Source organism: Natrix helvetica (genome assembly GCF_964273705.1).
Source record: "Natrix helvetica genome assembly, chromosome: 12".
NCBI classification, from domain to species: Eukaryota; Metazoa; Chordata; class Lepidosauria; order Squamata; family Natricidae; genus Natrix; species Natrix helvetica.
The window spans coordinates 20,305,243-20,447,804 of NC_138556.1; the positions used below are offsets into that span (position 1 = coordinate 20,305,243).

Genomic DNA, 142,562 nt, shown 5'->3' on the forward strand with positions numbered 1-142,562 from the left:
CAACATCCTCGGTAGCCGGCAGATATTTACAATGGTTGCAGCATCCTGGGGTCACGTGATCCCCACTTGCAGCCTTCCCAGCCAACTTCTGACAAGTCAAGGGGGGAAACCAGATTGGCTCAACAATCAGGCGATTCACTTAACTGCAATGATTCGCTTAACAACCATGGCAATAAAAGGTTGTATAATTGAGCAAGAGTCATTAAACAGCCCCCCTTGCTTCGCAACAGACATTCTGCTCGCAATTGTGTTTGTAAGTTAAGGACTAGCTGCCTTCTCCCCTCGCCCCACCCTTAGCAACAAGCTCTTTCCCTTTGGGTCAAAGCACAGGGGGGAAATCTGCTTACTGAAGACCCTCCCTCTGCTGGAAAAATGCCCCTTCCTCCCTTCTTCTCTCTCGGCACACACAGACTGGCAAGATTGTGTTTGTGAGCTGGTGTCAGAAACTGGGCAGCTGTTTTAAGGCAGAATCAAGAAGAAAAAGGTTGTAGAGTCAAAATATGTGCCTAAAGACGCTACAATCGTAGAATCAGGGTTGGAGGGGGCCTTAGAGGTCTTCTAGCCCAACCCCCTGCTCATGGCAGGAGTCCTTATCCCATCCCAGACAGTCTGCATGCTAGGAGGCTGTCATTGCCAGAGGCAGACCGAAGAACCACACAAACACAGAGTTTCCTTTAAAGTAAAAATCTCATATATATTTTTCCTTTATTTGTCCTTTCAACCAGACCCCACCAGGGATGGAACCTCGTGATGGATCCTTCCCCCTCTTAGGAACGTTAGCTGCTTCGGCCTTGTGACTCCCACGGGACTAGCTACTGGGCAGGAGCCGAGCGGGAAGAAGGAGAGACACACGGAAAGCGAGCCAGGCTTGGCGTAGAGAGCAGGCAGGAGCGGAGTTAGCTGGGGCTCCTAATAGTTCTGCAAAGGGAGAGAAGGGAAAGCAGCAGAGGTGGAGGAGGGGTGTGTGTGAAAAAAAGCACATTTCCAGCTTGAAGTGGTTGGAGGGCAGTTTTCTCCCGGGCTTCAGTCTTCTCCGCCGCAGAGATTCAGGAGCGCCCGCTGGTAATCCCCCTTTGTGTCTTGCTGCAGAAAAACCCAAGAGAAAACAGCAAATTAAACATCTGAAGGATGCAACTACAACAATACAGGTAGCCCTCGACTTACAAAAGTTCATTTAGCGGCTGAAGTTACAACAGCGCTGAAAAATGTGACTTAGGACCATTTCTCACACTTATGACCATTGCAGCATCCCCCAAAGTCGTAAAATGGAGCAAAACTCACTTAACAAATGTCTCACTTAGTCACATAAATTTTGGGCTCATTGTAGTTGTAAGTTGAAGACTACCTGTACACAAAATTAGGCTCAGTTCCACCCCACCCCCCCTTGATCACCAGATCACAGCAATGAGACGTATGGGGATTCCCAACCCCCATTTGGGGGTGCAGGGCATGGAAGAAAAGGCCCCCTACTCGATGGGGAGGTGACTCTCTTTAAGGGATTTTAATTCCATCCTCTTGTCTACCCACCTGGATAAAATAATAGAGGGATTTTCCGTATTTCCTCTTGAATTCACTCTTAATTTTCAACATGTCAACTTCAGCTCGAGAAACCATGATTCGGATTAAGACCTTGTCCCGGGTACCTTTGCCCTGAAAATTAAAATACCTGATGCTGAAACCTGGGAAGTCTGGGAAATCTTTAAAAGCATTTCCTTCTTCCGACCCCCAGTGAAAGGAAAAATTAGAATTCCTTGAGAGAAAGATGAGGAAAGCAACTTGGGGAACATTTGCATAAGCAGAAGGATTCGTGCCAAAGGGTTGAATGTCTTTCCCATTTCTGCATCCTGATGGGTGGGGGGAAAGACCCCTGGGGGCTCTAGAAATTATTGGATGATAGAACAATTCAGTATCAGGGAAGAAGTGTCCAATTCTAAGATCGATATAGTTTGGAAGCAATGTCTTCTCTCCTGGGCTGCTTTTAAGTGACGGATCAATCAATTAAACTCAATGAAGTCAGCCTCTACCTCAAAAGATTGACATTTATACTCTATAAACTCTTCAACTGTATCTCTAACAGGCATCTCCACCACAATCTCACTCTGCAGGGATGTTGGGGGGTTAGGGTGAAAAAAAATGTACGTAAGAATCGAGCTAAGCTTCAATCCCACCATCAGGGCCGCCATCTTGACTTTTTTGACCCTCCCTGCCCTCCTGCTCTTGAGCCTTCTCCTTACCTTCATGGAGTCATGAAGCCGATCAGCAAAGTAGAGCTGTTTGTTCTGAATGCACTGGACTGTGGGAGGAATAAGGTCAAAAATGAAGGTGAGACGCGTGACGGACAAAACAAAGTAACCATAAAAACCTTTTGTAAATGTACAACACTCAGAGACAATTTACACAGGGTGAAGACGGGGCTAAAATCTCAAAACCCCATCTTCTAAACTGGAAGAAATTGAAATTAGGATCACCTTAATTCTTGATTTCTCCTCCGTTAAAAAGAAATCAATTGGAATTTTGTGGTGTCCATAACAAATTATGCAGGGGCCCAATCATTGCAATTTATTTAGAAAGCAAATAATCTTTCATCATTTGCATTCCATTGGACACTCATAACAGACAAGGATTTTGAACTATATATTTATATTTTGCTGAAATGCAGCCATCTGGTGTTGATTAGAAATGCAACTTCTTCGAGAGCTTGCGTAATGCAATAAATCCATCCAAGGACGTGCCTCAAATTCAGCTGGGGATTATTTTCTGCCCTGACATTGTGCAGCCTAAAAGGTGTCACAGATCTGTATCTTGAAGACAACCAAGCTTGAAAGCCTTCTCCTCACCGAACTAATTTCTCAGAGCCAGGAAGATCTCTTAAGTGCCCTGGTGTTCTCACATCCCTACTTCTGCTTTAAAGGGAAAAAATCCAGGATCTGTCTTCACCCCAATTTCCCCTCCGTCAGGCCAATGTTGGCTTCCAGCAAATGAGTCCTCTGCTTTGGAGACAACCCACCCAAGACGTCAATGCCCATGTTGAGACTGTGCCTTCTTCCTCCGCTTCCTTACCGAGATTAACGAAGGCGTTCTCCAGGTCACCTTTGACTTCCTTCTTGATGCTCTCCAGCATGTCGTAAGGGCTGTAGCTCTTGTACCTTTCGAAGACTACCAAGGCAAGGAAAAGGAAAGACAAAATAAGGATTTGGGTGACAACAAAGTTCAAGAAGAACATTGGGATATAATGGTAGGTTAGATCAGTCATGGCACTTCCAGGTCTCAGGAAGAAGACTCCAAGTTGGATTTAATTCTTTTGTTTGTCCTTCAGGTTGGGAAATGATAGTAGGAAACAACTCCAGGAGTAACAGAGAATTACTCTTTCACCTTGGCTCTGTAGTCTGCTTATCAAAGAAGTTGGTTGCCCTTAAGGAGCTCCTCAATGGTCCACTCTCAATGGGCAAGAAAGCTCTGGAAAATGAAGGTGCATACCCAGAGCCCAGACCTCTTTGGCTGGCAGAGGAGTCTGCCGTGACTGTCCCCTGGTCCTTTGGAGCTGAAGAAGCTTAGACCTTCTTCTAAAAGCTCATCCTCTAGGCCAGAGGTGTCCAACTTTGGCAATTTTAAGACCTGTGGACTTCAACTCCCAGAAGCCCCGTGGCGTTGGTCCTGGGCATTGACTTGCTTGGACTGCACCCCCCAGATGTCCGGAGAAGGTCCGTTTTACCTTTCTGGAGATGGGGGAAGCTCCTCTCGGTCATAATATTGATCCACTTGGGAACGTCAGTGCCCTTCCGCTTCACTCCAGCATCGTAGAGGTCCTGGGAAGGACAGGGACATGTCTGGGGTCAGCTCCCACCCACCACTGGAATGGTGCTCCTCAACCCGAACACCCCAAAAGCTCGGGCGGAATTCTGCGGGTGGAATCTGCCAGCTTTTGACAAGGTGGCCAGAAAAACAAGGACAGCTATAAAGGGAAACTTGGGTGGCCAGACAGACGCCATAGACGGAGAAGCAGAATAGGAGAGGCAGATCATTTTATGTCGCATTTGGGGAAAGAGGGATTGTTTTAATCGTTGTGTGAGATGGGTGGCCAAAAATGCTAGAAATAAATTATTTTCAATTTTGAAACATTATTTTCAATTTTGCGCCACAGAAGGAGGGACTTACCCGAGCGTCTTGGTCAATGAGCTCAAAGTCCACTACAGAACAGTCTTCGTTTCTCCTGCCCTTGAAACAGAGGACAGAAACACAAAGTAAGTCCGTATGATCTATCACAGAGTCCCAGGTAGTAGGGAAGGCCCACCGAGGGCATCTAGTCCAACCCCCAACTTTGGCACCCCTGCAGGAATCCCGTTGCTGCAGCATCAACCATCAGATTCTGAGACCCAAATCAAATCAATTTGGGGGTCATAGCTGAGCCTATCACCATGAGCATAGCTGGCTGGGGAATTCTGGGAGTTGAAGTCCACAGGTCTCAAAGTGACCAAGGTTGAGAAACACCAGTTTTTCACGGAGGGTCCTACCTTGGCCAGTGCAACCATCAGTTTACGGAAATCCCCAGAAGTGTCAGAGATGATGTCTTTTTCCAGTTCAGTTTTGTACACTAAAAACGAAGCAGAATGAAGGTTAAAGATGGGGAAACCGCCCCTGGGTTTAATCTGACAAACATTGAATGTTGGTCACATCTGACTGCAGTCCTGAAGCTCCCTACAGAGGCAAGAATAACCATGGTTTGATGCTCTATAAAGCAGCCGCAGTGAGAGGCATCTCCCAGGTTCCTCACTATGGGTAGTCCTTGTTTAGCAGCTACAATTGGGAATCTTTCCCTTCAGGAAGAAGTCGTTGCTGCTGCCAATCCTTAAGAAAACCCTGGCTACTTAAAGGAGAGACTTGGCGCTCTCTCTTCCCACGAGCATCCTGGCCAACTTACTTTCCTTGTAAACTTTGTTGATGACGGCCAGTTCCTGGTTTGTCCGTGAGCAGATGATCTCAATGAGGGTGTCTTCATCGGTCCCCAGGCCCTGGAAGGGAAGAGAAAAACTTACAGAGTGCTCTACAGCGATCTCGGTTTAGGTGGATCACGGTCTGACTCACATCCCTGGCAAAACCTTCGGGAAAGTCTTAGTCAGTGCCACGCAGTGGCCTTGCTTGAACTGAGCTCCAGTTCAACCCTCCCACCCTCCTGGGAATGACTGGGGAAACTCCGGCTTCAGACTCAGAAAGCGGCTGCCACCATTCCTGATGGTCGGAAGGACTTGTGAGTCACACAAAGCTAGTTTTTGTGGTTAATGACTGCATCCTAACTTGATTTTCATTCTGTTTTCCTCCTAGTGTTTTTCTTGCAATTGCAGTATCCACTTTCTTTGGCTCCACTGAGAGTAAATCCATTGCTTACAAGAGGAATCCTGCAAACCAGTGGTGAGATTCAATTTTTTTTTACTACCGGTTCTGTGGGCGTGGCTTGGTGGGCGTGGCAGGGGAAGGACACTGCAAAATCCCCATTCCCTCCCCACTCGGGGGCCAGCCAGAGGTGGCATTGGCCAGTTCTCCAAACTACTCAAAGTTTCCACTGCCGGTTCTCCAGAACCTGTCAGAACCTGCTGGATTTCACCCCTGCTGCAAACCTATGGAAACCTAACACGTTTTCATTCACAGGACCAATGTAAGGTTAAATGCTTACTCAATTTTCCAATGCTTGTTAATCTCTTTTAATTCTTCTACCCCCCCCCATTATTATTTTTTTGTTCTTAAACACTGAGAGAAAAATAATTCCTCACTCCTTCCTCCAAGCTAGAAGGCGAAGCGATTGTCAATTCAGGCTGTAATGCAGCTTGTGGACACTAGAGGAAAGTGTGGGATAAAGAAAACGCCAGCATTCTACCTGGCACTGTACCCTTGCTATTTGTTTGTTTGTTTAGTTATAGTTATTTATTTTCTATTGCACCAGGTGCGATTCCCAGGTCCCAAGAGAGAGAGATTCTGGAGCCCAAACTCCTTCAGTCCCTTCCTGGGCATCCAAACCCTCGTTCCCAAACCTGCCAATGGGTGGTACTCCCGTGCCCATAACTCCCAAACGTCCCCTGTCTGTGCGGCTGAGGTGGATGGGGCCTTCAGAACAAGCATCCTTGTGGGCAGGGCAGGGTGGATGGAATTTGGGAGAGGAGCAACGTGTCAATTTCGCCCTGGGAGCAGAAGACCTCTTGATCTTGACCGGGGGCCGATGTGATGGTGAAGAGGTGGAAGGAAACGGGGCTCACACACACACACACCACCAGGATGTCACTGACCTTCATGGCTCCCTTCAGCTCAGAGGCGTCATATTGTGCCGGCGTCTTCAGGAGGCCCAAGATGACCGTTTCCAGGTGGCCGGAGAGGGCGGATTTCAAAGCAGCAGCCAGTTCCTACGGGTTAAGGGTCAACCACTTAGGATGCCTTCTGAATTAGCAGATCTCTGCTCCCCCCCCCAAGCCACTCGGTTCCCACAAGCCATCAATTGTGGTTTACAAATTGGAGACTTCAGGTTGTCACTACAAACTACGTCAAAAACCAGACACATCACCCTAAGCCACGTTTAGCAGGGTTCAAGTAAGCCACAATTGGTTATGCAATGTCTTGATGCCACGTTCCCACCTCGCCCAAGGGAATTCTGGGAACTGGAGTCCCAGCCGTCGTACCTTCTTTGTTCTCCGCTGGTAAGCAAAAGCGATGTCCTGCCGTTGTTCATTGCTGCGGTTTGTCAAAAGGTTGACAATGGTCACTTCATCCACCCCTGCAGAGAGAGAAAAGGACACACCTCAGCCCAAGGCAAACTTCGCCTCCATTCTGTCCCCCCCCCCCCCACTTCTCTCTCTCTCTCTCTCTCTCTCTCTCTCTCTCTCTCTCTCTCTCTCTCTTTCTGTATCTCTCAGTCCTTCTATACCTATCAGGCCTGCAGCCCTCTTTTCTTTGAGGTCTTTGGCCGGCCACACTTTCTATTATTCTACTATGCATTTTCTATTGTGGGAAAATGGGAGGGGGGGATTGTACGGAGTTAGATGATATGTAGCCATAACAACGTTCTTTCTAAAAATCCGAGGTCATCGTTTGTCTTTGCACCTCTGTGGGAGATTGGACCATGTGATGGACATGTGGGTGTGGGGGCAAGATTTTGACCTTTCAACTGGGTGGGGAAAACCAGGAAGCTTTCAGCCAAACTGCAACGAACCTGTAGGAACCCACCTCTGCATCAGGGGGGAAAAAACACATTTTCTCCCTCTGAACCAAGTCCTTGTTTCCTTCATTTTAATAAAGTTTCCCCAACTCCGAAATCAAACACGCACGATGGGGGGGGGGGGGGGAGGCCCTGTCTTGTCTCCAGTCGGAGCACCCAGAGGGCTGTTGAACCAGGGGAAAGGGGGGCAACCCTTGTGGAACGGCCTCGCAGAGACCCACCAACTGGCGCTGAGGCTGCATTCCAGTGTTGGAAAAATGCAGCCTTTGTGGGCTGCTGACTCACAGCTGCCAAGACCTTCTAGCAGGGCAGGGAGGACCGAAGTGGCCTCTTCCTCCCTCACCAGGTTGCAAAGAGAGCGAGCGCTGGATTAGGGCCAGCCAAAGCTCCTCCGCTCAGCATCGCCTTCGCAGGCAGCTGCATTCCACAGAGACACATCTGCTTCCCAACCCACCGCCTCCCATCAGGTGGTCTAGAAACCTGTCCAAACCCCACCTGCCCCATTCGCTTCTCTTCCTTTTCCTTCTCCTTCCCCACCCCCTTCCCTCTCAGGCGATCAGACTGTGGGCAGTCGGCTGCGTGGCCTCCTGGAAGCCAACTCTGGAAGCCTGCAGCCCCCCCCCCAAGCCAAACTTCCCATCCCCCCCATCCCACAATTCTGCAACCAGATTCAGCCCCCAAAACCTACATGGGCTTCCAATCGTTTCTAAGGACTGCTTAAGAGCTGCAAGGCCCGTCTCTGGCAGGGCCCCCCAGGAGCAGAAGGGACCCAAAGTGTCCCCCCCCTCTAATCCTGTCTCCATGCCCAGCCAAGAGAAGGAGGAGCCCTGGTTGACTTTGGAGGCAACTCCACGGCGCCCCTTGGCACCCACCTTTGGCCTTGATGGCGGTTTCCAGGGTCATAGCATCGCGGTCGGCATCGAAGTTACCGTAGGCTTTGATGGTGGCGTAGGCGCTGGGGGGCAGGGAGTGCTGGGGGGGGTGGAGAAAAAAGGCAACCATCAATGGGGAGACCTGCTGAGCCAACTCACTGCTCACGCGGGGAGACAGACAAGGGCCATTCACACTTCGTATGCCCCCTCTGGGGGAAAGAAAGCCTGGAGTGCTGCTGCCCCCCTGAAGGGCTGGCATCGACCCATCTGCAGGTCCCCAGCTTGGGTGAGGCTGGTGCTGTGCCAGCTTTGGCCCCATGGAAGTGGGGCTCCTTCCCTTGTGGGCTCAAAGGCCTTCCTTCAATCAGGCTGCCACAGATGGCTGGGACAAAGCAGGATGGTGGGGGCCACAAAACAGGGGGGTCAAGGGCCCCCACATGAGGTCCCTCACTGCAAGGGGCTTCACTGAGGACCAGAAAGAAAGTGGGGTGTCTCTAAACCCCCAAATCAACAGAGGGAAGATGTGGGTTGAAGCTAATCAAGTAACCGCACTTTGTCCATCTTGCAACCCTTGCAGGGAAGACATTCAGAGTTCTCCCCTCCCCCCCCTTAATGAGTCCCCTAATTCAGGAGGTCTGCAGGTCTCTTCCCCCCTCTCTCTCCTTCTCTCTCTCTCTCTTTCTTCTTCTTATTCTTCTTCTCTCTCTCGCTCTCCCTCTCTCCTTCTCTCTCTCTCTCCTTCTTCTCCTCCTCCCTCCCTCCCATCCTCCCCCCTCACTCTCTCTCTCCCTTTCAACCTTAATTTTTCAGGTTCTGTATTCAAATTCTTGACAATCCACTCATTAACAAACCTCTGGGCTAATGGTCTTCTGCAATTAAAGAGAGTTCAGCCCAGCTCATGTTTGCACCCCACATGGTGGGCTGAATTACAGCCCCCCTCTTAAGCCCAGCTGCAAGGACTGCCCTGGCTAGTGCTGATGGGCTCTGTAGTCCCACGTCCCTGATTGGGGAAGAGGACTGTTCATGCAGCCAGCCCATCTCGCTTCCCCAAATGCTCAAAAGGAGAAGTGGCTTTGGTCATAAATATTTCAGGCTGCCAAAGGCCACTTCCGGGGAGGGGGCAGATCTCCAAACGGGGTCCTCCTGCAAGCCTGCAAAGCAGGTTCCACCAGGGCGGCTTCGTAGAAGAGAAACTTTGCTTTTTTTGGGAAATCCAGCCTGCGAGAGGGGAGGGGCGGAAAGGCGTGTTTCCAAGCGAACCCACCCTGCCACCTTCCCCTCTCCCCAGGCAGGAGCTGGCATGAGGCCAGGCCGGGCTTGGCACCACCGGCAATTTCCCAGAAGAAGCCGCTGATTCATGAAGCCAAAACCAACAAGGAGTGGAAAAGTTAAAGGCACCGAACGCAGGCTGCCTCCTCTCTGAACAAAGGAGATTCAGTGGGAAGAGCTTGGAACGGGGGAAGGAAACAACTGACCGGCCCCAGGAGAGCCTCTTTGCAGAGACCCTGCTGAGCCTGTTGGTCAGAGGAGCCCATTCTGGGCCGGAGGACACACGGACGGACGGACGGACGGATGGATGGACGGACACACAGGGCAGCGTAGCAGCCACTCGATGGACAAATGCTGTTAATTGCCCTCAGTGGCCCTTTAAAGGATAATATTGGCAGGCGGGGGTTGAACTGTGTGGTGAGCTGGGTTGGTTTTTGCAGATGTTTTATTGCCCAGTGCTACAAGGGAGCGGGGTGCTGACTTTTTGAGCCTGCCCTATCTACATTTCCTGGGGAAATCCCCAGGGGGGGGGCAAACCCACTTAGGGTTAGGTCCCATTGAATTCGGAGAGCAAAACGGATTCATAGCGCGTGGGGGTGCTTAGGAGGGGGCTCGTGTTTCGAACTCTCCACCCCATCTGCAATACTTACATCTCCCTCCAGGGTGAGCTTGCTTAGGATTTCGTGGACAGTCGACATCTTGACAAGAAGCTGGAGGAAAAAACAGAAAAAAGAAAGTGTCATAAAAATCCATCTCAACTTCTGGAGATATTGAGACTTTAGGGGCCGCTGATCCTGTAGCCCACCCCTCTGCCTTGACTGCATGGCCTAGTCAATGAATGGCCATCCTTGTTCACCAGCATTTCCCTTCTGGATTTCCCGAAGCTTCCAAACAAACGCTTCCTTTGTTCCCAGCTGGCCCAACAGAGCCAATCCTGGATCCTTACGGGAACACCCAGGAAAATCATAAACTTTCAGACTTTGAGAGTTTGTTCTCCCTGGCCAAACTGTAACCTAAAACTTCAAATTGCAGGTTTTAAAAAGCACGTAAAACTGATTAGCCCCAGTTTTGGCTTTCAATTACATATTTCAGATACATAGTTAGGGAGAATCTTACAGCAATTCGTTGAAGGAGGATGAAGAAGAAGAGGAAGAGGAGAAGAGAAGAGGGAGAAGAAGAAGGAGGGGGAGAGGGAGAGGGAGAGGGAGAGTGAGGAGAGGGAGAGGGAGAGGAAAAGGAGGAGGAGGGGAAGGGGAAGGGGAAGGGGAAGGGGAAGAAGAAGAAGAAGAAGAAGAAGAAGAAGAAGAAGAAGAAGAAGAAGAAGAAGAAGAAGAAGAAGAAGAAGAAGAAGAAGAAGAAGAAGAAGAAGAAGAAGAAGAAGAAATAGAGAGGAAGAGAGTTTCTGATCTTAGGGGTCAGCCCAAGATATCATATAACAAATGAAGCTCAAAGTACTTTGCAATTGAGGAAACATGGAATTTCCTACTAGGAGATATTGTGCTATCCTTCGGGATTTCGGCCGTTGAAGAATTGGGGCATGAGGTTTAAGTTCAATAATACAATTAAGCATATAAAAAACGGGCACAATTTAATTAAGGAAGCGAGCTTTTAAAAGAGGCTTGGTCCCTTGCAAGTTGCACAAGAACAACTTTGGAAAGATTGAGGAAGTCGGAGCCAGCAGCGCTGCACAATTAATAAGCCAGCTATTAAGAGGCAAGGATGGGAAGCCACGGTTTGCCAAGAATGTTTCAGGCCCCACCCACCTTATTTGCTTTAAGGGAAAAAAAGAAAAGTAAAAGTAAAGAAGGAGGGAGAGAAGGAAGGGAAGCATTTTATTTGAACACAGCAAAAAAACTGCACGTGCTTTAGAAAAGATGGGGAAGAATCTTGAGAGTCAAAAGAAAAAAAAGGGGGGGGGAGAGAAATGTTGAAGGGCAGGGCGGGGGCCTCCATCCAGCAAAGCTGAGGAAGGTTTTCCATCCTGCAGAGCCCAGATTCCACTCCCACTGTGGAGCAGGAGGGGGGCTGCCTGCCCCTCCCACCCCTGGCCAGGCTTCAGAAAAGTTGTTCCTCTCTGTCCCCAACTCCTATCCGTCTTTGCAAGCATCCTGTCTCTTCCGGGCTGGGCGGAGGGGCCGTGGTCCTTGGAGAGTGGGATCCTGCCATACCATTCCTCTCCCTCTTCCAAGAAGGGGCAATGCCAAATTCCTTAGCTCAGAGAAGTCTTCCAGTGCTGCCCCCAAATGCAGCCAAAAAACCCAGACAATTGTTTGCAAACTTTCCTTTTCAAATCCACCCTGGGCAAAGCAAGCAGCCAACTTGCAAAATCCAGAAGGGGTTTGAGAGACCCCCTAGAAGGGGCACAACCCACTGCCCTGATTGAAACATCCAGTCATGAAAAGAAAAGAGAACTCCAAAGAGGACACTTGGAGGTCATCCAATCCAACCCCGGCAGCTGGCCATCTTTCCAAAGCTGCAGAACAATCCTAGGGACACAGAGACTCAGATGTTTAGCCAAGGGACTAGCAAGCAAGTGGCTCATTTCCCCTCAAATGCAGGACTCGGGGAAGGGTGTGTGTGTCTCCCAATAAAGGGGAGGGTTATGGAGGGCAAAAGGGTGTGGGATGTGAACTCAGGCACTTGGAAATGTGGGAAAGAGAGATTTGATTATGTGGGGCTGAAAAGAGGACTTCCTAAGTAGCTTTATTTAAAAAAACACCCATGTTTCTAGTCCCTAGGATGGCCAAGAGAGTTTGGGGCTAACACAGGTCAGGATACAGCAATGAGTCCTGAGCCTTCATGTCCTGAGGTTCTGGGGACGGGCAACCCATTGGGGTCTCCAAAGCTGGCTGGGGAATTCTGGGAGTTGGAGTCTGCCCACCTTAAAGTGGCCAAGGTTGAAAAATGTCATTTTAACCCAATGAGAAGAGCTTTCCTTCTTGCTATTTCTCCGCTGGCAATCCTATTCCCAGGTATACTGCCTCCTGCTTTGGAGGCTCCACAGCGCCCTCCAGGGTATCTCCTTCTATCTCCTTCCTGGACCCCTCTCCTCTCTTCTCGAAATGATCTAAACTCCGAAGTCCCGGGGCTGCTCATTCATCCCCACCCAACGGCCGCGACTCGGTTTTATCCTCCACCCGAGCCCCGGAGCGCTCTTGGTCTTCATTTCCAGGGTCAACATCTGGGAGAAGCAGGAGCAGCAACGGGGCTCCAGCCTGAAGGAGGGGAGAGGACGGAATGCAAGGAACGCCTTACGGAAACACACCCACCCAGGCACACACACACACAAACACCCACGCGGGCAACTCGTGCCAAGCGCAGCCCTCGTGCCAGCCCGCCGCTGGAAGCCCGCGCGGCTTCCGCTGAGCCTCCCCCGGGCCCAAGATGGCCAATCAGGGCGAGGACGGGGTGCGGGGGGAGATGCCTCATCCAAAGGGAATCCTGCAAGGATCACTCCGCCCGGGGAGCGATCTTTGATCGGGGAGAAAAGATCGCCAGGGTTGAGCTACGTGGCAGGCCGCCCTTACAGGTGAGGACTGCGGAGACCACGGTGCGGCTGCTACTATGCCGCTGCAGAATCTGGGCGTTTCCAGCCAGGAGAAAAGGATTCTAGTCCTCATGGAGGAGCGTTCAAGCCCCACCGGGGCGTTGGTTCAGCAGCTTGAAAGGGGCAAACCCTTCCCTTCCCTAAGCGTCCTTCTCAGATCCAACTTTGTTCCCATTAAATGTTCCATTCAGCTTCACACTGGGGGTGGGGGGTTGAATTTAAAGAGAACAACTTCTTGCCTGACGCTTAAAACTCAATCTAGAAAAAAAGGGGCATATTTTAAACCCAGGTGTCTAGTATGGAGGTTCTCAGTCCTCCAGGTCCTCCTGGTTGCCCCAAAGTTGCTTTGTCAAAAGGCAACTGGACTTTCCGGTTTTCCTTTGAAGACATTTCGCTTCTCATCCCAGAAGCTTCTTCAGAACGGAAGCTTCTCTAGAACCAAAGAAGCTTCTCGAATGAGAAGCGAAAGGACTTCAAGGAAAAAAGCAGAAAGTCCAGTTGCCTTTTGAAAAAGCACATTTGGGACTTTAAACTCAGCCCTCTTTGTTTCTATGGGGATTCTCCGCCCTCCAGGTCATGATTGCCCCAAAGGTGCTTTTTTCCGGGAGGCAACTGGACTTTCGGGTTTTCCTTTGAAGACATTTCGCTTCTGGGTCCAAGAAGCTTCCGAGAGCGGAAGAAGCTCCTGGGATGAGAAGCGAAACGTCTTCAAGGAAGAAACAGAAATGCCAAGTTTCCTTTTGTTTGGGGTTTCTTCGGCATCAGTTGTAGCAAGTCCTAACTAACTGCGGCTCAGAAATTAAAGGGTTGGAAAGGGAGGTGTAGAGGCTTGTTCTGCTTCTATCTGGCGTTGCTATGTGCTGGCATGAGAAAACAGCAAAGGGGATCAAATCCCAGCTACTCCTGGGAGTGGGAATGAAAGGCTGAGTTGTGTGCTCAGCACAATCGGGCGCAAGATGCGCTTACACAGCAGACCAACTTTGGGCCTCTTCCAACCCCTCAAAGTGAATTATCTTTTGTGTTACATTTTCCCCAAGGACTGCTGCAAAACTTCAAGGCAAAAGTCTTGGCCGTATCAGTGCAGTCTTCTCCAACTTGCCCCCCCCCGCCCCTCAGCCAGCAGGGGCAAAGAAAGAGCAAAGGAGTTTGTGCTTCTTGGGCAGAATAGAATTTGATAGGGCCACATCTGGAAGCCACCAAGGCAGAAAGCAGATGCTTTGATCCAGAGACGTCCCCTCTTACTTTCCCAATAAAAGGCAAGCTTTCTGGTGAAAGGTAGGCCTGCAACAGCCCTGTGAGGTAGGCCAGGATGTTGGTGCCCAGCAGGAAGAAAATTCGAAATATGTTTGAGCAGAGATTTGGATCTGGAGTACCAAGGTTTACTAAAGTAGTGTTTCTCAAGACTGGCAAATGAAGGATGGTTGGACTTCAACTCCCAGAATGCAACCTGAAGATGGGTGGACTTCAACTCCCAGAATTCCCCAGCCAGCTTGGGGAATTGAAAACCGACCCTCTTATAAGTTAAGAAACACGATCATAAAACCACAGTAACTGCTGTTCAGGGCACCAAGAATCCTTTGCAACTATTTTTTTTCAAAATCCTTTTAATGCATCCTACCAGCAAATTAACCTTCTCCAACAAAAGCCAAATCATCGCTGTGTCACAGCCAGAAGCTCATCTGTGCTGGGCCAAGAGCTAAGAGCTAAACTGGCTTTGCCCAGACAGACAGACTCCTGGCTGGGACTGCTGCCATTGCCGCTGGCCGCTCCCCGAGGTGCAGCAGTTGCCTGGCAGGTGAGAAAAGGGGGAGGGGGCTCTCCTCTTGCCAAGGTGGGGCTGCAAACCCCAGAGATGGATTCCTGGCTTGGAAGGAAATCTGGGTGTGGTTGGGCAGGAATGCAGGCAGGGAAGAGAAGGCTCTGGAAAACCCAGGGAGGGGAGGATCTGCAGGAAGAGGCCATCATCCACAGCTCCAGATGTTTCCTTCACTAGGAAAGTGGGGGGGGGGAGGAAGCTAAGAAAATCTACTACTCAATCTACTACCCCCTCACCCCCCCCCACCCAAAAATCAGGCAATGTATTCAAAACCAAACGTTGTACAGCACCAGTGTAAATCCAGAGTGCAGAATAAAGAGTTGTTTAAGGGATCTTGGAGGTCTTCTAGTCCAGTCCCTTGTTAAGGCAAGGGACTCTATGCTAGGGGTCTCCAAACTTGCCCACTTAAAGACTTGTGGACTTCAGTTCCCAGAATTCCTCCCATGGCTGGCTGAGGAATCCTGGGAGCTGAAATCCACAAGTCTTAAAGGTGGCCTGTTCGGCCCGTATCATTCTGGACAAATGGCTGCCCAGCCCCTTCTTGGCAACCTCCAGTAATGGTGGTGCTGAATCAGGGTCCATCCCACACCAGGCCTCCCCTGAACGCTGAACTCCCCCCCCTTTTTTTAAATTTTTTTTTTTTTATTAAACACACATTAAAGCATTGGGCACAGTATAACCGTCCTGGCAATGTCTTTGCCATACATACTAGAATATAAAGTTAAATATTATAACCACCATGCTTATTTTCCATTGGTCTATTCGGTATTTACAAATATAAGGATATTGTATTTCCCTCCGTGTTGTTCTGTTCTTGTCTTATACATTTTCACTGTGATGATTTCATACCTAATTCTAATCTCCATTCTATAAATCTTAGTCATTGCTTATTTTGGGTCTTTCCTTTATGGTCCCAACCATCGCTAAAATTTATCCCAGATCTTATAATATTCTGAATTCGTCTTTGTGCCGATCTCTCCTCTTTAAGCCTGGAGCTTCTTTGCAAAATAGGGTCTGTTCTCCCCTCCCCCCCCAGAATCAATCTCGGATGAAGATCGGTGGACTAGTTTGGCTCCAGCTTCCCTGGGCCCTGAGCCCACCAAACCTTTTAGGGTGGGCGGTGGTTTGAACCCAGGTCTCCATCCCTGTCGTCTGAGGCTCTACTTGCTATGCTACTCCCTGCCTGGTGGAATTTCTTCTCCTTCCCCTCCCTCTCCCCAACTCCTCTCTTCTTCTCCTTCTTGTCCTTTCTCCTACTTTTACTACCCCTCCTTTACTTCCTCTCCTTTACCCATTCTTCTTTTCCCTCCTCTTTCTCCCGCCTTCTGTTGTTGCCCTTGTTTATTTTCTGATGGATTTTCGGGGTGAAATTCCAGCGATCCCGGCTTCATATTTACATGAAAATAAATTTCCTCTTCCACATCTTATTTCTCTATAATAAGCTGGTGGAATTTCTTCTTCTCCCCCAGTCTGAGGCCCTCGGAGACGGGGGCTGCCAACCCCTTTGCAAACAAGCCAGAGACGGTCCTGGCTGCAGCCCATTGGGCCTCTTTTAATATCAAACACATTCATGCTTAATAGCAAACAGATTTATTGCAGTCGGAGGGCTCGGCCAAGGCCCACTTTATGGGAGGCTCAGCAACCACTACAGCAACACGAAGGATACTTAGAAGAACCTCCTGTTCCCTTTCACGCCCGTCCTTATCTGAGACAACGGAGAAGCCATTGGGAAGTCTCCAAAAGCAACACCCAACAGATGCAGCCAAATTCCCCTTCCTAGGCTGAGATGCAAAGAGTGACATCTCTGCTCTCAGAACTCTTTTGAGGCCACAACTCTTGACACCCAATTTCCAAACCAGACTGCAAAGGTGATAGTCCACAATATTTGGGGGGGGGGGCTGGGGTTGGGTAGCTTTTTGTATATCCCTGTGAGGTTTTTAATGCTCACCAGCTGCATGAAGAGGAGATGCGGACTCCTCCAGCTCCTTCCGAGTAAATTAAGCCCAGAGTTTGGCTAACTGTTTTGAGCAAATGTGAATCAGAAGCTGGTCTGATCTCTGCCTCTCCGTTCAAAGAACAAGGAGAGCTTTTTGTTGTGCAACAAACTCCATTTTGTCCCCTAAAAACACATCACAGGACAATAAACTATATTTACATTCAAGGGACCGCAAAGAGTCCCGGCAAGAGGTGGGAGGATGCGGCTGAAACAGGGTCACAGATGGTGGGGGAGGGTCTTCCTCCCACCCGCCCTCACCCCGCAAATCCCCCCTCCCCCTCCCCCTCCACCAGACGTTTGGCAAACCCGCGCCAAGCACAGGGCGTGGCACCCGCTTTGCTCAACAGCTCGTACCGCATTGCTTGCTGTAACATGCCAGCCGGGGAGGGGCGGGGGGAGGGAGGGGAGGGGAGAGGGAGAATCACACTGGATGACATCACAGAGACGGCGCCCTGCGCCCCCCCCCCCCGAACCACACCCGAAGGAGGGTCGGTGCAAGGAGAGGCATCGCCGCTGCAGCTGGCAGAGAGGAAAAGCACCAGGCTGAGCAAATCGGGGTGGGGCGAGGTGGGGGGGGGATCAGCGGGCCTTAGTAAGGGGCTGCATTGCAACAGCTCTGCAGCCCCCCGCTACCCCCCCCGATTCCTCTCGGGAGAGTTTGAGAAAAGCTTTTGCATCCTCCCGAGCCCAATACACACACACACACACACACACACACACACACACACACACACACAGAGGGAGGGAGGGAGAGAGAGAGAGAGGGAGGGAGGGAGAGAGAGAGAGAGGTTTCTTTTACGGCCCTCGGACCTGGGTGGCAAACGGGCATCAGAAGCTCCGGGCGGAAAGCGGGCGAGGCGAACGTGCCTCACCCTCCACACACCCCACAGAGGAGGGTAGGAGCGGCTCCGGGGCAGAAAAAAAGAAGCGGGGGGGGGGCTTCAAGCAGCCTGCTTCTTTCACAGGTTTGGGGAGGGGGCTCTTTAATGCCCGTTTTGAGGCATTCAGCACCATACAAGCCCCCGCCTTACACAGGACTTCAGCCGCGCCCTCTCTTGCCAGCTGAAGCGACGGGTGTGACCCCTAAAGGTGGCCCAATGGAGCCCAGGAGAAAAAGAGGACGGGGCGCCTCCCCCTTGAAGGGTCCCAGGAGGGGAATTCCCGGTACAATCCGGCATCTACCCGGGGGAGAGGGAGGGGGGTGTTACAAAAAGCCGACGCCGCTTGGCGCTCTCTCCGACGGGGAAAAGCAACCCCGATTTTCTACTCGCCCCCAGAAGAGAGTTCGGCGCCCCGGACAGCCGCCCCCCACCCCGCCCCCCAAGGCATCCTTGCAAGAGCCCGGAGACCCCCAGGGGGCTTGGCCACAAGCCCTCCCTCCGCCCCCCTCGCTGCCATGGGGGGTCCCTCCCCGCAGGACCAGCTGGGACCCCCACCCGAGGCGGGCGCCGGAGGGCACCGACGGCGGCTGGGGCAAGGACGGGGGGCGCAGCGGGACCCTCCGTGGAGACTCCGGCCAGAGGAGGGGAGGGGGGGCGCTGCGGGGCGCCGGCCATCCCCGCTGCAGAGCCTCGAGGGGAGCGGCGGCCGTTGCCGGCGAGAAGGACGGGACTTACCGGGCGGGGCTGCAGACTCCGAGCGCCGGCCGGCCTAGCAAGAGCGGGCGGCGCCCGGACGGCCCTTTTGTAGCCGGGCCGCCTCCCAGTCCCCGCCCGCCTTGACGGAGGCCAAGCCCGGCTCGGCCGCCACCTCTGACTCAGCCCCGCCGGGACGGGAGGGGCCTTGGCGCAGCTGGCAAGGACCCCGCCGGGGGGGGAGGGGGAGGATGCAGGCGCTTGGCCCCCGTCCCGGCTCCAGAGAGGCAGTGATGGGACCTCCGGGGCAACAGCAACTTCTGGGTGAGGCTTGCGTGAAGGTCCCTGAGGGAGACTTCATCCCAACCCAACTGGACTTGAGTTTTCCTTCCAGTTGAGATGACTTGAGGGATGCAGCAGGCAACTTTCCTTAGCTGAAATGGAAATGGAGCATCCTCTGGGCATCCCCTCTCCCAGCTCCAACCAGGCTTCACTTCTGAATCCACACGGGGTTGGCACCCAACCAAGGTGTCAGGTGGAGTCATGGCCACCTGGTATGGACTGGATGAAGCTGGCCATGTCTTGCAGAACCAGAGGGGCTTCGCAGGCTAAGTGGATTGGGGCTGGGGGCTTCTGGAGAAACTTGTTTTTCATGACCCTCCTGAGAAAACTTTGCCCAGGGATGAGATCATGGCCACATGGGGGAGGGGTGGGGATGAAGATCACATTGGCCCTTTCTCAATGGTCCCTTGCAGCCTTCCGACTGCCTGCCTGCCCATTTCACAGACCATCTCAAGAGATACAAAGCAGGAGCGGCTGGATTGAAAACACCCAAGTCCCTCCAATTTTCTAAGGGCGGTTCAACCACTCAAACCCTAGACATTGTCCAAGAGGCCTTTTGCAACACACAAGGGGAGGGAATATAAAGTGACGTAAAGACATCTTAAACAGCTTATTGTTTTTTCCCCCTAGTTTTATTGCTCTTTTTTGTATTTTGTATTTAACCAGCTTGCAAAGAGCAGGCGTGTTGGTGTCTTTGGAACTCTGACTAGAACAAAAGGAGGGCTTTATTTTCTCTTTCCCTGCAAACAGGATCCTCCAGAGCAACTGATTTCTTTCAAAATCTATTTTTTCTCCTGCTTGAGCAGGGGGCTAGACTGGAAGACCTCTAAAGTCCCTTCCAACTTCGTTATTCCGGTAGGAAAGACAAGGGAGCTGCTTCGTTGGTTGGAAGGCTGCTGCCCCGTCTTGTCTTGATTTAACCTTTTAAATCTAATAAATGTAATAATAGAAGAATTCTATTAGCTGGCACTCAAAAACGTTCCTTGTGCACGGTATTCATGCAACGTGAAATATTTCATGTTTGGGAATCTAGGCAACTTCTTAAATCTCCTTTGCCTGTTTTTAAACATCTGCTGCAATTTTTAAAGGGGCCGATTTTGAGTTGAGAAAGGTCCGAACCCTAACCTTGATGATGTTGAAACTGTGATGAGCAGGCTTGTTGTTGGCTTGTGGTCAACCAGGCGGAGGAAGAGGGCCAGTGGCCTCATCCTAACCGGCTGATCCTCCAGAAGAGAGAATGCTTTGCCTTAAGACTTTCCTCTCTAAGGCAGCAGTCCTGTCCTGGGGCACATTGGTGGAGAATTTTGTTTGCTCTGTTTAATCCTGTGAAAAAGAGCGTCTAGTATCTCTGGAAGGAGGAGGGGAGGAAGAAGGGAGGGAGGGAAAAATGCTCCAGAGATGGAAAGAGGAGCAGGGGTGTTACATACCCAATTTAGTCTCAACCACATTGACGTAACTTCATTTTCAGCGCAGCCTCCCCTGTGTTTATTTTTATTTCTACCCTGCCTGCCTTTATTATTTATACAAATAGCTCAAGGCAGTGAACACATCCAACACACCTTCCTCCTCCTATTTTCCCCACAATGACAACACTTTGAGGTGGGATAGGTTAAGAGAGGAGGTCTGGCCCAAAGTCACCCAGCCGGTTTTCATGCCTAAGGTGGGACTTGAACTCACGGTCTTCTGCTTTCTAGCCGGGTGCCTTAATCACTAGGCCAAACTATATTTCAAGAGCAGAAAACAGGACAGGTATCGCCCCAAGATCCGGGCGGATCTCCTCTTTTTCACCCAGATCTTTGTATCTTAACGCATTTCTACCCAACATCTTCTAACTATTATCCAGGGCCCTGAAAATAAGCCATCAAAACATCACAGGTGTTCTGGGAAGCCTCTTGTGCACTCAGATCCGTTTACCAGAGAAAGGTGGCTTGTCCCTATTTTGATTTCTGAGGTGGGAGGGGACACACCTTAAATTGCAAGCCATTTTGCACAAAGAAACGATTGTGAAGCCGTGCGAAGCGTGAGAGGCGTCCCCTAAGTTTGGAAAAAAATATTCTGGGCTGCTGAATCAAGCCGTTCCTGACAGAAGTGACCAACTCTGATGCAGCATCATGTTTGAATGCTGACCCTGAAAAAGACTTCACCAAAGGCCCATTTTATTACGCAACACCAATGGAATGCGGCTGTGTATCTGGACATCTGTTGTGGTTACACAATTGCTCCACTTTTGCCCTCAAAAAGCAGCCCTGGGGAGAAGCGCACCAGAAAGACAACTTCCACTCCACCCGGTTGGCGCTGCCCTGGGCATCCGAGGTGCCCAGCCTGGCTGACCGAGTACTTTTCTAACTAAGCCCAGGATCTGCCGTTGCTCCTGCTGTGTTTGTATTGCTATGGCCACGCTTGGTGGTTGTTTTGACAGAGGGCCTGTCCGTGTTGGAAAAGCACTAGAAAGGCAAGTGTATCTTTGTTAAGAAGTTTGGAAGAAAACGAAAGACGCAAGGTGCAACTGCACTCAAAACACGATAAATCAAGGCTACAGCAAATGCTCTTCTATATTTAATGCATTGAGTTTTGCACGTAAAATTACGCATGATGAGCCAGAGGTGGCAGGCAGAGCCCTTTCTGTGGGCACGTGCGCCATCTCTAGCTGCTCTTCTGTTTTCCGGAGTGCACATGTGTCCCAGGCAGCTGGTCTTCATAGGCGCTAGAGTGCCAGAAAACAGCTTGAAAAACACCCCAAAAATGGCCATTTTCCGGGCCAAGAATGGTCCAAAAAACAGCCTGAAAATGGCCCCCAAAACGGCCCAAAGCCAGGCATGCATGTGCCAACCAGCTGGTCTTCAGATTTCCAGCGCTCCAGTGTGCGCACATACACATACATGCACCACGCGCGTTCCAGTCTGGGCATTCGGTGCTGAAAAGATTCCCCATCACTGACCTAGGCCAGCCTTACTCCCACAAGGAGCCTCTTGTGGGAATTGTTTCCAGGTTGACCAGAGAGAGAATTGTAAGTCTTTACGAAACATAAACATGGGGATTTCAGGAGGGCCAGAGATACGTCTTCAGACGACCTCGGCATTCTGACAGGTACAGTCGAGTTAAACCTTGCTTAAGGCGAGGGGCAAAGGAAGCCAATTTATGGAATCTCTCAGAATCAGATCTACAAGCTTTTGCTAAAGCTTTTGCATTAACTCCTGCTGAAGTGTCTGCACTGAGACATTGCCTGGGGGGGGGGCACCCCCAAAAGGGAAATAAAGCAATGCCTAGCAAGTCCTTGGTGCAAGGGGATGAATGAAGTCTGCGTCAGCATTGAATAAGGAACAGGCGTGGCTAGGATTTTACCCAAAGTCCGTCCGTTCCCATTTCCTGACTCACTTAAAAAGGAAATTAATGTGGAAAAAAATAACAAAAGGTATGTCAGTGGGTGGATGTATTTTTTTTGGGGGGGGGGGAGTAGACTCCCGATTTTTAATGTTTCAACCGCCAAACATGATTACTCGTTGCAATCAAATCACGAATGGCGGGAAGATAAGAAAGCGGCAAAAGCTCCAACCGCCCAGCAAACAGATCAATCAATCCTTGTTTATCAAAGGAGGTGCCTCCCCCCCAACCCCAACCCCCCCCCCATTAGGAGTGTTTGGAAGAATTCAGAACCTCCTCTTTGACTATTGGCTGTTTCATGGGACTTCTATTGCCACTCACCTCACCTGGGCAGCCTAAGAGCCTGCTGGGAGGCCAGGAGGGTTGGGGAGAATTTAGAGGCCAGGAAGGCTGTTTGGGGCGCAAAGAACACTTCTGAAGGCTCCTTCCTGTTTTGCAGACCTGCCGGTTCCCACTTTCCCATCCTGCCCGCCAGAGAAAACAGGAGCTGGAAGAGAGGGGAACTTCAGCAGAGTCCACTTCAGCTCCCCAGTCCAGCCGGACTATCTGACTCACAGCTGTCATGCCAGCCGTTGTAAAATCAGGTGTGACTAACTTAACAACTTGCTTAGCAATGGAAACTCTGGTCCTATTGTCACAAGTTGGAGGATTACTTCCCTTCTTACTCCTGGCTGTGGAGAGGCACGGCCCGTGGTTGCCTCCAGTTGCACTTCATGGCTCTACTCCCCGCTATCCTGAACTCACAAACTGCAACAGGACGGAAAGGGAAATGTTTTGGGGTGGTTTCTGCTTTTTTCGGTACAAAGATTGGAACTCCCCTTCTTCGCTCCCAGATAAGGCCGACCCGAGAGCGCCTGCTGAGGAAGGCAATGAGAGGTTGGGTGTCAAACGTCATCCTGTCCCAGCTAAGACCTCACAAGACCCAGCACGTCTCCTGGGAAGACGGTGTGCCCGTAATCCTTGGAAAGGGAGGGAGGCAGCTGAAGTTTCCCAGGGAGCCTCTGCAGGGACGGACCCGCCTGCTGGCACCAGATCCGAGAGAGCCAGCTGGTTTGGGAAGAGCATCAGAGAAAACCCATTAGCAACATTGATCCACCGGAGTGATCGATGGATTCGGCCGACTGGAGGCGCCCAGGAGCCCAACAGAAACGAAGCAGGAGGAGAGAAGGGCAGGGTTGGGGTTTTCCCCCCCTTGTCTCTCTCATGGGCAACTGTGCTTTAAATAGCCAGCTGCTTCTCATACGTTTACCCCAGTAACCTTGTTGGCTGAGCAGCATGGACACGGGAGTCCAACACAGCCACTACACGGCATGGATCTAGCCGAGGCCTTGGGGGTGGAAAAGGGAGCTCGGCCAGGACCACAAAACCCAGGAGCCTCTGCCTCCCAACTGAAGCAAAAGTAGGGTCTCCCTTCCTTGATGGAGCGCCAACAGGCAGGGCCGGGTGAAGGAGGAGCCCCCGTGTCCCAGGAGCAGAACAAGAACAGAAAAGGGGGATGGGATCCACTTTGCTCCTGGAATGGAGGGATAACTAATTGGGGTTCCTGTGTGTGTGTGTGTGTGTGTGAGACTCAGGGGGTCCTGTCTGGCACCCTAACTCAGCCAAAGCTGCCGGGTGGGCTAAGCCCTTGAGGGGCAGGAGGAGGAGGATCAGCCCTCCACCGTTGTGATGTCCTCTTTGGTCTGAGGCAAGAGCCGGGTCCAGCAGTGTCCAGGGACGGATCCTCCCAGTCTAAGCAGCGGAGGGGGAGGGGGACGAAGCCTCCCCAGGAAGATTTGTAGGCCACTCAGGGAGGCCAAAGCCCAAGGTCTCCCGCGGTGCAACAGAGCCCAGCGTCCCCCCACAGGAGCACTTCCCTGCCTGCATCATCCGCCTGGCTGCAAGGCAGGGGAGGCAGGCTCAAAATGCAGTGACGTCGCATCGGCTGCACTGCTGCAGGGCCGCATTCGCCCAATGCAAGACCGCCAAAGGGGGGAAAGCAAGAGGGGATGCAGAGGGGGCTGCTTGGTGAGGCATTAGCCCAATGGGCCAGGACAGTCCTTGACTTACGACAAGTTCCGCCACTAAGTGAGTTGTGCTTGATTTCACCGCTTTTGCCATCATCGCTAAGCAAACCCTCCCCCCCCCCATGTGGTTTCCTTCATTGACTTTGTTTGGGGAAGTCCCCCCCGCAGAGGGCGATTGGATGTGCCCAAATTCTGATCAGGTGATTGTGGGGACTCTGCGAGGGTCATTAAGTGCAACGACTGGTCCCAAGTCGGTGTTTCAGTGCTGTTGCAACTTTGAATGGTCACTAAACAAATGGTCGTAAGTCGAGCACGACTTATGTTTTCATTTTATTACACGCACAGCCGGGGGAAATCAGGGACGAAAGACGGAGGGCTGGTGGGCGTTTGGGGAACATCTCCGGGTCCTGCCAACTGCACGTTATTTTTCTGTAGCAGAAAAGCCAAATGACAGCCGTTTGTGGATTTCCTGTGGCGAGTTAAAAGGGAACTTTGCTTTGCGTTGGGACAGGCGTCGGCAGCCAATCTCCCCCTCCGATTCAGAGCCAAACTGAAGCAAATCGATTTCCAATCCAGATTTAATCTTACGGTGGGTGTACAGATCCCAAAAATAAAGAGAGACTTAAGCTTATCATCTCCCTAGATCTCCATTCTGCACAGGGCCACCATAACAACTTGACATGACTGATTGAAACAGGTACTGCAAGGAAAATTGCACGTCAGAAGTTAAATTCTTTAAACCAGAGCCGTCCAACCTTGGCACAATCCTAAGACTTCTGGACATCAACTCCACAAGTCCACAGGTCTTAGAATTGTGCCAAGGTTGGACGCCTCTGGTTTAAAAGAATTTAACTTCTGATGTGCAGTTTTCCTTGCACTTAAAAAGTTGCTACGGGTAGACACCCCCGTTTCAAACCCTCAAACCCTGTAAATGCAGAATCCCCCCCCTTTTTAACACAGTGTAAAAAGGGCCCAAGTTAAAGCACTCATTCAGCTACCCACAAAACCCAACCAGCCAGCCAAAGGAGGGCTGAACAGGCACCAAACCTCCCTTAAAGCAACGGAACTGCCTGTATCGCCAAGCAGCGAAGAAGTTACGGCCGCATTTAAGAGGTCCGTTTCCAGTAGGAACTTTGGACCTTCATTGCGGAGGCCGAGTTCAGAGGAAAGGCCCCACAGTTCCTGACTCCTCTGTTGTCAAGCAGAGTTTTTGAAATCCCTCTCCACAGCCAGGCAAAGCTTCAGAGCCCCACCCGACTATTGTGACTCATGACTCATCTCGGAAATATTCTCCCGGTGGGAGGTCAGACGGGATTTTGAAAGAAAACCTGATGTTAAGCAACGCTGCAACCCGAAGGCTCTACCTTCTCACTGAAACCAGCAGATTGCAGTTTGTTGTGGCAACCAGATTATAAAACCTACGTTACGTGTGGACGTGGTGAGGTCGAAACCAACCTGAAGCCACGCTCTTTCTTGGGAGAAAGCCCTGCGCTTAGGCAGAGATCGCAAGAAAGAAACCCCACCTAAAGTAAATACATAAATAAATACCAGGGCAGAAACACCCACAACAACAACAACAAAAAAAAGAATAATTCTGAAAGCTTCAGCGCCTGGAATGTGGGACGGGAGGGAGGATGCCCCAGACAGCGGGTGAAACTTTGCAAAACATGGCGGCGCTTTGGCAGCAAACATTTCTGTGCCATGACATCAAGGCTGCCCTGCCCACTTCACCCTGGTCTCCCCTGGGGCAGGAGCACTGCACAACTGCGGCCACGCAACCACAGGCTCCGAGGTTAATTAGCTTGGCGTACAAAGCAGTGCCAAAGGATAACGTCCGTGCGAGCTGGGCCAAAAGCCCAAGCAAAATTCGAATTGGTGCTTCACACACATACAAAAAAAGAAAGGAATTAGAAATCAACAACTGGGGAATTTTAACTGTATTTTGAAAAGCTAAAGGCCCCCACGCTCAAAGCCAGCGCAGGACTCACTTTGACCCTCTGGAAAAGGAAATAATAAATGAATCGAAGGTCTGGAAGTTGCTACGGTTGGGCACCCCCGTTTTAAACCCTCAAGACATCTAAATGCGTTTGCGCTTTGGATGATGGCGTGATGGGCCCGAGGACCAAGGGATGATGAGTCTGAGCAGACCCTTAACAAATCAGAGACCTCTAAAAACAAAATCTAAACTTAAAAGCAGTTTGTGGTTGTGGCCACAACTGCTTTCCTAACGTTCCTGCAACCTGCAGAAAAGGGCAGGGAAATTCAAACCAAGATCTCTTCTCCACCACTTCCGCTCCAGCTGCCCAAAAAGGAGCAGAACTCTTTAAATGCAACTGCCCATTTAAACAGAAAGCTACCGCAGGGCTTGCTTTTCACCCAGTAACGTTACGGGGAACAAACGGCAATATAGAAGCGGTTGGGATCGTGCAGAGTTGGCTGCCCTCCTTCCCGTGTTGCTCCAGGCGTTCTCAAGGCAGGAGAAAATCATCCGATGCGCTTCTTGAGTGCCGACAATGGGGAAAGGTTTTAGGGCAACCCGGCCTGACGGAATTGTCCACCACCTTCTTCATTCACGGTGGAAGAAGCCCCTTTGCTGGGAAAGACGGCTGCTCCTGCTCGCCATTAAGCCAGGGGGCCTTGGCTGGGACGCGCCTTTTTCCAGAATTTCCGGTCTGGGCCTTGACTGGCCGGCCGGGAGCCCTTGTTCTGCGCAGCCCCACGCTTCTTTCTCGGGGGCTCAGCCTGCAGGGAACCGTCCCTGGATTCCGTGGGGGTTGGCCCTCGATGGCTGGGTGTGCCGGGGAACGCTTTGGCTTTCCTGCTCATCTAGAAGCCAGAAAGGGAGAGAAAGAGGAAACGGCTTCAAAATGAGTCAACCTTCCAGAGGTTGAAGTTTCTGCCAGAACTGGTTAAAATGGAAGTTGCCCTGAAACCCAGGGAAAACTTTGGCTCTTCTGCTCCCAAGTGAAAGCTGTCAACGCTGGAGTAAGTGAATTATGGGTACCAGGACAACGCAGCCTTTATTATAAAGGACAAGCCTGTACTTTAGAAAAAAGCAGCCCTCACCAGTTAGCTAATTACTTTCTTGGCTTTGTTCTTGAATTTTCCTCTGCAAAGCAAAGGAAAGATCAATGTATTTATTTTTATCTTTAATTAACCTCTTTCAGACTTGTCCCTTTTTCAGGCTTGTGGTCTGTTTTGTGCAAGAAAATAGGGTCGCTGTAAACATGTGTTGTTGTGAAGGGCAGAGAGGGTTTCGGTATCACTAGGCTGGTATGATCTGCTCCCCCTCTTCTGAACCTGTGGAACAGAAGTTGCCTCCAGAAGTTGTAAATGCTCCAGCACTGGAAGGTTTGAAGGAGAGGTTGGAGAGCCATCTGTCTGAAATGGTCTAGGGTTTCCTGCCTGAGCAGGGGGTTGGACTGGAAGACCTCCCAGGTCCCTTCCAACTTGAATTCTCTTCTCTTCTAACCTCTAGCAGAGGGGTCTCTAGCCTCCAAGACTTGTGGACTCCCAGAATACCTCAGCCAGCCATGGGAATTCTGGGAGTTGAAGTCCACAAGTCTTAAAGCTTCCAAGATGGGAGACCCCTGCTCTCTAAGATTTCTCCCTTGTCTCTACTTGCAGAACTCCTGAAAAAAAATACTCAAATGTCTTCTGGAATTCCTTTGAAAGGCGATGAGGAAGCCCACTTTGAAAACTAACATCTCTGGAAAGGTTTTGTAATTTAAAAAAGGGGGAGCCCTGCTCTCTTGAGGGGGGGGGGGGGCTGACACGAACCCTAAATAGTTTTTCCAAACAATCCTTTCTCACCTTCGTGGTCCTGGCGCCCCCGTCCGCCACAGGTGGGAAAGTGCACGGGACACGGCCTTGAGCGAAGTGATGCTGCAGGGGGACGTTTGGGTCGAGGGGCACCCAGGGCACAGAGAGGGCAGCCGGGGCGGGGGGCAGGTCGGCGTGAGCGGCGTGCAGGTTGTACATTGCCCGCGTGGCAATTCCATCCGAGCTCTTGTAGATAGACACTGAGGAGTCTCCCGCCAGGTGAGTCAAGAGGAAGGAGCCCTCCTGCAAGCTGACAAGGCAGCAGCCGTTACAAACCGTCACCAAACCTGCAGAGCCTTTTCTGCAGCGGCCCCCGTTCTCCTTCCGCCAAGCTCTAGAAACCTGGCTCTGTTCCTGGGGTGCTACATGCGCCAAGCCCCCCCCCCCACATTCCGCAAAGTGACCAAGAAACAAACAAACAAAAAAAGTAAAAGTGTAACTGCAATTTTAATGTTTAAAAAATGTTGAGTAAAAAGTATTTAAAATAAGAAATGTAAGCTTTGGGGAGGCTTCTGTGGCTGAGCATGATCTGAGTATCTCTACTGTAAAATAAAAGCCCCTCCTCTAATTAATATTGGCTCAGGATAGCAGGAAAGCAGGTAGTCCTTGCCTTATAACCAGTCACTTAGTGACTGTTCCAGCTTACAACAGAACCCAAAAAATGTATTTACAACCCAGGTTTGAAGTATGGTTGTATGGTTAAAGGTCCAGATAGTCGTTTGCCGAGGTGGGCAGCTATGCAAATCCAAACGGAAGTTGAAATCAAAAGCAATCAATGAATCAATCAATCCGGCTGCTCCCACTGGCTCTCTGGGAGGCAAACGGCCTCCTCTGCACCTTGTCATGCGGTTTTGAACGTGTGTGATGAGGATCCAGAATAGATTCAGATCCCCACCCCTCCTCCTCCTCCCAAATCCCCAGTGTTTGCTAAGAGGCTCCTGGAGCTCTGGGTCTGGCCTTTTAATCGCTTGCTACACCAGGCAACATTCAGAAAGAGGAGGGAGGGAGAAAGCCAAGTACTTACCCAGCCACTTTCTTCAAGATGTTTTGGAGAATATGCAACGAATTGGTCGGACTGTGGAGGGAAGAAGAGCATTCACGAAATAATTAGGGGAAATTAATGTACGATGCAAACATGGCAATGGCTGATAAACAGGCGTGGAGAAATCTGGGGAATGTATGGATTTGGAAGGCAAAGCTCTGTGTCTCTCTGGGAGCAGCCAAAGACCAGCCGGTGAGAGGTCAGACTCGATCAGCTGTTTCAGTTATTTTAAATCCATTCCGAGCAGCTGCGGAATGTGTGGATAAAGCCACGAAGCCTGGCATTTGACAGGAAGTGCAGCATCCTCAACTGTCAGTCACTTTTAGGGGCACGAAGTTCCTAAACCTCATGACTCAAAGGAGAGTCTGAGAAATCCCTGGACTTCGTCAGCTGTCATTCCACAAAGTGACCAAGAAACAAACAAACAAAAAAAAGTAAAAGTGTAACTGCAATTTTAATGTTTAAAAAATGTTGAGTAAAAAGTATTTAAAATAAGCTTTGGGGAGGCTTCTGTGGCTGAGCATGATCTGAGTATCTCTACTGTAAAATAAAAGCCCCTCCTCTAATTAATATTGGCTCAGGATAGCAGGAAAGCAGGTAGTCCTTGCCTTATAACCAGTCACTTAGTGACTGTTCCAGCTTACAACAGAACCCAAAAAATGTATTTACAACCCAGGTTTGAAGTACTGACAGCTGACACTCCTCTCACTTCGTTTATGACCAGTGTGTTCACTTAACAACCATTGCAAAAAAGTTGTAAAATTGGGCGTGGACATGTGATGACCTGCTTAATAACCAGATCGTATGTCCAGGCTCAGTTACGGTGATATGTTGAGGACTACCTGAAATCCAAATATTAGTAGCTCACTTACAGATAAAATTTCTATCTAAATGATCATTTAACTAACAAGAGAGTTGAGTATTTGTAGACCAAGGAGAGGAATATATCATACAATTAAAAGGTAAATAATGATATATTTTTTTTAAAAAAAGCCCAGGAGTTCTACTGCATTTGCTGGAAGAAAATATTTAAATGGAGAAAGAGGGACTTATAGTTAGGGACTCCCTGTAAACCAACCTTTTGTTATGGGAAGTTTGTTTGTTTACTTGTAACATTGTTCTGCCACCCATTTGCTTACTTAAATGTGCCAAATCGTCTCTTTAAGGCCTTCCCCGTCAGCCACTCCAGCAGGAAGAGTTGGGAAGTCAGGGCATCGATGTGACCTGGAGGAGGGAGAGATTTCCCAAGTGGAAAGGAAGGAACGTCAAAGCTTAGGCCAAAATGAAATTGTGACACCGTCAGAACTTGAAACAAAGGGAAAATTCGGAGGCTGAGCTCCCCTATCCCCCTAACCTATCAGCTTGTTGTATATATTATCCAATCAACCAGGGTTAGCATGATACCTGCACCAGGCCTGAAACGTTTTTCTGCTTCTACTCTTTAAAAGAGGGCTTCGAAAGTGCATTTAAACCATGGATCCTGTGCATGACTCAGAAAATGAGTGTGAACTCGACTCTACTCTCAGTAAGATTTCCAGTCCCCATGCCCAGCAGGGGAGCACAACAGGCCCTGAACTGAGGCAGACTTGACGCCCCCTTCATCAGAGGCAACTAAGCAAATGGCAATCTCTCAGCAGCCGCAGGGAATAACCGCTTGGACCCTTAGGATTCTTACTACTGTTGCTTTCGAGGTTTAATTACTCCAAATGAGACTTTTATGCAAGCCACAAGGCAGGCGTTCCAGCGATATTATCAGCCACTTAGAGCCCAATGTTTCACAATAATGTTAACTATCTTTGGGCCATCTGCCTTCGGTTTGATCCCACGTACCTGCCGAGGTCCGTAAACGCAGGGTTTTTGAAAGAATTACTGCAACGTTACCCTTGGTCCTCAACTTAGAATCGCTTGTTTAGTGAAAAGAAACTGAAAGAGGTGACTTACGACCGTTTTTCACACTTATGGCCTTTGCAGCATCCCCATGGCCAGGGGATCAAAATTTGGATGCTTGACAACTGACTGACATTTATGACGGTCGCAGTGCCCAAGGGTGACATGATCCCCTTTTGCGATCCCCTGCCAAGCAAAGTCAAAGGGGAAGCCAGATCCACTTAACAATCGTGTTACTCGTTTAACGACTGCCGTGATACATTTAATGACTGTGGCAAGCAAGGTCATGAAATGGAGCGAATTTCACTTAATGTCTCACTTAGCAACAGAAATGTTGGGCTCCATTGTGGTCATAAGTGGAGGATTAACCTGTACTATGGTTCAGTTGCATAAATCCACTGGTAGGAAGGACACTTGTTTTGCAAGGATGTAAACAAAAAAAAAAAGAGCCACTTTTAAAATCCGCTTACCCAGAGTGAAGGAAGTATTGGAATGTAGCAAACTTTCCATCCACAGCCGGCAGATTTCGTCTTCGGTCAATGTTTCTACGCCATAGAAGGGCTGATATTCTAACTTCGGCAACACGTAAACAGGGAAGTGCTGGAAAACACACAAAACCTTTCCACTTCAATGCATTTCCAGCCTGCCTACCAAGTAGAAAAGCAGAAGGTCAATCTCACCCTAGGGGATGGGACTTGCCTTCTCTGAGACCAGCTACTTAGAGCTTACAAGTAAGAAAGCAACGACCCTTTCAGAGAACGATCGTTGATCGATTAATAGGCAACTCAAGAATCTGTGTTAACTGTTAGGGATCACTCGGAAAAGTTCTTCCTCAGCCAATTTTAGTTTCTTCCTATTCCAGAGAAAGCAGGCGGCCCTGCCGTATCTCGTTTGTTCATGGAATTGAAACAAGAAACAAGGGACGTGCCAGGCCTGCAGCCACCTTTTCTTTTGGACCTTTGGCCTGCCACAATTTCTGTTATCCTGCTATGCCTTTTCTATGGTGGGAAAATGGGATTGTATGGCGTGAGATGCTAGGTAGCCATAACAAAATTCTTTCTAGAAAGCCAAGGTCATCCTTTGTCTTTGCACCTCTGCACCTGAACGGAACTGGATCATAATACATTGGAACTTTGAGCAATACTTTGCCTGGGACTCTGATTTACTCTTGGATGCTATTTGGAACCCTGACATCAGCCTTCAAAAAAGAAAATGCTGAAGGGTTCACGGGGGAGCATGTGTGAAGTCAAAGATAGAATTCTAGCACAGAAGCACCTAGTACTCACCCCGGAACAGACCGCCAAGACTACAGTGCTAAAAAAATGGCCAAGGACCAAAAGCGTTCACTCCTATTTCTTGCAGGAAAGGCTTGTAGGAATTCAGCCCTGCAATTCTGTCCCCTTTAGAAATCCAAGGGGGGGGGGGGGGGGAGATGGCGAATCAGAGGTGACAGCCCTACAAACTCACCTTAAAGGAATTATCCATATTGCAAATCATCTGCCGGGTATTCTCTCTCTCTCTTAGTACAGGGCTTACCAACTCTCCTGCTTATGTTTAATGCCCTGGAAGAAACGGTTCCTGCAAAGGACCCAAGTCCAAAGACCCCAGCAGGAATCCAGCATCGGAACCGGCTAAAATCTAAATCCACCAAAGCGCTAGGTAGCCCCCCACACCACCCCCGCCCCAAGAAAGCCATCCTCCCGCCCAAGAAGAGAACCTACCCTCCTGAACTTCGCCTTTTTCTGATGGGGTCTCAGCTCCACTTTCTGGATGCTGGTCCGCACCAACAGCAACATGTCGTCCAAGCTGTGCAACTTGTAGACCAGGTTGCCGTGTTGGGGAGGCTGGTAGTCGGCCGCCTCTTCTACTGCGTCCCACAGCATCCCTTTCAGGAGAGACGGAGGGGCGGGGCGGTCATGCTGGCCCTACTGCACAAAGATGCTTCACCCCTTAAAGAAATCTTTCTCCCCAATGTGAAGTCCACGTGGATCCTGAGCAGAGAATGAACTGCGCACAGCTGTACCAGAAAGGTTTACAGCGGCCTGGAAGTCTTAGGACGGGTGTCAGGCCTGTGGTGGACGTGTGGGGGTGGGGATGCAAAATCTGGAACTTTCAACTGGGTGAGGAAAACAGGGAAGCCTTCAGATTCGGGGTTTCCCAGATGTGCCAACATGGCTCTCTTCATAAATGGGAACTTTGAGGAATCCTTTGCCTCGGACTCTGATTTACTTTTGGAGGCTATTTGGGACCCTGACAATGGGTGGACGACAACTTCCAGAAGTCCTCAGGCAGCTTAGCTGGGGAGTTCATGGGAATTGAAGTCCACCCACCTTAAAGTTGAATTTTGAGAGCTGAAGTTGAAGCATTCAATTGAACTCTGGGAGTTGAAGTCCACCCACCTTAAACCTGTTTTGAAAAACAGGGGTTTACAGCGACTGTTTATCCATCAGATAACCTACCTTTCTGAGACCCCTGGTAACAGGTTGCCCAGGTGAACTTGGAGGAGGTGCCTGTATCTGTTGCAGTATTTTGCCCTGGCTCCACAGCTGAAGAGGCCAAAGGGAGAGAAGGAGCCTCTGCCTGGCCGTGGGTAGGATTCAAACTCCTTTCACTGGTTGCCGGCAGGGGCCCCTGAGAATTTGGGGAAGGGGGTTTCAGTAGCTTCGTCTGCATTTTCAAAATCTGCCCCAGGGGATCGGTTTTCTGGGATAACCGTGGGTGGAGCTTGCAGGGAGCAGCTTTTTCGTGCGTCTCTGAAGACTCGGCTGCTCCTTCCGAGAGGGCCTGTGCAGGGCTGGGGGAAGGAGGAGCAGACGCCCCAGGGCTGGGGTGGGAAATGACCACGCCCACTTCAGACGCGTGGCCAGGTTCACATTCTGTGTCAATGATCAGATGTTCTCCATCCGTGTCGCTGCTGCAGGACAGGGCAGGGGATCCGACGTCTTCGGCTGTCCCTTCCCTGATATTACAGTTTTTCTCAGCAGAAGCCATGAAGGTGCTGCAGTCCAGATTTTGTTCTTTGGCCAATGCGAGGCTTCTGCCCTCTGGGTCCGTCTCCATCGGCTTGAAAGCTTCACCCAGTGAGTCTCCCTCACTATCCAAATCCGGGGGGTCCTTTCCCGGGGGCGATGTCCTCCCGCTGCTAAAGCCTGTTTCCTGGTCTTTTGCTTGACTGCTCCTCCCTTCTGGCCCCTTTTCCGTTTTCACGTACTCCGAGAAGACCTCAGGCCACCCAGCCAGCTTTGCAGGAGAGACCTCAGCTGGAGAAGCGCTCAGAGGCTTTGTGGCCGAGGCAAAACTCTCCAGCTGGGTGACGTCCGTATCGAAGTCCAGATCTGCAGAGACGGATTCCTGCAAGGGTCTGCCTTGGCTGGTTTTAAGCTCCATTCCCGGCTGGAAGAGAAAGAGGGGAAAATGGGGATGCAATCCGGAGACACACACTGTATCCTTTGCACCACAACACAGGCCTTGACAGCTTCAACAGCCGACTTTCTTCTTTCAATATAAGCTTCTTATCCTATACTACAGCTGTGATGCAAGGATATCTGCCAGAGGGATCTAAAGGCTTTGGGAGTGGAGATCAACAGCTGGGGAACCTTGACCTCTGACCGTTCAGCTTGGAGGCTAAAGTCGCAGCATGGCCTTCTCCAACTCGAAGAGACGCTTGTTCGGCAGGCCGAGGCAAAGAGGCCGTCCCTGAACCAGCGAAATCTGGGGGCTGGGCAGGGGACAGAATGGATCCGCCCTCAGTGTGGAAGGGATTGCCGCTCCCCAATTGGACTTTTTAGCCACACCAGATGCTGCTTTAGGACCTTTTTCCAGAGCATGATACCATAGTCTTTGGAGATTGAAGGATGCCAATAAAATAAAAATGATAATAATTATCATCATCATCATCATCTATGAAATTTAGGTAAAGTTCCCTTTAGTACTTCAAACAAAATGAGACTGAAACTCACCAGCGCTTCTGGGGGCTTGTCTAGTATCACAGCCCGGGCGACAATACTGGACTGCTTTGTCATGTGGAAATCTGCCAGGAATTCATGAAAAAGCTGGTTTTTCCCCCTCACCGTCATCTCCTTCTTCGGCAGAGGCGGGTCGATGTAGGCCACTTTGACTGGTTTCAGGCCTTTGGGGGGGGGGAAAAGTGGGTTTTCATTTTTTTTTCCAATAGTAAAGGATCATAATTATCTTTCATCTAAATATGAAAGTACAAGAAGTAACATTTCCCAGATAACAAGAACTGGATTCGCCTCCCCAAAACTATTTTTTAAAAAACCATTATTAGTTGGAAGGAGATAAACAGGCAATAAACAAGAAATAGAGGTTGTTTTAATCGCCACATGGAGCCTTTCGGTGTAAAATAAATACATGGGTCATGTAACAGAATAATAATCCAGAAAGACAAACTGCACTCTCCAGACACAGTTAATGCTCAACATCAAAAAAAAAAAAGCCTGTGAAGACGCCTAATGTTTGTTTTTCCTAATCCGCTTCCAATTCTTTGCTACCTCAAGATCAACAGTCATTTTGTGTACAAAGGAACCATATTTGTTTGCTTTTCTTTCCGGACAAATGCAATACTTTAAGCAAAACTATTCTGCTTGGACTTAAGGCGTAATTCTGAAGTTCAACAGGACGCTCCATCAGGAAAATTGACAGGAAAATGAAAATATGCACAGTCCTTGTGGCTCTATGTAAAGTTCTAGTGATGAGGCTGACCCTCACTTTGAAGTTAACTTGCCTAAGTCAGTATTAGAGCTACATTTAGCCCAACTCTACCCTAAAATGAGGCAAAAAAATACACCCCCCCCCCAATGCTCACCAGCAATAGAAACTGTTTTCACCGACACAGGAAGTTCCCACTGCTGCTTATAATCCAAACCGTGATTGTTCAAGAGGGTATATAAAGATTCACCGGTCAGAATCACCTGAGGACAGTATTTGGCAGCCAGTTGTTCAGCATTTGGATCGGTGCTAATGTCCTTTTAAAAAAAATATGGAGATGAGGAGAAAATAAATTGTAAATCAGGTTGAACAAAATGACATGATTACACTATTAAGGCTGAAGAATTAACTAAGGTCCCAGAAGTATATTTTAGCACACGATGATAATATTAGGCAAAGGTGACTATTTATATATCTGTGCACTTAAGAATCAACAATCGCTTTGTTCAGTCATGGACTTAGTAAAGTCTGCATCCCGCCCGCCTTCTACAAATACCTCACTCTTTCCTATACACGTGTGGGTGTGTTTGTATGTGCTTAAAGATAAGATATCTTAAATTATAGAGCTTGCTAATGATCTCATTTTACCATGGAACAATGCTTACGTTTGTTACTCACTGCCCAAATATCTCTCAGAATTGTCCCTAAACTGGATTTGCAGCAGCTGTTTTAGAGTACAGAACGTAATATAATGATGAAGACATTTTTCTTCTAAACTAAAACAATGGCTAACTCTGATTATTGCCAAAGAGAGGACATTTTTGAGTTAGGTGGAACTCAATTTAAAACTGCATATAATCCATTCTAAAACTAACCAACTGCAAATGTTGGTTTGGTCCAAAGTTATAATTTCTATCTTGTCTATAATAAAAAGGGAAGAAGCTGAAGCCTAACTAAGCCCTTCTGATCAGGAAGAGAGAAAAAACTCAAGTTCCCATGGCCCATTCACACAGTGTCAAAGTGTGTTCATACCTGGGGCATTTCTTTCTGCTCACTTTTTTTAAAAAGAACAGATTCAAAACCCACCGCAATGAGAATTCTGAGTAACATGGGGAGCTATGAAGGTGGAGGGGAAATGCAACAGCCATAAGGATCAACTGCAGGGAATGGTTAATGCGCAAGTGTGAATGAAAGATGACCAACCCATGGCTTGCCTGATTGCATGCTTACATTGTGCAGCTGGGCAGCACGGTGCTCCGGAGTCCCACAGAGTCGTTCATGCTTAGCTTTATCCGCAGGTAAATTAATTGATGTTGGCAGCTTGGGGAAGAATCGCTTAACAAGGTGCACCGTTCCCTTGGAAGAGAGAATATAGATATATATTCTTGGAGGGTCAAATAGAGGGACAGTCTCCCCCCCCCCCCCCCCCCCAAATCTCCAAGCAGGGATGGAAATTATTCTTCCTTAAGAAAAGCTCTGACTGGATGTTGGGAACGGAAGGATTTATATTCCTTGCAGACAGCTGGTCATGTGCATTCTTTTAGATAGAGTCCCTGAGGCCACCCGGAGGTTTATCTGTGGCCTCAGGGTCACCAGTCAGAGCTGAAGAAGCTTCTTGGATGAGAAGCGAAATGTCTTAAAAGAGAAACCAAAAAGTCTTGAAAAAGCACCTTTGGGGTTTTCTGGGAAGCTTACCAAGGCAAGAAGACTTTTTTCAAACTTCAGGGTCAGCTCTCTACTAAATCGTCCGCCCATGAGGCTGGTAACTTGGTGTAGAGAATACCATTCAGGGTAATTCTTCACGCAGCCCATACAAGCACTCAGGAAATCCTCAAGGAAAGAAAAAAAAGGAAGATATTTGCTTATGTTTTTACATCATGAAGGAGCTTCTGCACAGAACATTTTTTTCTTTTCTGTTTTTTTTAAATTAATCACTGTATGAGGGGGGAAAAAACCTCCCACCCATCTACCATTATTTTAGAAGCCCAGGGCTTCCTCCATTCCTGGAAAAGGTAACAGGGCCGTCTTTTGACATTACCTTGGTGTACAGCAAGGCGTCTTCAGAGATGTCACTGTAATCTTTAGCACAGCTTCTAGCAGCATTGCGGGCGAATTTCAAGAATTCCGCAACTTCTTTGCTCACAAATTCTTTCATTTGCTGAAAGGTATGCAGTGGCAGTAGCTTTTAAGTCATAATTCTTCTAGACGTTTGCTATTACACTATTTCCATAGCAAACAAGGAAAGGAAGACAGAAGAAAGGAGGGGAAGGGAAGAGAAGGGAAAGGAAGACAGAAGAAGGGAGGGGAAGGGAAGAGAAGGGAAAGGAAGGCAGAAGGGAAGGGAAAGGAAAGTGGAAAGGAAAGAGGAAGGGAAGAGGCAGTCCTCACCAGATACTGAGCGTAATTCCTTTGCTGAGACCAGGGTAAGAAGTTTGGGTCGGCATTTAAATATTCAGACAAAAGAAACAAGTATCTTCTTTGCTCTTTCTCAGAGAGGCTGGAAACATAAGGGTAGGGGACCCGGGGCTCTTGGGGAAGGGCCACAGGAGGCTCTGCTTTCACTGCACTCTCTTGGCCTGGCTGCTGCTTCTTTTCGGGGCCCGAGTGGGACGTAGCAGCTTTGTTCTCCGAGTGCCTGAAACAGACAGAGCCACCTTCAGCTGGGGGCAAGCGGTCTCCATTCCCCTTCAACCGGGGGCCAGTTCCACACTGTCACTAAAGACGATCCTCAACATACAACCAAAAAATTATGCTGCTGTGCAAGACAGATTTGCTAAGTGAAATTTGTCCCATTTTACCACCTTTTTTGCTATGGTTGTTAAGCGAATCCCTGCAGTTGTTAAGTCAGTAACACGGTTGTTAAGTGAACCTGGCTTCCTCATTGACTTTCTGGTCAGGTCACAAAAAGGGATCACGCAATCCCAAGACACCGCAATCGTCATAAATGTGAGTCAGTTGCCAAGCGTCCAGATTTTGATCACATGACCATTCTGCAATGGCCATAAGTGTGAAAAACGGTCATAAATCCCTTTCAGCGTGATTGTAACTTTGAAGGGCCACTAAATGAAGTTTTATAAGTGGAGGACTACCTGTACCCAGTTCTGACCCTTGCTTTTCTTTTTAATTCTGGCCCACGTTGGTAAGGAATCTTCGGAGGGTGACTTCGCAGTCGCACCACCTTAAAGGCCGGGTTTAGAAGTTTACTTAGAAGGAAAAGTGCCACGGGGTGAGGTTTGGGCTACACGGGTCAAGCCCTGTTTGGGAGAATCCTTTTAGCTCCCTTTTGTTTGCTTTTGAAATCTCTCCTGGGTGAACTTCTATTCCTGCCCTCGGAAAAGAACACGGAGCTCAGCGCAAACAGCTGGCAGGAAACAGGGCTGACCCCAAGGCCCAGTTAGGAGCAGGTACAATAACTTTTAAAAAGTCATTTTCTTCCACCAGCCCTAACCACTTCCTGTCATTGCTCAAACTCTTTTCAGCACATCTTGACACCTGGTGTTGTGGTCCACTGGCAGCCGGCAGAGCTGGCAGCAGATTCGGACAGTAAGGAGGTTGGGGAGGAAGATGGGTCAGTCCTGGAGTCTGGGAGGCTTCCTGGAGCCTTTGCAGGAAGCAATTAGTTCATCTGGTCGGTTCAAGCCCTGAAAAGTTCTGTTTGACTCTGTGCTAAGTTTGGCTTGCAAAACTAATTGGCAATGAGGTCTCTGGCAGCGTCTCAAGGGCGATAAAGGCGGGTGCTTAGCAACATTCTCCTGGAAGACTGTGGCAACTTAAGCAGACAACTGTCGGAATCTTCACGGACTGTTTGTGAAGGCTTGCAGACTGTGAAAGACCATAATTCACAGCCGTCTAAATAAAAGAGGGTTTGGGGAACTAAGATTGTGATTTATGCTTTCTCAGGAAGCCTAGGTCGGGACACGTGATGGGGTGCTCGCTCTCTGTGCGTGTGTGAGTGCGTGTGTCTTCTAAAGCCGCTGTGATCGCAAACAATTCACTTTGTGGTTCTATGCATCCTGCACACCCCCCGAGGACTCCTGAATGGTCCCACAAGCCCCAACCCTCACTGCCCAGCAGGCTCCTTCATGGTTAAGCCATGAGCAAATTTGGGACGAACTAAGCGAAATGTCAGCTGCTGACCTAGCCGAAAAGGAAGAACGTGAACTGCGTCCCAGGAAAGGTCTCGGCAGCGTCGTCCCTACCGCTCTTAATAACACCGCACAGCTGTCTCTCGGAATGAGGGAACGCGTCCCTCCTGGTGGCACAAACTGGCAAATTTAATTAAGCCCTTCCTTCTCCCAAGGAAATGCTGACTCAGCACAGGAGCCTCAAGCAACTCAAACAGCTTAAAATAGCATCTTCCATGGAGAAGGGGTGGGGGGAGCGGCCTATCTGGAGAGGTCGGCAGCTTCTGGGGGTGGGGGGAATTGAATGTCCAAGCCCCTGCAGACTGAAACTCAAAAGTTGGCTTTTGCCGTCTCTTCCCCCCTGCGTCACCAGGTTGCGCCCTCCTTAATCCAAAGGAGAAAAGGTTGGGGGAGGGGAGGGATGGACAAACACCTGGAGCAGGTGCTTTAGGAATTCTTACCTCTTTGATAAGGATGTTAGTTCGGAGAGAGTCGGAGCCAGAGAGTATTTCTCATAAAGGTCTCGCGAGAAATACACATCGTGTCCGTTTTGGGGCGGGATGTCCCTGAAGAGCAAGGAGAAAGAAATCGGTCACACCTATACAAGCGTCTAAGGCTCATAAAAAGGGTGAAAAGGGTGGAATTTTGACTCGCAGGGGGGTCGTCAGCCAACGATCACAGATTGATTGATTAATATCCCGATTTTTCCACTGCTCCACTCCGAAATAGAGATGGTATAAATAAATAAAATGATCTTTTAGGTACAATGTATGCCTGGGAGTAGGGAAGTATAAAAAACAAGAGGGGGGGGGGGGCTATTAATCAAGCTACATTAGTTTCTACTGTTTCAATGCTTTTTAAAGTTTTAAAATGTTTGCAAGGTTTTAATTGTAATATATGTTTTCAATTGTGAGCCACCCAGAGTCATTGGCTGAGATGGGCGGCTATAGACATCAAATCAACTCAAATCACTGGCTACACATATACAACACACACACACATTACTCTGTGTGTGTGTGTGTATGTACACCTACATACATATGTATATGCATATAACACACACACACACACTTCCCCCCAAACAAAAGAGCCAAGTCTTTAGGGCAGGACAATTAAATCATTTCCCTTATAATGAGATTAATTACAAATCACCCTGCAGTCTATTGTAAGGGATTGCGGGGCTTTGCTGCTTCCAGCCCAGCAGAGACGGGGAGGATGGGACCTGTAGTCTGACCACAAGAGAAGGCGGGGGGGGGGGGTCCACGTCCTCCCCCCCAATGTAATTAATGGGGCTGATACCACCCTTGTTTATCTTGAAAAGCTGCCCCTCCCTTCTGGCACGATCCGTTCCCGGCCTCTCGTGTCTCTCTAGAGCTGGGGAAGGAGGGGAACTCTGTACATGCCCAGAGGCTCGCTTTCCTCCCCGTTGTCTCGCACGCTCCGAGGGCCTGGGCTCCACAAGGCATGGCAGGGCACAGTACTGCTCCCTCCCACCCACCCCCAAAGACCCCAGACGACCCCCGCCGGAGCCCCACAGAGCCCCTTACCAGCGCAGCCTCATCCAACCGGGCACCGCCGCCGCCATCTTGAGCGCGGCCCGCCGCCCCTTGCCTTGCGTGAGTACCCGACCTGGCGGCGGCATCAGCAAGCCCCGCCCCAAGCTCCAGCGATGGACCAATCCACGGGATAGACCTCACCGCGAGGCCCCGCCCGGGAAGCAAACTGTCCAATCAGAGGGTGGCGAGGAAGGACGCGCAGAAGGGGACTTGACGCCGTCGTGTGTGAGGGCAGAATATCCGACCCTTCTCCCCCCCAAATCTTTTCAGCAAGCGCGCCACGTTTCGAATGGGAAGGAAACAACGTTGATTTTTCTTGCATGCGGATCAGTAAATGCGGGCTTGTAGATATAGGAATCAACCTGAATATTTAGCATGAGCAGCTTGGAAAAAGCAAGAATATAGGGTTTCCTGCTTGAGCAGCGGGTTGGACCAGATGACCTCCCGGGTCCCTTCCAACTCTATTACTCTGTTATTCTTTTTGATCGAGATTGCAATAGCAATAAATAGCACCCAGCAAGAAGTAATCTGGAGCTATGCTGGCTGGAGAATTCTGCGTGTTGAAGCCCACAAGTCTTAACGTGGCCAAGTTTGAAGACCTCTGATCTAAATGGAGAGATTGCAGAGGAAGGGATTACACGAGAGTAAATTATGTTCTCTGGAGAATTCTGGGAGTTGAAGTCCACAAGTCTTAAAGTGGCCAGGTTTGTGGACCTCTGTTCTCAACCTTGGCAACTTGGGTGGACTTCAACTCCGAGAATTCCCCAGCCAGCAAAGAAAAGAAAAGCACCCAAGGTTGAGAAACAGGAATCTGTGCCCAGGTTGAACCTCCTCCCCGCTAATTCCACCTTTACTTCTCCCCCAAAGTAGTCTCCCCCTTCACTGGGGGTGTTCCCTGGTGATGGTCAATCGTGAATAAAAATGTGTGAGTTGGTACAGATGAGATGGCTCAGTTTTCCCTCCTAAAGGACAACGCTGCGGTTCAGATTGGACCGAGTTACCTGGGTGAAAGTGGACCGGGATCCTCAAGCAAGCTCAGCTTGGGTGACCTGTGACCAGGAGGCAAAGTTTTAGGCGTTGAGGATGGGCTGGGTTTGAGTTGACTGTAGAACAACGGTCGGAAGGGACTTTGGAGGTCCTCTAGTCTAATCCAACCCCCTGCTCAGGCAAGAAAGGAAACCCTATACCATTTCAGACAAATGGTTGTCCAATCTCTTCCTGAAAACCTCCAGTGTTGGAGCACCCACTATTTCCAGAGGCAAGTGGTCCCACTGATTCATTCTTCTGTCAGGAAATTCCTCCTTAGTTCCAGGTTGCTTCTCTCCTTGATTAGTTTCCATTCATTGCTTCTTGTCCTGCCCTCTGGTGCCTTGGAGAACAGCTTGACTCTCTCTTCTTTGTGGCAGCCCCTCAATTATTGGAACATTGCTATCATCCCAAATCCTTCTTTTCATTGACATACCCAATTCCAGCAGCCGTCCTTTATATGTTGGTATATAGAGTTTCTTGCCCGAATAGGGGGCTGGACTAGAAGACCTCCAAGGTCCCTTCCTACTATGTTATTCTGTTTCTTCTGCCTTTTATTTCTTGTGAACCCTCCATCCTGGTGGTGGAACCCAGTTGGAAAAACTCTAGATCAGAAACTCATTTCCATTTTTTAAATCGCCATTCAACCCCAGAACCACTACACCTCCCCGTCCTTAGGGAGATCTAATAAGGCACGGAGAGGGGGGGGGGGGAGAAACGAAGATGATGAAGGTTTCCATTTGAAGCTGAAGTTTTATTACAGGAGACCAGTACATAAAGCACATCTAAAATTGATGTGTTCAATGCACCTAATAAAGGTAATGTAATATTAAAGGTACAGGTTCTAAGTACAATATAACAACATTCATATTAGAATGAAAATCAGAGTATTTAAAAGACAACATTAAATCTCTTATTTTTACAATTGTATTTACAAAATGAATCAAAATACTTTATTCAGGATCAGGATAAAATCGCTGTGACTAAGCTGTCAGGTATAGGAGTGAATTCTAAAGGAAGTCTGATTGCAGTGAAAAAAATTAGGTCATAACCGGGCAACGACCATTAGTATTGTTTTATTACAATATTACTTTTAATATTCATCTCAATGGCTTATACTTTTTTATAACTAGAAAATGGACTTATATATATACTGTACACAAAAGACTACAAGTTTTTGCATGTCCCGTACAGATTCATGTCAATGGGTAGGTATTTACAGAAGACTTGAGCTTTTCTATGAATGAGGTTGGTGATGTATATGTGCTTAATTCTCAGACCGATACATATTTATAATCAGCATTTATTATTTCTCAGATACTATGAGAAACATTACTTGCACAGACTTGCATAATTTATAAAACAATGAAACCCGAACACTTAGGGATTGGTATAAAGGTAGTGAAACATGGATTACACAAATAATAATAAGAACTCTGGTTAAAAAGTGATTTTTTTTCATCGATAAGGGAATGAACAGTAATAATGGACTTGCATCTTTAAAGACGATTGTATGTTTAAAGAAATCGATTAACTGATTATTTACGTACAAAGCAAATGTACGTAAGCTGATTAAAATGTAGCCAGGGTGCAGATAAATTTTGATTCCCCCCCCCAAAAAAAAACGATTGGTGTATTAAATCAAAAACAGAAGCAGTGCATGGAGCTGAGGCTTTAATAAGTCACTATCCTCTATTATCAAAAAGAGTGGTAAACAAACAGCTTCTTAAATTCCTCAAAAATGTTTGCTAAAGATTTTATAACCAGTTAATAGTCCATAAAAGAGTCGTAATAAATATTTCAAAGTGTATTCCTCGTTTTAGATATTTGATATCCATTATTGCTAAAATAATACTGGTAGTATTTTTTTTAAAGTGTCAATTTCACATGGTGGTCAATTTCAGTGCCAACTTTTGTCCAGACTTAAGTTTACAATGCCATGGAGAATTAGATTTGCACTTTTTAGTTTGCCTCTACACGTATCTAGATTTACAGTAAATGCAAACTGTTGGGTGGGTGAGTGATTGCCCAGGACAGGAACAGAAGAATTTATATCAGCATCTTTATAATATTTTTTTTTCTTGGCAAGTATTGATTTATTAGGCAGGCAGACTTATAGTGCCCTCCTATGCAGATCTACTCACAACTTACTCATGGCAAACTCAGTGGAACTCCTTGAAGAAATGAGGTGGTGGATCTGCACTCATCCACAAGTCATTAAGTTGCCAAGGTTGGACACACCCCAGATTTAGATTTTAATGATGTAATTGCAATTCCTACTTTTGCCCACCAGATAATGGAATCACAAGTTCACTTGTTTTTTTCCAGACAGTATTTTCAAAATACGATGCTTAAAGTTGCCCTATAGATCACCTGATGATTCCAGGACTACCTAATTGGAGCTTTGCAGATGTCCAGTTTTTTAAAAATCTGATGTTTTAGTCCTGTTTTAGTCCTGCCCTGGGAACTAGCAGGACACATTCAAATTAAACCCAGATCTTTTGGAGCAAAAACAAGAACCAAAAAAATCAGCCCAAATGATGGTGAATTCCTGGCCTTGGAAGAACATAATTAGGAGGGTAAAAAGAGAGGAAACATACTATATTGGATATCAAATATCATAGCGAGGAGTTAATTTCCTCCTGATTAAATATACTAGAGACAACTTTATAGAATTATATATTTGAAGAGAAAACAATGACCCCCAACTAATACTCTGATGCAGGTACTTCGTTGGGCATGTGAGCAGGCGTGTATAAGGTCTATACGCACCTGCACACATACACACACACACACACATAAATATTCCATGAAATATTCGTACAAGATCAAGTGTGGTATTGCCTAGGAATAAAAGAGGGGAAGGGGGTTGCTTTTCGTCAAATTAACTTTGCTAGCACCACACATCCGAAGAACACAAAAGAACAGACGCTAGTTCTAAACATCTATTTCTAAAATAGAGTATATAGTAAAACAGATATTATACAGCATAATGTGGTATTTGATAAACAGATAAATATTTGCACCGCATGGGCTTTCCTTTTTTAAATAGTATATCTTTATCTATAGAGAATGAACGCAAAGTAGTTATAACCATACAGGAGGTGAGCAGAACCACACGGAACAGTTAAATATGACTCAGAAGCTGAGACAAAGAATGACGTAACAAACCGAGCTAGAGAAAATGTATACAGGCCATTACAAGTCCTTAAATTAGTAGTAAAATAAGGAGTTGGTTGATCAAGTTTAAGAAAGCAGTAAACAAGAGATTTTGCATTTACATGCAGATGTCTACAATTGGTATGTCTTTAAATCTATGCACAAAAATCATTGTTTTTATTGCTTGACATTCAGTTATGGCTAGAGTATTATTATTTTTTAACCTTTATTGTGTACTTTGGAAATAAGAATATTGTTAAAGGTGCCATAAAATGGACAGCACGGAAAACGATTTGCAAATAAACCACCTACCACTGCAATTCTTCTTTACGTTTTGTTTTTTTTTAAAGCCTTGTCTGGGGTTTGTTAAATACGTTAAATATATTCCAAGTGGGAAAAATACATCGTCGCTTGAAGCCTCCCTTGGGCTCAAACATCCATACAAAAAACGCATCTCCACGAAAAAAGGAGCAGGCAGACAGGACAGTTTACACACAGAGAGAAGCAGCCAGCTAACGTCCTAGTCATCAAAAGAGAGACCACTGGAGGTTTTTTTGTCTTTTTTTTATACAAATTTTTTTGTCGCGTCAAAATAGAAAATTTTGGAATTAGGAAAATATATATATACAGTACCTCTGTGGTTCGTGAAATAAAATTCACGATATTGCTTATGAATTTTCTGCATTTCGAGAGGATAACACGTGATTGTAGGGTCCTGCGCATTTATGCATCTTCACTAAATGAAATAAATGGTGAAGCTGAGGAGGGGTGGAAGAGGGAGATATTCTGAATTTCAAAGATAATGGGATGAACATCTAAGAGCAGGGGTGTCCAAACTTGGGAACTTTTAAGACTTGTGGACTTCAACTCCCAGAATTCTGGGAGTTGAAGTCCACAAGTCTTAAAGATCCCAAGTTTGTCACCCCTGATCTAAGAGTAACTAAGTAAGTACGTACCACAGTGAATGTAAATAATGATTCTTCACTTGGAGATTCAAAATGCACAGGAACTGAAGATTTATTTTTGGATTCAGTTGGTTTATTGCTCTGAAGAGTTAGGATTATGCCCTGCTACCCATAAAAATCCCATCGGTGGATTTATTTATTGACATAAAGTAATGATAGGTTACAGCTCATTTTATTTCTAGAGCTTCTTGCATCTAATTTTATTAAAACAACTGTAGGACTAAGCTAATGCCCACATATAAACATGATATGCCCATATTCCTCTATGAGTTTGCATTAGAGTGGGTGATGACAAGGCAAATGAGAGTAAAATGAAGGATGAAAATGATGTCCCAATAACTTTTGAGGATCTAGACATGCAGATGTTGCAGGTTTTGAAGAAGAGACTGGACAACCATTTGTCTGAAATGATATATGTTTCCTGCCTGAGCAGGAGGTTGGACTAGAAGACCTCCAAGGTCCCTTCCAACTCGGTTATTCTGTTCTATAGCCTCAAAAGGTATGGCAACATCATTTGTTAATAAACAATTAACTGCTTGATGGTACAGGACTTGGAATGGTTTCCTAAATACTTATCTTTTTTTTAAAAAACCCAACCACCCACTGTTATATAGTGAATTTTAAATTGGTCACACTGCTATTCTTAAATTATGATGGTTTAAAATGGATTTGAATCAAAGGATACTCTAACCCAACCTAGGAAATTTCTGGCTTTGGCTGCCCAATAGCTTAACATGCTTTTCTTGCCAAACATACAAGTGAGGTTGTATTTATGCTTCCTTTTCTGAAAATGATTTTAAAAAACCCTATCTGGAAAAAAAACCCAACAACTCCTAAGTAGGTAATACAGATAGCTCTATTCCGTGTTTTATGGTAAATCAGTAAGGTCATAGATGTATCTATGTGTTTCTCAACCTTAGCCACTTGGAAGATGGGTGGACTTCAACTCCCAGCATTCCCCACTCAAATTCTGGGAGCTGAAGTCCAGAAGTGTGAACCTTGCCAAGGCTGAGGAATATCGCTCTAAGGCAATCTTCCGGGAACTTGGATGAAAGTGCATGAGACAGCTGTGGGATCTGCAGCTATGTCCTCGTTGATCGAGGAACCCATCATGTTGCCAAGTTTCCCGGAACTGACCTCTGACCTCCATATTCATTGCCCCTTGGCCCTCTCTTTGACCTTCACGGGTCACAGAGACCCCTTCTAATCCTTGATCCCTTTGGATGAAACCTATATCCCTGGCAAACCTATATCCCATGCACAGATCTGTGCATGTAGTTAAGAAGTCAATCCTTAGGAAAGTCTTAATGTCTTAATGTCATTGGACCAGTTGACCAATTCGGTGGGAAAAAACCACCATAATTGGTAGGATGGGTGTGATTGTCTTCAGAGGAATCCGGCCACGTATTGGAGATGCCATTCGCTTTTCTTTGGCCTGTTCAATAAATTCCTCATTCTTTTCCTCCTCTTGTTAAGAAACATGGGGAAAAAAGGGCAAATATTCCTTGTTTCAAGAGAAATTCTCATTATTTCTCTTTCAGCCTCCCTCCTTCAAACCTTTTGGCACACAACTGGCACTGGCGAGTGGCAACACAATTAACGTCTATTATGGAATTACTTAGAGGGTCATTAGTACGGTCTGTTTGAAATAATTTGGGTGGTCTTTTCAATTAAATGAAAACCTCGCGCCTGGCCACTGAGCAGCATTATCTTCTCCTCTAAATTCAGGTCTTCTCAGCTTCAGCAAATTTCAGAGGCGTGGAGTTCAACCCCCAGAATTCCCCAGCCAGCGCACCTGAGATGTCTGGAAATTGAAGGTTTTTAATGTTGCTGAGATTGAGGAAAACTGCTCCCATATCACTGGGGGATTTTAAATAGCTTTTTTAAAGGTTGTAATAATCTACTTAAGTAAATACGTCAGAGGTGTATGCAGGGAAGGAATGAAGAGTCAATCATGGCAACTACAACCATGTAATCATTTTCATCTCCTCCCAGCAGACAGTATAATTAATTATCTCAGTATAATAAAGACTGCTTTTTCCTTTATGCTTAATGCTGCTGAACATGGCAAGACTCGGCAGGTTGCACCAGATGGCAAACCTGGAGAGATAAATAAGTAAGTTAAAAATCGAAACCAAGTTGCACGAAAGGTTGATTTTGCATAACAGGATGAAATTGTATTTGGCACCTAAGGAAATCTTTCCGGACTGGGGATCACTCCCAATCCTCCACTCATCCCTTGTAGAAATTTATTTTTAAATGTAGGTAAAAGTGGCCTTGGAAAATCTTGCCACGTTCCCCCAAAGTTTCTTCACTTGGGAAAAGCACAAAATAGTATCTAGAAACATTCAGGATTCAATTATTTTGTTGTTGTTGTTAAAAAAAGATAAAACAGTGGTTGTTTGACATGCATTATGGGTCATACTGTAAGCCAGGGGTGTCCCACCTTGGCCACTTTAAGACTTGTGGACTTCAACTCCCAGAATTCCCCAGCCAGCCACGAATGGGGAATTCTGGGAGTTGAAGTCCACAGGTCTTAAAAGTGCCCAAGGTTGGACACTCTTGCTGTAAAGCCTCTCCTGTTGGTTTCATGCGAATCTTTAACAGGGTTAAGTAGCCAAAAGTTGAGAATCCAAACAACTGACATCCCACAGGGACAAACGTAGGTCTGTCCAGATTAGTTGCTCAATGTAAGAAGAGCCCCCAGGTTTCTCAAAAGCGTTTTGACCCATAACTCTGGTCTCCCTGTTGAAGAGTTCGAAAGGTCCCTGAGCTTTAACCAAAACTTCTAAATTCTTGGGCATCTATTACTGATCACAAGATGGATTGTCATTCACAGTTAAGTCAATCATAAGGTGCTTATTATATCCTTTTCTCTCTCTTTTTTTTCCAATTCGCACAAAGAATGGTCTCAGGAATTGTTGTGGTGAATGGCAGGGCCGGAAGGAGGGAGGATTTGGGGGGTTGGCAGTGGCGTTAGGATTATTATCTGGCTGCCCCTTGACAACAGGTGATTCAATCGACATTCCTTAGCAAAAGAAAAAAAACATCCCTCAGCCCCCCCACCCCACCCCAAACAACCACAAAAAACGACAACGTAAAACCCTGTATAACAAATATGTAATTTTCCCTGAGTAAAAACCCGCAAGTGCTCTACGCCTCCATATTGCACTAGAGAGAAATGAACATGTGCAAAAAAAAAGCCACAAAGATGGAAGCTCACGAATACATCTTTGACAAGAATTATTTTGCAATGGCCTCACGCTTTACGGAATGTCGGAAACACAAAATCACTTCCTTTCATCTAAACGCAACGGGGAAAAAACTCACCACCCATGCGCCTCTGCTATGGCACATTCAATGAGATCAAATGCTTTTTCCAAAGACAAGTAGACAAATTCCATCCACAAAAATAATACAAAGTTGGTTTGTTTTTTGTTTTTTAGAAAAATTACATTGCTTTCTTTCATTTTTTTTCACATTACAAAATCTTTTTTGTTTGTTTCTACCTTTACACAAATCACATTTTATTGCAGGAATATTTCAAGTGCCACCAAATATTTATAGAAGGGTTAAAAAAATAGAAGTCTCTCTAAGTGGTCCAGACAAGGCTTTATATAGAATATTTTTTCCACCTTCTATTTTTGACTTACATATCTTCAACACATTTTCTTTATTCCATGGACACTTAATGGCCTAACAACAACCACGCACACTTACACCCCACACGGCCGAGAGTACAAACACATTCAGACCTTGACAACCGTAGGACAATGAAAAGCTCCTAAAAAGACAACCAGGTTGGAAAGAATGTCACGTATCACGTCAGTTCATAATTTTAAACAATATAAACACGACTGAGAAGGACTGTGCCATCAAGGTGCAGGACTAGAGGCCTTCTTTTAAATCAGTGCAATCGGTCCACCAAAAATCGGATGGGAGGATGAAAACTCAAATTAATTTGAACTGCCGGTTTTCTGGAGTTCACCTACAGGTATAAGCTCTGATATTGTCCCACCACAGAGCATGCTACACTTTACAGAGCTGGAACCCACCTGGGGTTTGTTATATCCAACAAGTACATTAGGCCAGTGTTTTTCAACCTTGGCAACTTGAAGATGTCTGGACTTCAACTCCCAGAATTCCCCGGCTGGGGAATTCTGGGAGTTGAAGTCCAGACATCTTCAAGTTGCCAAGGTTGAAAAACACTGCATTAGGCTACCCACTTTGAATGTTAAAACTTATTCCTGGATTTTATGCTTTGGCTGACGGGTTTCCCCTCTCATCTGATGTTCAAAGTAGATATTGCTGATTACACGTGAACTCTCCAAGCATTTATCACACGAGATTATCAGCACCATTTTATCGTTATCAAAATACAATTTGGAATTAACTAAAAGGAGATGATAGCAACAGAGCAAGCCATGGTGTTCCCCGTGGACCTTCCCTAAAGAATCGGGATGTATGTTTTTGAACTTAGGTGCTGGAGAAGACTTTTGAGAAGAGCATCAACAGTTAGGATTTTATTTTTAAATGAATCATCCAACAAGTCAATCCAGAATTCTCACCAATGGCACAAAAGACCAAGCTCAGATTATGCTATTTTGGATGATTTATTTGTAGATAGATAATAGAAGACAATAGTTAATAAGCCTTAACTCTCTGGGAAATGTTCTTGTGCGCATAAGGTGGGAAGGAAAGAGAAAAAGAGGATAACAGCTAGGGGGTGGGATTCAGTTACAGTGGTGAAGGGGACACTGTTGGAAGAGCCAAGGGACCAAGAGAAGGACCGATGGGCGTGGAGAAAACCTATCTAAGTGGTTTCTAACAGTCAACAACTTGGTGGCACATAAGATCAATTTAAGGACCCAAAGTCCTATTGGGAAAGAGAAGAGAATGAGCAGCTATTCTTGTAACCCAGTTTGAAAGATCTGAAGGAGCAGATGCAGAAAATTTATCTAGAAGTTGACTAAGAGAACTTGGCACAGACTTGACGGCACTTGATCAATCACCTGGAAGGAAGACAAGGCTCCATGTCAGAACCCTGGAAATTTACAAGCAACCAGAAGCTCTTACTATAAGCACCTAAATAAAAAAAGAGCTACAAATAATGCTGATTTCCAAACCAAAACTCAACTTTTTTCTTTCATAGACATGACCCGATGTGAGCAAACTATGATATAGTTTGTGTACATAAATGATCCTACAGAAGGCATGATGAAGCAGAGGATGAAAATATTCTTCTCAAAAATTTTAGCTGCCTACTAAAACAGTCCCTGGGTCAAGGATAAAGGATAAAGAGCTTGAGACAAGACGACACATCCCTACATAGGCTTTATATTGGGATGCTGAACCTCGTTATTCTTTTAACCTAGTTTTTAAAGAAGAGTAGCTTGCAAGTCTGGCTGACATTACTAGTTATCTAGTAATGATACAAGTAATGTCAACTAGATGAATAAGCATCTCAATCACTTCCATTCATGATGGTATTTTTTCACCATCAAAAAGACAACTTGAATCAGAATTGAAAATGAGCCTCAGAATTATTAAGGGTTCCTTAGTGGTCAACAAATTAAAAATAGCTAAGCTACTCTGATAAACAGGAGTTAAGATTCAGTGCTTATACAGGCTGTGCTTCAAGATGGAGGGAAGTGAAATAGATGAGAATTAAAGACTACGCAATTGGTTTATTTAAATATGGGTGATTCAACAACTCAACCGAAGAGCCTTATGTAGGTCTTATGTGGAAGGAGATCCCATTGAACTCAATGGGGCTTCCCAATAGATCAAAGGGCATAGGATTGCAACCTTGGCCACTGGCTCTAAACACAACCTCGAAGACCAGGAATCCAACTGGCACTTCTGGTCACTTTGAGGGAACCCTCTCCAAGATTTTGAAGTGGTCCGAGGAGCAAAAATGGAATGTCATAAGGAGAACTCGAGTCCAACTTGTGTCACCGCTTTTTGGGTCAGATTTTGCATTTGAATAGGTGGATTTCAGTGGCCATGATATAAATCATTCTTCACATAGAGCTTCTTGCTCCTGATTCCAGGTGGCTAAAGTGTAGCATGTGGTAGGCAGAGCATCAATTCAGATTGCTTTAGATTTCGAAAGGGGGAGTGACCAAGAAATCAAGATGCCGGTGGCAACTTCAGGATCCAAGCCACCGACATGTTCAACCACCTCCCTTGGCAGCCTCTGTTTGGAACAGATTGCAAAGCAAGGGGGCAAGTAGCACCTCTTGGTTTACAAAGGAAGTAGCCACACGTAAGAGCAGATTTTTAACAAGCCTCCAGGTGTGTCACAACTTAGCAAATAGTTGGGTTTCCATGCACTGAATACAAGATTTAAGTCCATGGACACTATCCACGAGAAAAAAAATGTATATGTACCCTACCTGTCTTAATTTGTTGCATCTGTTTCTCTCTCTCCACACACCCACACACAAAAACACACACAAAATGTAAACAAAAGTATTAGGACCAATATTTCCAAAACACAAGTGTCTAAATTTGGTTGTCGGAATCCATATTTACTCACTCCAGGAAATGGGCTGATTTTAAAAAGGTGTTGCTAAAAAACCAACACATTTGTTAAGTGATTAAACATAGCTCTATTTTTTTTCTTTTCAATCCCCGTTGTCAGTAATCTGGTTTAAAAACAGGGATTATTATTTTTGCTTCTCCAATAAAACCGTAGTTTTTAAGACCAGGAGAACGGTTTAGAAACTCGACATCCCTCCTCCCTCCCTCCCTCCCGGCCCCTTACACAAGACCACGGAAGGGCATCGCGTGACCTGGGCCAGCCTCTCTGCCAAAGGAAACGTGGGAAATAGCAGCACAACCTCCTTTGCAGTGTTCTCCTCTCCCTTCCCACCCTCCGTTAAAACTTGGATTTCTGGTGTACATGCAGCACAAACATTGAACACGCCAGCATATAATTTAAAAAGAAAAAAAGGTGCAAAATGAAAGTGCCTTATCAATTCAACAATAAAAGCTATACCAGTTAACTACAATTTTTTTATATTAATTAAAACAATATATAAACAATATCATCTCTTTTGCTATATATCGACTTCATGCCCATTTACCCTGTAATAGATTATAATGCTATTGCTTATGGACTCTTTTCGTGCCATTCCGCCTGGCGGCCATCACGGTACGGTGAAAAGACATCGTCCTTCATGAAACAATGAGCAAAAGTTGTGCAAAACTGATGAAGCGAAGCCTCTGCAGTGCACACCAGTCGCTGGAGTCGAGCTGGAGATTCGGTTCGGACCTTGTTCGGCAAGCGTCTCTGTGGGCAGTGAGTTACAAGGACGGAGGGAAGCCCTCCTTCTGTGTAAACAGAGGCTGAAGACTGAGAAGTCCAGGCAGGGGGAAAAGGCCCCCTCTGGGTGGGCATCGCAGCAACGGGATCAACGCGACCAAGGAAGTCCAACCCTTGTTTCGTCTCTCCCCCCCCCTTCTTCGCCTGGCGCCGGAAGATGTGCAGTGTGCTGGCTCCCGTCTTACGCAGGGCCACGAAAGTGTCTCGGTTGAATCTCTTCCTTCTCTCTCTCTATCTCTCTCTCTCTCTTTCTTTCTCCTGGAAGCTTCTAGAAGGCTGGAGAAGATCCCTTTACCCTTCCATCTGCACCGTTGGCTCAAATTCTGAAGTGAACAACTCCTTGTACAAGGGAGGAAAATGAAGTCGCACAACCTCTGGGTATATTGCTCTGAACGCCATGAGCTTTTCTGTATGTCGTCCACACAGAGCTCTTAAGGTAGACACTTTGCATATTAGCTGTGAGGGGAAAGAAGGGAAAGGGTCAGTGAAGGGCTCGGCCATTATATTCCAGAGAGGGAGGGGGCTTCAAGGGAGGAGCCGTAAAAGCTTTTAAGCATCTTTGGGAGGATGGGGTGAGGTCAAGGCGGAAGGGGGGACCTCATGGGTTGCATCAAGGAGCTGTGTTGGGGCCACCAGGCCTTTCTCTCTCTTGGGTTTCATCATTTGCTGCTGTTTTGGCTGTAAAGGCTCCTTCCCTGTAAGCTGCCCAGAATTTGGTGTTAAGATGGGCTGCGTGGCTGATGTTTTCAGTGAGTAAAATATTAAAAAGTTGTAAGTGGTGTGAGATACGACTTCTCTAACTGGTCCCTCGTCTTTCATTTATTCTACTTGTTCCCTTTTCCATGTTAGGGTCCGCAAGGCAACAAGGGTTAGAAGAGCTGAGGGACAATGGGGAGGGGTGTGTGTGTCCGTCCTTCCCCTATAATCAAATGCTGTATTTCAGAAGCATTATGGGCTATAGGTGATTATGGGACCCATAACGCTCCTCTAGCCATAGTGGTCTTATCTTCCTCTAGTAGCCCCCCCCCTCAAAAAAAGGGATATAAGGAACATTGGATTCCTTCCAAGAGGAAGAATTATACTTCATACAATTTTAAGAATTACGTTAAAATGGCTGCAGAAATAATGATCAATTTCTAAAGAGTTCAGCTGACCCCCAACACAGCCCTGAGATCCAAAGCCTTTGACCGCAGTTCAGCACCTGCAACAACTCCGAGGGGGCGTGTGCATAAGCGCACCAGCGTACCTACCGTCCCTGTCCTACTGTCCCATTTATATGTATTCTTTTTATGTGTTCATGGCTATGTTTTGCTTATTTTTATCCATTTATGTTTCCTTATACTTGTTGGCAAATTAAAATAAATAAATAAAATAAAATAAGGAAGAAATACTTTATCTAATGTTCTCTAGAGCAATTCCTCATAATTGGTTCATCTTTATTATTCCGGTTTATTAGATAATCCCTGCAATTTTCCTCCATCACATTTTAAACAAGCATCACAGAATATTCCGTAAAAGATGCTGTCCATTCGGTTGAAAGTTGCCGTAGGTTCATTACCTTTGTTAATATCCCATCTTCCCGATGGTTTTTCTGCAGTACATGTTGAAGCGCAAACTGAATTTTTTGCTGGAGCTTTTCAATTTTGACCTTTTCCTGAAGCCATGATCGATCTAAAAGGAAAGGAAGAAGAGGAATGCCCACTCAGGTGGTCTCTTCAATGACAATTTGCAGGTACTGCATTTATTGGGTTGACCTGTTGGGGGAGCTCCACTAACGCAAGCAGAGCAATCCAGCTCTCCTGATAGTTGCCATCTTCACTTCCTTGGTAGAAAGTAAGAGAGCTTGAAGAACACTCGATGGTTCTCCATCCTCTGCTTCTTTCTTTCTAGAAATGGTTCACATTGTCCCCGAAATTTTGGAGAGCAGGCAAAATAGCACTAGCAATAGCCCTTATATACCGCTTCACAGTGCTTTTACAGCCCTCTCTAAGCGGTTTACAGAGTCAGCCTCTCTTGCCCCCAACAATCTGGGTCCTCATTTTACCCACTTCGGAAGGAAGGAAGGCCAAGTCAACCTTGAGCCAGTCAGGATCGAACTCCAGACTGTGGGCAGAGTTAGCCTGCAATGCTTCATTCTAACCACTGGGAGGGAAGGAAGGAAGGAAGGAAGGAAGGAAGGAAGGAAGGAAGGAAGAACTAGCAATAGCCCTTAGACTTATATACCACTTCATAGGGCTTTTACAGCCCTCTCTAAGTGGTTTACAGAGTCGGCATATTGCCCCCAACAATCTGGGTCCTCATTTTACCCACCTCGGAAGGAAGGAAGGCTGAGTTAACCTTGAGCCTGATGAGATTCGAACTGCCAAATTACAGGCAGCCGGCAGTCAGCAGAAGGAGCCTGCAGTACTGCACTCTAACCACTGCGCCACCACGGCTCTTTAAATATTAGCTGTTGGACTTTAAAAGGTTTTAGTGTGAGAAGTGAGCTGCTGGGTCTACAAGCTTCAGGACATTACAAAAGAGCAAATCTGTGCCATGACATTCCTCTCCTCAAACATCTATTTGACTTTCAGGATTACCAAGCTAAGTGATGAAGGCAGGTTTTCGATAACAAAAGCTGCAGAGTGCTGGAACTGAACTAAATATATTGCTCTGAAGGGAAAGCACAATATTTTGGCTCAGGGGCAGAAAATATTAACGTGGGATTTCATACTCCCGGAATGTCACCAAAAGGTTAATTTGAAAAAACAAAATTACTTTCTTGGATTGACGTCTTACCTGCAGATAGTAAAACGAAAGCTGAGAATAATGCAATCTCGTCTTCAGTAAGGTGCATAGAACATAAACTCTTTCCAAATTCAAAAACAAAACTAATGAAATCTTCACAGCCTGCAAAATAAAACAATCAAACAGGGTCTCTTCCAAAGAATGCAACGTAGGATATACTGTGGGTATATGTATGTATGTATGTGTGTGTGTGTGTGTGTATGTATGTAAGTATGTATGTATGCATATGTATATATTCAGTCCCTGCTTTTGCACTTAGTATACTAAAACTCTGCTTGGTATATATTTCTAGCTTAAACCCTTAATTTTTCAATTAAAATGTCAGTGTACCATTGTATGATACTTAAGTCCCATGGAAGGCTAAAGAACTGTAATTAAATTGTGCCCCTGGGTATTTATGATTAATCCTTTGAGTTATTTCTATAAAATATATTTGTTTAGGATAAAAATATATTTTCAAAAAGCAGCACTTTTTAGAAACAGCGTTTAGAATATTAACACATTCTAATGAAACATTTATTGCCTTACCTAATGATTTGAATACATCTGGGCCAGCGTATTTGCCATCAAAGTACACTGTGTTGTTTTGAGAGTCAAAGGCACGGCACATTCTGATAAATACAACCTCTAAAGACCCTAAACGAAATAGGAAAAGGTTTTTCAATGGCATTATTAGGTCTGTCTTAAAGAAATGGTCGCCACGATGTAAAAAAGATGTGGAGACTCTAGAAAGAGTTCAGAGAAGAGCAACAAAGATGATTAGGGGACTGGAGACTAAAACATATGAAGAACGGTTGCAGGAACTGGGTATGTTTAGCTTAAGAGAAAGAAGGACTAGGGGAGACATGATAGCATTATTCCAATATCTCAGAGGTTGCCACAAAGAAGAGGGAGTCAAACTATTCTCCAAAGCACCTGAGGGTAGAACAAGAAGCAATGGGTGGAAACTAATCAAGGAGAGAAGCAACTTAGAACTGAGGAGAAATTTCCTGACAGTGAGAACAATTAATCAGTGGAACAGCTTGCCTCCAGAAGTTGTGAGTGCCCCAACACTGGAAGTCTTTAAGAAGATGTTGGATAGCTATTTGTCTGAAACGGTATAGGGTTTCCTGCCTAGGCAGGGGGTTGGACTAGAAGACCTCCAAGGTCCCTTCCAACTCTACTATTGTATTGTATTGTATTGTATTGTAAATAATAGGCTTCAGGTTGCTTTTAAAAGTGTGTCTTGTTCACCAAGGTCGCCTTGTTACGGGCTGTTACTTCATTTTCAATTGAATATGTTGCATATTAAATCAATGTCATCTATTTAATATATATATATATACAGTATATAAAACTAATGGAAAAAGAAAAATATGTTCTTTACTTATTATGAAAGGATCTTCTAGACTAGTGTTTCTCAACCTTGGCAACTTGAAGAAGGGTGGATTTGAACTCCCAGAATTTCCCAGCCAGAATGGGGAAGTCCACCCGTCTTCAAGTTGAATTCTGGGAGTTGAAATCTACCGGTCTTCAAGTTGAATTCTGGGAGTTGAAGTCCACCTGTCTTCAAGTTGCCAAGGTTGAGGAACACCACTTTAGACTATGTATGAGTTTTTTGGGTTTCTCTAAGAACCTTTCAGCAGCGTGTCACAAATAATTATCGTACTTTTACGGGAGCGATTCTAGGATGAACTGAAACAAATGTGGATTTCAGCCTCTGCCTTACTGTCATGTAATTTCCTTCTCTGGATTCTTCTTTACCACCAGGAAGGAAGGGATGACTTCCTCAAAGGTTACAACCTCCGTGCAATCAGTGAGATGGATTTCAGGAGGCTGCAGGTGGCCTTAGTTTGAATCTAGCAACAACGGGCTCTTCACTAATGAACGGAGTTTCTACTTTTCACGTTCTATTCATCGTAAAGGGCTTATTCCTGTCATTCTTAAAAATTTAACTGTGGGTTGTTGTTGTTTTTTAGCAGCAATTACTAATCCCGACAAACAGAGCAACGGAGAAGCCCGTGATTGACAATAATTGAGTGGAAAAGTTTGCAGTTTTAGCTGTTGGGGAGATTGGATTCCCGTTGCACCCACACTGCACAACCCTTCAGACAGGCAAACGTGTTTCACAAAAGGCACGCACCTGCTTTTAAAAGCACAATTTGATCGTTTTGGCATAGTTCCATAAAGCCGTCGATGCGTTTGGCAAACTCTACGACATACTGTATTGCTTCTGTTATCTTCACCGCACATAACTGCCACATGACCTCTCTTTGCTGGGGAAGAGAAAGAAAACCCAAATTTGCACGTTTAATTGCAATACCCTGATATATATATTTTCTTTTAAAACCTCCCTCACAAAGTGCTTGGAACACGGGAAAGGCGTGGCTGACATCTACGCAGTAGATCTTCCAAAGGAACAACCCTATTGGCTGGAAAAAAAATACCTTGCTCTGGTAGTTCTCGATTTCCTCCTGCAGAAACGTTTGCCAGGTGATCTGCTGAAGCTCTTCCCTCAAGTACTGGCAGGTTTCCATGTGGGACTTTGAGATGTTCTGCGCAAGGTGTTCTAAAAAAGCAAAGAAATTCACAAGCATTAGCCAGGAACGCCGCACGGGTTTCTGAGTGCAACTCCTGACTGACTGGCCCGTTCTCATTCATCTACCCGGGGCTGAAATGAGCTTCTTACTGTCCATTTGCATTCTTTTCATCCTGGCTTCTAATCCTGACAGTCACGGTGAGTGATGGATGATTGGCCCTGGATCCAAGCAATTCTGGCTAAGCGGCTGTTATTTCAGCTTTAAGGTGTGGACTCTCCTGATTGCTAGCTGGCTGGCTGGCTCAGGGACCCTGGCATTAGTCTGAACGGCACCATTTCTGATCGCTTGATGGGAGAGGAGAGATGGCTAAGTGACCAGTAGAATAGAATAGAATAGCAGAGTTGGAAGGGACCTTGGAGTTCTTCTAGTACAACCCCCTGCTTAGGCAGGAAACCCTATACCGTTTGGGACAAATGGTTATCCAACATCTTCTTAAAGACTTCCAGTGTTGGGGCATTCAGAACTTCTGGAGGCAACTTCTGTTCCACTGATTAATTGTTCTGTCAGGAAATTCCTCCTCAGTTCTAAGTTGCTTCTCTCCTTGATTAGTTTCCACCCATTGCTTCCTGTTCTACCCTCAGGTGCTTTGGAGAACAGATTGACTCCCTCTTCTTTGGGGCAGACCCTGAGATGGGTAGGGAAGGAAACTGCAGCATCCAGATGCTGCTGAGCTGTGTTTTAACGCCGTTCAAAGCATCCAGGTCTCTCTGAGGAATGAACTAAGGAGCTAATCAAATGAGGACTACAGGCCACACACTAACTCTTTGATACTGGGGTGATTTTCCCCAACTGAATTATCATCCCACATTCCCTGCAAGAGAGAGGCTGTTATTGCTACATTCATCCAAGAAAAGAAGGCTTTGTCACAGGCAGGTAAGTCTTTGATTAAGAGCGGTCCTCGGATTACGACTACAATTAGGATCTGAATGTCCATTGTAAAACAAGGCAGTTGTTAAATGAATCCCACCCAATTTTACAACCTTTTTGCCGTGATTGTTCAGCAAACTCCTGCCGTTGTTAAGTGAATCCTGCAGTTGCTAAGCAATCAGTTGTAATTCGAGGATTATCTTTCACTGTTGCACACAATTGTTCTTCAAGCAGAATTCACGTGGGGCAAAATCGTAAGTCATTTTCACTCCAAAAAAAATACTCCTGTCAGCCGTAAGACTTGACTGACTTACGTCTTACTTCTTTGTGGCAAAGGGGCTGTTACCCACACACCAGGCTATGCTGGTTTCACAAGCAAATTTTAACCATAAACACAGTAAAGGTTCCTCTCACACATCTGTGCCAGTTGTTCCCAACTCTAGGGGGCGGTGCTCATCTCCGTTTCAAAGCCGAAGAGCCAGCGCTGTCCGAAGACGTCTCCGTGGTCATGTGGCCGGCATGACTCAATGCCGAAGGCGCACGGAAGGCTGCTCCCTTCCCACCAAAGGTGGTTCCTATTTTTCTACTTTCATTTTTCCGTGATTTCGAACTCCTAGGTTGGCAGAAGCTGGGACAAGTCACGGGAACTCACTCCGTTAGGCAGCGCTAGGGATTTGAACCACTGAACTGCCGACCTTTCTGATTGGCAAGCTCAGCGTCTTAGCCACTGAGCCACCGCGTCTCTATAGATAAGGCAGCCCCCCGATAGTATCAGACGAAGCAGCTCAGTTTTGTAAGCCATGAAATGTGGGAGTCTCAGAAATAGTGTAGCTGCAGTCACAACTAAATAACTAAAGAGTTTCTCTGTGGAAATGAACGAGAGTTATGCAAGAATACAACACTGTAAGATTATGTCCCATTTTGATAAGGCCCATTTTTAAACTGTCTGCATTGCAGGTCAGATCTTCAATCAAGCTGGTATCTGCGAAGGTTGCAGATTATTAAACTTCCCTGGGGCCATTGGCCACCTCCACCAAAAACCTGCCTCTTGGGTCATCATTATGGCTTGGGAAGAGTTAGGTGGTCAGCTCCCTTCCAGAAAACAACCAATACACCCCTCTAACCCATATTCACACAACCTTCCCTTGCTTGAGGCAGCCTTGAAGGCCAGTAAAGATGAAGGGTCCCGCCAAGCGGGGGTCTCCTCGGTGCTCTTGGCGCTGGGTGGTTTCCTTGCAGAGTGGGGGAGGTCATCAATCAAAGAGCCAATATGTCAACCCACAAAGCCCAAGCTGGGATGGAGGACTACCAAGCCACTCTTCCTGAGCTGAGTTGTGCCTAGGGGGAAGGGCCGGAGAGCCTCTGGGGGGGGGGGGGTTGCTTTCCATCCAAAGGCAAGCTCTTTGTCATTACCTAATTCTGCCATGGACACAGTAGGAGAGGTCTCCCCATTGGTAAAGGAGCAATATGGAAAGAAGCCCGTCGTGGGAGTGTAGTCACAGACTGGTTCTGGTTTGATGCCATTAATGTCAAGGCCCGATTGGTCTGGAGAAGGTTGTATGTCTAAGTAGAAGCTGCTAACCGCAGAGTCGCCTTTGCTACCTTCGGGAGGTTGACCGTCTATGTAATTACTGAGGTCCTCATGCAGCTCCGTCAGGCCGTTAGCCGTGATGCTGTAGCTGGGGGTCAGCGGCTCCGCTTCTCCGGGGGGCTGTTGGTGGTCTCGCTGCTGCTGCTGCATCCGATGCTTCTGGACCTCTGCGTACAAGCTGTCCCGCTGCTTTTTGGACATGCGGCCAAACTTGACAGCTGGAAGAGAGTCCAAAGCAACAGACCTGGTCACCTCCCCTTCTCCCCCCACCCCCCAAAAAGCTCAGCCTTGGGGAGGAGGCTACATTCAAAGGCACGTCCGCAAGATTCAAAAGGGCAGAAAGCCAAAGGGCTGCTTGATATTAGGGGACGACAAAACACCACCCACGGATCAGGCCTAAATTTCAGCTGGATTAAAAAAGGACAAAAGTGTTTAACTTAAGGGAGGGAGGGAGGGAGGGAGGGAGGGAGGAAAAGGGAAAGGAAGGAAGGAAGGAAGGAAGGAAGGGAGGAAAGGAGGAAGGAAGAAAGGAAGGAAATTTGAAGCCACACTTTGCCACATGAGGAAATTTCTTTCTGAGAAGGACACATTGGTGGCTTAAATGCAAACGTTGAAAGCCACGATAACGTCTGGATGATGGTACATAGCATGGAGACAGGGAACCAAAACCCCCGAGGCTACTAAAGAGAGGGGATTTCAAGGGGAATTATGGTGGGGCAGCGGAGGAGCATGCAACAGCTGGGGAGGGTCTCTCTCTCTCTCTCTCACCCCCCCCCCTCCCCCACCGGAGAGCGGAGGGAATCTCACCGTCTCGTGACATCCCCACGGCCAGGCATTTCTGCAGGCGGCAGTGCTGGCAGCGGTTTCGGCTGGTTCGGTCAATTAAGCAGTTTTTCTGGCGAGGGCAGGAATAGGTGGCATTGCTTTGTTGGCTCCTCCTGAAGAAACCCTGCGGAGGAGGAGGAGGAGGAGGACGGAAAGAAGGCGGTGAGGGTGCTGGAGAAGTAGTCCTTGTCTTACCACCGTTCGTTTAGTGACCGTTCAAAGATACAGCAGCAACTTAGGACCTTTTTCCACACTTAACGACCATTGCGGCATCCTTGTTGGTCACACGATCAAAATTCAGGTGCTTGGCGACTGACTCGTATTTATGACAAGTGCCTTGGGATCTTGTGATCCCCTTTTGTCACCTTCTGACACCTTTGCACTGCTTCACAACTGTGTGACTAAGCAACTGCAGCGCTTCGCTTAACAACGGTGGCAAGAAAGGTGGCAAAATGCAGCAAAGCTCACTTAACCACCGTCTCACTTAGCAACGTAAACATTTGGCTCGATTGTGGTGATAAGCTGAGGACTTTACCCATGGGGTCCATCCTTAGGGCAGGTCCCAGGGGCATTATGGCCTTACTGGCTGGGGAATTCTGGGAGTTGAAGTCCCCAAATCTTTACATGGCCAAGGTTGGGCACCCCTGGTCTAAATCGTTTGCTTGGGAGCCCCGAGAAGGCCAAGGAATTGGTCTGAGAAGAGGAGATGGGTTTCCCTTCCTCTCCAAAGAAAACGAAGGGCCCATTCTTGGTTTCAGGGCTATGCCTCAGTTTTCCTTGCGTCCCCACTACTTGGGGAACCTGGCAGAGCTGTGAGCCTTTAAGCTTCTATTTGGTCTTTTGACAATTTTCATTTAATGAATTGATTCCTACAGTTCATTAACATGCCCACTTCCACTTCTGTATACACATATGTCTTAATTAGCTGCTCATTGGCTGTTTAATTACAAGAAAACAGCTGACAGCTGCCTTCTAATGGCAGCCTTCTGAAAGGGAGACACACACCAGCCTGTAACAACAAAGACGTATTCATAATCTCATGATTTATAGCTAACACTTACAGATTTCCATGTATCATTACCTTTCACAATATTCCAATAATTGCCAATTAGGAACCAGGGAGTTGTTTTTCCCTTACTCTCCCAATTTTCTAACCCTAATTCTTGATTTTTAAAACAAACACACTTTTTTAAAAAAACAACAATACCTCTATTCTACTTTTAGAACTTTGGGATTACTTTGCAAAGAATTTATCTACCTTCTGGCCTGGAGATTCAACTTCTGGCCCAAAAATTAGGATATAATTTAATCCCTGTTCAGGATGTCCCCAAAGTGTTTTTTCAAGAGACAACTGGACTTCCTAGTTTTTCTCTGAAAACATTTCGCTTCTCATCCAAAAATCTTCTTCAGCTCTGACTGGATGATCCTTTCATTCCCCGCTATCCAGTCAGAGCTGAAGAAGCTTCTTGGATGAGACGTGAAATGTCTTCAGAGAAAAACTAGAAAGCCCAGCTGCCTCTTGAAAAAAAGCGCCTTTGGGATGGACAGTGACGGTTTGCATTTCTGTCTCGATGTAATCGGTACATCGATCGGCCTGCAAGATGTTTAAGAAAAGGACCAGAGAGAATAAGGAAGATTTTTCTAGCAGGATTTCCATCTAGCAAAGCCTCACATAGAAAGCAACAGAGCCACAAACTTTCTAAAAAGTGAGTTCTCTTGCTAGGGGTGTCTCTTTCAAGAAAGAAAATTCAGGAAACAAAGGGTATTCCTGGGCACTCAGAAGAGGCATTGATCCTGCTTAGAACATCAGAAATGGAAGAAGACTCCAGCTGCATGATAAGCCAACGTCAAGACACCTTAAAGCAGAGAAGTCCAACCTGGGCAACTTTAAGTCTTGAGACTTCAACACTCTGAATTTCCCAGCCAGCCATGCTGGGAGTTGAAATCTAAAGTCTTAAGAGTTGCCAAATTTGGACAGCCCTAAAGACTCTTCTGCTACAAAGAGCAACACCCGTGTGAAAGGAAAGAGAAGTCGGACGAAGAATAACGGGAAGCCCCTCAACCCTTCAATGGTTAAAATTGTGCACCAGATTCCTGAAATTTAGACCAAAGCCGTCAGACCAAAATGTAACAGATGTCCTTTTTTCATTTCAAGGGCAGGATGAAAAATAAATGCTTCCCCCCAGGATGGCTGCAGGGCTTCAGGAGAGAAATTGCAACCGGAAGTTTTAAAATCCACCCACGGCAGATTATTGATATTGCTAAACAGATTCAATATTTCATCTCGCAGAAAGACAAAATAAGTCCGTGGATAAACAGATACAGTAACGTCCTCTCTCACACATACACGCAACACAAGTATGTTTCTGTGTGTGTGTGTGTATGTCTCTCTCTCCCCTGTGTGTGTATAACATGAAGCTTACCTTGCAGCCCTCACAGGTAATCACACCATAATGGATTCCTGAAGATTTGTCTCCGCAGATCTTGCATGGAATAATTTCAATTTGAGCTGCAACAGAAGCACGCCACCAGTTAATTATATTTTCTTTTAAGTACCTTATAAAAAGCATTCCCTGATCAGCATTTGTACATTGAAAACTAATAACCTGCTCAACATTCTACCACATTAACTATTCATCGCAGAACGGTGCGGCTTCCCCCAGGGCCTTGTGCTAATTTATGGCTGCTTGTTATATAATAGCTTTCAGGTTATTAAAATGGGTCATTTGAGAGGGGGCTTTAAAATGCACAATGTTGTCAGATTTAGTGTCTCCCAACCTAAAAGGACTCCAGAGATCTCCCTTTGGCCAAAACGGTGCAGAGAAGAGAAAACACAACAGACCTGAAGATGGCAACGTACAATTGCATTGATCTCACAAAAAGCTGAATCGCTACCGAAGACGCTGCTGTTCAGATAAAACTCCAATAAAGCCGGATTACTCAGATCTTGGCCCATTGGGTAAGAAACCACCGAGACTAAAAATACCCTGATTTGTATCCTGATTTCCCTGTTGCTGGGATGGGCTCATAATATGCCACCTCTGCCCATTTCATACCCCCCCCCCAAGGATCAAGGCCTCCCCCCGGGATCTGCTTCCTTCAGATGCCTTGGATGACCGAGACCCTCCTCCACCTGGACAGCAGGGCCAGCACAATGGGGGAAGATTTTCTTAGATCAACAAATAAGCTTCCGAATTATACCAAATGAATTCATTCCCAGCGAAGATAAATTAGTCATAGATTGGAAATCATCTGGTTTATATTTAAGCAAGACATGGGGGGGGGGTGTTTCTGATTGGTTACACCAAAGTCTTCTCATATGGACCACCTTGCCAGTCTTCTGAATGACTTTGGCTTGCATCTTCAAGAAGGGTCTCCAAGAAACCCAGCTGCTCTTTGAAAGGGACAAAACGGCCACCTGTCAGGCCTGCAGCCATCTTTTCTTTTGGATCTTTGGCCTGTCAGACTTTCTATTATTCAACTATGCATTTTCTATGGTGGGAAAATGGGAGGGGGGATTGTACGGAGTGAGATGCGATGTAGCCATAACAACATTCTTTCTAGAAAGCAAAGCTCATCCTTTGTCTCTGCACCTCTGCACCTGACCGGAACTGGATGGAGGAATCTGTCTTCATGGCAGTGGGAGGTTGGACCATGGGATGGACTTGTGGGGGTGGGGATGCAAGATCTTGAGCTTTCAACTGGGTGGGGAAAACCGGAAACCTGTCAGATTCGGGTTTTCCCAGATGTGCCAACATGGCTCTCTTCGTCAATTGGAACTTTGAGGAATCATTTGGACTCTGATTTACTTTTGGATGCTCTTTGGAACCCTGGCACCACCCTTCACTCAACCCTTCTTCACTAGACCTTCTTCACTAGACCTTCTTCACTAGACCTTCAACCCTCCACACCTTTTCAGATTAAGACTGTCAAAAGTTAAAGCAGACGTAGTTCTCTTGTTGACATCAATATTGTTGCCGAAAACCTCTTGACGTATCACATTCAAGCTGTTGGCAAACGAGGCCCCGAGCAGCAGGGATGCGCCATGCCTTGAGCTCCCAAGGCAAAAGGTTTCACAGAATAATTGTTGCTGGAGTTACACGTCAGGATGGTGGTGACTTTTATCCACCATCAGAACGGAACAGGTGGAAAATTCATTTACGGTGAGATGCAGCTGACGGGACGGTCCTTCTCAGGCAGTGGCATCTGATCTACGGCAAATGCTGCTCTCAGTCTGGGCTGGAATTTGTCTGCACCATCCCAACTGGATGGGGAAGAGATCTGGCAATCTTGGACTATGCCAAAGATGGAATTACTGTGGCAAAGCAGTAGAGGTTGTTTTGGGGATCAAGGAATGGCAAGGTAAGCCAGGTCCCCCTGCTGGTTATAGGTAGTCCTCAACTTACGACCACAGTTGGGAGTGGGATTCCAGTCATAAATCATTGCAGCCATAAATCAAGGCACCACGTCACCTGAGCCAACTTTTTCAATCAATTTTTTTTAACAGCAGTTGTTAAGTGAATCTTGTGGTGGTAAGTCCAAATCCAGTCTGGTCATAAATCAAGGACTACCTTAAGCCTTAGAAGGCAAGATCCAGAAATATCCTATATGGGCTAGCATAAAATCCAGACCCTGCTTTTGTGCAGTTTCATACTTCATTACCTGCCACCAGGTACTTCCGTAATCGTTCTACTTCGCTGTGGCTGCAAATGAAACTAGGAGCAGAGTGGAGCAAGGGTGCCAATAGGCAGATGTTCCAGATGCATGGATGCATCTTAGCCATGCAGCCAACCTCAAAAATGCAGGGAATTGTCTTGGAAAGAGAAGCAGCCTAACTATCTGTGTCTGTTTCCTGAAACGTAGCCACTTAGTCACAAAATAAAAGAGAGTTCGAGCAAGTAGGAAGAGGAGAAACATTTTTTTTAAAGAAAATGGAGAAGGATTATATATCCGCAAACCTTCCATTCAGAATAATGCATAAACTACAATAGGAACACTTTCTCTTGTAAGCTTCTTCCCTCTGTAAAGCAGAAAGCTACACTTATCAAAAAACGACAGCATTTTTTCTTAGAAAAGCCCATTTTTGCTCCTTCTCAGTCGACTGATTAAATATGCCGCTATAAAGTCCCTGACATTCATACATATTTAGGAGCACAAATAAGAATTCCCCTTCTAACGCAGAGGAAGCAAGCAGCTGAATTAACAAGGCCTGTTTGACTACCTAACATCCTAATAGAAGAGCATTTTCAGCTCCATTACCTAAATAATTTTCGAGGCGCCCTGAAGTAATTCATGATTATTAGATATGATTCACCTAAATCATCCAAAGCTTGCAACAATGTTGGGGCTTTGACAAGTTCTTAGAGTGAATGTATGGATGGGGCAGGAGGGAATATTTCTTAAAAGGGCCAGGCACCGTCTTGACTACCTATGTTCTCAAAAGCTTCTCAACCTCGGCACCTTGAAGGAGCATGGACTTCAACTCCCAGAATTCCCCAGCCAGTATATCACCCAAATTCTGGCAGTTGAGTCCATGCACCTTCAAGCTGCCAAGGCTGACATGGACTGCTCTGAAGGATGGTCTTTAAAACTGAGCTTTTACTTTCTACATTAGCTAGACTAGACTTGGCCAACATAAGAATTGGATGATGACAGGATAAGGACTCGGCTGTTTTAATGAGACCGAAACAAGGGCTGCATTTGCACCCTCACACATTCGGTAACGGGCCTTCTTGGTGGAATCCGAGACGGGTATCTTGGAAACCAGAATGTGGCTAAAGAAAACAGGATAGCAATTAAAATCAGCAGCCACTGTATGCAGAAAGAAAGAAAGAAAGAAAGAAAGAAAGAAAGAAAGAAAGAAAGAAAGAAAGAAAGAAAGAAGCTAAGGAAATCAATTGAAACATGCACATTGGTACGAAAAGTGCTCGTGGGACAACGCTTAAGGGTTACAAACCCGTGTAGGATTACAACATCCGCTCTCCACAAAGGTGTGACCCACACATCAGCAACTGCCACACAGGGATATGATTTACTCCCCGTGTTACAGATCCGTCCACCCAGAAGCATTCAGATCAAGGTAAAGTAGCATCACAGCCTTAAAAGAATGACAAGGCAACATAAAAATGGCCCTTGCTGTACACAAAATACTTCAACAACAGCACTCTCGTAGTGTCAAGACTATTACACACAAAGGCAGCATAATTCCTGTAAGGATGAAAAAAAGGGGAGGGGAGAATTGCTCTCCATGGCCGCTAGGTGTCACCCGCCTCAATGAAATCAGTTAAGGGGGAAAAAAAACCATTTAAATGCTGTCTTTTAAGTACTTGGTCCTTATGGAGCATCCCTGCAATAAATAAAAATCCATTCTGGATTTCTGCCTCTTTGTGCTCTTTCCTTTTACAAGAACCTGGTGATGGAGATGCTTCCAAATGACTTGAAGGCCTTCCGCGTGTTCAAAAGAAGCAATCCAGAGGGGAGATCATGTACAACTGATTAATCTCGTTGTAGTATCTCAATATCTGTGTGACCTTGAAGGGATTCTGGAGCATCCTTTCCAGCTCAAATGCTGCCCCCAAAAATCTTTTTTCTTTTGCCCCCCCCCTTTTTTGGGGGGGATGGTGCTAGGATGGCAGCTTGACTGCTGAAGCAAAGAAGATGCAGGTACCGGTAGAACCGAGACGGCCACAAGACGTAAAGGGATTCACTGGACCATCCTGGATGAGAAAGAGGAGCTGGAAGGGAAGGCCCAAGGTGGCTGCAGCGGAACAGAAACCAAAGAGCCAGATCAAAGTTAAGGATGGAAGCACAAATGCAAGAAGGCAGGAAATCAACAGGGAGGTGGACTGTTCAGGAGGTGATCAGACTGGCCTGGAGGCCAAGAGACAGGCAGATACCTATGAAAATGAGAGATAATCCAGAAAGAATTCACGACTTTAGGCAGAAATCCAGTTCTGCAGGAACCTCACCTGGCTTGAGAAAGGAAAGGACAGTGAAGGGAGGGACGAAAGCTCCCTCATGAACTCCATGCTTAAGGAGGAGGTTGGACTAGAAGACCTCCAAGGTCACTTCCAACTCTATGATTCTATGCTCTATGGTACTCCACGGTGGCGCAGTGGTTAGAGTGCAGTACTGCAGGCTACTTCTGCTGACTGACGGCTACCTGCAATTGGCAGTTCGAATCTCACCAGGCTCAGGGTTGACTCAGCCTTCCATCCTTCTGAGGTGGGTAAAACGAGGAGCCAGATTATTGGAGGCAAGAGGCTGACTCTATAAACCACCTAGAGAGGGCTGTTTAGCACTGTAAAGTGGTATATAAGTCTAAGGACAATTGCTATTTCCTTCCTCAACACCAAAACAACTCCTTGGCCTGCAGGGCACTATGAGGGCATCCTTCTGAGTCCTTCTGAAGCCCAGAAGAGAAAGTCCATCTTATTAGCCTTGAGAAACAAATGGTCAAAGGGTTTCTACACCGTCCTGCTAAGGGCTTTGGGTCCAACAAAGACAGACCAACAAACCACACTAGCTCTCTGAGCAACTGTGGCCAAAGCAAGGACCTTCCATACAAAAGACTCTGGATAGGCTCAAGGTCCTTGGAAGGCACAAACTACTCTCCTTCAAAGATGCCTTTCCATAAGACAATGGGACTTGGGTTTTTTTTCCTTTGAAAATGTCTCGCTTCTCATCCAAGAAGCTTCTTCCGTTCTGAAGAACAGAAGAAACTTCTTGGGTGGGAAACAAAATGTTTTCAGAGGGGGAAAAACCCCAAAGGAAGACCAGTTGCCTTTTGGAAAAAGCATCTTTGGGACAACCGTACTCTCCATTGATGGGAATTCAGTTCATCCCCCATTTGCCAAGACTTTGCCTCATCCTCCCTCCCCCGAAAGCTGGCTTGGTCCTCTTGGTGCCAGGACCCTGTGCCCAGTAAGTCACTCCTGCCCAGGATGTCCTAAAACCTTTGGGTGCACCATCTCTTTCCTGCAGAAAAATCCTGACGCTGAAACTCTTCAAGCAAACATTTCATCCTCCAATTTAAAAAGAAGGAAAAGATGTCTCCAGGCATTGAAGAATCCTTGAAAATATGAATGCGGTTGAAACAGAAATAGAAATAATTATTCTTGGTTGATCTGCCAGATGTTTCAAGGCCTGGGGCGAGCCGTGTCAAGAAGATTTGACTAGGTGCGGGTGCCCATCCAGCTTTGCCACCTCGGCTGCGTTCGGATGGAAAAACCCTCCCTCCCTTCGTCCTGACTGGGCTGGGCAGCATCCTGACCTTCTAAAGAGGTTCCCCCCCCCCAGACAGACCGTGGTTTGTACAGTTCAGCTTTTAGCCTTATCACTGTTGAAAGGCCCCAAAACCGTTGCCTACAATGACATCTTTAGTCGGAGCCATTTGACAGGGAAATGCAAACAGATTTTAAAAAGTTGAATCAGATATGAAACCATCCCTTCAGCCAAGGTTTAGGGAGATATTGATAGTAAAAAATAGGTTTGGGTATTTCTTGACTTAGGACTTAGTAGCTGTTTACTACTGTTTATTAATTAACTATTTAATTAATTAAATCGGTGCTGATTAGATACTGGGTATAGCTAAAAACCAAAACTTATGCAGGGAAACCTTCTGGCCCTCCCTTGCCAATTTCCTCCGGCGCTGAGCATTTTAGCTCTTAGGTCAACTTAGACAGCATTACTTTCCGAGCAAGACAAAGTTAACTCAAATATATTTAACACCCCCTCAATCTATTTAATGCCAGTCTCCCGAAGGAGAGTGGCTCTGTAATCTGCTTTCGATAAAGGAAATGCCGAGCTTCCTGATTGCATAAGTCCATCAAACGAGCACAGGAACAATAATCAGATCAAGTTTATTTGTGCACAAAGACTGTTAGGATCAGCTGACTCTTTAAAACCCGGTTGAATGTTGGCAAAGGAACCTTTTGCACAGAACCCCCCCCCCCCCGCAAGGCCAGACACGCGGGATTACAAGGACAATTGTTTATCCTCCCCCCTTTCATTGTTTTACCATAAATTCTGAAGTTACTAAAAATGTAGAAGCGGAAAACACGACATAAAACGAAGCATCCCTGCTGATCTAGGAATAAGCAATCTAATCCTGCCAGTTCAAGGCTGCCACAAAAGAAAATAATGTAGCAAGCAAGTTTGCCTTTTAAAAATAATTATTTATTTGAGAAAAGGCAGCAAACTCGCTTGAGGTTGCCTCCCAAAGGAAGAATGGCGTCATTGTAACCGGCCTGGGAAGAGGCGAGGCTGTTTGCTCTCCCGTGCAAAAGGATTTTGGATTCTGCAATGTTTAGAATGCCTGGATACAAAATTGTTGCATTGTGACTTGCAATGTTGCCGCATCGATACAATGAGGGAGTTCAGGGTTGTTGCACAAGAGTAATGAGCTGCGCGGTGGAAAATCTCTTCCTGCAATTATCAGAAAGGGGTGAGTTGAAGACTCCCCTATTATTCAGAGATTCATTGCCTTCGGGCCTAAGGAAAAATGATTATCTTTGGGAAAAAAGCCACTTTCTAGCTGCCGATCTACATTATTCACTCAGTCTACCATTAAATGAAAGAGAAAAAAAATCATTAATATTTTGGGCAATGGTGGCACCTTGCAAGCCATGGAAGGGAGTTTAGGGCGGCACTGCCATCAATGCCCATCGATTGAGAGGCTGGCACGGGGCAGGCGTGGCTTGTAATTAATTGTTTTGCATCGAGTAACCTGGGCTTCATTTCATTGTTCCCAGGATCCAGGAAGTGGCTGGAAGGGAAGAGCTACATGCAACCTTTTCAAACCTTTTCAACCAAGTTATGTGGTCCGAGCCTCAGCGAAGGACACAGCAGATTTCTGTCCTTCTCAGCTCCGTTGCAAATCCCATTGGGGAAGCTCTGGTGCCACTGCTCAGCTTCTGCACATGACAACCCCAACGTGATGCTTAAAAGGACAGGGTCACCGCATCATTCAGGATAGAACAGAGTCTTAATTGTGGGGTACCAAGGAATAAGTCAAAAGGTCCCCTTGAATGTCCTTATCCTTCAGTATACCATTCCTGTCCATCTCCCTGTCTGCCCAGTCCCCAGAAATATGCAAAAGGAATAACCCCAAACATAAGACCTCCCTTGCCTGCTGAAAGCTAAATGAAGCTAATGGAAGGGGATGGATTCAGAACCGACCATATTTCATATGCTGTAGATGTCTTACAACAATTGAAAATAGCAAAAAAAGAAAAGAAAAAGACAGTCCTTAAGATTAAGCTCCCTCTTCAGACTCCCTCTAAGAGGCGTCCAATGTTAGTGGGGTACCAGAATTGAATGGAGCCCATAAACTTTCTGCAAAAGTCTACTCCAGTTTCCCCAGCTTCAGTTTCAGCGCTGTCATTGGGGGGCAGGAAGTCATTTTGTTCCGGATTCCTAAGGCATGAATTTCCACAATTCACATTATTAGTCAAAAGAATGCTAATATTTTGAACATCGTGACACAGAATAACTCTTCTCCCACTTGTGCAATCGTCTGAGGACCTTGACAAGCTGACAGGTCTGTTGTTTCCTAAGTCCATCTCCTTCCCTTCTTGAAGGACCACATTTCTTCTCCTCCACTCTTCTGGGATCTTGCCAGTTCTCCAGGAGTTCCCAAAGATTATCTAAGAGGCAGTGGTGAAATTCAAATCTTCTTACTACCGGTTCTCTGGGCGTGGCTTGGTGGGCGTGGCAGGGGAAGGACACTGCAAAATCCCCATTCCCTCCCCACTCTGGGGCCAGCCAGAGGTGGCATTTGCTGGTTCTCCGAACTACTCAAAATTTCCACTGCTGGTTCTCCAGAACCTGTCAGAATCTGGTTTCTTTGGTATCAGGGGAGGCAACCTCTGTGCTTCTGCAGAGTTGAATTTCTTTAAATTAGTTGCATGCTCTCTTCTCTTTCCCTCATCGCTTTTAAATCAGAGTCGAAATTTCCTTCCCCTTTGATGAAAATAAAGCCAAGGCACTAATTTCTTTTGGAGTGAACTCAAGATACAAAACAGAAGCTGTAAAGTCCTGTCTTTTTATCATCTGGCTGTATGTTCTTACCATGTCCTTGACTTAGAACAAAGCACTAGTGATGTAATCAGACCTCTCACTCCTTCCACGAAGACATAAAACCAGGGCTTTGAGGCACCTGTGCTCGGCACACAACCGACTCCGAATTCAGCTCTGCTCGGATTTATGATGACCTTAAAGAGGCAGGAACCACACGGTGATGTTTAGCCAACTGAAAGTAGTTCAGTGGGTCTCGTACACGAAAACTTCCTGTGAGATCAGAGCTTATATCTACCCGTGCTTACGAGAAGCATTTCCAAGCCTCAACAAATCCTGTCAAAAGGATTTGTGCTTTTACAGCTTCAAAAGAGCAAGATAAAAAAAAAAAAATTGGGGAGTATATATTGCAGCTCACAATAACACTTTTAAACCTGTAATTATTTATCCTCTGCAGATTTAGGAAGCCTGTAATTACTGCTTAAGCTTTTGCCAATGTCTAGCATATTTCATATTTGCCAACATTGGTTCGGTTGAAAGGAATTAGCCACGCTGTTAAAAAAAATCTGTTCCGTATTAGCTCCTGTGCAAACAAAAAGGATGCCTCTGAGGTGGAAGACCCCCATCGCATCCCACCTTAAAGAAAATCGCCTCCTCTGAAATTTCCAATTCTGCTCAATGATTTGAAGGGTGATTTGAGCTCAGTTCAGATTGGACCAGGTTGTTATATAAAACCCTGATTACACTGGATAGTCAAACCGTAAACCAGCACTTCTCAAGAGGGAGGAGGACTTCAACTCCCAGCAAGCTGGCTGGGGGATTCTGGGAGTTGAGGTCCACCCCTCTCCAAGTGGCCAAAGGTAGGACCCCTGCCATGAATCAAAGCATTGTAGGGATTAGGTTGGTACTGATTCCCGTTCTCCGATTCCAGGTCCCCAAATTTCCAGCCAAGGTAAGAGTGAAGAAATTGCAAACCCAATTAACAGTAGCTTTGGAGCGATCAAATAAAGCATATTTTCATCCCCAAACCCAGAATTAATATCTGCTGAAGAAACACGAGCTTCCTTTGGAAAGTTAAAATGACTTTGGGATGAGCGGTTGGTACAACAACAAGCTTATTTACTTTCCATCTAAATGTGAATGACCTCTGAGTGGCCCTCCAACATGAACGCAACTGAAGAGATCTACAGCTACAAAGTCTGCTACCTATTTGGTGTGTGCGTGTGTGTACTGGTACTCCTTGACTTACAACAATTCATTTAGTGACCATTCAAAGTTACAACAGCCTCGGAAAAAAGTGACTTATGACCTTTACAGCCTTCCCATGATCAACTGTTCAAAATTTAGATCCTTGGCAACTGACTCATATTTATGACCCAAAGTCACCTGATCCCCTTTTTGCGACCTTCTGACAAGCAAAGTCAAAACTCATTCAACAGGTGTCTCAATTAGCAAACAAAATATCGGGGTTAATTGTGGTTGTAACTCAAGGACTACTTGTGCGTATGTGTCTTAAACAAAGGGGTGGAAATGTTACGCAATGGGAATTGTAAGGTATGATGAGTGTGTACGCTGCATTGCTTTGCCCTGTTGTGTAAGAGGTCGACATGAGTTACCTGCTCCTGGGCAATTACAGGTTGCCACTGTTTTAATTGGAGGGTGGACAAGCAAGGTTTATACACCTGTTGCCCAACTGCAATCCAACCACCGAGATATGCCATGCTTATCCTTCCAATTATGCAAGGATAATTACAACATAGATACACCAACCACAATTATACTTAGGAGGCCTGGCAGATGGGGCCAAGAGAGGGCTTGGAAGAATGCAGCGCCAACGCATTTTACGCCACAAGAGACAAGGATGGCATTCCAACCCAGATTTCGATCGCAGGCAATTAAACTGGGATTATTGGCACAGACTCAATCATTCTTAGCCCCGATAGGACAGTGACCAACATTGACATACAGGGTGTCCTCAGCTTACAACCCTCCATCCAGCGACCATCTGAAGTTTCAAAAACACTTCAGGGGGAAACATGGCTTATGACCGGTCCTCACGCTGACAAGAATTATAGAACCCCCCCAGACAGGGGGGGTTCAGCAACTCCCAAGCAGGAGGGCCCTGCAGGCATCTCCAAGTTGATCCCAACCTCTGTTTGGATCATGGGCACATTATCTTTACAGACACAGATTAACAGGGTTGGAAGGGACCTTGTAGGTCATCTAGCCCAACCCCCACCTACACCATTTCGGACAAAGGGGCATCCAATCTCTTCTTGAAAGCCTCCAGTGATGGAGCTCCCACAACTTTTTTAGAGTTTTCCTTACAAGGCTTCATGGAGCTTCATCGATAGAACAGTGTTTTAATCATTTCAGCAGTAGCACAAAAATGCACCGGGGTGGGAGTGGGGGTGGAGGGGTAAACGCAGATTTTTTTCTCTCTCTCAGAACCACACAAGGGCTTTCGTCTCCTTTAGTTGCACATCCATCCTGGGATCAAATGCCTCTCGAAAGTTGGTGAGCCAGACTGATCGATAGGCGAGTTTTCCAGCTAACTGCTTTTATTTTGGCTCTTTCTGGAGTGTGCAAACATTGGAGAGGACGGGAAAGCTTCGCCTGCAGACTTCGGCCCATTAAGCTGCTATTAAAAGCTGGGGATTGTTTTTCTTGGTGCCTTGTCAAAGCCAGGTAGACAGGTGCTCTCCCGCCTCACCTCTCTCGGGCAAAGCAAGGAAAACTTCAGCAAATTGGGATGGATCCTGCTCTCTGGACACCTTGCAGAGACCGATGGTTTTCTGCTCCATGGGCTCTCGAGTTGTGGCCCTGTGGCTTTCCAGATGTTTCTGGGTATCATTTCCAGTTACTCTCCCCACAACTACTGGACGACTGGGGGTGGTATTACAGCAGAGTTTCTCAACCTGGGCAGATGGGTGGACTTCAACTCCCAGAATTCCCCAGCCAACCACTCCACCCATCTTCAAGCTGGCCAGGTTGACACACAGGGGGTTACAGGGAAGCAGAAGACTCACAAAGAGAGAAAGGAAGAGAGATAGAGGGAGGGAGAGGGGGGAAGGAAAGAAGGAAAAGAAAAAAGAAAGATAAAAAAGAAAGGGTGAGAGAAAGATAGAGAAAAAAGAGAGTAAAAGAGGAAAGAGAAAGAGAGAGAGAGAGAAAGAAAAGATAAATAGAAAAAGAATGAAAGATGGAATGAGAAAGAAAGAGAGAGGAGAGAAAGAGAAAGAAAGAAAAGAGAAAAAGAATAAATAAGGAAATGAGAAAGAAAAAGGGCGAAAGAAAGAGAAAGAGAGGAGAGCAAGAAAAGAGAAACAGAAAAAGAATAAAAGATGGAATGAGAAAGAAAAGGGAGAAAGAGAAAGTGGAGAAAGAGAAAAAGAAAGAAAGAAAAGAGAAAAAGAATAAACGAGGAAATGAGAAAGAAAAAAGGGAGAAAGAGAGAGAGGAGAGAAAGAGAAAAGAGAGAAAGAAAAGAGAGAAACAGAGAAAGAATAAAAGATGGAATGAGAAAGAAAAAGAGAGGGAGAAAGAAAGAGAGAAAAAAAGAGTGAAAGAGAGAGAGATGGCTAGATAGCTAATCCTCCAGCATAAACTTGGTATTCCAAACTCGGGCGAGATAGAGGAAAGAAAAAAAAAAAACGGGAAGCCAAAGGAAAACCAACAGATCTTGACAAGTTATTTAGAAGCCGTTGCTCGGCTGCCACTGGGTCCCCCCTTCCCACTTCATTCAGCTGACCGGGCCGAGTCTGAAGGGCTGGCTTCTTTCTCCGGCCAATGGAGGAGCCGAATAGAGCCGGACAATGCAGCCTTGGCAGAGCTCCACCGAGGGAGAATGAACTGGCCTGCCCCGTATCGAGTATCCGAGGGGGAACATAATCCCTGCTCTGTTCTGCAAATATCTGCGCTCCGAGGGCAGCCGAGGACACGTCTTACAAGAGGCCAGCAGCGATGGATGGCCGGGACGGAGGAGGAGAGGGGAGGGGGAGGGAGGGAGGGAGACGGCTCCCTTGCAGCCTGGGAACCAGAAAAGCGGGGGGGCAGGGGGACCGGCCAAAGGCGCTGGGTGGTGCCAGGCCCCATTCGGACCGAGCAGGACCCCCGTGTGGCTTCTGCTATCACCTTTTTTAAAAATCCGATTTTCAGCCCTGGGGAAGGCGTTTCTCCCGGTCATCCTTAGGAGTCTGCAGCAGGTGGTCAAATTCTGAGATAATTCGGGGGTTGTTGAGGACGGGGGGGCGGGGAGAGCAACCCAGGGTCACAATCCTGCGGAGGAAGCTCGGGGCAGAGATTCCCATCATTTACAGTCAGGTGGGGTTTTGCCCTCGCTTGTGCTTCCTCCTTGCGCTCTTAACCTATTCCAAAATTGACAGTCCTCGACTTGTGACCATTCAAAATGACAACAGGACAGAATTATACACAGACCCTCCGTTTCTGACCTCCGTTCCTATCCCTGGGGTCCTGTAAACACAATCTGGGCAATTGGCAATCTGGGTGGCTGGCACTGGTGACCCTTGCAACATCTTGGGGCCACTTAATGCTAATTGATTGGTGACCTTCCCAGCCAATTTCCCACAAAAAAAGGTCAATTAGGGAAGCAGGGTTTGCTTAAGGACCACGGGGATTCAGTTAATGACAGGGGAAAAGGGAAAGGGAAAAAGAGGAATGATATGAAATCTGCCTTTTCCATAGCCAGGCTCACGTTCTGCCCAAGTTGAGGAAAGCTTAGAACAAACACGAGAATTGGAAGGGACCTTGGAGGTCTTCTAGTCCAACCCCATGCCCCTGTGAAGAACGACAGATACACTTTCACTGCTCCATAAAGAACCCAGGTAATTTCTTCGGGCAACCTGGAAGGGCACCTGAATTCAGCATAGTGGACTTGAAATAGTCTCGAATGGAAGGCATTCCAATTATTCTGAGCTACACGAAGCAGCCCCTAAACAGCCCAATGTTGACTCATTGGCCTGGTTTGCACAATACACACACAGGCCACAGTAGGATCTGTTTGCTTTCGGCTTAGCGTGTTGTATCAACACAGCCATTGTCGTTTATTCCGTAAACCCTAACCAGGCACCCCGAGTGCCCTTTCCGCGGGGTTCTTGCCTTCCAGCCCCACCAGGATAAACTCCCGCCGGCCCTCCCTCCTTGGCTCCGAGACCAGGGCTGTCTCTGCAATTCGGCTGCCTCCGTGGTCCTGGCGTCTCCCAAATATAACAAATCTAAGCAATTTTGCTCACAGGGAGATCCCACTTCTGAAATATTTACACTCTTTGGCACTTAATTCACTGCATACGAAATGAGAACAGCTACAGAGCCACATCGTGAGTGGCTTTTGAGCAAGAACGGGAACCTTTTACAACTGGGAATCCTGTGATCCTGAGTGTTTTCTGTGCGCCTTTACGATCAGACAAGCAGAGGATGCTTTGCACCCTGCAAAGCTCCAAGTGAAAAGGAGAGAAGCGCCACCTCTTTCACCCAGGCAGGTTGAGTGCTGAAAAAGGCCACTCGGTGTACAAAGAAGCATCTTTTTAGGAAGCTCTGGGCTCAATGCCCATCAGCTGTAATAATTATCAAATTATGTAGTGATCTGTGAACAAAGCAGATTTTGATTGACCTTCTGCCAGAAATTATTTCCCTTCTTTTTCCTAAAAAAAACACAACAAATTCAATGCTTGCACCAGAAAATTGTGTAGACATTTTAAGGAGCTTATTGGTTATGGAATGAATTTTTGTTTCCTTAAGACGAGGCCATACTCCTCTCCTGCACGCTTCTTTGCTTACCCTCAAATAATTTGTAAACCGCATTAATAGAGCCAAACTACGAAAAAGGTGCTTCAAAGTGAAAGAAAGGTTGTGATTTGTTCCAAAATGTTGGATAAGCCACAGTCAGAAGTGCAGCTTCTAGCGCTTGGGCCAAACTTGTCTCAAATTGTCTCCAAATGAAGCCACAGAGGAATAAAAAAAACTGGGCTCTAAACGGGTCCAAAGTCAAAAAAGGCAATGCTGATGTTGTTGTTTTTTTGGGGGGGGGGGTCTTGGTTTTTGAAATTGGTAATCAATTGATGTAATTAATTCTTTGGGAAAATACCACCCTGCCTTGATCTCCACCACTTTCTGGGTTTTTATGTCTGGAATCTGGTGAGGTAAGGTTTTGTTTAGGGGCACTCGTGGCATCACACTTTATTCCCGGGGTCTCCACCCTTGGCCACTTGAAGACTGGTGGACGTCAACTCCCAGCGTGGCTTGCTGAGGAATTCTGGAAGTCGATGTCCACAAGTCTTCAAGTGGCCGAAGGTGGAGACTCCCGCTCTATTCAATGAGCCTTCTCTTGCTCAAATCCAGCACTTAAACTAAGAGGCAGCTCAACCCTGATGTGACATGTGAGGGAAAGAAGGGGAAGGTAACCTAAACAGTCCCCAGAGCGTATTGTAGAGAGAGAGATCTTAGAGACTTCACCCTGGCAAGATTGTGTCTTTAGGTGTGAAACAAGAAAGAACTCAGCTTGGAAGAATCACCAGGGGTCGCCCTTGGTTTTGAGCCTAACAACCTATTGACTAAATCGGGTTTTTCAGACGGAAGAGAAACATGCCAGCCCCCCCCCCCTTTCTTTATCAGCCAAATCCCTCGTTATGGCCAGGGCCTCAACGTGGAAAACAGCACATTGGTGCCCCCGTGGCTCAGTGGTCCACCCAGAAATGGTCTTATGCAACCATCCCCACAGGCAGGCACGTCCTCAGCACCCACACAACTCTAGAATGTCTCCAGCACCTTGAGGTTTGCTTGGGAGGCGAAGGCTTACCGGCCCCACCCCTGCACAGCGCCTTGTGGGTCTTCCTTTGGGACCACACTGCTCAGTCTAGAATGCCTCCGGTAACAGAGGACCCTCAAAAGGCTAAGCTGGAAACCAAAAAACTTGCCTGAGCTCCTGCCAACTCCCCCCCCGCATGGCAGCCCCCCTTCTTTTGCAGCTGTTTCTTCCACCTGGATGTTCATTGTTATCAATAAAGGAGAATATCTGCAGCTCAGGGTTGAAATGGGGGGTCCTTGGTGCTCTCTAAGCTGGTTGTTTCCTTGCCGACATTTCATGACCCAACTAGGTAACATCATCAGTGCTTAGAGGAGAGTTGGGTTTGCTCAGCACTGATGATGTGACCTAGTTTGGGTCATGAAAGTCTGCAAGGAAACAACCATGCTCAGAGAGCACCAAGAGCCCCTTACTGGTCCGTTGTCCTTTTGTGCTTTCAAGGAAGGAAAGAAAAGCACTTTGCAAGCAGGGGTGGGGTGGGGGCATCATATTAGGACCCCAGGGACACCTAGGGGGAGTTTGTTCCTTTGGCCTCACCCCATCGTCCTATTGGAAATGATTCCTTTGACATCACTGCATTGGGAGGAAAGGCAAGGTTTGCAACGATGACCCTTGTCCAGGGATCCAGGGAGGCAAGAAAGGGCGTGACAGGTAAACCGAGGCAGGTTGAGATGAATCAAGCAGGATGAACCAGCTTTCCCCAGCTGCTCCCTGGGTGCTTCACGTTGCGCAGGTAGGTTTTATACGGCACCAGCCACTGACTTAATAATTTAATTGTCAGGCCAGGAAAATCTGCACTTCTTGTTTTTGCTGGAAAAAAATAGCATGTGTACAAAGACTGAATCAGCAAAGAGGAGATGCCTCACTTTCCATACCAGAAAATAAAATCTCGTCTGCCTGTGTGGGCTTTTGGAGCATAAAATCCACATGCATTTGGAGCAGAGCCTTGCCGGGTATTAGATGGAGGGGAATGAAGGCCACCGGTTATGCCTAAAACTCTCCGGGGAAAAAGAGGGTTACCGGTTTGTTGGTTTACTTTTTAAAAGGGTCACTTGGCCACCCAGCATCCTCCCATGGTTTCTGCAGCAACATCCCTGAAGTTCCATTTCTGACCTTGCGATGGGGTTTCTCTGCCCAAAAGGCTGTTTTTGGATTCCTTGCGTCTCACCCCACAAGCCAGGTTACACTTCTCTGAGAGAAAGTTTTTGGTGCCTTTGTTGCACCCTCCTTCTTTCCAGAAAGGAATAATGAGAATAAATCTGCTCAGAAATCATGTTTAACCTTTGGCTTGTGGATCTGAACTCCAGGTAGAGGTTTAATAATGGAGAATCTTGCTCCAGGACCAGCATGGTAATAATAATAATAATAATAATAATAATAAATTTGAATTTATTAGCCGCTCCCTTTCCAAGTAGGACTCGGGGCGGCGTACAATGGGGCATATAAGACACAGAAAATATATAAAACACATAGGCGTACATACAGAACATACATACAGATACACAAACACGGACTCGGAGGAGGTAAACAATTTACATCATATAGACAGTTAAAAGACCCGCATTAAGATACCCCAATTGTAAAAACCCGATATAAAATTAAGATTTAACGTTTAAAATACAATTTAAAAACAGTTAGGAGGAATAAGAATAATTACGATTGAGCCAGGCCAGATAATTGAAAGAGGTGGGTCTTCAGCTGTACACGGAAGGAGCTGGTGAAGCAAAGCCTGCCCCCCATCATCAGAAGCTCTGCGGGGGGGGGGGGGAATGCTTCTCTAAGGAAGAAATTTTGTCTGCCGAAAAATGAGGCTGATCCACGGGGAAGATCCACCCACCGACCCCCACCTAACGATATGCACAATCTTCAGGACCAGGCAGGGAAATCAAGGAAAAGTCATAAGGCTGATTTAAGGCCATGAGAGAAAAGGGGTGCATTTATATCTATTGGAGATGTGCATGAAGCAGGCGGAGTCCTGCAGCCTCCGCTGCCCATGGCCAAAGTTGCCTCTTGCCCAGAATGAGATGGCACGGGTGCCCTGCCAGGAAAGGCGTATCTCTTTGGAGGAGCTGCGGAGCCACATCACAAACGACGCTTTTCCCTTCGACTTAAAAACACACAACTCTGATCTACTCATCAACGTAACTTCAAGGCAGACAAAATAACATGAGAGTCATATTCGTCATGCTTCAAATGAAGTCCTAACAGCCAGCATCAGCAGCCAGATAAGCAAGTCCATGCCAGGAGAAAGGAGCTCATCCACTGAAATAGAACTTCAGGAAGGAGAAGACCTATCAGAAGGACTCTGATGGAAGATCAGCCAGAAAGCTTAGGAAACCTCTGGTGGAAATGAGAACATCAAAACTGCTGCTTTCTAAGAAGAAAGAGGCTCCTTTGATCTGTGCTGAATGTCTAAATGAGCCAGGAAGAAAACCTGCAACATTCAAAACAGCAGAAAAAGGTATAAGGGAGAAAACCTCCGTCGGTACCCATCCAATTTGTACTTCTGATGGTTAATAGAGAAAGCTCATCTGGCTCTGGTGATGAGCTGGAGAAAAGGAAAATAAAAATAGTTGGTCAGCTGCATGAATGAAGACAATGGAGAAGACGTGGCTACATTTCTCATCCCTCTTTTTCTTGCTTGGCTACAGTGAAATCTCGAGCTGGCTTCCTCGGCTCTTAAAATATTTCAGACAAAAAATATTTGCTTTTTGTCCAGAATAGAATATGTTGCATTATATGAGAGAATCTACCAGGAAAATGCAAGCAAACAGGGGTGGGTGGTTTTTTTTGTTATTGTTTCTGGAAAGCAAAAAATAAATAAATACAAGCTTTGGGGAGGAAACAATGGATTAAATAAACAAAAACAAGAACTTATAGAAAAAGAAAACATGGGTGTATACAAATATATGTGTGGGAGAGAGAGAAGGACAAGGAAAAAAAACCCTGTGCTTTAAAGAAGGGATACAAACTTTTTAAACATGTATCCAATTACTTCTGTCCAGTAACACACACGAAAGTAATGTTTTAAATAAATATTGTTACTGTACTGTAGCCAATAACTATGATTAGATTTACCTTCACTGTTTAGCTTTCCAAAGCTCTTTTTTTGTTATGTCAATATTTCAGACAAAGCAAAGCTTCCACTCTCTTTTAAAGTACTTCTGATCCAGGGAATGATGACTTGTTTATCCAATTCCTAAACTGCCCTCCTTCAAACACAAGGTCTAGGGTCGGTTAAGTGGACAAACTTTCCAAACTAATCCGGAACACTGAATTACACAGAGCTGCCCTTCCAGCAGGAAATGAGTGAACTGATTTGCAAAGCAACCAAAATTCATTGCAACCTGAAAAAAAATTCTCTATTGTGGACAATAAAGACCAGTGGAAACCTAATGAAGAAAAAAATAAGGTTGTTATTTCTTAGTTTCCACATACGATAAAATTTCATGGAAGTTGTTGATCAATGAGAAATGTTGATCTATGAAGACAGGACAATGTTCATTTCATCACTTTACTTAAAAATGCAAAAAGGCCTTACAATTCAAATCATCTCTCCACCGATAATAGGGCAGAATATAACTTGGAAACTGGCACTATTTTGCCCGAGGTCTCCAAGACTTCCACGATGCTTCTGGCCTTCTCCATTGCTCAGCTACAGATCTTCAGGGGGAAAAGCCTAGTTCAAGAAAGACTTCCAGCCTCAGCTGTCTGACTGGCCCATCACTTTTGATGGCTAGTGGTAGCTAGGTAGATGAATCCCCTGAAAGTGTTTTGAAAAGTTACGTTCTTGGGATGAAATGACGGAGAGACAAAAGAGGAGAAAAAGAGCCAGACTGGCAGAGTCGATCGTAATTCCTCCACCCGGGGTTCAGGAGGGTTTTGGAGACATGCTCCAGCAAAATGCTCTGAGCTCCGGACTATTTGAAGAAGCCTCCTGAGATGTCCCCGGTCAATGACAAAAGTTACTGTCAGCAATCATCCATCAACACATCCGAGGCATCCATTCTGCACAACTGGACGTTAATCACATCCTAAGAGGAGCCTAGGAGGGAGATTCTGGACGGTGGGCAGCAAAGGGGTTTCGTAAATGAGCCACAGGCCTGCATGTCCCAAATCTGACTTTGAGGGCATCCCATATCCTGGAACCTCCATCATAGAACATCTCCCTTTCTGCATTCTGAATTGTGGGGACCATTTCTCCATGGAGACTAGGCCTCCATCTCCAGTCCCAGGAGGAAGCGAGAGAAAGAAAACTCTTAATACAGTGGCTGTGACAAGATTTAGTTTCCCCACAACAATTGTGCCGTTCTGGATGACAGCCAAGTACACCATTCTGGAAATTATAGGACAGAGAGTGCAGGAGGTGTCTAGGCTGGTACTGAGGAGAATTGCAATCCAGTTGATCTGGAGGCATCAGACATCTTCCCTTTGCACACCCCCAATTCCCAATTCTCAAACTTAAGAATCACTGAAGTCAGCATATCTCAACCTTGGCAACTTTAAGATAAGTGGACTTCAACTCCCAGAATTCTCCTGTCAGCCGGCTGGGGAATTCTGGGATTTGAAGTCCACCTGTCTTAAAGTTGCCAAGGTTGAGATATGCTGACCTAAGCACTGCGATTACTTCTGAACAGGTATTTCCAGGCCAGTGTGTGCATTAACACACAACTGAAAACCAACAACTCAACACACCTCTCAGCCAAAGTCTTGATCCTGCTTCCCTACATCCATGGCAGACTCCCATTGACGTCAGCCAAGCCTCTGTGGGTGGAGTGCCTACACCGATGGATTGGGGAAATATTTTTCCTGGCTTCTCTCAGCGTTGCACCAGCACAAGTCAGAACAGGTCAAGAATCAACGCATCAACTGCTGAGCATGGACGTCAGTTCGCACCAAACACTCCAAGAAATGTTCTTTGTGGAAAACATGCACCACCAATTCGATTGCCGAAGGTAGCAGGAAAGGTGCCTGCAGACTAGCGGATCTCAAACTTTAATGCACACTTTCCCTGAGAAGAGGATCTCTTGGAGATCCCATATTTCCATGGGAGAAAAGGGCTAAGTTTGGAGATCATTGATCTTCTTGGGACACATGAACCTCACTGAATTGTTCTATCAGAGGGCCTCTGATAACTTACGTTGTCCTGCTGGTAATTTTGCTGGTAGTTTTTGGTGGGGATCACTCAATGGAGACTGGCACAGGGATGGCAATTGGCCAATTAATTGTGACCCTGATATTGCTGGTTGTTACGTTGTTGTTCAAAGTTACCACTGTAGTATCGTGCGTGCCTGTATGTGTGTGAGACCTTACCATGGGTAGTTTATGTTTTACGTATTTATGTTGTATCATGATTGATTCGCTGGTTGGTTGTAATGTGCTATCAGGAAGGAAGGAGGGAAGGAAGGAAGGACGGACTTAAAGATGCCCCCATAACCCGAGTTCCAACAATTGGTCAGAGAATGCTATGATTATACTCTGCTTTGGGCTTGCCCTACGGCTTGGACTTGATGTCAAAGAATCCACCCAGCTGGGTCACTTCCAAAGCCAATGGGGCTGCTTTCTTTATAGTGCCTGAAGCATCTGCAAGGCATGGGACCCATTCTCACTCTTAACCTCCCCCAGCCCACCAGTTCAGTGATGGGGAAGGCAGTGCAGGTGGAGTGAACGCCAGTCCAGTGGGTGCCTGCCTGTATTCCTGGGCTAATGGTGCCCACCAGCTGAGCTTTGCAAGGCAGTGGTCAGTTAGTTTCCCCCAAAGGTCGCCACAACAGAAACAAGAGAAAGGGAGTTTGGAGATGGCTGCCAGTAAAAGAAACCTAATCTTTAAAAATGCTTCATCTACAGAGCCAATTCAGATAAGCCAGAGTGAGAGAAATCAAGCTTTTCCTCTGATTAGTTACTGACGAAATGAATACCCTTCTAAAAAGGAGAAGCCCGAAGTAGATGACACGATAGAAGGAGCAGGAAAACAGGAACAGCCTTTAATGAAAACATGCGAGCTAAAATATACAGTCTGTCAAATCTGCATAAAACAACAGATTGCAATTAAACATGAAAGGAAAATCTTCCACAGACCTTCTGGGAGTGAATTCATCTATGGCGACCGGGTTCATAGTTCATGCTAAACCAGGGTATTAACCATAGCTTGATCCAGCCACCGTGGTTGCATTCTGTGTGAATTGCACTGAATTCCATTGCACTGAAACCGATTATTGTGATGTATTGTGGCCTCCTGCCCCTCTTTTTAGTTCCACCTTAACAGCTCTCATTTCCGACAAGGAGATCATAAACTCCAGTCACAACTTTGGAGGCTCAAGCAGCAATCCAGCGAGAAACATTTTAAAATATCAGCAAGAAGTGCAAGACGTGGTTTAATAGATGACAAATTTCTGCACTCTTACCGAAGCTCACAGCAGGCCTGCTGGATGTGCAGGGCCTCTAAAGTCCCTTCTCAATCACAGCTCTATTATTTATTATTAACAGAAATTCGCGGTACGACAGAGTTGTCTAATTACTTTCACCTTTCCTTTTTAACAACGAAGGGCCTGTTTTACCACAATATTTTTGTTTCCTTGAGCTAATTACAGCAGCCTGCCTCGGTTTAGAAGGCAAAGTGTTTGAAGAGTTTATTTCCCAGAAATGAAGACTTAGGCAAAGTGTAGCTTTATTGTAGCAAAACTACAAAACCATTATGGAGGAATGTCAGCCACTGCTGGGTACCCAATGCAGGGGCCGTTTATAATCATCAGTGTTGGACTATCTCCTTCTCCAGGCTCCGTGTAAAGAACTCGGAGTGACTTTATACAGATACAGTTTCTGTCTGTTCCTTGTTTTGGTAACTCTGATATCGGGCTATTGTTTATTTTGTTATTGATTGACTGAGATCTGGGCTTCGCAAAGGCTGCACACCAGCTGAAATGCCACTTTGCTATTCCACAGCATTTCTGAAGGGCTTCCTCACCACAGTCAACTGACAGATTACTCCCATGGCTTTCTAACCATAAAAATGAAGGGCCGCTTCCTTCATGTAGAGATGGGGAGTTGTTAAAACTGTACCACGACCCTCCAGATACCCACAGTGATATAAGACAGATAAAAAAAGGAAACAAAGTAAAACCAATAGAATGACAATTCTGACAATTGCTCTGGCAATTATCACAAACAGCCTAATTAACTACTTTCTTTTTCACCCCCTTCTCTAACTGAACTTTTTATCCTTTTGGATATGGAGCTCATTTTCAAAGGGACAAAGCAGAGTTCCTGCAATCTGCTGCCCCTAATTTTTTTTTTGGGGGGGGGAGAAAAATACAGAAGGGCAGGTGTTCCATTTTAGTTCTACATTATTTTCAGAGTCCTAATCTAAATAATTGAATCTCCCAGGAAGCCCTACAAAACACCAACATGCGATCAAATAATCTTACGGTCAAGACCCATTTCTCTACTTCCCCTTTGCATTTTAGCTTAGAAAGTGATTTTCCCTGATGCTCCTCATCTCGTTTTCTCTGCCCAAACCAACAAATCTATCACTTCCCAGCAGCCAGAGGTTAGCGCAAGACAAGAGAGAGGTAAAGGCATTATTTAAGGAGAGAGAGAGGGAGAGGGAGAGAGGGAGAGGGAATATGATTTTCACAAATCTGTTTGTTAGCAATAGACCAATGCTGCAGTCCGTCACATTCAAGAGAAATTAATCAGTGCTACTAACGTCGGTTTCTCCCGCAGCTTTTGACTGCCAAATCAGAAAAGAAACAAAAAGGGCCATGAGTCAAGACGACGAAGACAACAACGTAACACCAACATTCACAGTCATTACAGGAGATCCGTTTCCTCCGCCCGCAAGACTAGAGATGGGAAGATTAAGACCTAAATGTGATATGACAAACCCAGCCTAAAGCAACGTGTCAGAGACCATATCGCACAAAATCATTTTGTGGGACTTGACAATCACCCAACCCTCACCAGCCAGCTCCCATTTAAACCCAGGCTCCTCTCTGGTTTGATGCTCTCCGGGACGTTAAACCACCTAACCAACTTAACTGGCACCCCGTGCCCATTCCTTTCATGCAGGAACAAGGCTCTGGGAAGCTGCTGCCCATAACGGGTTCCATGCACTGGCTTTAGAGAGATTTCTGTGCCTCTGGACTGGGCTTCTCCACAACCCAGAGCTCAGCCTGCCTTGCCTTTGGGCAGGATGAGTTTCTCTACTGCAGGGAGGCTCCAAGCTCCCCACCATCATTGGTGAGCAGCCTTGGGGTGCCGAAGCTGTTGTCCTAAAGCAAATGCTCAGGACCCCCCTTTCCCAAAGGAAGTCAGCAGGGTTTCTGCCCCGGTTTCCCTGCATCTGGCCACGGTTTAAGGAAGGGAAGTTAGTGCCAAATCCGCTTCATGCCACGGAAGCCATTTAACAACTCTATTAGCCCAATTAAACGACGCTTCTCGAGCCAGGGGAACTTAGGGGGTTGCGGAAAGTGAAAACTGCGGAGGAATTCGGCTGGCAAACTCCACGGCAGCCAAAGCCGGGGGCCAGTCAAGCCTCTCCCGGAGCTCATGAAACCAACACGCAACTTCTCTCTCAGGCTGGACTCTCAGGATCATCTTTTGCAGCACCGTAAACAACAACAACAACACCCAACGCTCCACGCCCAACGGGCCATTGCTCAACCCCGGCGGACTCCACCAGCAAGAGGAGGGGAGCGGACTGGAAACTTGGCAGCGCTATGGGGGGGGGGCAGCGGGGGGGTCTTGAAGTACTAAGCAGCGAGGCGTTACTTGAGGCTTTGTCCACGTTGCCCTGCAAAGGGGAGACTCGCGGCTCTTCAGGCGCAGAAAGACACCCCCCAAGCCCCGCGCCCCAATTCTCCAAGACGACTCCGGTTTCCCCGCAGGTCAACGGGGTCCCGGACTCGCCCCGCTCCGGAAGGGTAGTTGGCGCAGGGAAGAAGCCCGGGCGCCATTCGGAGCGGGCTGCCGGAGCCCCAACACGCGTGGCTCTCCCCGCGGAGGGGCAAAGTCTGGCTGCCGCCCGGGCACCGACCGCGGCTCCTCCTCCCGGGAGACCCCCAAGGCCGGGCCGGGACCCTCGCCCGCAACGCCCCGCCGCCCGCTCTGCCCTGAGCCCGGGGAGCCGGGCCGGCGCTGCGGCCAAGCGGGTTGGGACCGAGCCGCTGCCGCCCCTGCCCAGCCCTCCGCAGGCCGGCCGGGGCCAGAGCGGCAGGCCGGGCTCGGCGAGGGGAGTCCGGGGGTGGCGCTCACCTTTCATCCCGGCGCTGACCAAGCACATCATTCGGCGGGGCTGCGGCGGCTCCGGCTCCTCCGCGGCAGGCGCCCGCCAGGCAACGCGACCGGCCCTGGCAGCGGCGGTGGCGGCGGAGGCAACGACAGCCTCCGCCTCCTGCGCGCCGCGGCCCAGCTGAGGCGCCATGTGACCGCCCGGAGCCCCGCCGGGCCGCCCCTCGCTCGCCGCCGCCGCGCCGCCCCGCCTGCCCGCAGCCTCCCCTCCCTCCCTCCCTCTGCAGCCGAGGCGGGAGGGGCGCGGGGGCTGCTGCGCTGCTGTGCCAGGGCGGGCGAGGGGACAGAGGGGGGGCTGCCCATGCCCCCTCCCTTGGGACCCCGCAGCAGGGCAAACTGGGAGGGAGGGGCTCCGGGAACCCCGCTTCCTTCCCCTCCCTCTTTGGCCATTTCGGGTCCCAAGGGGGTCGGGACACAAACGGACACAGAGTGGATCCTGCCGGAGCCACCTGAATGGAGCGAGGGAGGCACCTGGGTGGCCCCCACATACTTTGCCCTAAAAAAGGCCAAGCGTCCGAGTGCCCGTGGCTTATGGCCGGGCTTCACATGACCCTTAAGGGCAGCTGCAGCCCCCTGGGGTCTCCTGACTGCCGGCTTTCAAGTAAAACCAATGGGGGGGAACCAGATTTGTTTAACAACCTTAGCAGGGAAAAAAGGTCATAAAATTGGACGTGACTCACTTAACGTCCACACCACATCAACTGAAGAAACAGAAAAAGATGAAAATGAGCTTTGTATCTCCACGTTCCTTATTATGTCTTGGGGGGGGGGAACCTCCAGATTATTGACTGAGTCGCGTCTGTTGGCGCAGACCAAGAGACCCCCATGGAAACCCCACCCTGCCGCTGATCAGGAGCAGCCCTCCAGCTTTTGGAACCGGAGAAGGGAAGGCAGACACACACACACAAACACCCCACAAACCTTCTGTGCCCAGCTCAGCCTGTTCACACAATTCGTGGTTGTTGTGTTTGGGTACATTTTGACAGACAGAAGCAATAATTAGGACTTTGGGACTTGAATGAACTGTGGATCATGTCGCTCGACAGAAATGGCATTTTCTGCTGGGCCGGGGTTTACCGAATGGAGCAGAAATGAAAAGCGGCAGGAGGAAGGAGCAGGGGAGTGGGTGGGCAGGAAACCCACCAAACTGAATTCCGTGGCAATTTGTCTGTCTCAGCAAAACAGAGTTTCTTCGCTCCCTTCTTTCTAGATGGGAAAAAAGCAGGAGATCATTTCAACGGGATTGCTAGAAGCCAGAAATGTATACAAACAGTGTGTTAAAATATGCCTGGAAGACAGCTGGCTTTGGAAGGGGTGGGGGTAGCACGGAGGGAGGGGCTACAGAAGAAGGCTCCTTCTGGACTACAAACTCCATGCAGCTATTCTTCCCAGGCACCACAGCTCTGGCAGATGCACCAAGTCCCAGGCGGTCGGTCTGACAATCCCTCAACCCAATCTGCCTGCCTTGGAAAAGAGAGAGGAGAGAGGGCCAAGAGCATGTCAAAAGTGCTTCCAAGATCTTTGGTTACAGCCTGGAGTCAAGCCACGGGGATCAGAACAAGCCACAAGGATGTCACAATATCCACAAAGCCGCTTCTCCCTCTAATTGATGGCCAATGTTCTTTGTCAATCTCCAGATGCAAAAGGGCTGTAAGTTTTGCCTTCTCAGTGTGGGATATTCACAGAAAAGGCCCCAAATGTTCCCGAAGGTAGAAATTCATTCTGTGGACCCTCCGTGGCCAGAACCATTGATATTCCACATTCCTAGGCTGATTTGGTCTTAAGGCACCTTGCAAGTGTGTAGGTAGGTTTAAAAGGACTGCAGCATTCAACCGCCATTAAGCAGAGACCCCTCGTCAGAGGAGGGGGCTTCCTGCTCTAAAACGGGTCCCTCTCTCTGTGCATGTATCCTATCTTCCTTTGTTCATTTCTCCCTTCTTGAAAAAGGAACTGGAGCATCGAGACAGAAAGCAAAGGCCAAGGCAAAGTGCGAAACTAATTGTGAGAAAGTCTTAACACCTTTTCGTCTCCGTGGCCAATTCCTCCCCACTTTTCTTCCTTGTGCGTGTCGCATATCAAGCGGGCACAGGTGCACAGGGGTGTCAGCTTGTACAACCTCTCCTAATAAGAGCGAAAGCCGTCCGTTGCGTTTTAGACTCTGCGATGCTGCATACAAGATCCTGCAGGGAGATGGTCCTTGTCTTACGACAACAATTGGGACCGGAATTTCTGTCATGAAGCGATGTGATGGTTACTGTAAATGGGTCGTTAGGTGATCAGGATTGATTTTACTCTGAATCAAAAGCCATTAATATCGGTGGGGGAAAGACAGACAACAGGAAGGATCCTTGGCCAGGGGATGAGGAAAGAGAAAGAGAAAGGAAAAGAAAACCAACCATCGTGGCCCTTTATGTAACTCCCTGGCACTCCAAGATAAACCCATAATTAAAACCACATTTCAAGGCAGAAGCAAGGAAAGAAGCAAACAACCACCCAGATCTAGAGGAAGTTTCTGCATTGCTAAGGACATATTTTGGCTTACTTGACTCAGCCCTGTGCTCGGATCAAATGTGCCTTGCGCCTGTTCTCTAAATGTTCTCTTTTTATTCTCACCAGGAACAGGGTAACATCTGCATATCTCAAGGTGGGTTTACATTAAGGTCTTCCTGATATCAGTAGGAGCCTACAGTTACTTCTACAGGGATAATACTTTGGGGCTACAGCTTTCTGAAATTTTGATACACACGTCAACACGCTTCCATCTCACGAAGAAAGGAAAGATGGCCTAATGTGTTGTAAGGCAGGGCAGACCATGGTTAGTCTCTTCTGATGACAGTTCAAGTCATGCCAGGCCATGAGTTTGAACAATCTCATGCTCCATTAAGCCGGTGTCTGATTGTCAAATATTTAACCTTAAGATCCACAACTTTAAATGATTACCGATCTTATATTTGTTTCCAACCCAGACAAAGAGAAACTGGTAATTAGGGTTGATTTCTGGTGGAGCAGACGGATTATGACAATAATCGTTCAACGCAGAAGTAACATCACAAACATATATTTAAAAGATAGCAATGCCACCATTATTTCAAGGAGACAATACAACAGCTGCTTGGAAGCATCCCTTCCAAACTCTCACGCACCACAACATGGGAAGTCTGGCAAAAGCAGGAAGTCTAATCTTCCAACAAAATGAAGAGTGGGCTGCTGTTAGATTGGGCATCCAAGAAACCCACTCTGGTGGGGTCGCTCATTTCAATGGTGAACAACAGCTGAAGGTCTGTCCTCATTCCCCAGCCTTCTCTAACAATGGAGGACAACTGAGCCAATGTTTTTCTGTCCTGGTTACCCCAGAAAACTACAGACACCTCCAAACACAACCAAGGAAGAAACAGTGGCCAACAGCAGGTGTGAGAATGCAAGGTAGCTGGGAACAGGGAGCGTTGAAGGGAAGAAAGCAGATGAGGGCCAATCTTGCAAGGACATCAGACAGACCGATGGACAGTGAGGAGGCATGCCCCATGCAGGGATAATTTAAAGAAAAGCAATAACAACTGCTATGAACTAAAAATTAATAAAAGGAAGAGAATAAACATGGGCAGCTCTCAGTTAACACATAACTATGGATAGAAGCAAAGATGGGATTCGCGCGTCATGCTGAGTATAATTTGCCTTGATTCATTTATGCAAGTGAACACAAGGAGCTGGCTAGACAAAGAGCTGATCTTAATGCATCTTTGGCTGTTCTTCTGAATCTCCACAGCAGCCCCGTTCAGAGGTATCGATTTATTCCCATTTATGTGAAGTTCTGCAGCTTGCAAAAAGAAAAGAAAAAAAAACACAACGCAAAAGGTGGTTTGGTTAGCAAGGTGATACGGCGGCCTTTCCATCCAGTCAAGCAAAATAATCTATTTCTTATGTATCCCTGTGTTATGAAATACTCTTTTGATTGCTATTGACATTTCTGTCAACCACACTACATGTCAATAATGGGTTTACAGCTTACATTCAGAGGCCGCTTTTACTGAATGGCATTCATCAATGTTGACATGCTTTGAGCAGTTGCAGGTGCTTTGCTCCTGGTGAAGGGACCTTTCTCTGGAAGGATATTCAATGGGTTGAGATGGGGGTGGTGGTGGTGGAAATGGGTGAAAAGAAAATGGAAGCTCTACGCAAGGGTTTCTCAACCTTGGCTGCTTGAAGACGAGTTGACCTTCTCAGCTTCAGCCACCTTGAGGTTCTCTGCTGCTTTAGTTTCCTAATTAAAACCACAATGGGTGGAATGATGAGATTTATTGGGGTTAGGATTGGGGTTATCTGGAAGGATCCCAGTTTAGTGAAATGCGCTTCCAGGCCTGTGGACATCCAGATATGCTTCATTGCACCTTTGTATTGTGTTGTGGCTGGAAACCTGTTCGCTTCCACCTTCCACTGCTGGCCAGAAGGTTTCAGCCATGTGTGTCACGCCAAGACTTCATTCTCGATGGTTTCAGCTCAGTTTCAAATTACAGTTGAGGAGGCTACTCAAAGGCTTGTCAGTTGTCAAACCTGAGTGAAAGATTATGACATATTTCCTGCCGTGAAATATGAGGGTCAGGTTTAAAAGCAGGATACAGAAAAGAGGTTTTCCACAGGGATCCAGCCGAAGAACTAGAACATTCTGTACCCGGAACGAAGTGACACCATTTAGCAAGGAACACGTAACACTTGGGCAATCTGTGGTCTTGGTGGCTTCTGGCTTTCAGAGGAATTAGGAGAAGCAAAATCTCAGGTCACACGAGGGAAGGCCCGGTCGGCTGCTTGGTCGTGGAATCGGTCAACGGACCAAGAGCCAACAATCATGAAGATTAGACCAGAAGATAGATCAGACAAATGGAGACAGACAGACAGACAGACAGATAGCAATAACAATAGATTTATATGCTGCTTCACAGTGCTTTTCCAGCCCTCTCTAAGCGCTTTACAGAGTCAGCCTCTTGCCCCCAACAATCTGGGTCCTCATTTTACCCACCTCGGAAAGATGGAAGGCTGAGTCAACCTGGAGCCTGGCGAGATTCGAACTGCCAAATTGCAGCAGCTGGCAGGCAGCAGAAGGAGCCTGCAGTACTGCACTCTAACCACTGCGCCACCATGGCTGATAGATAGATGATAGATAGATAGATAGATAGATAGGTAGGTAGGTAGGTAGGTAGGTAGACAGACAGACAGACAGACAGACAGACAGACAGACAGACATGGGGGGAGGGGGGGGAGAGCTCAGAGCAGACTTTCTCAATCAAACTCCCTCCATTTACTTAGCTCCTCCCAACTCTGATTGACCCCAGGCATGCTGTGTGTGGCCAATGCCCACCATAGGCAAGAAGGCAGCGAAGGCTCTCTTGACCTTTGTGTATTTGTAAATGTTCCTCTCCGCCAGGAACTCTGGGGAAAGGCTGGAGGGTTGTGAAGTTCTTCATTGATTCCATTGGAAGCTGGGATCTGATCTGCTCCCCCCCCCTTCCACCTCTCTCTCTCATCCCATTCCTACCACCTTCCTACACGTTCTCCTTTGAAATCCCAATCGTTATTTCAAAGCGCGCCTCTCTTCATGCAAATTAATGTGGGGAGTTTCACATCCGTCTGGACCCCGGTTTGGTTTCTTGGGGGGAGGGGGGGGAGGAACAGCCGATCAATAAAACCGAGAATAGAAGACACGCCTTGACCTTCGCGCTGCTGAACCAACAGCCTGGGAACCTGTTATGTAAGTGAAGAAGCGAGTGGGTGAAGCTGCCTGGAAGGGTGTGTGTGTGTATGTGTGTGTGTTTTGCCGTCCTCCAGAGCAGCTTCAAATTAAGTGGGTGGGGCTGTGCAATTAAGACTGACATGCATCAGAGCCATAAATATGCTTGTTGCACATCGGGACAGATGCTCTGGGAGGCCAAAGGCTAAACATGACATCGAGATGGAATGACACATTTGCACGTCGTAGACAAACGGAGGCCTAGGAAGATCACGGGATGGTTTGCTCCTAGGAGCCCCAGTTCACATCCCCTCAGCCAACCGAATAGTTGCTCAAAGGAAAGGAAAACGGCCCTTGCGAGTCTTCAGCAAATCTCCCTCGATTGGAGCAGAGATTTAAGTCTTAGCTCAAAGCGACTGGCCCAAGGACAAGCTCACACTGAATACGGCCATCTTGAGCCCTGTGGCATTCTGCAGAGCAACCAAGTGGACTCTAAAGGATTAGAGTCTTTCTATATATCTATTTGTCTTAAAAATGAGGCCACGTTCGCTCAAATGAGGCAAAACCCCATCTCGTTTAGCTTGCCAAAGAAGGGAGGGAAGGAAGCCATTGAAGAGGATTTATTTTTCATTTGGCTCCAATGCTTCTCTTGCTAAAGTCAGCTGCCCTTAGAGGAGGGGTTCTCCAACCTTGGCAACTTTAAGACTTGTGGACTTCAACTCCCAGAATTCCCCAGCCAGCCATCTCCCAAAGGATGAAAGGATTCTGGGGGTTGAAGTCCACAAGTCTTAAAAGTTGCCAAGGTTGGGGACCCCTGACTTAGATGGTCCTGGATTGGTCTGCTGAGGGTCCTTCCTTCTAGATGAGCAAACACATCTCCTATAAATGCCCAGCCTGGGCAGAGAAAAGAGGCAGGGAAACGGAAACCGGGGGACAAGCAGAAGCCCCAGGAAATCCTCTGTGCCATCTGCGTCACATGGATTCTCTTCTTCAGAGACAAGAGACTGTGCAAAAAATAACGCTTAACCAGTCTGGTGCCCTCCTGCACCCACCGTTCTTGCGAGTGGCAGGTCCTCTCCTCTCCTCGGCAGGTCAGAAACCCACTTCCTTCGGGGCTCTGACTTTGCGGAGGCTGAGATGCCAGGCAATGTTCCCTAACAGTTGGAGGCCCCCAAATGCCCAGCGAAATGCAGAAAGAGAAGGGCTGATCCTTGCCAGCACAAGGTTAGATGTTTCTGACCCATCCTCCACAGCAGAGCTCCCCGAGAAGGGCAGAGCACAGTGGCAGTCTTGGGGGGAAGAGGAACCAAAGGCAGAAACAACATCTTGTGTTTTACACACACAGCGGGGTGGGGTGGGGGAGGGACCGAGCCTTCTTGATGTGTGGTTTCCTTTGACAAGCAAAGAGACACCTTTGCTGCCAAACAAGTGTAAAGAATTATATATGCATTTTTTAAAAAGAAAGAATCACTATTTCTTCCCCAATTCCAGGCAAATTCAACTTCAGTCAATTTTATACTTAATTAAAAAGCCAGCTCCAGCAGCTTTCCTGCCAGGCAACGATGGAGGGCAGTTAGACCAGAAAAGAAGGGGAGGAGGATGAGGAGGAGGAAGAGGAGGAAGAATTTTCTCCAGGGTGCACCCAAATTCCAGCTGACATCCATCAAAAGGCAGATGTTTCCTTCTCCTTATCTTTCAGATGGGCTCTAAATGCAACTGCTTTTCGCCAAGAGATAAAATCAGAATTTATTTTGGCACCCATTTATATTAGAATCCATGATGGACTAACGAAGGTGAATTGTTTCTTTTTAAAATTTTACTTGTTGATAGTTTTTAATTGTTGGGCTGAGACGCTGGCAGAGCTGTTTTCTGGCATCTTAGGAAGCCCTTTGAGAAAATGTTTGCATTGGTGTCGGGGGCTTCTAGACCAAATCCATGAAGACGTGAGACATCCGTCTCCGAGTTTAGCCCTGGGAGCTGATGCCAGGGCTTTTCCATGGGCAGAGAAAACACACTCCAGCCCTTGTTCCAGGTGCCCAGCTGAGCCTCCGATGGTGAGACAGAGAAATATGCCGTGGCTATTTAGGTTTCCTCTTTAAATAAAAGGTGGGGGAACCAAACTCCAAATTCCAGCCATATGTGTGACTATGTTTCATGCAGCCAGCATGAGTAAGTTGGTGCATGTTTACCGATCGCATATTGCCAAGTTTACATAAGCTAATGCATCTATTTTGGGGAGGGCATCGCGAGAGGAGGGTGTGCCCGGCCCCGGAATCCAATCCTGACATCGTGGGTTTCCTTCTGGAGCTGATTTTCCACCGTGTCTTATTTCACTCTCAGGACTGTCTGTCTGGGGTTCTTGGTGAGGTAACTGATGGAAGGTTTATGTCTCCCTCTTAATGCCAGTTCCTGAAAGGATTCTCCTCCCCTCTTTCCCCGCTTCTAGCAGCTGGGGTTTGAAGCCAGCAAATGTCCCTGAATCCTGGCCCAGACGAAAGGGACCACAAGTTCTTCCAGGCAATTCCCAAGTTTGCAAAAATGAGAATTTAGAGGGAGAATTTGGAAGCATCTCAGCAAAAACCTGAGCAACTTTAGAGAGGATCTGTAAGGAAAAAGCTACCCAGAGTCACGTCATAGGAAAAAGAGGGTGGCCTAGAAATTTAATACAGAGAAATAAATAAATAAATAAAATGGGGGGGTAGGTTTCACAGGAGAGCAGCCCGGTGCAGCCTCCCCTCCATCTGATGCTCCCCGGGGTATGGATTACAACTCCCATCACTCCCTGCTTATGAATTATGGAAGAGGCTGTTTCCCAGGGAGGTGTGGATTGGGTCCTTTGATTAGCCTAGGGCTAGAGATGGTGCCAAGTGAGATTCACCTGAAATATGTGGTGGGAAATAAGTTTTATGAAATCATTATTTTGCTCAATCTGGAACTCTTGGGCAGCTCCTTCCCATTCCACTCTGGATTCCACTGGTTTGCACAGCGATGCTCCTTACTAGGTTGGAATCTGATTTGAGTCGGAGTTTGGACCACTGAATAACGTCTCACAGAGTCCAGCTTGGGGATCTCCCCCAAAAAGAAACCACAAGATAGTAAGGAAGGGAGGAGAACGGGGAAAACTCTGGGGTAGGAGAGGTGCCAGAATAATAAAAATGAATACTCCGAAGAAAAGATACTACAACCATAAAAACAAGAAGAAGAAGAAGAAGTTAGGAGAAAGGGGGAGAAGAAAAAAAATGACCAAAAGTGGAATTCGTGGGAGCCCAAGAGAAAATGGATAAAAGAGGAAGAAAGGGGAAAAAGAGTTGTATTAGTAGATTAAAGGGAATAGTAATATGATTGGTATTGTTATGCAACTAATTAAGAAATAAAGAAAGTATAATTGTTAATTGTAGAAAAAATGGAAAGAAATGCTTTCTATGTCAAAACGCAGTTAGAGGACATATATTGTTTATAGTAAAGTAGACCAAGAGAGAAATATGGTGCAATTTCTGAAAGGGCAATTGAAAATATTGTTTATGTACTAAGAAAAAATAAGTATAAAAAATGGAAAATAAGGGAAGAAAATAATTTGGCTGAAAGTGAAAACCAAGTTATGATGTAAAATTGATGATGTAAATGAGAGGACGTAGAAGGGACATTCCAGTCAACGCTTTGTTTCCGTAATATGTGTAAAGTTATATTAAAAATGAAAAACTTTGAGGGAGAAAAAAGCTTGGGGATCTGTCTAGGGTAGATTAACCTGATCACCTGTTGCTGCCCTTCCATTTGGGCTCAGGAGAGAAGCAGAAGACCCTTCCGCATGGGACCCCAAAGCCCTCTCCCTGGGTGACAATCGCCTTAACTCAAGCGTAGTCAAAGCTTTGTGTGCATGCGTGCCTGCGTAGTCCAAGGCCCGGGAATAAATCATTGCTGCTGTTGCTTTGCATTCTCTGTTCTGGTTTTGCTAGTTTATATAATGTGTGAGGCACATTAAAGGAAGGCCCATCCTAAACCACTGGAAAGCATGTTCAGCAACTCTTGAGGTGCCCACACACAGCGCCTGATGGAAGGTCTATCGAAATGACCTTCGGTCTTACACGTCTCTTCATCCGATTAATTGTTCTCTCTGTTCGGGAATTTCTCCCTAATTTTAGATTGGCTTTAACCTCTGTAGCAGATCAAATATGAATCTGGAGGATGTCTAGTCCACATATCAGCTTCAAATAAATTATTTGGTTTGGAAGCATCAGGCTGGCCAAAGCAGAACCATACACTGCCCGAAGCATTCTGGACATTCTGCTGGAGCAGGGGTGTCCAAACTTGGGAACTTTAAGACTTGTGGACTTCAACTCCCAGAATTCCCCAGCCAGCCATGTCCACAAGTCTCAAAGCTCCCAAGTTTGGACACCCCTGTGCTAAAGTAATAAAAATCACCCGTTGCCCCATATACATTGATGGATTTCCTTTCCCCCCCTCCCAAAAAGCCTAGAGAAAAATGAGGTCACCCTGGTTAAGAGATGAAAAGGCTCCAAGACTTTCTCATGTGGGTGGTGTGCGAGGAGCGTCACCATTAATTGGGAGAGGTGAAGATCTGCCCTGGAGGGCATTCTTGGTGAGGAATGGCATGGAGACAACTGCCGATGGTGGAAAGCAGCCACTCTGACGTGCTAACCAGGTGTGTCTAGGCTGTTGTGAGGTCTGCTAACCACCATCTCCTAGATTGGCATCTGGGATAATTGAGTGTGAGACTGGCCAGGATCTGGAGAAGGAACCAAAGCTGGGACAAAGGACAACCGAGGTGGGCAGACCAATCCTTCAAGGGAAGATGCAATAACTGCTGGCTTTGGCATTTAGAAGATGGGAAGAAGAAAGGGTGACCAAGGACCAGTTTTCCAAGAGAGGCATGCCTTGTCCCTGGGGCACTGAAGACAGCCAGGGTTGGGGGGCCCTCCCCCATAGGATCCTGAAGCCCAGCTCCTCTAGGTTGGATCCAGAGCTTCCTGAGAGCCCCTCCTGTCCTCCGGAAGCCGCTGGCGCTGCCCTTCTCCTCCGCTTGAACAGGGCCCATTCAGGGCACCTCAGTCTGAAAGTGACAAATCTACTCCTGGGCTTTGTGTAACAATAAACATCCAGTGACACCCCAAGGGCTGGGATTTTTATGGACCATTAAACTTGTCAGTTGGTAGACGGCTGTCATTAACTACAGTTTCTGCAGCCGGGAGAGGAAGGCAAGATGTTCGCACAGGACAGCTTCCCAAAGAGCTCTGGAGTTGGGGGTGAAAGCTTCAAGGAAGGCCCACCCAGGATCCCCAGTGGCACATTTGTGGGTTGCTTTTTTTTTAATGTATGCTGACAATATGATGTGTGAAATTGATACATGTGTGTTTGTATCTTCTGAAGCCACCCTGATAAGGATGCAGGGATTCCTGAATGGCAAATATAACACAAGGGAGGAGATGACAAAGCCAAGTCTTAATTGGGTCAGAAATGCCCTATAAAAAAACTCATTTGGGGGCCCCATTGCATCCACTCTTCCCTTCTGCAGCTCTCCCTATAAAACCCAATGAAGGTTTGAGGTCAGTTGCTCAAATGGAAATTTCCATCATTGGTTATACATAATTTCCACTCCCGGATAAGCTGCTTGGAATGGTTGATCCATTTATTAATTAACCCTGCTTCCATAGTGAGTTAAAGATCTCCTGATGAGGCCCTAAGAAGAAGAAGGCTACCGCCAACACATCCATCACCACCCCAAATTACCATTTCCAATTTCAAGAGTCTTCTGCAAAGAGCCCAAAGTAGGTTTCGAATGCAGCAGGGACTGAAAGTTGTTAAGATTTGGGACAGGAAATCTATCTCTTTGTTCTGGGGGAAGTTTCTGGCATCTCCTCCACTGACAGATCTAGTTTAATAAGGGAAGCATTAAGAGATAAAATAAATAACTTTTCCCAAGAGCTGCCAAAAAGAAAGAGACAGTGGTCACCAGAATCAAGGAACTCCATCTTGAAGGCATCTCAACGCTTCCTCATCCACTGACAGGAGGCCTTCTTTGTCAGAGAGAGGATGCTCTTACAGATTAAGGACAAAGTCCTACTTGCATGTTGCAGCTTTCCAGCACCAGCTCTCTCATCTCAGGGACAGAACCAGCTTCATTCCTTCAAGCTCTCCCAAAAAAGAACTGTGGTCCTGAACAAGCCATGCAGAATCCAAGAAAGTCTTCATGCTAAAAGAGAGTCTTCTCCACTGGGTGAAAAGAGGTTGACCTGTCCAAAGTCCTAGCTCTGTCCAACTGTCTAACCAGGGGTGAAATCCAGCAGGTTCTGACAGGTTCTGGAGAACCGGTAGTGGAAATTTTGAGTAATTCAGAGAACCGGTAGGGGAAATTTTGAGTAGTTTGGAGACCCTGCAAATGCTGCCTCTGGTTGGCCCCAGAATGGAGAGGGAATGGGGATTTTGTAGTATCCTTCCCCTGCCACGCCCACTATGCCATGCCCACCAAGCCATACCACGCCCACCAATCCACGCCCACAGAACCGGTAATAAAAAAAATGGAATTCCACCACTGTGCCTAATCCAATGTTTCGCCAACTTGAAGATGGGTAAACTTTCACTCTCAGAATTCTGGGAGTTGAAGTCCATCCATCTTCAAGTTGTTAAGGTTAACCAACATGGGCCTAGAGAATGGATCCACTTGTTTCCATTCTGCATCTTCTGTACAGAATATAACATTTTAAAGAATCCTGTCCAGGACATCCTGTCCCAGACCAATGGATGTTTATGTTCAGGGATGGAGCATCCATGACTCCAGGAAGTCAGCTGTCAACCTCAATATTCCTCAACCTCATCCGCTTGAAGTTGGGTGGACTCCAAATCCCAGAATTCCCCAGCCAACCATGGGGATGAATTCTGGATTTGAACTTCCCAGAAGGAATTTTGGGAGCTGACATCCACCCATCTTCAAGTTGCCAAGGTCCAACCTCTCTTCCACGCTTTGCTCAGCAAGGCCTGGCCACCATCAGGGGCGGAAAGGAGAACCTTCCTTGTCAGTCAGAGAAAATATCCACCTGACTGATGGACAAGTAGCGTGTGGAAAACAAACGGCTGCCTTTCTCCCTTAATGGCTGCTTGAGGAATTTGAAGGGTTCCAAGCAGCTGGTGGGGAACAGGTGTTCCTCCCCTCCCACCGAGGGGGAGAAGAATCAATCGTAATCTAGCAGTTGGTTAAAAAAAGAAAGAAAGTTTAAACCAAGCAAAAAAGGCTCCCGTGGAAAACCAGAGCCGAGGAGGAGTTGTCTTAGCAGGGCAAAGAATGCTTCAAGGACAAAGCAGAAACTTGCTGCTATTTGAGGCAACTTCATTATAAAATCATTTTTAATAAGCCATCGAAGCCAAGAGAGGGAGAGCTCTTGCAGGGAAGGCCCCCGAGGGACCCCCGGGCTGCCCGGTTAGGCTATTAGGCAGAAACACACAAGGGACCACCAGCGCTTTCTCTGGCCTCGGGGGACAGGATTCAGCCTCCTCCTTCTCTCTGGGGGCTTCAGTGCCAACAGCACCCACCACAAACTATTATATGGGAAAGTTCACCGTTCTCTCTCTCTCTCCCTCTCTCCCTCTCTCCCTCTCTCTCTCTCTCTCCTTCCCCCTCCCTCTCCCTTCCTCCCTCCCTTCCTTCCTTCTTTCTCTTTCCTTCTTTCTTTCTTTCTTTCTCCTTCTTTCCTTCCTTCCTCCCTTCTCTTTTTCCTCTTTCTTTCTCCCTTCCTCTCTCTCTCCTTCCCCCTCCTTCTCCTTCCTTCCTTCCTTTTCTTTCTTTCTATTTCTTTCTTTCTCCTTTCTTCTCTCTCTCTCTTTCCTCTCTTTTTCTCCCTTTTTCTCTCTTTCTCTCTCTCCTCCCCCTCCTTCCTTCCTTCTCTCTCTTTTTTTCTCTTTCTCCGTTCCTCTCACTCTCTAAAAAAAAATAATCAAAACCCGGCCTTGACTTCACACTCGGAATGCAAAATAAGAGCTCATTCTTCTGCCTAGGAGGGGAATGTAGGTCTTCCTTGGGAAATTTCTTTCTCCTAGACTTCCATGAAGCTTAACAAAGAGCTTGTGTGCGTGACCCCCCCCCCCACGCACACGAAAATGTCCTCTATGACCAGCGTGATTTGTTCATCGGCCATAACAAGAAGAATACCCTTAAAAGGCCAGTCTTTGATGGACACCCAAAGGACAATGGAGAATATGATGGTCCTTCTGTCATAGACGTTTCTGGGCATCTCACAAAGGCAACGCTCTTCCCAACAGACTTGGGTTGGATGTCATATCTACGGATGAATTGCACCTCAAACTCCTGCAGGCATGTGGTTTCCCTCGGTTGGCGTGTCCCTCACAAGGCCTCTTCTCTGGAAGACCCCTGGAGAGGACCAATTCCAACCCCTTGAGGTTTTCTAGAGAAGAGGCCATGTGAGGGACACACCAACCGAGGGAAACCACACGCCTGCAGGTGCCGTGCAGGACTTTTATGCAACTACCGAGGGGGGGAGGGCGTCCATGGGAAACAATGAGAGAAGCCCCCATTTTGGTAGCCCTGCAAAGGTAGGATGCCAGGGTGGAAGTGGGGGACCCAAAGACAATCTCTTTTGGATTCAGTTTAACTTTATTCGCAACCTCAGAAACTTGAACTCACTATCACGTTTCCAAGAGTCTCTGTGGAATCACGAGGACTAGAAGATTATTTAAGGATGTTCATGCTTCCTGCAGCGAACAGCAAGCGTCACCTGGTTTCTAAGCAAACTCACCTTAGAAGAATAAAGCAATCCACTGAAAAAGCCTTCAGGCTGGTAAAAGATGAAGATGCAGCAGATATGAACAATGGAATATGATTCCAGAAGCCAATTTTTTTTTTTTAAAAGCAGCTTTCCCTCCTTTGGGAAACCATTTATCCAGCCTGACTCAGTTTCTAACCAGCTGTTTAGACTCCTTAAATTTTCTGGCCTTTGCGTTCCATTCTTGTCAACCCCCCCCCCCCCGTCAAGACAAAATTCTGTTTCAGAGAGAATATTTCAACAAGAAGACGACTTCGCCGAGGCCTGTATCTACCTGGACATCATCCTCTTCTATTTTTCCCAAGCGTGGGGTCCCCTCTGAAGCACCATCGATTTTAAAACAACCCTTTCCCTGTTCAGCCTCCCATCTGTTTCTTGATTTGGGAGGGGTCTCAACCCAAGGCAGACAACCCCATCAGGACAGGTGGTGTGTCCCCCTCCCCCAGCAAAGTCAAAATGATGAGAAGGAGAGGCTTACTTACATGTGTGCGTCTTCTTCGTTACGGAAATGCCTAGGAGGAAGAGAAAAGGAACTTTGTTAGCAAAGCAACGAGACTCTCTCATTAGCCTTAAAGGTAGTTGCAGCCAAGGATAAATTAAGTGGCACTTTTACAGGTAACAGAACCACAATAGACCCCAACCACAATAGACCCCAGAAGTAGGATCTCAACAGACCAGTGGAGAAGACCTTGCCAGGTTCCAGATCTTTGGGGCAGCTGGCTTCCTATGGGATGTCCTTTGACTTCTCCTTCCTACCTGCAGCTCTGGCATCTCCCAACCACAATCCAACCTGGTTGAATCCTGCTCAGTTTCTCCAAATCAGCCCAGGCTAACTATAGGAATTTCTGACTATTTAGAGATGCCAAGGAAGGAACAGGACCATCTTTACCAGCACAGGTTCTTAGTCTCTGACTTCTGGCCCCCTCCGTGCCCTGGGAAGAACTCCGGTTAAAAATTTGGGAGGTCAGAAGGTGCCTCGGATGCAGTGTAAGCCCAAGTCTGATTTTTAGCATGTCAACAAGCAACTGGAAAGATTTGATAGCGAGAATCCCGGTTGTGCTGTGAATTACAAATCTTTCTTTTTCCTTGGAGAGTCAGCCTCCCCACGCATACCCCTTCGGTTTCACTAATGTAAAGAGGTTTCATTCAGAAGGAATGAATGGATTCCCACCAAAAGGGAAATTACAATTCATTCACTACAAGTTGCAGCCCGGGCTCATTAAAAGCAAATAACCAGAGTGAAACAGACCCAGTCTTCATGACTTGGCTGGGCAGGGAGTAGAGTTGGTGCCACGTATTGAAGACAAGGTAAGTTTAAGGGTTATCATATTTGTCTTAAGTCAGAGGGATGCATTAAGTCAAAGGGAATGAGGTTGTAGTAGTAAACATTGCAAATGTAGACATGCTGAGGAACACAAAATAATACAAATTTATGTTATAATAATACAGCTGTATTGACATAAATAATAATACAGCTGTAATATGTGTGTATAGAAGAAAGAGGCTTCTTTCAAAGTTAGAAACCGGCTCTTTTAATTTTGAAAAACCAATTATAGTGTCCACTTTTGAAAAACAAGTTTGGGAACTCGGAGCATGAGCTTTCGAAAGAGATTCGTAGCCAATTCCCAATATGAATTCATTTTCCATTCGGGAGAACGAACAGTGGGCCAAATTCCCAGATTGTTCACATTATACAATACAATAGCAGAGTTGGAAGGGACCTTGGAGGTCTTCTAGTCCAACCCCCTGCCTAGGCAGGAAACCCTATACCGTTTCAGACAAATGGCTCTCCAACATCTTCTTAAAGACTTCCAGTGTTGGGGCATTCACAACATTAAGTCCTTTGAATCCACCCATAAATCCTCTTGAGATGCCTCCTTGTGGTTTCCTTCTTGGGCAGAGAACTAGCAAACCACCAGGGTTGATGCAGGAAGCACTGCCAGGTGGGTAGCCCTCCAGAGCCCCCCACCCCAAGGTCCACCATCTGAGAGACATCATTTCATGCCACCTGGGCTTCAAAGAGGTTTTCCTTTGAAGTGATGGGTGACTCCAAGAATCGAAGAGGCGAGGCAGGGAGCCGAATTGATGGAGAAAGCCCCTCCCCCCCCAACTGCCAGCCTTACATTTTATACGCTTTTAGACCCCCCCCCCCAAACCAGGAGCTATTCCTTTGCACAATTCCTATTTTTGCCTGCCATGTGGCACTGGGTTTGCCTCTGATTCTGCAGAGGGTTTCAGAAAGCCCTTTCAACTGCAGCACTTAAGGCATTAGAGATTACCTCCCTTTTAAATTTTTCAGAAGCCCATGAAGTTTTAACTTCTCGCTCCTTCTCCCAGGGAAGAGCTTATGGCTCGGGTCAGATGTGAATCAACTGAAAAGAAGGTGAAGCAGAGACGGGGAAGGGGGAAAGGAGGCACACACCCTCCACTTATGCAAAAAATGGATTTGAATTTCTGCAAACGGCTCTTTCCCTGAAAAATCTTCAGGAGGAGAATTCCCTGAAGAGCGTTGCTTAAAAAAAAAACAGCACTTAGTGGAAGGGGGGGAAATGTTTAAAAAGAGAGAGAGAAAAACCCAAGAGGAAAACTAATTCAAACTCAACAAAATAGAATGAGTGACTGTTTGTTACGGAACCTAAACGAGATTGAACTGACAAGTGTTTGACAGGCTTGGAATATGTTTCCATATTATTTTTTTAAAAAACAACATCGGTGAGATCAGGAAGTGGCGGCTTCCAATATTTATAGCTCAGTTTTAAAATAGTTATTGAAAGATCATTCACAGGTTTTAATGCTAAGATTCCTCCTTCTCCTAATAGTCCCCTTGAGTCCAGATCTTCTGAACAGAGCAGCTTCTGGATGGCAAGACCCATCATCCCCAGCTATTCTATCCTTTCGGGGGAGTTTTGGAGGTTAAAGACCCATAGATGTGACAGGAAGTAGGTTGGCCAGGGTGTTCCACTCTAGCCCTCGGATGTCCAACCTTAGACTTCAAAGACTTGTGGACTTCAACTCCCAGAATTCTCTAGCCACCAGGGCTGGCTAGTGGGTCTCACTCAGCAGAGAAGGAGAAAGTCTCTGCATATTATGGTCAAGATAGTCAAGATGTTGGCCTCAATGATGCAACTGGAGCTCCATGACAGCTGCCATCTTGGTGTCAGGGTTCCAAATAGCATCCGAAAGTCAATCAGAGTCCGAGGCAAAGGATTCCTCAAAGTTCCAATTTATGAAGAGAGACATGTTGGCACATCTGGGAAAACCCGAATCTGAAAGCTTCCCGGTTTTCCCCACCCAGCTGAAAGTTCAAAATCTTGCCCCCACCCCCACAAGTCCATCACATGGTCCAATCTCCCACTGCCATGCTGGCAGCTTTCACCCATCCAGTTCCGGTGAGGTGCAGAGGTGCAAAGACAAAGGATGACCTTGGCTTTTTAGAAAGAATCTTGTTATGGCTTTATATCATCTAACTCCGTACAATCCCCCCTTCCATTTTCCCACAATAGAAAAGGCATAGTAGAATAATAGAAAGTGTGGCAGGCCAAAGATCCAAAAGAAAAGATGGCTGCAACTATGACACTTGGCTTTGTTGACCATAGCCTGGGGAGACCCCTAAAAGCCACCCATGGCCTGCTATTGGAGAGCCCAGAAATTGGGGGAGGAGGGAGGGGGAGCAGAGTGCCAGTCCGTTTTCCTAGCATGACTCTTTTGTTTGTAATAAAATTTTATTGGTTTTTCAAAATTTATAGGGAAAAGGGTAAATGGACAGGTATACAAATTTTGGCAGTTGCAAAGTGTGCGAGGCCCCCCTCCCTCCATACCCATAGCGTACATTTATATATAATGCATTAGTATATAATTGATTATAATCAGCATATTAGTTCTATTATTAAATTCAATCAAATTAAACATTACAATATAAAATCCAAATATAATTCCATTTTCACTTTCGGTCAATTTATAATAATATGATTTTCATATTTATTTCTGTGATCTGAGTCTTCTTGCTATTGCCCCATCTCCCTCCACTGGCAGCGCTCTGGCCCCTCCCGTGTCCTGCGTGTCCTTTGTGGTGTCTGGTGGTTTCTCTAGGAGTGTTTTGTTTTTTTCCATAAAGGCCTGCGCCTCTATGGGTGAATTAATTCTGATTCTTGTCTCCTCCCAGAATATCAGCATACCTTCAGGCATCAACCATCTAAACCACACCCCTTTCTGGTATAATTTATTCGCTAATTGCGAATAATTTTTTCTTTTTTCTCTAATCTTCTTAGGGATCTGCTTCAGAATGGTTATCTCCATATCATGATATGTCAATGCTTGCCCCCTTTGTACACCCAGAATTTCATCTCTTGTGGTTTTTCTAAGGAATTTAATGTGAACCTCCCTGGGTACATTGTGTGTTCTAGCATAAGCTGAGTTCACTCTATAAACCAGATCTATATCCCACCCCATCTGTTGTTTTTCTTTGTGTGTATAGTCAGCCAGAATGTTTGTCATGATGTCCCTTATATTTTCCCCATCTTCTTCTATAACATTTTGAAATCTAAGATAATAGGACATTCTCTCAAATTCTAATTTCATCTGTTGGATGTCAAGATCTTTGTTCCCTTTCTGCACAGCTTCCACCCCCCCCCCTCACCTCCTCCACCCCCCCTTCCACAAGATTCAGTCTTTGTGAGTTCTTATATATTTGGGCTTGATTTTCTTTAATTTCATCTTTCATTTCCCTTAACTGTTTCTTGATTTCCTCCTGGCCCTGTAGAATTTGTTGAAGCATTTGTTGAAAGTCCATCTCTGTAGTCTTATGTTGCATCAGTTCTGTTATCTTTGACTGTGTGGCTGGACTGGATGTTGCGGATGTTGGAGCAGAAGTGGCAAAGCCAGGTTTTCCAGGAGGGGGTCTTTTAGATGCCATCCTTTATAACGTTAAAAGTTCAGTCCAAATATGAAGTAAGCAGTTAGAAAAGAAGGGTAGCCAGGTGAATCCGGGAGCAGAATAACCAGGCAGAAGAGAATCTCTCCAATAAGTCTGGCAATAGATAGAAAATTTCCCCTGGAAGGTTAAAAAAATACCAATCCACAAGAGGTTCCTCTGGGAGACACGGAGACAAAGACCGGAAGCCTGAATTTTAAAGGTGGAGTCAGGTTTCAGAGTTCATAAAGACAACGGAAGTGTGCCATCTTGCCCTGCCAGTTTTGGGCACAGAGGCGTAACAAAGTTTTAAAAAGTTCCAAAAGTCCTCAAATCATTGTAATATGTAAAATTAAATTGAAAAGAAAATCATCTCAGCCTAAGTGAGGCTTCATTCGTTGGCTCTCCCCCCTCCTCCTTCCCCGGGGGCTGAGAGCAAAATTGTTTCTTGCCGCTTGTCCAAGGGGGGGGGGAAAACCCCCCTCCCTCCAGCCGCACCTCCAAAATGCTCCGAAAGTTATTTTAAAGTTTTAAAAGCTGAATCAAATCTTCATGCAAAGTAAGGGATGAAGAGAGAGGCAACCTCACCGCACCGCAGCTGCTTCCTTCAATTGTAGCATTCTCCAGTCGGCTTGTAGCGAGGCGCGAGGCGTGGAAACGCGATGCGCCCTCCGAGCTTGCTCCCCGGTGCCTTGGGCGCGCGAGAGAGCTCCCGCCGGCTGCCGCCGCTGCAGGAGACCTCCGCGATGCCGCCCCTCCGGCAGGACCCCTCTGCGGGGTGTCCTGTGCCCCCCAAGGAGTGGGGAAGCCCACCGGGGAGCCGGAGCGGGCAAAGAGCTGCCCGTCGCCGCCGCCGCCGGAACCGGAACCCTAGCATGACTCTTGAAGTGGGAGAGGGCAGCCGAGTTCCCAGGCTCTTCTCTCTCCGATGCGCCATCCATTCTGGCAAAGCCCAGAGGATTTAAATCAATATTTCTTGGGCCAATGGACCATGAGACGCAGCGCTGGCTGACTCCCTCTTAAGAATCTGTGGAGGCGGCTGCTCTAATTAACTCAACCGAAGCTGCAGGGGGGTTCTCGCACCCTGAAGACCCCCTCTGCCAAGCCAAAGTTCAAAGCCTGAGGTCTCTTTTGCTCCTTTTCTATCTACGGCTGACTGCTTGCGATCCGATCCGCAGGAAGGATGAAGAGGAAGGGAAGCTTTCCAGGGCCCTGGTGGCATCAAAGGGGCTGGGGACCCCTGCAAAGGGGGTCAGCAGTGACAGCTCTTTGCAAGCCCCATCCCTGATCCAAGAAGCCCATTTCTTCTCCTGTCTAAGACCACAAGGAGATGACCACTAGTTTAATGAAAAGAAGAACCAAGGGGACATGATAGAGGTGTTACAATATCTCGGGGGCTGCCCCAAAGAAGAGGGGGGGTCAAGCTATTCTCCAAAGCATCTGAGGTCAGAACATGAAGCAATGGGTAGAAACTAATCAAGGAGAGGAGCAACCTTAGAATTGAGGAGAAATTGAGGAGAAACAATTAATCAGTGGAACAGAAGTTGCCTCCAGAAGTTGTGAATGCCCCAACACTGGAAGTCTTTAAGAAGATGTTGGATAGCCACTTGTCTGAAACGGTGTAGGGTTTCCTGCTTGAGCAGGGGGTTGGACTAGAAGACCTCCAAGGTCCCTTCCAACTCTGTTACTCCTAGATGCATAGTCTATGCAAGAGGGAGAGGGCTTTGGAGCCCCCCACCCCCAACTCACACGGTCCCCATCTGCTCAGAGGCCTTGAGTCACGAGCCAAGAAGCCAAGTGACCTTTCTGTCGAAACCCAGCAATGCTGATTAACCCAAGGGGAAACTCCTTGTTACTCCGCTCTCTGCAAGAGGAGGCAAAAGGGGAAATGCTCGGCCGGCCGAGGAGAGGGAGATTGTGTACACACACACACACACACACACACGGAGTGATAGGCTACAACCTGAAAAACAACCACCCCAATAGAGTAACTTAGCTACCAAAGGAAGATGAGGTGAAAATTTTTAGAATGTGCAGAGATGAACAAACTGATGAAAGAAATACAAGGAATCAGAATATTACCTAACTTGGAACAAATGGTACAAATGGTTAGAGGATGGAAATAAGAAATAAGGAAACCTAAAACAGTGATGTAATAGAAGTATTAGGAGAGAGGGATAAGACACAGATAAAATAAATTAAGACATAGTAGTTAAAAGTTAGAACACAAAGTACAATATAGGTAATATGAGATTCTGTTAAATCTTCTGGCTGTTGTGGTTCCTGCTGGTTTAACAACTGGTTTGATAATGGTGTGCTGGGTGTGCTCATGTGCGGTTTTAGGAATACTTACCTTCTGTGTTACTGCTGGGGAGTAATGCAGCTGAGGAGCAGCCATCCGCTCTGCTGCGCAAATCAGCTGAGAAGATATAGGGCAGTATAGGGCAGGCCTAGCTGATTGTTGGAGCGAACCGGTTCGCACAAACCAGTCTGAACCGGCCCAAACCCACCCCACCGGGTCCCTTTGCTTTTGATAAGAGACACGGATACTAACAGGCAGGGGTGGATTGCTGTTGGCGTTATGTCCGGTTCGGCAGGCAATATATTTTGCACCTAAAAAGGTCTGTGCACGCATCGCGCACCACACTAGAAAAGGAAAAGAAATAGATTTTTGCAATGAAGATTGTTCTGCCCATGCGCAGAACAGAAAATCAAGATGGCGCCGCTGAGGATAGAACCGGTTCGGGTGCGTGTCCGGCCGAGTTAGTACCTGCTTGGCCGAACTGGGCTGAACTGGTAGGAACCCACCTCCGCTAACATTATTACACATACACACACAAAAAAACCCACACAAACACACAGAGCCAATTTTCTGTTGAAGAGCTTACTACAAGGAGGAGGAACCACAGTGGTTGCTCCGAAACGCCCCCGGCTGAGCACCGCAGCCTTCAGAGCCTGAGGTCATCGGACCGAGGAGCAGGGAGAGGAAACTCAAGAAGGAAAGGAAGCGAAAGCAGGGAGAAAAAAGAAGGAGAAAGAATGCAAAGATCCATCCTGGGGAGAGTAATGATATTTCTGCATGAAGCTGTGGCTGAGCCCTTCTAGACCAATCGCTGCCCCCCCCTTCCCGTTTCGGAGCAGCAACCTCTCCCCTGCTCCAGCTCCTCCCTTCCTCAAAACCCACTGGCTTTTCCCCACTTGTGGGCCTCCGCGCAGTTGCCGATTCCAGAGAGCCCTTCCTGGCTTATGAAAGACATCCAAATATTTAGTCTGTGCTAATTGCCAAGTCGCAGAAGGTTAAGACGAGCGAAGCGAAGCTGATTTAGCCAGGAGCATCCGTGCTTTCTCTCCTCTTCTTCTTCTTCTCGCCAATCATGGAGAAACGAGGGGTCTTGAGGAGTACACAGCAATATTGTGACACTGTTGAAATAAAGTTCCTGCCTCTGCCCACCCATCCAATTTCTGCTTCAGCTTAAGAGGCGAGGCATACCATCCTGGCCAACGCCTGGCATTCCAAATAGATCTACTTTCTACAACAGGGGTCTCCAACCTTGGCAACTTTAAGGCTGGAGGCTTTGCTGGCTGGGGAATTCTGGGAGTTGAAGTCCTCCAGGCTTAAAGTTGCCAAGGTTGGAGACCCCTGTTGTAAAATACCCAGCTCGTTCTGCAAACGTGGTTCCTTAGTGTGTGTGTGTCTGTGTGTGTGTGTGTGTGGAATAGCACCAGCCACACATAAAAAGAAGAAATTAGTAAGTTTAAAGTGGGGGAGGGATGCTTAAGGGGAAATTAGTGAAGGCGGCACGCATGGCTGTGAAACTGTCCAACCCTAAGACAGGTAGACCTCAACGTATGACGTGTCTGGTTCTATGACCTTTCTGCAGCAGTCATTAAGCGAATACATGGCTTCCGATGGGTGGTGTTTTGGGCCACTTTCTAGCCAACAGGACATAAACCATGGAGGTGGGACTGCAGGATCCTGCAAATGGAAGGCAGGCTGGATGCTGAGCACCCAAAAAATGGGACCTCGGAGAGGGAGCAGCTGTCCGAACTGAATCTAGTTCATAAGTAGCCCCGGGGAGGTCCGTCATAACTGTGAATGGTTGCTAAGTGACTGGTTATCAGTCAAAGCCCACCTGTATTTAACTGCAGGTTCCACTTCTCTGTATTTCCTTCCTACCTACCTGCTAAAAAATTCAGCTGTGCTGTGTCTTCTAGGTGGATTATTTTATCTATCTCTCTTTTTCTCTGTCATCTTGCGTGTCTGACTGTCTATTGTCTCTTTATCTCTCTCTTTATCTTTCCTTCCTTCCTCTCTCTCCCTCTCTCTCCCCCCCCACCCCCAATCTCTGTCTGTCCATGCTCTTTTAACCATGTTGGCTGCCCAAACTCACAACTGCCAGTGGGGCTTCTGACCATCCATTCCTCTCAGTCAGTTGCATTTGAGGAGAAAAAGACACTTCTGGTTGATTTTCTTCTCGCCTTTTGCTGCTTCAGAGGTTAAAACCCACCATCTCTCCTGGCTAATCAACCACGCGGGGTGATGCTGGGCTTGGGGTTAGTCCAGCATCTCACCTGCGGCCTGTGGCTGGATAGGGACCTTGCGAGCCTTGCGCCGGCTGCCTCTGCACATGCAGAGAGGAGCTTCTGCCATCCTCACCCATTAAAGCCACTGAGCCTTTGAAGCAGCTCCATGCCTTGTTTCCAGGCACTCCGGTTATTACCTGATTTGCCTCTAATCCTCCTGTAATTGTTTCATTACTGGCAGGATTGAGGTGAGTGGGTTCAGCCCCACTGCATTCTGGTTACATCAAACCAGCCTGGATGGGGAGAAAGACATGGGAGGGAGATGGTGAAGGGAGAGGAGGAGGAGGAGGAGGAGGAGGAGGAGGACGAGGACGAGGACTATGGGGTCCTTGGGGCTAGAAGGGAGAGGAGGAGGAGGGAGAAGTTTGGAAGGCAGGAGAGGGGAAGGAAAGAGGGAGGAGTGGGGGAAAGGTAGGGGGAAAGGAAGAAGAAGAAGAAGAGGAAGAGGAGGAGGAGGAGGAGGAGGAAGAGGAGGAGGAGGAGGAGGAGGAGGAGGAGGAGGAGGAGGAGGAGGAGGAGGAGGAGGAGAGGGAAGGAGGGGAGGGAAGGAGGGGAAAGATATATTGAGCAAAGCAGACTAACCAAGGGCTCCAGAGAGCTGGGGAAAACAAATGTTTACACTGGATTTCTCCAGCTGCCCCTTTGAAACGCAGACAGGGTTGGCTGGATAGTGTGGAAGGACACTTCATTCCTCCCCCTCCTTCTTCTCCACCCCCCTCCCTCCACCCCCAGCTTCCTGGTCTGCAGGCCGTCTGTGCCTTTAAACATCTGGGCGGCGGCAGCAGCAGCAGCACCAGCAACGGAGTCTGGGGAAAACCGGGGCGGCCCAGCTCCTCTTGGCTGGCTCGTCTTAGGAGGAAGAAGAGAGTCTTCCTGCCTGCCAAATTGCTGCTCAAGGCCCAGGAATGCCTGCTGGGACAGGACTTGTCAAAGTTTAGCCCGAGAACAAGGATGGGAACAAAATGTGATCAGAGGGCTGACAAAAGAGGCTTTCCTCTCCTACCAGCCCCGGCCTGACCGGAGCTCCTGCAGGGAAGCGCAGAAACAAGGGCAGGCTTTCCGTTGAGAGGAGCAGTCCAACCTCAGCATGTCATGGGGTTTCAGGCCCAGAAGAGTCCCCCTTCTGCTTACCCCTCTCCCACACTGAGAGAGACGAGAGATACAGAGACAGAGAGACAGATACACAGAGAGATATACACACAGAGAGAGAGGAGAGAGAGAGAGAGAAGAGAGAGAAAGAGAGATAGAGAGATACACAGAGACAGAGAGAGCGACAGAGAGAGGAGAGAGAGAGACAGAGATACACAGAGACAGAGAGACACAGAGATACAGAGACAGAGAGGAAGAGAGAGGGAAGATAGAGAGAAGAGAGAGAGAAGAGAGAGAAAGAGAGAAAGGCAGACTTCCCAATGAAGGAAAAGAGGAGAAGAACAGAAGAGTTGTTGGTTTGGAGGAGACGTTGGCTTTCTGAAGACAAGAACCAAATGAGAAGGCGAAGCTAGTTCTCCCTCAAATCCACCATCGCAAAGTTCCCTTCTTGATCCCTTCCTTCTTTGTCCCTTTTTTTTGGATTTCCACCTGAGCTCCTCTTCTTCGCTTTTGCCTTCCTCCAAGACCTTCTGGGGCTTCCCACCACCTTCAACTGAACAGTGGGGCAAAGTCCCTGATTGGGTCTACCTGGAAGAGCCAGAAGGTTGCTGTGTTGCCCACGAAAGCCTTCCCCGTGTCTACATAACATGCAGCCCCTCCTCCCCATCCAAGCCCCATCCAGGAGGAAAACACCCATTGTCCACTGCGCGACACAACATGTTACGGTTTCATTGCTGTGCCCTCGCTGCTGCTAAAAAATAGCCAGTGCAGCATTTCGAGTCTCTCTGAATTTTGGTGCCGAGGCCGCTGGTGCAGCCAGTCCGGGTTCCGACAACATCAAGCCGAGAAGAAAGGCAAGCTTATATAAGAGGCTCTGCCTGTTTTCTCTGGAGACAGGAACATTGGGTGTAACCCCAAGAACGGCGGAGGCTTCGGGACAGGCCCAATCAGACCTTCAATTAACTCTTCCCGGGGAATCGCTTTCGGCTGACTCCGACAGATGTGTTTTTCCAGAGCTGCCAGCCAGCGCGGAGAGCTTTGAGTTTTAGGAGAGGCTCCGGGAACGAGAACAAACTTTGCTTCGTGTTCTCCTCTGGGAAGGGCGAGGCCGCCGTAGATGACAGCTGAGCTCCTGAAGTCCCACCACCATTGTGCAAACATAACCTGCCCGACTCCCTGTGGCCTCGGGAGCAGGGGCTCCTGCTTGGGTGGAGGGCAAGCGCTTGGGGGTCCCGAACCATACAGAGACCAAGCTGATCTCAAGAGAAGCAGCACAATTGGAGCAGAGATGGGTTTCTACTGGTTGACAGTGGTTCGGGTGAAACGGTTGTGGAAATTGGGACTGGGTCGCCGAACCGGTAGGGACAGCAGGATGGCCACGCCCCTGAACTGGTTCCCCGGTTGGTGCTGCCGCTGCTGGCTTTGTTTTTAATCGTTTTTTAATGTTCTGCGCATGCTCAGAACTATTTACACTGAACTGTGCACATGAGCAAAGTGAAATGGCAGCAACCCACCCCTTACTTGGAGATATAAAAAAAAAGCTCCAGGAATGGGGGGGGGGGAACATACCAGTATTTATCTGCATCTTCCTGCTCCTTCCTCTTGGTAAACACCCCTTTTCCTAACATCTGCCTTCCTCAAAGCAATGCCAGTTTTCTTTTCCTGAAGTGCTCAGAACTGCAGCCATTCCTTTCTCCTGGCTGAAAGGGGTGGTGGTCCCCTTAGCAGAAGCCCCCCACTCAACTCTCTCTCTCTCTCAGGGTTGGCTCAGCAAATGGAGGCTTGGAAGGCAGAAATCAAGGAATCTGTTAATGGGATCGTGTGGATTTTCCCTGGGATGGAGCAAGGCAAGAGCAAGGAGGGAGAAGGTGCCCTTGTTCGTAACTCACGGTTTGCTCACCAGCTGCCTGTGGGGCTGGGGGCTGGCCAGACACTGCATAATGAGAGCCTTTGGTGCCAAGCGAGCACTGGGCTCTTGCTGCCTGTGGGGAGATGAGGGGGCTGTGGGGGGGGGGGGCTGGGCCTGCTCCCTTCCGAGGGTATCATTGGGACAGGAAAGCCTCAGCATCAGGACCCCCAACCAGCATCTTCCTATGGCAACATCTGCAAGGCCTCTTCCTGGTGCCACCTGCTGCCAGGGCTGGAAAGACAGAGCAGCTGGGGCCCATGTGGTCAAATACTTTTCTGAAAGGGGGGGTTCCACCCTGATGGACCCCCGATCCGAGTCAGGAACGAGGAGAGCAATTGTGCCTCCAGAACCATCTGAAGCTGCTCTGCAGTTGAGGTGTTTTCCTTTATTGGTATCCTGTCTTTTTTTCTTTTTCTTTTCTTTTCCACTACAAGCCTTGGTGGATTCAAGGGACACCCAGAGATGAGGGCAAGACCCACTTTCCATCCTGGCTTTATAAATGGAGAAAGGGAGGAGGCAGAAGAAAGGAGGAGGAGGAGGAGGAGGAGGAGGAGGAGGAGGAGGAGGAGGAGGAGGAATAGCATCCTGGCTGAGGAATTCTGGGAGTTGAAGTCCGCCTATCTGGAGAAACAGTGCTCAAGACCAGAAGTCTTTAACTTTGGCAACTTTAAGCCTGGAGGACTTCAACTCCCCAGCCAGCAAAGCTGAAGTCTGCCAGGCTTAAAGTTGCCAAGGTGGGAGACCCCTGCTCAAAACTATGGAGCATGCACAGAATGCATTACAGCTGCTTTCATTGGTATTTTTTCATTTAAAAAAAAACGAAGTATTTTTGCAAGCCTTTTCCAAATACGTAACTTTAGCGTCCGATCAGAGTTGGAAGGCACTTCCGAGAGACCCCTCCTCATCTTTGTGGGTGGTCCTATTTCCCCCAGTCCTTGTACCTCTGACAGCCTCGGTTGCTATACAAAAGGGTTAGGAAAGAAAATGAAGTTTCCTTGAGTAGTTTTTGATTCTCGGTTTTTCTTGCACTTGCATACTCTGCCTTATGTTGGGACACTTGGAAAACTGTTAATATTTATTCTTTCCTTTAAAAAAAAATCAAGTTCATAAATTTCACATTATACGTTTAAGTGCTGCCTGACCTACATCACTCCAATATTTTCATCCTTCCTGGGAGATTTGCCTGTGTTTTATATTTTCAAAATAGCAGCATTTTGTTCACTGAAGTTCAAGCCCTTTTCCACCCCCTGGACTCCAAATTGTTCCAAGGTCAGCAATTAACAGACAGAGGGGGAAAAAGAGGAAAGGAAACAGCCCCCCTTCCCCACCCCCCAGGCATTTGAGCTGGGCATCCATATAAATCTATCAAATAAAACTCAACCAACCAACCAACCAATCAACAGAAGCTGCTTTCATCCAAAGTCTGTCATGAGCCACCTCTGATTTTTAATAGCCCTAAACTGAAAATTCCACATGGACAATTCAAGTTCAGAGCGGGTGTGAAAAAGACTAGAGTCCAATCAGAGGTGGTTTGGCCGAACCCATGGCGGTGGGAGGCTCCGCCCACCCACCCGGTCGCTTCTGCGCATGTGCAGAAGCATTGCACGTGAGCGCACCAGCAATAGTGAACTGGTAGCAAACCCACCACTGAATCCGGTACAGGTAGTCCTCAACTTACAACAGTACATTGAGTGACCATTGAAAGTTACAACGGCACTGAAAAAAAAGTGGTTATAACCATTTTTCACACTTATGACCATTGCAGCATGTTGAAAAAGCCCGCCCTGTAGTGCCCTAAATGCGCTCCGTGGAGGGTCTGCGAGCTGCCTGGATAGTCTGTATAACCCTAGGGGAGAAGTGATCTTCCCTCAGGCTGCTCCGCTCAAGCGCCAAGCGGTCAACTGGAGCCACTGAGGGTCTGGGTGTTCCAGTGACCCCTGATTGAGGGAGATCCTCTCCTGGGGGATCCTCCAGGGCCTGTCCACCGAGAGGGATTGTAGATCGGCAAACCAAGGCCTTCGGGGCCAGTGTGGGGCAATCAGTACCACCTCCGCCCCCTCCCACAAGATTTTGTGTATGACCCTGGGGATCAGGGATAAGGGTGGATAGGCATAGAGGAGCCCCCGGAGCCAAGGGCTGCGGAGAGCATCTACCTCCTCCGCCCCCCATGTCTGGTACCTGAAGTAAAACCCCGGGAGCTGGGCATTGAGAGGGGTGGCGAATAGGTCGACCTCTGGGCGATTGAAGCGCTCTGCCAGCTCCTCGAAGATTGCTGGCTGCAGCTTCCACTCCGAATTGTCCACCTCGGTCCGGTTGAGCCAGTTGGCTCTGATATTGCCCACCCCTGCTATACGTTCTGCCCTCAGCGAATGCTGTCTAAGGTCACAGGCTATCTGAGGTGCTTCTGCATTTTCTCATAGTTGGACATCCAATTCTGAGTTTGTGGTGGGTTCAGCCATGGGGACCGGCCTGTCTGGCCCTTTTGCCACCAGTTCAGGCAGACCGATGGTTCTGACGATCAATACAATACAATACAATAGCAGAGTTGGAAGGGACCTTGGAGGTCTTCTAGTCCAACCCCCTGCCTAGGCAGGAAAACTTATACCGTTTCAGACAAATGGCTATCCAACATCTTAATACAATAATACGATCAGCTGTGCGACGATCAACTCTGCCGCACAATTTGCGTGACCCAGCTGATCGTCGGAACTACCAGTTCACCTGAACTGGTAGCATGTTTTTACTACCGGTTCGGGGGAACCGGTAACATTTTTCACTACCACTTCGGGCAAACCGGTCTGAACCGGTAGCATTTCACCCCTGCCCCAGCCCCCCCTGGGGACGTGGGGGTAGAGGATGAAGCCCCAAAGGTCGCATTCTTGTGTGAATCCTGTCCCAGAGTTGATATCTTAATCCTTTCTTGTGCTTCTTTAGCAACCCCTTTCTCCCCCTCCGCTTCCTCTCCTCCCTCCTCGGGTTTGCTGATCCCCTCGTTCCTCTTCTACTAAATTATCCCCTATTATTTCCACCGCCTGACGATCTCACAGCTGAAGCATTATTTCTAACCATATTTCGTATTCCTGGTGCATGCTGTAATCTGGTTTGAGTTTTTATTTTCAGCCGAGATGCTGACGCAGCCGCCGCCGTTGCTCTGCTTGGGTTTTCACTGGGTTGGAGTCCTTCCCCCACCAGTTCTTTTTTTTACACTAGGAATTATCTTCATTGTTGAGCTGAAAGGGGGGGCTTTATTTCTGAAGTCCACGATTCTTAAAATTGTCTAGGCTGAGAACCATGTTCTGAAGTCAAAGGACCAAAATGAATGGCAGAGAAAGGTTTGATGCCCTCCCCCAACCTGCACCCTCTTGACCTGCCCTTGGCATTTAAACCTTGGAAGCCTGGGAAAGCCAGTTTCCTATCTTTATCCTGGGGGGGGGGGATCCCTCCCCCGTGGGGCAGATCTGCCTCTTCTCCTCCCCCCCACCCCGCGCTGTTCAGGGGAGCTGAACTTCAAACCACAGCACCTTCCAAGCTTCACAAGCAAAGGAGTCCCATGCTCTTCCATTCCGGGCATTTGGGGCACCCAACAGCATGCAGGACACAGCATTAATCCCCCCCCCCATCAAAAAACAAATCTAGGAGACCATCTTTCTGCTGGACCCAGGCAGCTGGAAAGCATCCGAGTGATAGGGCTGGTTTAACTCTGCCTAACTCATACATCTCCTGGGCGTGCTGACTCGCGCACTGGCCCGTCCCGGAGTCCTGAGCCGGGCAGAGCTTTTTTTTTAAAAAAAAAAAAACACCCCATCTTCACTGTGGCTTTAATCCAGCCGTGGATGAAACACTCTGCAGGTGGGTTCGATCGACTGGAGAGCTCAGGTTTTGCTGCAGGCAGAAACATCTCACTCAAGACGGTGCCATAAAGCTCCTTAGACCAAAACCACGGCTGTGGCTCCTTCAGCAAGGGAAGAAATGCCTTGGATGCGTGAGCATAAGCTGGGGTCAGTGAAGAGAAAGCCCACCACTCGCCTTTTCAAGGGGGTTTAAGTTGTTCTGGGTTCCTGCTCTGGAAGAGATGCGACTCAGCTCTCAGATTTCAAAAAAGGGGGATGAATATGCCGCAGGGCCTCCTTGCAAGCTTGGCGTCCATTCAGTCCTTCTAGCCTGCTCTGCCTTTGTGGAAGCATCTGCTCTAGCAACCATATTCCTCTTTCCATGACTTTGTTTCTCATTTTGCACATTCAGGGTTCTCGTGTTCTGGTGTCGCCATCTTCTTTTCTCCTTCAACTTTTGGCTTCTAAGCCACTTTTTCTTCTGAGCTTTGCAGGCTCTCCAAAATCAAACGGGTTCTTCTTGGTCCAAAAAAGTGTTCCTTGTCCTGGATTAGATCACCCAAGGAGAACCAAAAGAGTCACAGCAGCTGTTAAACGTGGTGATCGACTGAGATCTCTAGCCTGGAGGCCCGGGGATGTCAAGGGCTCGGGAGAAACGGCAGAAGTCCATGCTTGAAACCTTGGTGGAGGTTATCAGAGAAGTCACGGTGGGAAGTTGGTGCTGGACCAGATGGATCAACAGGAACTATGGAATTTAACACACACCAAAGGCAACTTGCTTTGCTCGAAATGGAAGCTGGAAGGGGAAAGGTGCCTACGCTCACCTATAGCAGCTTCTTTGAAACAAAATATTTCTTCAGGTAGATTGATTGCCCGAATCTTCAAACTGGCAAAGTATGCTGGCAAGACAGCAGCACCAACCACCTGGTGCTGCTGATCAAGGGCATTTCCTAGGTGGCCTTGCCCTCTGTTCTGTCGGGGTGCCAGCCCTCCTGACTCATCTGTCATATCGGATTGCCCAACCAGCCCTCGTTCTGGGAAGCCTAAGCTGAAGGCTGCCTTTGCTGACCTCCAAGGGGATGGAAGGGGGCTCCCTGGGTGGATGGTCTCCAAGGACCCCTCCCATCCTCCACTTCCATGGTCTGGGGGTCCAGCAATCCTTCCGCTAGCCAGACCAGTCTACGATTTAATAACATTTTGCTCTGCCACTCTAATTAACTCCGTCACTGTATCCGCAGTCAGATAAAATGCTCATTTCACACCACATTAATTTTTATCAGCTGAACATTAAGCAGCACAAAGCTATCTATGCTAGGTTTAATTTACATACTGACAGAGCTACAAAGCATTACAGCAGGAGACTGCAAAGCAAATCAGTAGAAATGGCACCCGAGATGAAAAAGGGAGGGAGAGATAAAAGAAGGAGGAAAAGAAGGAGACCAGGAAGTGTCAGATCATACATTACAGCCCGCCCTATGAGTTGGCAAAGGCCTCGTGCACCCAGAAGATGGCAAAGGGAGCAGAGAAATTAAGGAGAAACTCCCTGCTTTGGCTCAAGTCAGGCTCCCTCCAACTTCTCTGTCTCCCATCCTAAGGACCGATCCGCCAAGCAGGGTCAACAGATCCTCCAACACAGGTCCTGCTATGAAGTTCATAGCAAATTGAGGTTGACCAAGTCCCGCTCACTCAAGGAGAGGCATCTGGATATTTCCTGGCTGCCCCACCCCACCTTCCCTTCTCCTCCCGGCTGAGCATGATGGGAGCTGCAGTCCGGCATATTTGCAGGCCATGGAATTAAGAGAGCTGACCAAGAGCCATTTCTCCCTGGCTGAATTTTGATGCTCTTTCCCCCTCCTTTGGGGGCTTCTCGGCTTCCTTGAGGATCTCGCCTGGGTTTGCTTAGATGGAGGTTCCTTCCTAGAAAGTAATGAAGACTTCCACCTGGTGGGGAGGAGGGGCTTTGAAGTAGAGCGTGGCATTCAGCCTGAGCAAGAGTTCATTACCACGACCGAACGGCCGCCAAGCGGAACTTGGTTTGGAAACAAATACATTTAAAATGTCATTTTAATTATTTATGAACACTGACATCAGCGGCGGCTCCACTCCGAACGCAGCCACTCGCTGCCCATCGGAGGCTCCCTAAGAAATGCGCCCAGCAACAGCAATCAGCTGCGTTCCTGCTTTCGGCCATGCTGCTAATGCACTCCCATGCACGCTGCAGCCTCTCCGTGAAATCACCCATGTGCATCTCACAACTGCTGGGAAGCTGGAGGCGCAAGACTCGGGGGGGGGGGGACAACTCCGGCGCTGAAGACAGGAGGTCCTTCTGGGGAAGGAGCCACACTTGGGAAAGGCAACACGCCAAGGCTCAGCCTTCTGCCCCATCACAGCTAGAGGGACGAGTCTGCTGGGGCTGGGAGGGGCCCTTCTCTGGCCCCTAAAAGACACTGGGCCATGCGCTGAAGGAGAACCTGAAGCCCATGTCCAGGTCTGTTAGGAGCCTAAGTTTAGCCGGGGTCAGTGAAGTCCAAGTGCAGGGAAAGGACCATGGATGGCCGCATCTGATGCTAAAAGGCCTCTAGGAAATTCTCCTCCTTCCCTTGCTACCCCAGTTAAAAGGTATGCCCAAACACCCCAATCCAAGGTCTGGAGGAAAAGCCAGGTTTTCAACATCATTTGAAGAGGGCTAAAGTGGTGCCATCCAAATCTTGGGTGGGGGAGGGAGGGATGATACTCCAAGTGCTGGTCCTGCTGGAGGGGGGGGATGAAATGCGTCCAAACAACTGTTTGGGTTTGGGGTAGTTTGGCCAACATCTCCTGGAGTGAATGTCACCAACTTCCCTGTCAATCACTTTCATTGTCCCCTGCACTTGTCCTGCTCTGAGCTCTTCCGGCAGTTTCCCTGAGCTCCTGCCTTCTGATGCATCACCGAGAATGGAAGATCATGAGGTGGCTGACAAAGGAGCACAATGGACCCCAAGTCTCCATCTCTCTCTCTCTCCCTCTTTCTCTTTCTCTCTCTCTCTCTCTCCAGCTCCTTCCCCCTGAATGACTCTTCAACAGGCCTAGAAACAGCCTGCATAATACGACTGACTCCCTGTTGGCAGGCAGAGAAGGTCTGGGCCATGCCAGCACGCGTTTCCTCCTCTTTTCCTGTTTTGTTTTGATCTACACCCGCTTAGAATTCTAATTGTGCCGAGTAAAAGGCACTTTCAGAGGACCTGGGAGAGGGGAGGAGATGTTTCCTGCAGTCAAACTCCAATGCACAGTAACCAAAAAAGGGGGTGGGGAATGCAAACCTAAAGTGAAGGTGAACAAGCTTAAGCATCCTGATGCTTGAAGGACCATCCTTCCACCTCTGCAGAGAAAGGTTTTCTGAAAAAAGACTCACGGATGATTCAACACTCCTAAGGATCTCTCAGGACCCTCTGGGTCAAGGATCATGAACAGCAGATGATCTTCCTACTCTGAGGATCCCACAACATCTGAATGATCACCTTGGACGATGATTCCTGGATTGGAAGAGTCAATTCCACTTATGGTCCAGGGGATCCTAGCAGAAAGTTCCTGAAACAGGGTCCAAGCATGAACTAACTGCCTGCGGGCGTGTCCCAAGCTTCCCTTTTGCTCCTGACTTTAGTGGTGGATTTCTGGACTTGGTCAAGGGGGAAAGGAGAGAAAGAGGAGATGGAATCCTAGTTGTCAAAACCAAAACTCGCAGGGGAGAACTCAGACGTGGCAGGCAAAATGTTGAGAAGTAGTGTCTGTTTGAAAACCAAAGAAGGACCGTGTTGGATGGAGAATTGTTCCTTGAGAAGGACTTTGGAGGATCTAGGCCTGGAGAGATCCTGAAGAACCATTGCTGGAAAAGGAGGCCACCCTTTCTCCCCATAGCTCATTACAGATTCTTTTTGTGTCACGAGCTGTTTTAAAACCGTAAAATTAGTTCCAGCAGAGTTTTCGGAGAATCACTCCAGAGAGGAGGCTCAATGAGTTATGTAAGGCTTAAGCACATCCCCTGTTAAAAGTGTTAACTCTTCATGAACTTCAGGGAAAAGGGCCAGGTTTTACCTGGGGTGGGTTGTGATGGTGGTAGTGATGGCGTAACCGCTCCAGATATGACCAGAGCTCAGCCAATTACAGGAAGTGGCTTGATATCATCCAACTATCTCTCCATCTAGACCAAAGTTTCTCAGCTGTGGTAACAACTGAGAAGACAAGTGGCCTTCAACTCCCAGAATTCCCCTGACAGCATAATTCAAGGAGTTGAAGTCCACACATCTTAGAGTTACCAAGATTGAAAATCAGTGATTAAGGCAGAAGAGAGAAGTCTTCCAAGGTTGACCTCCTGGGGGATGTTCAGCAAACCTTCAGCAAACCAACTCCTCTCCTCCTAACTCAACCACCGATGGACTCCTCTGCTCATTGGTGCTTCAAAATAGAACAACGTTGGGTGGGTTGGATGCTTTACTGGATGCCACCTCAAATCCATGAAGGAGCATGTCAATCTGGATGTCAATCAATGTCATGTTTGCTGCAGCCAGTGCACTAAATGGGGCTTTTATGAGAAAAAGACTGTTCTTTCAGCACATTTGGATCTCATGCCCAGCTTTCTAATGCCTGCTACTAAACATCCATCTCTCTTCCAACGCTTAAACATGTCTCTATGAAGCAAAGTTGCCAACCTCTCTAGAAAGGAAGCTGTTATCAGCCAACTAGCGCCCATGCCTTGATGATTGAAGGCGAAGGTGGATGTAGACCAACGCAGAGAGAAAGTTCCAGCTGGAAAAGCAGACCTTTAATAATGGGGTGGCAGCAGTGATAAATCCCAGCTGCTGTTAGAAATCTCAGATGGCCTCTTCCGTGACACTCCAGAAAAAGAGTCAGAAGAAGTTTGGGAGGGGGGAGGGATAGCTGTCAAGTGGGATCCTTTGGTGACCATCCTTTTTTATCCTAGTCCTCCACAAACTATTTGTGGACAATTGTCCTCTTCCAGGAAAGCCTCCTTTACATTGGTTAACTGGGTGCATTTTTACACCAAACTGTTCCCAAGGTAACTGCCATATAAATATCTTCACTTGAAATACACCGAACAGTAAAAGGGGAACATCAAGGCACACTTATTTTGGGCTCAAGGATGGAAGCCTGTGGTAGAGATAAGCTGTGATCCACAGGCAGGCAACCCAAACCCACAGCCTTGGCCTCACACACCTTCAATTCCTGCATGAAGAAGACACCCAGATATCTGTAGGTGAGAGAGAAAGACATTTGCCTAAAAAGAGGCACCTTCCTGGGCGTTCCTGCACTTCTAAAACAGTCATAATCTCCACATCTCATTTGGAAATATCTGCATCAGGGCACACCTTGGCATGGATTTAGCCAGAGGTCCTTGGAGTCAATCAAGGTCTAGGCAGAATGTCACATCCAGAAAATCTCGGCCCAGGATGAAATCTCAACTTTTCTTCTTTACAAATGGGCCAAACCTACCTGAATGAATTTCTAAATTTCCAGCCACCCCAAATGGAAGGGGCTTCGTCCTGATGCTGCTGTGAGGAATGCCTCCACTGGCATTTTTTGGCATTAAAAAAAGCATCTTTGCAAGAGAAACCTCCTGATGCATCCTGGAGTTGCATTGCAATATTTTGTTTTTAACCGAAGGAAGGAAACGGTCAGCCCGTCTTCCAGCTTCTGCTCCAGAGACTCCAGAGGTGAAGCCGTAAGATCAGCCCAGAGGAAGTGATGAGAACGTCTCGCTCTGCCGTTGGAGGCGAAGCCTTTCACAGCTTAAAAGGTTTCGGAGGCCAGCTGGAACTGCTGGCCTCTCAGATAACTCCTGAGTGCTCTCCAAAAAATCTCGGCCCCTCCTTTGCGATGCAACCTGGGAAAGCACTTAGGAGTTCCAGGCCAAGATGTAAAAATAAAATACAGAGAGAGAGAGAGAGAGAGAAATATTTGGTCTTACGTCTGCTTTGCAGATGCTTGAAAAGCTTAATAACAAAAAGATGTTCACCCAGCCTGACCTCAGATGCTGTTGCTGAAAGGGCTCCTCTAATCGGAGAGGGACGCTAAGCATGCCACAAGTGCTAACAAATCCCGGCATTGTTTCCTTCTTCCTCGGGTAACAAGGAGCTCCTGTCAGCGGCCCAGAGATGGCCAGCAGCTCCGAACTGCCAAACTGGTCCCCACTCAAATCTGAGCTCTTGGCCCGCCAACCTTGTGCTGCCAGCAATTGCCAAAGCATTGCTCCTCCACCAGGTGCCCCAAAGGGAGGCAGAATCAGATTCCGATTCAGCCAGCAGAATCTGAGGGTCCGTTGAGGTTGAGTAACCAGCAGAAGAATCCAGCATTGGACCAGAATTCATGGGCCTGGTTGTTTGGCCGAGTCCCTGGGAAACAGACTGAGGTCAACGGCTTTTGAGCAACTCCCACACTTTTGGGGGAATGGCGCCAAGGGTGAGCTGTGTCCCAGTGCTGATTGGTTGGAAGAAGGATTGGCAGTCAACATTTCCAAAGTCAGCCTCCAGAGTGTGACTCAAATCACTCACTCCGGAAGCTGGATGGCCAATGAACTGACTTCATGCAAAAGGTTTCTCCATCTTTGTGGTGGTGCAACACCCTAAACTAATACATGAAATTGTATGACCCCCCCCACCTCCCTAAATAATGACACTGATGGCAACAGGCACAGTGGAGTAGGTGCTCTCAATTGAACCACAGCTAGGCTAAGTGGTGAGCTTGGTGTCCCCCTGGTTCTGCAGAGAGGTCCTGCCCAAGCCCCTCACACCTTGCATCATCCACGACAAGGGCCTTTTCCTTCCTTCCTTCCTTCCTTCCTTCCTTCCTTCCTTCCTTCCTTCCTTCCTCTCCAGGAGTTGAAGCCCTGCAGATGCTGTCCTCCAGGCCTTTCCACCCAGAAATTGGCAAACTCCATCCCTCAAGTTTTCTCATCGGCCTCCAGAATGCCTAGAATGCCTTCTGGCCTAGTGTGATGTCGGAATCCAAGTGAATCTGGTCCACACAGCAAGCCATAGATAGCCTAGTATACTGATCCCTAATTGATGGAGGAGCTTCTCCCTGTTTCTCCCCCTTGATGCCTCTCTGCAGAAGAGGGGGAGGAAAGGGCAAGAGGGCACGGCCACTTCTTCTAATTGCATGGCTTGGATGTCTTACCTCTGGACAGGAGTGTCTTCTTTCAGCCCCTCTTTCCCTCATAATCACTGGATTTCCATCTTGATTAATTGTAGGGGGGTCCCAAGGGCCACACTATCGTCCAAGCATTAACCGCCACCAAGAGGAGCAGAATCTGTGCAATTAATGCTCTCAAAGTTGACATCTCACCATCAGTCCCACAGGACGTCAATAAAACTTCCTTCTAATATCAGGATCACAATCGGAAGCAGTGGCAATTCATCGTTTTTATTAACATGCAATAGCTTTCTGATTAAGAGCCCACCAGGGCTGCTAAATTTACTCAGAAGCTTCTAAATATAGGACCGTGGCTTCATCCTGTTAGCAGGGAAGGGCATTAGGAAGAGTCCCTCAGCCACGGAGCCCTTCTGTGTCCTCGGTCAAGCCATCTGGTCTTTGTGGTCCCATCAAAGGAGGTCCAACTGAAGAGACAGTTGCCTTCTCAACCAGGAAATGTCCAGACGGGAATTGTAGAATGCGTAGCTCCAGGAACTGGATCGAGTTATAGGTGTAGCTGATTTATTTTTATGAGGCCAATGTTTTGACACTTCCAACATCCAGCCTCACAGTGGTTGATGTCTTCCAGGCCCCTGTAATATGAGGGGACATCCAAGTATTTACGGGAAAAAGTCTGTCCTTGCTCAATTCCAAACCAAGTTGGAAAAACTGAGCCTTTCCTACACCAGAGCCTGCAACTTCCAGGTTCAGTGGATCTGACAGACCCTTTCTAGCCCAAATGGCCCTCTTCAGATAGGACATTATGTAGCTGAGAAGTACCCAGTGCAAAACCAGGGCTTTCTGGGTCAATGTGTGATTCCTGGAGCTGGAGAAGGAAATTGCAGTCATCCAGCTACATTTGGCCAAATTGTGTCAGACAAGGAAGGAAGAGATGGAAAGCTGAGGCAGAATCAGTCCCCCCAAATTCAGCCCAGCATCTGAATCGGGGCCCCGACCTTCTCCTCAGGGCTGCCACGAGCCGACCACCTGCCTACCGCACAGGATGCAGCCCTACAGACTTCTCACGGCACAAAGTCATTAAAGTTTTCCCCCAGCAGGCAGAGAAGAACACTCTTGGGTCCAGCAATTACTTCGCTGCACACCGTAACTTTGACAACAGCCAAAATACAGACACTCTGTCGGAATCAGCAGCAGCTCCACGCAAACCCAAGTCCCCTTTTTTCCTCAGCTCCACCTAGAAACCCACTCAGGACGATACCATATCAGAAAGCCAAAATGGTTTGCATTTCTCACCAAGGGACAAAAATTGTCCACACCTACTGGTTAACCATTTGAATGAAAGGAGGAGGTGGAGGTGGAGGAGGAACAAGAAGAAGAAGAAGGAGGAGGAGGAGGAGGAGGAGGAGGAGGAGGAGGAGGAGGAGGAGGAGGGAGGAGGAGGAGGAGGAGGAGGAGGAGGAGGAGGAGGAGGAGGAGGAAGGAGGAGGAGGAGGAGAAGGAAGGAGGAGGAGGAGGAAGGAGGAGGAGGAGGAGGAGGAGGAGGAGGAGGAGGAGGAGGAGGAGGAGGAGGAGGAGGAGGAGGAGGAGGAAATAATCTTCCTCAGAACAGGTTCAAACCATGCTAAAAGCAGCCAGCCTAACATACGCAGGAATGATCTTTCCCCAAGTGACATTCTTGGGCTTCAGAAACTCACCTGTCTGGTTATCACCTTCTCAAAATTTCAGTACCTGCATCAGGACATTCTCGTAAGTCAATACAGATGTCAAGGAAAATCGAATTCTCCAGTCCTCAGAAAAAGCAAATGGGGAGGGGAGGGGGAAAGAGATCCTCAGGTGTGAACTGTCCACTTGTGAAGACGGAATGGGGGGAAAGAGGAAGGGGTTCTTCCTCCCGTTATGACAACTTATCCCTGCTTTTGTAAATGTAATTTCCAAATTGTGCTCAAGTACAGCTTGAGAAATATATTCTTGAGGAAGTGGAAAACAAATTAAAACCCGACTGTTCTATTTATTTACAAAGCTGGAGATACCTGGAGATGTTGTCTTCTCTTTTGTGGGCCATCGTCCCCTCTCTAAACACCAGCTGCTTCTTTACCATTCAAGACTTATGAAAGCCCAACTCTGCCCCTCTTTAGTATCAGCCCCACAGAATGAGGCCGAGACCAGAACTCGTGATGACCCCAATGACTGTGAAGAGCCAAACACCCCAGCTTTCCTTCAGAAGACTTTGAGGTTCCCAAAGAAACTGCCGTTTCCCTTCCTTATTCATAAATCTTCTGGAGATCTCATGAGATCTCAGCCCTCTTCTCTTCTTCCTCCCCCAGCGGAATGTCATCTATCTTTATCATTCTATCACAATGGGAAGCCACAGTAGGCTTTGCTGCCTCTTCACTGACAGTCCCATAAGCCACATCCTAGCTCTGAACATTTATTGAATGGGAGAAGTCAAAGCTGCCTGGAGCTGACAATAACCTTGTGAGGTCTGCTACAGCCTGTGATTTGTTCAGGAAATGACGAGCACAAGGTGGACACGACTTACTGGTAGGGTTTAGCTGTGGTGAATCCCAAAGAGGACACCTAGGATGGTTCCCAATGGACCACTCCATCCCCCTTGCCCCTTGTTCTCTGAGTCGAAGAAGCCAAAGACTCTTCTTAAAGCCCACCGTCTGCTCTTTAACCTCAAGATGAAGAGAGGGCCCATGAAATGCAGACATCCCCCTTCCTTGAGCCAAGCTCTGCTGGACACTGATTAACAAGGATGAGCCTTTCCCGTCCACTTCTACGAGGGAGGAAGACCCTTCTCTTCCCACTTAAAAATGCTGGGAGCTTCATGCTGTGCTCTTCTCCTTCTCTCATGTGGAGTAAAGAGTCCAGTCAGAATAGCCATCAAGGACAGGATGTCCTACTGTCCCACAGGCTGATTTATGAGGCTGCTAAAGCAAGTTCTGGAAGAAGCATCAACCTGGCCATAACCAAGGAGCCTGCAATAAAGAAATCCTTCAGGATTTCGTTCTGGACGGTTGCATGAAGTAGGAGGCCAAAGGTGGAGAAAGAACATCCAAAGCCCCTGAATGCTATTAATCATTCAGGTGTCCCAGCATTGGATATTGATGGGAACTTAGATTAGAGGTCTCCAAACTTGCCGGCTGGGGAATTCTGGGAGTTGAAGTCCACAATCCTTAAACTTGCCCAATTTGGAGGCGCAATGCCTTGGAGGATATGGAAAGATGCCTGTGTACAGGTGGCTGGAGACACCTTCTCTGCCCACATATGACCTGCTTTGCTTTCATTCTCCACCTCTTAGGAACCACCAGCCAGCAGAAGCTGTGATGCTCCCAGGGATGGCACATGCCAAAGGCCTCAAGTTCTCTTTCTACACTAAGGGGCACAAAAGACCAACCCTTGAACTCTTCACCATCCTCAGGAGGGCTTAAAGATGGCAAGAAGGAAGTTCTCCAGATCTTGCACCCCCTCAAAGTCAGCACACCTTCCCAGCCTGACCCAACATTCCAAATTTAACTTGGGGGGAGGGGCGTACCCTGGCCCTGAAAGTCAGCGTGCGCAATGGAACGGCGCAACGCGCTGGGCCAGTGAACTGTGAGCTCCGTGCATTCATAGAGGGTTTTTTCCCCTACTCAGCACTGCATTTAAATGAGGAGAGAAATTGGAGGGTATTTTTAGCAGCCCTCTGCCACTAAAACTCATTTGACGGAAATACCAAAGGGACTGTTAATGTGGAGTATGATTTTTTTTAATCCCCTCTGCAGGAAGAACAGGGCCTAATTTATCTAAAAATGACTGGTACTTTCCTGGCTGGTGGGCATAATTTTAGTTGGTGCCCCTTTAAAGGATACAGGTGTGTGTTTGTGTGTGTGTTTGACTCTTGCATCCCCACGACTTCAGGCTCGCAAATCATCTATAGTTGTATCTTATAGCCTTTCTGCCCTCTCACACACACACAAACATACACAAAACCTTATGTACAAACACGGCACACCAACCTGCTCTTAGCTTCTGCGATAACATCACGGCAGACCTAACTTATGAGTCATCTGCGATGAGCGAAGTCAGAAAAGTCAGCTCCTCACTTTTTGCATGTGTCCCTCGTACAATACCCATTCAAAGGGAAGGGGGGCTTTGACTACAGAGTTGCATCCTCCCACCCTCAATTTTTCTCACCCCCTGCAGATGCCCCTGTAGGTCTGCGACACAGGCGGGACTCCAACAGGGCAGCATTTCCCATCCAGTCCCAAGGCCATCATTCCCTTTGAAGATGCCTTCAGATGCTCTCAGGGAGGGTCTGTCTTTGCCCTCTTTCTCTCACACTTAATCTCTGGGCTGGGTCATCTCTTATTCCTCTGGGATGCCCCACTCCCACCTGGGAATCCAGCCCACCTACCACATTCCACTGTTTGAGGTCTTCTAACACTTGGCACTAACTTGGCTTAGTGCATTTTGCCAACCTGGCATTCTTCATTGCTGAAGGTGATACAAGATTAAACTGCAGCCATCTGGGATGACAAGAGCCAAACACACCTGTTTTGCAAGAAGTGTCTGTCTGTCTGTGTGTGTGTGTGTGTGTGTGTGTGTGTGTGTGGAAGGCACACTTCTGCTTTGTGATGTGCTCTCCTTTAGGAAATGCACCTTTAAAGGCAGAGAAAGAGAACGATATCAGAGCATGCGAGAACTTTGCCAGTTTGAGCCCAAAATAGAAAGAAGCCACCAGAGGGAGTAAAATTAATTGGGGGGGGGGGGGGGGGAGAAGAGAATGGACCTGCCCAAACACTTTTTTTAATTAGCTGCCAATAAAGATATATTACTTTTCCTTCTTGCTGTAAGAAATTCAACAATGATCAAAATATATCATTATCATGCTGATGGACAATGTTTCTGTTCCATCAGATCACGTCCAGACGAAAGGAGAAGGGCCAGGAAGCTTCAGTAGAAAAACTGCCATTAATACACTTTCATTGGCCAAGGAATCCAGATTTATTTTAAGTGAAATATTTTAGCCTGCCCCCATCCTGGCCTGGTAGGAACCCATTCGGAGAGTGGCTTTTCCGTTGAGTGAGCCATCATTTAGGCATATTAACAGCCTCCTAATTTAACGGCTTTCTCCAGGCGGGGATCCAAGCTACAAAACAGAATATTTTCCAAACACCACAGTTGGGGAAAGGCATGGAAACCTTAATAAGCCTTTCCCAGAAACATTTGCCACCTACCAGATCAAGAACCTTTTCCCTAAAATACTCAGAGGAAGCTTCATGTGGAAGCAGCTCTTAAACAAGGATTCTTCCTATGACAGCAAGTGTCCCAGAAGGGCTCCAATGATTGTGAGAATTCAAGAGAATCAGATGGCTCTGCATTGCATTCGTCCATCCATCCTCTTTGATTCTGCTGTTTTAAGGCACACACCTCTTGAAGCATTTAAAAGTAATTCAAGGCAAAGTCAAAGTTCACAACAGTTACCTAAGTATATAGGAAAAATGATAATCAATCTGATTTGAAAATGGCACCTGCTATAATTTGATTGCTGAAGGAGAAGACAGGCCTGATAGCGAGAGCAGAGACGGTGCCAGCCTCATTTTCTGGGTAGGGAGTTCCAGAAGGAAGACCCTCAAACAAGTATCTGTGTCATTTTGCGACCTTCCCATCCACCTCCAGGGAAGACGCATTAATTTCACAGAAGGCAGGAAAACCAATTAAAACAGCCTCAAGAGGTAACTGTCTAGAGGTAAGCCAGTGATCTGATAAGACGATAACTGTTTTCAAACGTATGTCTTTTTCTGAAGAGTTCAAGGTAGCTCCGCAGAGATCTATCCTCATCTTACCTGAGAAGCGTAAGAGATCCACTGAGTTGATAAAACCGTGTCCTAAGATCCATAGTTGGGGGAAATGATTTGAATTTTTGCCTCCCTGGATCTAATCCAATGCCCAAACCAACACCTAAGAACACATTACAGTAGCTTTCCTTAGAAGATAACTTATCCACATTGGCCTTCTCACCCAACATGGCCAACTTACCTAACCCTTCAACTCATCTTCACAGGCTGATATGATCCCTCAACGGAAGGGTCTGTGCCTTGAGCCTCCCAGCTGCTCCCTTATGGTTGCAGAAGGTTTGCATGAAAACAGAAAGCGCCACCACTGCGACACAACCCTACCAGAGGCCTCCATCTTGGGAGGTCTTCTGCCTTGATCAGACAGACCTTGGCAGGAAGAGTTAATCCTTTCTTAAGAAGGGAATGAACGGAAGAGCAGGAGGAGGAAGAATCAATTTAGCTTTGAAGCAGAGCTGGTCCCTTTGGGACTAAGACTAAAACCCCTATGGTTTAATTGTCTGGGTCAATTAGCGGGGTTTAACTAACTGTACAATACACTTCCTTCTCTCCCCCATGACTGTTAAATATGTTGTACAAACAGGGACACGAAGGAGGAGGAGAAAACAACCTGACATGAACTACTTTTCCTCTCAATACGCAGGTCAAGGAACCCCATCAAAAATACTGGACCAATTTGTGTCCGAAACTGTAATCTGCTCTAAAACCACCATGGGGACAGGCAACTAAATTAAGGTTTTCAATTCCTATCAACTTTTGATGTAGGATTCCTGGACTTTTGTCAGCTTGAACACACATACAACTTTCCTTCCTCTCTTTCTCCTTCCCCTCCTTTCTTTTCTTCTATCCTGTGGGGAAAATATCTTTAAGATGATAAAGAAGCCAAGAAAATTACTGCCCAAATTCTTGAAAGTGACTATTGAAGCAAAACAATTATTCTATTATAAATTAATAATGCAATTCATTTGTAATCTATTATTGAGTGGTTGAAGAATAGTTTATGCTCAAATAGACTGAAATTTTCTCCCAAAACCCATTTATTGCAGAAGATAAATTTAAGGGTAGTGTCACATTTTGAAAAATGTTATTTTATTGGCAGTAATTTTTCATGGTACCTGTGGGGACAAAATGACAGCTCAACACTGCAATTGTCCTTCATGTTGATATCCTTTTTTAAAGTTGAAATTGCCCTGGGAATATAAGAGATTTCTTTTCTTTTTTACCCCTTGCTGCCAGATTTCAGGAGGGGCGAAAACTGTTTAGTGGGATGTTCAAAGAACAGAAAAGATACAGGGACGAGTCCCTCATGCTGAGTTATGCAATGGGAAAACAGGGGGAAGGAAATACAATGAGAATTAGTCAACCGCTCAGGATTACGTCTTGGTTATTTGCAATATCTTCAAGGTTGTCTCTAAGCTGCCATGGAAGTTGGGATTCGCTCAACAAGGAGAACAATCAAGGACAGGGATGGACAACTATGGCCCCTTTACGACCTGTGGACTTCAATTCCCAGAATTCTGCTCACCCTTGATCAATGACATTATGGTTAACAGAGTGAGAAGACCCTTGGGAGAGGAGATGTTCAAAAGGCAGAAAGGTTGGAGATTTGGAATGGAGAACTGTCTTCATGTTGGCCCTACAAAATGGCTGACTCCAACAAATACATGTTCACCAGTGGTGGTGTGGGCCAGTAGCCAAAAGAATCTAGAAGGAATTTAAAATATTCATAGAGAAGACCAGATTTTTTTGTCCACCATTGGGAAAAGGAAGGCGCATAAAGTGGACCTTGATCTGATTTAAGGTTGTTGGGTCTAGTCAACATAACATATCTTCTCATTGTTCCAGCCAAGGTCTGCTCCTTGGGTCCATAGGAAGCCAACTTCCTCCCAAAACTGATAGTATGGCTTAGATCTTGGTGAGCTGGGTAGCTACAATTTGTTAGACACAGCATGAAATAGTCATGACCAATTTCGTTGTATTTAAATACAATGACAATAAAGATGATACTTATGCTTATGAAGTGGATCCCAAATGTTCAGACACAGCTTTGGTCCATCAAGGTCTGCTCTGTTTAGTGTCCATGGAGTGAGGCTGTCCAAGGTTACAAAATTTGTTCTGTTTTTCACATGCTATTCCTGGAAATTGGGAGCTTGCTTTCTGGAAGATTCCAGAGCTTACAGTTCTGGCTGACCAAAGAAACTCCCGGGATTTAGGTCCATTTTGTTTGATGTTCTAACGGGTATGAAGGGGGATTTTCTTCTCCCAGCATGCTCTGGTTTTCCAAGAACTCTACCGTGGAACTTCTGCCTAAAAAGGAGGCTCTGTCCCCCAAACCATGGCTATTTCCCCCGGTAACTGTTCCCAGGGACCTGGCATTGGAGAAACCTGTCTGACCATAAAAGGTAGGATGGAACTTAAGAAGAACTTATTCTTCATGGGAGGAAGTCCATGATCTCATTTAGCATCACCTGCATATATGTCTACCTAAATTTATTGCTTGTTGAAGCTGTAGCACCACCGAAGCTTCTCCCGTGTTTACCCTAAAAAATTGTCCTCCTCTCCACCTTCAAGCAGAGCAATGAAAAGTTCCTGCCTCTTTGTAGCCACTGTTGCTATATTTGGTCACCTTCAAAATGAGATCAAATGAGACCAAGGTAATTAAGCAATTAGACAAGGGAAATGCGAGTGCTTGCTTCAACCTTGGAAGTTCTTAAACTGCACAGAACAAGCCCCTTCCTGTCACAGTAATTCTGTTGAAACGACTCCTGTCCTCCAGAGCGAGAACATTTTTCAAAGGAGAGGAAGGAACTACAAAGAGTTGGTTTCGGCAGAAAGCTGGTACGGACAAGAGAGATGGCGCCCCACAATATCAGCGTGGGATAAACTGACCTTCCCTGGATTGTTTTAGCTATTGAAATTTGGACCCATTGATTCTCAGAGACCCCACATTTGTTACCAGTTGAGACAACCCAGCAGATGCTCCGTGTCTCACCAAAGAAGGATGGATGTCTTAGAACTGTGGGACTAGAGAACATGGCTGAGATGATCTCAGACCACAAGAAGGACACATAATTAGATGAGAAAGCAGACAGCTCACCAGAAGCACTAACTATGAAGCTCAAGCTTAAATATTTTGGACATGCAATGCAAAGACCTTGGAGCAATCCACAGCAAAAGACAACTAGACATTAATTGCTAGACCCTATTCCAAATGATTCAAACAGGAGGTCACAAGAACTTAGATGAGCAGTTACAGACAAACAATTCTAGCAAAAGAATTATCCGCTAATTACAAAGAGTAAAAGCAACTAAATGATTGAAGAGCCAAGGTCTCAATCATGATCTATTCTGTCCAGCATTCTCATGATGGCCAACCAATGACTTCTGGGATAGGCAGACATAACAACAAGCTTTTCCTCTGGGAATCATGGCATCTGGTCTTGATTCCTCCTGAAACCTCAATACATGGATTGGGGAACTTCCAGAGCAGAGATACAAAACCAGCCATCATCTTCCATGGACCCCAGGCTCATTTATATCCCCAGAATTTGCCTGCCCACTTGGCCTCAAGAGAGGTAGCACTATGAAATGGGTAACAGGCAGACAAATGCAACATCTAAAGAGGTTCTGAGGGCCTCTTTGCCTGGTCACGCTTGACATCTCTTGCTACCTGTTTTCCACGTGGGTCAACAGGATGTGCCCAAGGAGCCTTCAAGAAGACGAGCCTGAAGGTTTTCTGCTGCTCCTCAGCAATGATGTTGAACATTGTATCTGCCTCTCAACGTGATGCGCTTCCTCCAAATGGAGATAGAATGATTTGTGAAATGGGGGGAAAAGGCTAGGTAATCACCTCGGAAAGCTCTACCTTGCTTTCTAGATCATGCCTTGCACTATTTTGTTCCCCCAAGAGAAAATAAATCGAATCTTTACTATGGTGGTAGACCAGCGTAAAAGAAAGCAAAAGTTTTTTTGTAGGCATCCTTGAGACAACATTGTTCAAGGCTACTTGCTTGTGGAAGTCCCTGACTTCCAATTCCTGCCACACGTTCTCCATCCGTGGCCTGTGCTGAACTGCTGCCCCAGCAAGCTGCAGCTATTATTCACTTTGCCGTGAAAGTCCAAAGCACCAGAAGGCATGATCTGCAAGATAGATTAACTGCTTTTTGCACCGGAGATGGTAGACCTTCAGTGATTTATCATGCAAGACTACAAGCGCTGGATTGTTCGGCCCTCAAATGCCGCCACCTTCTCCTCACCCTCATCCCTTCCCACTGAAAGGAGGAGGGGGAAAAATGAAAGTTTGGTCAAGTTATGCAGTGATAATTGCAGGGAGAAATGTCTTCTTTTAACATCGACTTCTTCCTTTCCAGTCGCCAATTATCGTGCTTATTCAACGCTGTCAACTCCCGTGCATCCCGAGTAATTAATAGCTTATGGACCAGCTCAGTGCTACTGAAAGTAATTACTGCAAGAGTGAGGAAGTATCCTTTAAACAAATGCAGCATTTGAAGGTTTCCTCATGTACCCAAACGTGTTTGCCTTGATCTCCGGCAACCTTACAACTGGAGTGCAAACTAATTGGTCTGCTCCTTTAGAGATTAAGGCAGGATTGAGTGGCTTCTTAATAGAAACCACAGGAGGCAGGGGCTATAATTAGCAACTTCACATTTCCCTGGTCTGTTCCCTGAAAACAAAAGAGCTGGTATGACAATAATAAAAATGAATAGACCACAACCCATCAGAGTAGCAATCACTTCTTCTCTTTTGAGTAAGTGCAAGAAGAGTCCAGAGTCCACCAGAAGTCTAAAGTCCATCATCTATGGGATCTAATATCTACCTACCCACCCACCCACCTATCCATCCATCCATCTATTCTCAATAGTTTAGCTGGTGTAGCTTTTCCCCCACAGGAATCCTGGAAATGATCTGAGGTCTTCAGTACCTTGGACAAGTCCACCCCCCCTCCCCCAAAAAAGAAGGATATCTACTGTCTCCACTCCAGGCTCCATCCCTGATGGAGAAAGAAGTTCTCTTAAAGAGCCAGTTCCTTAACCCCAGTGGAAGTCCACTGGCCCCTCCTTGGAGATAAGGAGTTCAGGAAGCCACCCACCTCATTACGTCCACAGGGCATCTTCCTCAAGTCAGTGTCTACATCTCTGGTGGAAAATGTTCCCTGCCAACTCCTCCTAGAAAGCATTTCCCCCCAAAAGTAATTTGATTGGATAGATGAGTTCCAGTTGATTAAATATGCAGGGACCATGGGTCCCCCACACGCCACTTGGATCATGTGGTCTCATTTGGACAAATTGGATAAGATTACTTCAATCTTAAGCTGAGAGCTCTACTCATAAGTAGGCCACACCAGCTCCCTGAGAAGCAAGATGGTGACCTCAATGACTTATGATCGATTTTCACACTTGCAACCTTTCTGGCATCCTCACGATCATGTGATCCAAATTCAGAGGCTTTGCAGCTGACTCATACTTATGACCATTGCTGTGTCCCAAGATCATGTGATCCCCTTTTGTGACCTTCTAACAAGCAAAGTCAATTGGGGAAGTCAGATTCACTTAACAACGGTGTGACTAACTTATCAATTGTGATGATTCATTTAACAACCGTGGCAAGGAAGGCTCTTTACCAGGCTGGCCTTGACAATGCTGGGCAATGCTTCGTTTATGACACGCTAAGTTATTCCTGATGGAAACGTCTCATCTATTTTTGTTTAATGAGTGCGTTGTTGTGGGGTGAAATCAGGAGGGTGGGGAACAGAGGATGCCATCCAGAATAACGGAGGAAGAGGAGGAGGAGGGAACATTGCATGAGAAAATAACATTAGAAATTGCCCCGGAGATTCATTCTAGGAAGATAAAACACTGCAAAATGCATTAGATGCACTTCTTTAGAAAAGTAATAAACTGATAAAAAAGGGTAACGAAGAATGCATTAAGCAAACAAACAAACAAAGCTGTCACCAGGAGTGTCTTTTTTTAAAATGCAGCCTCTAAGGAGCAGAGGGGCTGTTGGGCAGGTTACGTTCTGGTGGAAAACGGGGACTTTATTTCTCCAATGAGTATAAAACGACCAAATTATTTTTAATACGGCTGCTACATTAGCATCGGTGCGGCTGTGGACTTCCGAAAAAGGGCTTTAATTCCTATGCGGGCCCATTGAGGCCATCCTGTTGATGCTCTTAGGGACAGTGGCCATCACTCAGCCCGATCTGCTTCACAAGGTGGTTGCAATGAGTACCTGGTGCCAGACCAGGGCAGAGGAACAGAGCTGGGAAGCATATGGTGGGATTCCAACATTTTTACTACCGGTTCTGTGGGTGTGGCTTGATGGGCGTGGCAGGGGAAGGATACTGCAAAATCCCCATTTCCTCCCAATCAGCTGGGACTCAGGAGGCAGAGAATAGATGGGGGCAGGGCCAGCCAGAGGTGGTATTTGCCAGTTCTCCAAACTACTCAAAATTTCCACTCCCGGTTCTCCAGAACTGGTCAGAACCTGCTGAATCCCACCTCTGATAAAGACCGGTTCTCCATCCACAAGTCTTCTCGTCTTTCAAAGCTGGTTTCTGAGATGTTCCAGCATCAGGAATAATCTAATGAACCAACAATGCAACCCAGCAGTCCACAAGGACGGAGCTCTCCTCTTAAACACACGTCAATCCAGACTACGGAAGGTTGTTCTGGTGGAAAAATTGATGTCCACAAGAGGGGAGATCTTGGTATATACTAGGAAAGTTACCTTTGAGTCACTGTGGGAAAGCGTGGGAAAGTTTACCTGATGCAGAAATAGCAGAATCAGAATTACTGTGTAAAAACAAACACACACACAAAGTGTGGATTGTAAGGCAGGGAAGGCAGTGAAAGTAGAAATAGAAATGAGAAGCCAACAGACGAGGGGATAGAAAAGGAGGTTTCCTTCCTTCTACTCCAGAAGACATCTGAAATTCATTCACAAACACGCATTAAATAAAATATGCGGGTTGAGGGAGATAGCATCAAAACAAGTTGCTTAACGATAAACAGTGAAGCAATCTCCTGCCAAAGAGATTTTCTCTTCAATTTTCTCCACGGCAGCCATGGGGAAAGGTGCCGCTTGCTCTGTCTTAGAAGCTGCCATGTTTTCAAAGGTTCGATGGTTTGGAATTGTCCAAGTTCTCTGCTCGTGTTGTTCACAGGATGGAAGTTTCGCCCAGCTCCTGCGATGATGGAAGGTCCATTGGGAGACTCCAGCAGGAGCTTCCAAATTAGGCAACTTGAAGTCTTGTGTACTTCAATCCCAGAAATCCCAATGCTGGCTGGAGAATTCTGGGAGTTGAAGTCCATAAGTCTTCAAGTTGCCAAGTTGGGAGACCCCGGCTTAAAACATTAGAAACCACGATGAAGGCCACAGTGGATTGTGGGGTTGACCATGGACTGCATTGGGCACGTTTTCAAAGCAATCCGGGGTCCTTTCACTTCCTTTCTGGTGATGTGCGAATGTCATCCCAGAGCCCTTCAAAGGGAAGCGAGTCCCTCCCAGGAGAAGGAGAAGGGAATGGCCACCTGCAGTTTTTAATTTCATTGTCGATGGAAAATTTAAAACAAAAACAAAAAGCAATTAGCCTAATTCAGTGTTGCTCTTCCATTTCCCCTTATTTAAAAACCAGATTGACAAATAGCAATTCTGCAAGCAGGTTAAGGGATAAATGATTGCAAGTTTTAGGCTGTGCAAAAACGCAGAGGGGGGGAACTCCTGTTTTGGGGTTTTGTGAGTTTTTCACACAAACACACTCAAGAAGCACCCCCTGGCTTTGGAGAGAAGAATAGCCCGTGCTGGTCAGGGTAGACTTGTGCCTATCCTGAAATACTTGCAAATAAACACATCGCTCAGACACTCATAATCTCATGGGGGTTGTTTCTCCTTCTACAGTTATGGGCAATGCAGTAAGTCACAAATTGCCCAGTGCATAACTCTCTATGCTAGAGATGAGCAACTATGGCACCAACTTCCAGAATTATTGAGACAGGATGGAGTTGAAGTTACACAGGCCACAAAGTTGCCATAGTTGCTCACTTCTGATCTAAGCCTAGCTTACAAGCCACAGAGTGGATGGCCCAATCAAACCAACAACATCATGGCTTAGCAGGAAGTGAGGGACCTACCTTGGACCTTCATAAAAGGAGGGAGATGGTGACCATCAGCTGCTCCCTGAACTGCAAGTGTCAGGAACAAAGGATCAGGCCCACGTGTTAAGTTGCAACACAGAAAGATGTATGCCAGCCTATACACAGGAACTTAGTCAACTCAAGTCCTGCACTCAATTGCTGTGAGACAAAAGTTAACAGAATTCAAGAGGGGTTGGACTTGGACACTTTGTGGGAGTGTACTGATTCTAAGCTGATGACCTGCTTGACTCCACCTCTCTGCCTGCCCTTTCTCCTGCACCAAGGATGTCTACCCCTATGATCATCCCAAGTTTGGTGTCCAAAGCTATGACCGTCCCTTTATCGGCTGAAAGGCACTCAACCCTTAGCCTTTAAAACACTTGCACAAGGCTTCCATCACACCCATGAAGGCCAGGCGTCCCCAAACTTTAAGATTTGTGGACTTTGACTCCCAGAAGTCCACAAGTCTTAAAGTTGCCAAGTTGGAAGAGCTCTGATGAAGGCAATGCTATGGCTGCCCACCTTTGACTCCCAAATGTCCTGGGAAGGAAAGAGGCTTTCAAAGAAACCATCTTTAAATGAAATGCACAACAGGGGTTATTGTGAGCCCACTGAAGCCCCAGGGTTCATAAGACTTCAAAGCAAAAGGAGGTTGAATGGAAAAACTTAGATTAACCAACTGATAATCACCGGCGCTCAAATTCTTCGAAAGTCGAGTTGTATCGTGCACATTTTTTCCTCAAAGTCTGCTCAATGAATGTTTGCTTGACCGTAATTGCTGATAACAATTGTGCGATAATGTGTGCACCGCATTATATGGCCTTGGGAAAGTTTCTTTCCAGAGAGGAGGTTTTCCCTTCCCCATAACCCCACATCCTGCCGAGTCCTATGTATAAACTCTGCAGATTAAAAGAAAAACGGAACCTGACTAATCCAAAGAGAAGCCTGCTTTTGCAAGCAAATCAGAAGCAGTGACCACACAAAGTAAATACAGGACAAAGGGGTTTGTGTGGGACATGGATTTTGCTTCCTCTGGACCACAACAGCTGAAATGTCTCCTCCACGCTGGGGAAATAAATCCAGGACTAACGGCCAATTTCTCAACAGCTAAGTATCGATTTCCGCCTACTAAAACCAAGGGACCTGATTGCGATCACCTGGAATTCGTCCAAGAGGCCCCTGCAGGAAAAGCCTTGGCCAAAATCTCAACCACGTGTACGCAGTTTCCTGCCTTGGTC

General features: G+C 47.1%; 2 protein-coding genes across 5 annotated transcripts; both read right to left on the reverse strand.

Moving 5' to 3' along the window:
• Positions 1 to 668: 668 nt before the first annotated feature.
• Positions 669 to 41,222, reverse strand: ANXA2 (annexin A2). Of its 2 annotated transcripts, XM_081965148.1 has the most exons (26): positions 41,092 to 41,222; positions 40,006 to 40,110; positions 37,809 to 38,055; positions 37,459 to 37,578; positions 37,116 to 37,250; positions 36,651 to 36,776; positions 35,578 to 35,737; positions 34,712 to 34,881; positions 33,212 to 34,145; positions 32,474 to 32,637; positions 31,223 to 31,352; positions 30,005 to 30,089; positions 28,848 to 28,898; positions 27,815 to 28,073; positions 9,990 to 10,049; positions 8,071 to 8,170; positions 6,663 to 6,757; positions 6,276 to 6,389; positions 4,919 to 5,009; positions 4,512 to 4,591; positions 4,156 to 4,215; positions 3,713 to 3,806; positions 3,061 to 3,156; positions 2,235 to 2,293; positions 1,528 to 1,650; positions 669 to 1,083 (listed from the first exon to the last, which is right to left on the reverse strand). In XM_081965148.1, exons 1-26 carry the CDS (start codon positions 41,184 to 41,186, stop codon positions 1,024 to 1,026), a joined length of 3,813 nt encoding a protein of 1,270 aa, XP_081821274.1. In that variant the 5' UTR covers positions 41,187 to 41,222; the 3' UTR covers positions 669 to 1,023. The 2 variants fall into 2 exon arrangements, with proteins under 2 accessions (XP_081821274.1, XP_081821273.1); XM_081965147.1 differs by lacking the exons at positions 27,815 to 28,073; positions 28,848 to 28,898; positions 30,005 to 30,089; ... (9 more) ...; positions 40,006 to 40,110; positions 41,092 to 41,222 and adding an exon at positions 18,315 to 18,400.
• A 9,245-nt stretch (positions 41,223 to 50,467) lies between these two features.
• RORA (RAR related orphan receptor A) lies at positions 50,468 to 113,233 on the reverse strand. Of its 3 annotated transcripts, none has more exons than XM_081965146.1 (11): positions 113,162 to 113,233; positions 104,344 to 104,373; positions 64,653 to 64,738; positions 62,212 to 62,353; positions 61,416 to 61,622; positions 58,794 to 58,915; positions 58,490 to 58,622; positions 56,896 to 57,003; positions 56,359 to 56,469; positions 55,139 to 55,251; positions 50,468 to 54,036 (listed from the first exon to the last, which is right to left on the reverse strand). In XM_081965146.1, the coding sequence occupies exons 1-11, from the start codon at positions 113,184 to 113,186 to the stop codon at positions 53,872 to 53,874; spliced, it is 1,242 nt and encodes a 413-aa protein (XP_081821272.1). In that variant the 5' UTR covers positions 113,187 to 113,233; the 3' UTR covers positions 50,468 to 53,871. The 3 variants fall into 3 exon arrangements, with proteins under 3 accessions (XP_081821272.1, XP_081821270.1, XP_081821271.1); XM_081965144.1 differs by having other exon boundaries at positions 61,227 to 61,622; XM_081965145.1 differs by lacking the exons at positions 104,344 to 104,373; positions 113,162 to 113,233 and adding an exon at positions 89,318 to 89,441 and having other exon boundaries at positions 61,227 to 61,622.
• Positions 113,234 to 142,562: the final 29,329 nt, after the last annotated feature.

Bases quoted from the DNA above. Each gene is read 5' to 3' on its own strand.
- ANXA2 (XM_081965148.1), bottom strand. From the start codon at position 41,186: ATGCCGCCGCCAGGTCGGGTACTCACGCAAGGCAAGGGGCGGCGGGCC. The intron at 28,899-30,004 runs GTAAGCAAATGG...TTCCCTCCACAG, and splicing joins AGACGATTTGGCACATTTAA to TCCGACCAATTCGTTGCATA. The intron at 1,651-2,234 runs GTAAGGAGAAGG...TTTAATTTTCAG, and splicing joins GGCTTCATGACTCCATGAAG to GGCAAAGGTACCCGGGACAA.
- RORA (XM_081965144.1), bottom strand. From the start codon at position 113,186: ATGGTCAGAAGCCCCACTGGCAGTT. The intron at 104,374-113,161 runs GTGAGTTTGGGC...TCTTCCTCCTAG, and splicing joins CAGAAGCCCCACTGGCAGTT to GCATTTCCGTAACGAAGAAG. The intron at 62,354-64,652 runs GTAAGCTTCATG...CCTCCTCCGCAG, and splicing joins TTACCTGTGAGGGCTGCAAG to GGTTTCTTCAGGAGGAGCCA.